This window comes from Ochlerotatus camptorhynchus, unplaced genomic scaffold (genome assembly GCF_037179485.1).
Source record: "Ochlerotatus camptorhynchus isolate MF236.1 unplaced genomic scaffold, CSIRO-AGI_Acam_v1.1 ptg000365l, whole genome shotgun sequence".
Classification (NCBI taxonomy): Eukaryota; Metazoa; Arthropoda; class Insecta; order Diptera; family Culicidae; genus Ochlerotatus; species Ochlerotatus camptorhynchus.
The window spans coordinates 118,255-262,433 of record NW_027040853.1 but is presented as its reverse complement, the minus strand read 5'-3'; the positions used below and the strand labels follow the sequence as shown (position 1 = coordinate 262,433).

The following is a 144,179-nucleotide window of genomic DNA, read 5'->3' as shown; positions in this document are numbered from 1 at the left end:
CAGCGCACGACAAATTCCGTATGAAGACAGTCCATTTTTATTTACGTCGTGAAAAAACTAGCTCAGTACGTTCTCTCTCTTAGATCTGTCGGTTGCTCGGAGAGGATTAAAAACTGCATGTTTTAGTCAGCCGTTCCGTTTGTTTGACAAAACTTATGATCGTTGGAAGCAACACAAAAAACTTAAAATGGGTATAAAAAACGGATCCGAACAAGCAACGTTGAGATTTACAGACTTGAGTCTTTCTCACTAGTCTATTAACGCTTTGGAAAAAGATAGGCTAAAGGAAAACAAGAAGCGCTCATAGTGTGGTTGCTAGTCTGCTAACATGCACGTTCGACGGTATTTGCTTTTTTTTTGTCCATGCATAATACAAAAAAGAGAAGTGAAGGTAAAAGATGAGATAGGATTTGTTCAAAGGGATTACTGTCGGCTTCTCTTCGTCAATGACAAAGGATGTATGAAAATGATGGTTTTTGTACCCCACGACAATTTAGTTTTGGTTTTTGTTACATTGTTTTTAAATGTATTTTTGTTGTTATTTTTTTTCGGGGTGCTCTGAGCACAATGATATTTTTTTCGATCCCAAAGATTTTCATCTCAATGTTTAAATCGGAATTGAAAACAAAATTATAATTTCGTTATTTAACACTTAATTAACAAATTGACAGCTCGCTCCCATACAAACACCCACCGAGGGGCGGTAAGATGATGATTTGGACTGGATGGAGTGATCACTAGGTAAAACATCGTTTAACCGAAACTGAATTTTCTGTCAAACTTATTAGTCATATGACACCGGTGTTTTTAAATTTTTCAATCAAAAACAAGTTTCTATGTATTTCCATGTTCATTTTCACAAGCTTCGATTGCTATTTTTTTTTTAATAATGCTGCATTTGATGAAATTATACGCTAGAGGTAGTTGTAAATGATTGCGTCATGTAAGAACAAGTTTAAATCGATGTTGCCAAAATTATATTCGATTTTGACAACATAAAACTTTGAATTTTCTTTAAATATTCTTAAATAGCATTTCTTCATAGTTTTTGAACAGTTATTCCAGTTTTCAACTGTTTTTTTAACTTTGCTAGAATTTTATCCATTTAGTCAGCTTTCAAATGTTCCCGGTACAAATAAATATAAATTAGTCATAAATTCATGGTGCCAACATTTATTTACATAATCTCCCTAAAATGAAGAGTTTTCTAACTAATGCAAATTATTGCTAAAGAAATACTAACGATGTTGGGAATATAAAGATCTATATAATAGAAATGAATATTGTAAAGTCTTTGTACTCATGTTTTTCGTATGAAATCGAAAATTTCAACAATAAGTCAATTCAGGCTGCGATGGATGGTTTAAAAAAAACTTTTGGCAAAATGGCGGCCTTTCAATTCCCTATGTTTTTTCTTCTGTCTGTTTCATTTCATCTTAGCTTTCTTCTTTGGTTATATTACACATTCTACCGGCTTGTATTCACCAGTTTTTTTTAACAGGTTTGGTATTGTTACTGTAAAGTCCATTAAGTCACCCTTAAATATACTCTTAATATTTGACTAGTGCTATAAATTTTCAATAAAAATTGGTCATAAGTTTATGATTTGAGTCACGTATAACGTATTGTAGTGCAAAACTTGATAAATCTGCAATAATATATGGGGGTTGCTTTAATTTTCATTAAGTTACCGTAAAAAAACTTATTCAAAGATAGTTCAAAACCGTTGAAATGTCACTAAGAATGTGTCATTTAACCCTTTCCAGGGTAAAAAACGATATTATTTTTTTGCACATTCTTAACGAAATTTCCAGGGGTTGTTATTTATTGTAAGTATATAAACAGTGTGACACAGATGTATTCGAACACATAAAAATTATGTACTTCTTTAAGAAAGCACATTACTTCGGATTGAATATCCGGAAGTTATTCATTGAAAATTTATAGTGGAAAAATTGCACCATTCTGCATGAAGAGACAAAGTCTGAAAATTGCACCACAAAAGGTGCATTGTGAAACAAACTTCACTGACAATTTATGGTGCATCGTTCTGGTGAATAGAGGAGCAAGCTTTATAGAAAATCTCTGGTGCAAAATTTGCATCGCATTGATAAATGAAATGAACAGAAAGTTTCTGGTGGAAATCTTGCACTGGTCTGGTAAATGGAGACACAAGCTTTATTAAAAATTAATCTACATTGAAAATTTCTGGTGGAAAATCTGCATTCTTCTGTTGTATAGCGAAACAAACTGTAATAATAATTTCTGGTGTAAAATTTGCACCGTTTTGATGATTGGAAGGAAGAACTTAAAATTTATGGTGAAAAACCTGAAAATAGCGGCAAGCTTTAATGCAAATATTTGGTGGAAAATCTGAAACATTTTGATAATAGGAGAAGCTAGCTATATTGAAAATGTCTGGTGGTAAATGGAAAATGGAACCTTCAATGAAAATTAGTGGTGGAAAATTTACACCCTTCTGGTGACGGAGGGGCAAGCTTAATTGCAGAAAATTGGTGAAAAATAACTAAGTGTTGGTGAAAAGGGAACCCTACACGATTGCTTTTATTGACAATAATCGTATTGTCAATACATGCTATATTGACGTCAATATATCGAGATTGACAATATTTCTGAATTCACATCATCAATATTATTGTCAATAATTCCCCTTCGCGTCAATATATTGATGCGTGTGGGGTTTGCTGAAGGGCAAGCTGTATTGAAAATATTGGAGGAAAATTCGAACCGTTTTTGTAAATGGAGAATTGTGCAAGCTTTATTGAAAATTTATAGTACAAATTTAGCTCCTAGCTGGTATATGGGGGAAGGAAAACCTTCAATGAAAATTTGTGGTGGAAAATTTACACCCTTCTGGTGATGGAGGGGCAAGCTTAATTGCAGAAAATTGGTGTAAATTACTAAGTGCTGGTGAATCGAAGGGCAAGTATTGAAAATATTGGAGGAAAATTTGAACCGTTTTTGTACATGGAGAATTGTGCAAGCTTTATTGAAAATTTGTAGTACAAATTTAGCTCCGAGCTGGTGTATAGGAGGAGGGAAGCCTTCAATGAAAATTAGTGGTGGAAAATTTACACCCTTCTGGTGATGGAGGGACAAGTTTTTCTGAAAATTTATGGTAGAAAATTTACAGCGTTCTGGTCAATGGAGGGGCAAGCTTTTTGTTTTGGAAAATTGTGGTGTGAAATTTGCACCGTTATAGTGAATGGACGGGGTTTTACTGAAAATTCCTGATGTTAAATTTAATAGTACTGCTGACTAGAACTGCAAGGTGTATTGAAAATTTATACACAGCAAAAAAAAATATTATAATATCAGCCTGCGGTTGAAAGTCTCTTAAATAAACAAAATAAATCAATCAATCACTTCAGTATCACATCAAAGTGGATGCACTTCAATCTGTCGATAATATCGAGGGGGGCGACACATCTAAATCCCAATCATAGATGCTCGAAAAATCTCACGCCAGCGAATAAATCTACGTAAAATCTTCTTGACATTTTAAGCATCTAAATCCATCTACTCGCATCGACTTCCATCTTTTTGCAGGAAATCTTCAAAATCTTCATCAATCTTCTTAAAATCTACTCATCGTACGTGCAGCTAAGCACAGCAAAACAAAATCGTTTTTGCATCGAAGATAGAGTCGCCCCCCTCGGATAATATGGTGTTAAATTACTTGCCAAAAAGGACAAAATTATCATTAATACAGTGCATGAACTGACATTACGCTGCTTTTACTGCAATTGTTTATTTTTGTGACCATACAAATTTCATGGGGTTTTTGACATGATTGAAGTGCATCCTCTTGGATGTTATATTAAAATTTATTTTTTGCTGTGTAGTGTTAAATTTGCAACGTTCTGATGAATGGAGGGGCAATATTAACATTTATGGCATTATTAACATATTAAAAAATGGCCTATTAAGACAAGCTTTATCGAAGATTTCTGACTGGAAATTTGCCTCATGCTGATGAACGGCGAGGAATAAAAATATTATAAATAAATATTTCTCGTGGAACAATCGCACTGAAATGGTCCATGGATGTCTAGTTTTCAGAAAATTTCTGCTGTGAAAATAGTACCGCATCGGAGCATTTTGGGAGGAGGTTAGTTTCATAGCAAATAACGGGTGCAAAAATTGGTATGAAAAAGACAAATACTCAAACTGACTCTCTCATACCATCGCAAATTCTGCACAGTGTATATACACACTATAGTAAAATGAAGCAATCGTTCTGCCCTTTTTCGGTTGCTGCGCTGTATGGAAGCAGGTTTATTTTTAGCATTTCTGTTGCCTTCCCGTTCTGAATGAAACCTTCTGCGTGTAGATTGTATCGTACCTCTCGTCACTCATTTTCCATGGGCCCAAATAGACAACTAGTGAAGACAAAAAATTTAGGATTGAGATTGAGATGTACGCTGTTCGTATCCGATGTTAGAGAACTTGCATTTCCCTTAATTATTTCGATGCCACCTTTCATCTAAGGAAACAATGAATGTTTATGTAACGAAACTGTTTTTCAGGATGAATGAAAAAAAAATAAAATCTTTTCCCCTAACCCGAAACAAGAATCGAACTCGAAACTTCATGATTAGTGACTCCGCACTTTTGTGCTGTGCCATACTCAACAATTAAATTAGGGGTATCCAGTAATCAATTTATATCAATATCGAATATATTCATTGCGATGGAATTGAACATGTTCAGCCCAGAAACAGACGCCACTATTTTAGCGCGAATGTGCTCTTCCAAGCGTTAGAAAATAGGATTGTGATTCGAGTTTTGGGGGCATCTGTTTTGTAAACAAACATTTAAATCACCGATTTCTCGCGGATTAAAGCTCAATCTTGCAATCCAACTTAACTAAAAGGATAGAGGAATGATTCCTCTATCATCTGGTTGAGTCGAATTGCAAGATTGTACTTTAATGCGCGAGTAATCGACGGTTTAATTTTTTGTTCACCAAATAGATACGCTCAAAACTCAAATCACTCCGGAGTTTCGGAGGAAATGTAACCCCCTACTTTAATTTTTATTAAGTTACCGTACAAAAACTTATACAAAGATAGATCACAACCGTTGAAACGTCACTTAGAATGTGTCATTTACCCTTTCCAGTTAAAAATCGATATTATTTTTTTTGCACATTCTTAACGAAATTTTCAGGGGTTGTTATTTATTGTAAGCATATATACAGTGTGACACAGATGTATTCGAACAAATAAAAAATTATGTACTTCTTTAAGAAAGCACATTACTACGGATTGAATATCCGGAAGTTATTTGTCCTTGTAAATAGAACATACATCGAAAATAAATATTAGTTATTTCTTTTAAACCCGTTTCGTATAACTGAATATCGTATATAAAACACATCTTTCACAAATGGTACGAAACATTCGTTTGTCCTGTCAACTAAAAACCGGTATTTTCGGTATTATTGTAATACATTTTTTATGTTTAACTTGGATTATCTTCAGAATGTTTAGTAAAAAAAAAGTCTTGAATATAACGATCACATATCGTATTAAACCAATCAAATTTGATAGAGAGCCGGCAAGGTGGACTTACCTCAACACGTCCGACGAACACACAAAATCTTTCAAATCAAAAGCACCCCAATCAAGCCATCCACATTTTGAGATTTTTTAAGAGTTATTCAGGTTTCTACAAGAAAATGACACGATATTTATCCAAATAACAGCTTCTATCTTGAAGTCCATAAAGTACCACAGATTAGAGTTGAAATAGTATTCAATTCCGATGGGATCATTTATTATAAACTAAAACTATGCATCATGCCGGAATTATACAGACAATAACTTGTACTATCAATTGAACACTGTTTGAACAATTGAATGGTTAGCAAAAATGTTTGCTATAAAGTATCTTATTCAGATAAAATAATCTTATTAAGCTAAAAAGAAGCTTATTCTGCTTCAAGTCAGCAAAATGTTTGTAGGATAGCAAACTCAGACCATTTGATCTTGGAAACCTACGTCAAAATATTTTCTAGCAAACCTGCCAACGAAATCAAAACAGGCTTTGCCCAATTTTATTCGCATCTTTTGAGTACCCGTTTTTGAGTCAAGTTAACTAAATTTTTAGTAACGTTTCTTCAGTTTTGAGCAATGTTTCTGCGCATATTTGAGTAACTACAATTTAAAAAAAAAATTAGTGGAATCCTGTTCACTTTTGAGAAGGTATCAATGGCCGTATAATAAGAATTTTGCATTTAAAATAAATGGAAAGAAATCGTTTTTCTTTTAAAAGACACCTCCTGATCCCGGAATTATTTAGCTCTAATCCCATATGCAACGTAGAGTTAATCAGAGCGGTTACACAAGTGAGGTATCAATTAATCGCGCTAACAGGAAGAATGACTTCATGAGCAACAATTTACATTTTTTTTTATAAATGTTGCCCAGTATCGGTTTTACCGGTATTACATTTCTGAGTACAGAAAAACCGGTTTTGGGAAAACAAGCCCGGTATTACTAACCCTATTCATGAGATGTTTCTGATTATAGCTGATTTTTCAACTCAAACATTTTCAAGTCAACTTAAGTGCTTTTGTAAACAAAGAATTCAGAAGTTAATTGCCCTCGCAAACTAACATTACTAACAGTTAGAAAGAACTTTACGCTATCTGACGGTTTTGTTAGTTTTCGTGATCGAATTATCCATTTTGACAAATTAATGCTTTAAGCCATTTTGTTACAAAAATTCTTACGGCGGTTAAAAACATTTCCTCCGAAACTCCGGAGTGATTTGAGTTTTGAGCGTATCTATTTGGTGAACAAAAAATTAAACCGTCGATTACTCGCGCATTAAAGTACAATCTTGCAATTCGACTCAACCAGATGATAGAGGAATCATTCCTCTATCCTTTTAGTTAAGTTGGATTGCAAGATTGAGCTTTAATCCGCGAGAAATCGGTGATTTAAATGTTTGTTTACAAAACAGATGCCCCCAAAACTCGAATCACAATCCTATTTTCTAACGCTTGGAAGAGCACATTCGCGCTAAAATAGTGGCGTCTGTTTCTGGGCTGAACATGTTCAATTCCATCGCAATGAATATATTCGATATTGATATAAATTGATTACTGGATACCCCTAATTTAATTGTTGAGTATGGCACAGCACAAAAGTGCGGAGTCACTAATCATGAAGTTTCTAGTTCGATTCTTGTTTCGGGTTAGGGGAAAAGATTTTATTTTTTTTTCATTCATCCTGAAAAACAGTTTCGTTACATAAACATTCATTGTTTCCTTAGATGAAAGGTGGCATCGAAATAATTAAGGGAAATGCAAGTTCTCTAACATCGGATACGAACAGCGTACATCTCAATCTCAATCCTAAATTTTTTGTCTTCACTAGTTGTCTATTTGGGCCCATGGAAAATGAGTGACGAGAGGTACGATACAATCTACACGCAGAAGGTTTCATTCAGAACGGGAAGGCAACAGAAATGCTAAAAATAAACCTGCTTCCATACAGCGCAGCAACCGAAAAAGGGCAGAACGATTGCTTCATTTTACTATAGTGTGTATATACACTGTGCAGAATTTGCGATGGTATGAGAGAGTCAGTTTGAGTATTTGTCTTTTTCATACCAATTTTTGCACCCGTTATTTGCTATGAAACTAACCTCCTCCCAAAATGCTCCGATGCGGTGCTATTTTCACAGCAGAAATTTTCTGAAAACTAGACATCCATGGACCATTTCAGTGCGATTGTTCCACGAGAAATATTTATTTATAATATTTTTATTCCTCGCCGTTCATCAGCATGAGGCAAATTTCCAGTCAGAAATCTTCGATAAAGCTTGTCTTAATAGGCCATTTGTTAATATGTTAATAATGCCATAAATGTTAATATTGCCCCTCCATTCATCAGAACGTTGCAAATTTAACACTACACAGCAAAAAATAAATTTTAATATAACATCCAAGAGGATGCACTTCAATCATGTCAAAAACCCCATGAAATTTGTATGGTCACAAAAATAAACAATTGCAGTAAAAGCAGCGTAATGTCAGTTCATGCACTGTATTAATGATAATTTTGTCCTTTTTGGCAAGTAATTTAACACCATATTATCGACAGATTGAAGTGCATCCACTTTGATGTGATACTGAAGTGATTGATTGATTTATTTTTTTTATTTAAGAGACTTTCAACCGCAGGCTGATATTATAATATTTTGTTGTACTGTGTATAAATCTTCAATACACCTTGCAGCTCTATTCAACAGTACTATCAAATTTTACATCAGGAATTTTCAGTTAAACCCCGTCTATTCACTTTAACGGTGCAAATTTCACACCACAATTTTCCAAAACAAAAAGCTTGCCCCTCCATTGACCAGAACGCTGTAAATTTTCTACCATAAATTTTCAGAAAAACTTGTCCCTCCATCACCAGAAGGGCGTAAATTTTCCACCACTAATTTTCATTGAAGGCTTCCCTCCTCCTATACACCAGCTCGGAGCTAACTTTGTACTACAAATTTTCAATAAAGCTTGCACAAATCTCCATTTACAAAAACGGTGCAAATTTTCCTCCAATATTTTCAATACTTGCCCTTCGATTCACCAGCACTTAGTAATTTACACCAATTTTCTGCAATTAAGCTTGCCCCTCCATCACCAGAAGGGTGTAAATTTTCCACCATTAATTTTCATTGGAGGTTTCTCTCCTCCTATACACCAGCTCGGAGCTAAATTTGTACTATAAATTTTCAATAATTTTATTTAAAATCAAATTCAATTAAAGACCCCCAGCGCCCTCTGTAACAGCAGAGATATTTGAAATCACACATCCAATTTCCCCATTTTTCAAACGCCCTCCACGAGCATGCTCATCATCAAAATAAACACAAAAAATTAAATTCAATTAAAGACCCCTACCGCCCCCTGATGCAAACCAACAATTCCAATTTCAGGAAACAAAAATAAAAAAATAAAATCAAACTCAACTAAAGACCCCTAGCGCCCCTTTTGCTTCAAGGAAATTAAAAGCAAAAATTCAAATTTTCTCAAACATCACAAACGTCTTCAATTTGCATTAGTATCATTAAAAAGAAATAAAAAATAAATACTCTTAGCGTCCTATAATGCAAACCATTTATATTAAATGAAAAAATCAAAACGCCTTCCAGAAAAAAAAATATAGAAGAAAAAAATATTTAAAATCAAATTCAATTAAAGACCCCTAGCGCCCTCTGTTACAGCAGAGATATTTGAAATCACACATCCAATTTCCCCATTTTCAAACGCCCTCCACGAGCATGCTCATCATCAAATTAAACACAAAAAATTAAATTTAATTAAAGACCCCTACCGCCCCCTGATACAAACCAACAATTCCAATTTCAGGAAACAAAAATTAAAAAATAAAATCAAACTCAACTAAAGACCCCTAGCGCCCGTTTTGCTTCAAGGAAATTAAAAGCAAAAATTCAAATTTTCTCAAACATCACAAACGTCTTTAATTTGCATTAGTATCATTAAAAAGAAATAAAAAATAAATACTCTTAGCGTCCTATAATGCAAACCATTTATATTTAATGAAAAAATCAAAACGACTTCCAGAAAAAAAAAATATAGAAGAAAAAAATATTTAAAATCAAATTCAATTAAAGACCCCTAGCGCCCTCTGTTACAGCAGAGATATTTGAAATCACACATCCAATTTCCCCATTTTTCAAACGCCCTCCACGAGCATGCTCATCATCAAAATAAACACAAAAAATTAAATTCAATTAAAGACCCCTACCGCCCCCTGATGCAAACCAACAATTCCAATTTCAGGAAACAAAAATTAAAAAATAAAATCAAACTCAACTAAAGACTCCTAGCGCCCCTTTTGCTTCAAGGAAATTAAAAGCAAAAATTCAAATTTTCTCAAACATCACAAACGTCTTCAATTTGCATTAGTATCATTAAAAAGAAATAAAAAATAAATACTCTTAGCGTCCTATAATGCAAACCATTTATATTAAATGAAAAAATCAAAACGCCCTCCAGAAAAAAAAATATAGAAGAAAAAAATATTTAAAATCAAATTCAATTAAAGACCCCTAGCGCCCTCTGTTACAGCAGAGATATTTGAAATCACACATCCAATTTCCCCATTTTTCAAACGCCCTCCACGAGCATGCTCATCATCAAAATAAACACAAAAAATTAAATTCAATTAAAGACCCCTACCGCCCCCTGATGCAAACCAACAATTCCAATTTCAGGAAACAAAAATTAAAAAATAAAATCAAACTCAACTAAAGACTCCTAGCGCCCCTTTTGCTTCAAGGAAATTAAAAGCAAAAATTCAAATTTTCTCAAACATCACAAACGTCTTCAATTTGCATTAGTATCATTAAAAAGAAATAAAAAATAAATACTCTTAGCGTCCTATAATACAAACCATTTATATTTAATGAAAAAATCAAAACGACTTCCAGAAAAAAAAATATAGAAGAAAAAAATATTTAAAATCAAATTCAATTAAAGACCCCTAGCGCCCTCTGTTACAGCAGAGATATTTGAAATCACACATCCAATTTCCCCATTTTTCAAACGCCCTCCACGAGCATGCTCATCATCAAAATAAACACAAAAAATTAAATTTAATTAAAGACCCCTACCGCCCCCTGATACAAACCAACAATTCCAATTTCAGGAAACAAAAATTAAAAAATAAAATCAAACTCAACTAAAGACTCCTAGCGCCCCTTTTGCTTCAAGGAAATTAAAAGCAAAAATTCAAATTTTCTCAAACATCACAAACGTCTTCAATTTGCATTAGTATCATTAAAAAGAAATAAAAAATAAATACTCTTAGCGTCCTATAATGCAAACCATTTATATTAAATGAAAAAATCAAAACGCCTTCCAGAAAAAAAAAATATAGAAGAAAAAAACATTTAAAATCAAATTCAATTAAAGACCCCTAGCGCCCTCTGTTACAGCAGAGATATTTGAAATCACACATCCAATTTCCCCATTTTTCAAACGCCCTCCACGAGCATGCTCATCATCAAAATAAACACAAAAAATTAAATTCAATTAAAGACCCCTACCGCCCCCTGATGCAAACCAACAATTCCAATTTCAGGAAACAAAAATTAAAAAATAAAATCAAACTCAACTAAAGACTCCTAGCGCCCCTTTTGCTTCAAGGAAATTAAAAGCAAAAATTCAAATTTTCTCAAACATCACAAACGTCTTCAATTTGCATTAGTATCATTAAAAAGAAATAAAAAATAAATACTCTTAGCGTCCTATAATACAAACCATTTATATTTAATGAAAAAATCAAAACGACTTCCAGAAAAAAAAATATAGAAGAAAAAAATATTTAAAATCAAATTCAATTAAAGACCCCTAGCGCCCTCTGTTACAGCAGAGATATTTGAAATCACACATCCAATTTCCCCATTTTTCAAACGCCCTCCACGAGCATGCTCATCATCAAAATAAACACAAAAAATTAAATTTAATTAAAGACCCCTACCGCCCCCTGATACAAACCAACAATTCCAATTTCAGGAAACAAAAATTAAAAAATAAAATCAAACTCAACTAAAGACCCCTAGCGCCCGTTTTGCTTCAAGGAAATTAAAAGCAAAAATTCAAATTTTCTCAAACATCACAAACGTCTTCAATTTGCATTAGTATCATTAAAAAGAAATAAAAAATAAATACTCTTAGCGTCCTATAATGCAAACCATTTATATTAAATGAAAAAATCAAAACGCCTTCCAGAAAAAAAAAATATAGAAGAAAAAAACATTTAAAATCAAATTCAATTAAAGACCCCTAGCGCCCTCTGTTACAGCAGAGATATTTGAAATCACACATCCAATTTCCCCATTTTTCAAACGCCCTCCACGAGCATGCTCATCATCAAAATAAACACAAAAAATTAAATTCAATTAAAGACCCCTACCGCCCCCTGATACAAACCAACAATTCCAATTTCAGGAAACAAAAATTAAAAAATAAAATCAAACTCAACTAAAGACCCCTAGCGCCCGTTTTGCTTCAAGGAAATTAAAAGCAAAAATTCAAATTTTCTCAAACATCACAAACGTCTTCAATTTGCATTAGTATCATTAAAAAGAAATAAAAAATAAATACTCTTAGCGTCCTATAATGCAAACCATTTATATTAAATGAAAAAATCAAAACGCCTTCCAGAAAAAAAAAATATAGAAGAAAAAAATATTTAAAATCAAATTCAATTAAAGACCCCTAGCGCCCTCTGTTACAGCAGAGATATTTGAAATCACACATCCAATTTCCCCATTTTTCAAACGCCCTCCACGAGCATGCTCATCATCAAAATAAACACAAAAAATTAAATTCAATTAAAGACCCCTACCGCCCCCTGATGCAAACCAACAATTCCAATTTCAGGAAACAAAAATAAAAAAATAAAATCAAACTCAACTAAAGACCCCTAGCGCCCCTTTTGCTTCAAGGAAATTAAAAGCAAAAATTCAAATTTTCTCAAACATCACAAACGTCTTCAATTTGCATTAGTATCATTAAAAAGAAATAAAAAATAAATACTCTTAGCGTCCTATAATGCAAACCATTTATATTAAATGAAAAAATCAAAACGCCTTCCAGAAAAAAAAAATATAGAAGAAAAAAACATTTAAAATCAAATTCAATTAAAGACCCCTAGCGCCCTCTGTTACAGCAGAGATATTTGAAATCACACATCCAATTTCCCCATTTTTCAAACGCCCTCCACGAGCATGCTTATCATCAAAATAAACACAAAAAATTAAATTCAATTAAAGACCCCTACCGCCCCCTGATGCAAACCAACAATTCCAATTTCAGGAAACAAAAATTAAAAAATAAAATCAAACTCAACTAAAGACTCCTAGCGCCCCTTTTGCTTCAAGGAAATTAAAAGCAAAAATTCAAATTTTCTCAAACATCACAAACGTCTTCAATTTGCATTAGTATCATTAAAAAGAAATAAAAAATAAATACTCTTAGCGTCCTATAATACAAACCATTTATATTTAATGAAAAAATCAAAACGCCTTCCAGAAAAAAAAAATATAGAAGAAAAAAATATTTAAAATCAAATTCAATTAAAGACCCCTAGCGCCCTCTGTTACAGCAGAGATATTTGAAATCACACATCCAATTTCCCCATTTTTCAAACGCCCTCCACGAGCATGCTCATCATCAAAATAAACACAAAAAATTAAATTCAATTAAAGACCCCTACCGCCCCCTGATGCAAACCAACAATTCCAATTTCAGGAAACAAAAATTAAAAAATAAAATCAAACTCAACTAAAGACTCCTAGCGCCCCTTTTGCTTCAAGGAAATTAAAAGCAAAAATTCAAATTTTCTCAAACATCACAAACGTCTTCAATTTGCATTAGTATCATTAAAAAGAAATAAAAAATAAATACTCTTAGCGTCCTATAATACAAACCATTTATATTTAATGAAAAAATCAAAACGACTTCCAGAAAAAAAAATATAGAAGAAAAAAATATTTAAAATCAAATTCAATTAAAGACCCCTAGCGCCCTCTGTTACAGCAGAGATATTTGAAATCACACATCCAATTTCCCCATTTTTCAAACGCCCTCCACGAGCATGCTTATCATCAAAATAAACACAAAAAATTAAATTCAATTAAAGACCCCTACCGCCCCCTGATGCAAACCAACAATTCCAATTACAGGAAACAAAAATTAAAAAATAAAATCAAACTCAACTAAAGACTCCTAGCGCCCCTTTTGCTTCAAGGAAATTAAAAGCAAAAATTCAAATTTTCTCAAACATCACAAACGTCTTCAATTTGCATTAGTATCATTAAAAAGAAATAAAAAATAAATACTCTTAGCGTCCTATAATACAAACCATTTATATTTAATGAAAAAATCAAAACGCCTTCCAGAAAAAAAAAATATAGAAGAAAAAAATATTTAAAATCAAATTCAATTAAAGACCCCTAGCGCCCTCTGTTACAGCAGAGATATTTGAAATCACACATCCAATTTCCCCATTTTTCAAACGCCCTCCACGAGCATGCTCATCATCAAAATAAACACAAAAAATTAAATTCAATTAAAGACCCCTACCGCCCCCTGATGCAAACCAACAATTCCAATTTCAGGAAACAAAAATTAAAAAATAAAATCAAACTCAACTAAAGACTCCTAGCGCCCCTTTTGCTTCAAGGAAATTAAAAGCAAAAATTCAAATTTTCTCAAACATCACAAACGTCTTCAATTTGCATTAGTATCATTAAAAAGAAATAAAAAATAAATACTCTTAGCGTCCTATAATACAAACCATTTATATTTAATGAAAAAATCAAAACGACTTCCAGAAAAAAAAATATAGAAGAAAAAAATATTTAAAATCAAATTCAATTAAAGACCCCTAGCGCCCTCTGTTACAGCAGAGATATTTGAAATCACACATCCAATTTCCCCATTTTTCAAACGCCCTCCACGAGCATGCTCATCATCAAAATAAACACAAAAAATTAAATTCAATTAAAGACCCCTACCGCCCCCTGATGCAAACCAACAATTCCAATTTCAGGAAACAAAAATTAAAAAATAAAATCAAACTCAACTAAAGACTCCTAGCGCCCCTTTTGCTTCAAGGAAATTAAAAGCAAAAATTCAAATTTTCTCAAACATCACAAACGTCTTCAATTTGCATTAGTATCATTAAAAAGAAATAAAAAATAAATACTCTTAGCGTCCTATAATACAAACCATTTATATTTAATGAAAAAATCAAAACGACTTCCAGAAAAAAAAATATAGAAGAAAAAAATATTTAAAATCAAATTCAATTAAAGACCCCTAGCGCCCTCTGTTACAGCAGAGATATTTGAAATCACACATCCAATTTCCCCATTTTTCAAACGCCCTCCACGAGCATGCTCATCATCAAAATAAACACAAAAAATTAAATTCAATTAAAGACCCCTACCGCCCCCTGATGCAAACCAACAATTCCAATTTCAGGAAACAAAAATTAAAAAATAAAATCAAACTCAACTAAAGACTCCTAGCGCCCCTTTTGCTTCAAGGAAATTAAAAGCAAAAATTCAAATTTTCTCAAACATCACAAACGTCTTCAATTTGCATTAGTATCATTAAAAAGAAATAAAAAATAAATACTCTTAGCGTCCTATAATACAAACCATTTATATTTAATGAAAAAATCAAAACGCCTTCCAGAAAAAAAAAATATAGAAGAAAAAAATATTTAAAATCAAATTCAATTAAAGACCCCTAGCGCCCTCTGTTACAGCAGAGATATTTGAAATCACACATCCAATTTCCCCATTTTTCAAACGCCCTCCACGAGCATGCTCATCATCAAAATAAACACAAAAAATTAAATTCAATTAAAGACCCCTACCGCCCCCTGATGCAAACCAACAATTCCAATTTCAGGAAACAAAAATTAAAAAATAAAATCAAACTCAACTAAAGACTCCTAGCGCCCCTTTTGCTTCAAGGAAATTAAAAGCAAAAATTCAAATTTTCTCAAACATCACAAACGTCTTCAATTTGCATTAGTATCATTAAAAAGAAATAAAAAATAAATACTCTTAGCGTCCTATAATACAAACCATTTATATTTAATGAAAAAATCAAAACGACTTCCAGAAAAAAAAATATAGAAGAAAAAAATATTTAAAATCAAATTCAATTAAAGACCCCTAGCGCCCTCTGTTACAGCAGAGATATTTGAAATCACACATCCAATTTCCCCATTTTTCAAACGCCCTCCACGAGCATGCTTATCATCAAAATAAACACAAAAAATTAAATTCAATTAAAGACCCCTACCGCCCCCTGATGCAAACCAACAATTCCAATTACAGGAAACAAAAATTAAAAAATAAAATCAAACTCAACTAAAGACTCCTAGCGCCCCTTTTGCTTCAAGGAAATTAAAAGCAAAAATTCAAATTTTCTCAAACATCACAAACGTCTTCAATTTGCATTAGTATCATTAAAAAGAAATAAAAAATAAATACTCTTAGCGTCCTATAATACAAACCATTTATATTTAATGAAAAAATCAAAACGCCTTCCAGAAAAAAAAAATATAGAAGAAAAAAATATTTAAAATCAAATTCAATTAAAGACCCCTAGCGCCCTCTGTTACAGCAGAGATATTTGAAATCACACATCCAATTTCCCCATTTTTCAAACGCCCTCCACGAGCATGCTCATCATCAAAATAAACACAAAAAATTAAATTCAATTAAAGACCCCTACCGCCCCCTGATGCAAACCAACAATTCCAATTTCAGGAAACAAAAATTAAAAAATAAAATCAAACTCAACTAAAGACTCCTAGCGCCCCTTTTGCTTCAAGGAAATTAAAAGCAAAAATTCAAATTTTCTCAAACATCACAAACGTCTTCAATTTGCATTAGTATCATTAAAAAGAAATAAAAAATAAATACTCTTAGCGTCCTATAATACAAACCATTTATATTTAATGAAAAAATCAAAACGACTTCCAGAAAAAAAAATATAGAAGAAAAAAATATTTAAAATCAAATTCAATTAAAGACCCCTAGCGCCCTCTGTTACAGCAGAGATATTTGAAATCACACATCCAATTTCCCCATTTTTCAAACGCCCTCCACGAGCATGCTCATCATCAAAATAAACACAAAAAATTAAATTCAATTAAAGACCCCTACCGCCCCCTGATGCAAACCAACAATTCCAATTTCAGGAAACAAAAATTAAAAAATAAAATCAAACTCAACTAAAGACTCCTAGCGCCCCTTTTGCTTCAAGGAAATTAAAAGCAAAAATTCAAATTTTCTCAAACATCACAAACGTCTTCAATTTGCATTAGTATCATTAAAAAGAAATAAAAAATAAATACTCTTAGCGTCCTATAATACAAACCATTTATATTTAATGAAAAAATCAAAACGACTTCCAGAAAAAAAAATATAGAAGAAAAAAATATTTAAAATCAAATTCAATTAAAGACCCCTAGCGCCCTCTGTTACAGCAGAGATATTTGAAATCACACATCCAATTTCCCCATTTTTCAAACGCCCTCCACGAGCATGCTCATCATCAAAATAAACACAAAAAATTAAATTTAATTAAAGACCCCTACCGCCCCCTGATACAAACCAACAATTCCAATTTCAGGAAACAAAAATTAAAAAATAAAATCAAACTCAACTAAAGACCCCTAGCGCCCGTTTTGCTTCAAGGAAATTAAAAGCAAAAATTCAAATTTTCTCAAACATCACAAACGTCTTCAATTTGCATTAGTATCATTAAAAAGAAATAAAAAATAAATACTCTTAGCGTCCTATAATGCAAACCATTTATATTAAATGAAAAAATCAAAACGCCTTCCAGAAAAAAAAAATATAGAAGAAAAAAATATTTAAAATCAAATTCAATTAAAGACCCCTAGCGCCCTCTGTTACAGCAGAGATATTTGAAATCACACATCCAATTTCCCCATTTTTCAAACGCCCTCCACGAGCATGCTCATCATCAAAATAAACACAAAAAATTAAATTCAATTAAAGACCCCTACCGCCCCCTGATGCAAACCAACAATTCCAATTTCAGGAAACAAAAATTAAAAAATAAAATCAAACTCAACTAAAGACTCCTAGCGCCCCTTTTGCTTCAAGGAAATTAAAAGCAAAAATTCAAATTTTCTCAAACATCACAAACGTCTTCAATTTGCATTAGTATCATTAAAAAGAAATAAAAAATAAATACTCTTAGCGTCCTATAATGCAAACCATTTATATTAAATGAAAAAATCAAAACGCCTTCCAGAAAAAAAAAAATATAGAAGAAAAAAACATTTAAAATCAAATTCAATTAAAGACCCCTAGCGCCCTCTGTTACAGCAGAGATATTTGAAATCACACATCCAATTTCCCCATTTTTCAAACGCCCTCCACGAGCATGCTCATCATCAAAATAAACACAAAAAATTAAATTCAATTAAAGACCCCTACCGCCCCCTGATGCAAACCAACAATTCCAATTTCAGGAAACAAAAATTAAAAAATAAAATCAAACTCAACTAAAGACTCCTAGCGCCCCTTTTGCTTCAAGGAAATTAAAAGCAAAAATTCAAATTTTCTCAAACATCACAAACGTCTTCAATTTGCATTAGTATCATTAAAAAGAAATAAAAAATAAATACTCTTAGCGTCCTATAATACAAACCATTTATATTTAATGAAAAAATCAAAACGACTTCCAGAAAAAAAAATATAGAAGAAAAAAATATTTAAAATCAAATTCAATTAAAGACCCCTAGCGCCCTCTGTTACAGCAGAGATATTTGAAATCACACATCCAATTTCCCCATTTTTCAAACGCCCTCCACGAGCATGCTTATCATCAAAATAAACACAAAAAATTAAATTCAATTAAAGACCCCTACCGCCCCCTGATGCAAACCAACAATTCCAATTACAGGAAACAAAAATTAAAAAATAAAATCAAACTCAACTAAAGACTCCTAGCGCCCCTTTTGCTTCAAGGAAATTAAAAGCAAAAATTCAAATTTTCTCAAACATCACAAACGTCTTCAATTTGCATTAGTATCATTAAAAAGAAATAAAAAATAAATACTCTTAGCGTCCTATAATGCAAACCATTTATATTAAATGAAAAAATCAAAACGCCTTCCAGAAAAAAAAAATATAGAAGAAAAAAATATTTAAAATCAAATTCAATTAAAGACCCCTAGCGCCCTCTGTTACAGCAGAGATATTTGAAATCACACATCCAATTTCCCCATTTTTCAAACGCCCTCCACGAGCATGCTCATCATCAAAATAAACACAAAAAATTAAATTCAATTAAAGACCCCTACCGCCCCCTGATGCAAACCAACAATTCCAATTTCAGGAAACAAAAATTAAAAAATAAAATCAAACTCAACTAAAGACTCCTAGCGCCCCTTTTGCTTCAAGGAAATTAAAAGCAAAAATTCAAATTTTCTCAAACATCACAAACGTCTTCAATTTGCATTAGTATCATTAAAAAGAAATAAAAAATAAATACTCTTAGCGTCCTATAATGCAAACCATTTATATTAAATGAAAAAATCAAAACGCCTTCCAGAAAAAAAAAAATATAGAAGAAAAAAATATTTAAAATCAAATTCAATTAAAGACCCCTAGCGCCCTCTGTTACAGCAGAGATATTTGAAATCACACATCCAATTTCCCCATTTTTCAAACGCCCTCCACGAGCATGCTCATCATCAAAATAAACACAAAAAATTAAATTCAATTAAAGACCCCTACCGCCCCCTGATGCAAACCAACAATTCCAATTTCAGGAAACAAAAATTAAAAAATAAAATCAAACTCAACTAAAGACTCCTAGCGCCCCTTTTGCTTCAAGGAAATTAAAAGCAAAAATTCAAATTTTCTCAAACATCACAAACGTCTTCAATTTGCATTAGTATCATTAAAAAGAAATAAAAAATAAATACTCTTAGCGTCCTATAATACAAACCATTTATATTTAATGAAAAAATCAAAACGACTTCCAGAAAAAAAATATAGAAGAAAAAAATATTTAAAATCAAATTCAATTAAAGACCCCTAGCGCCCTCTGTTACAGCAGAGATATTTGAAATCACACATCCAATTTCCCCATTTTTCAAACGCCCTCCACGAGCATGCTTATCATCAAAATAAACACAAAAAATTAAATTCAATTAAAGACCCCTACCGCCCCCTGATGCAAACCAACAATTCCAATTACAGGAAACAAAAATTAAAAAATAAAATCAAACTCAACTAAAGACTCCTAGCGCCCCTTTTGCTTCAAGGAAATTAAAAGCAAAAATTCAAATTTTCTCAAACATCACAAACGTCTTCAATTTGCATTAGTATCATTAAAAAGAAATAAAAAATAAATACTCTTAGCGTCCTATAATGCAAACCATTTATATTAAATGAAAAAATCAAAACGCCTTCCAGAAAAAAAAAATATAGAAGAAAAAAATATTTAAAATCAAATTCAATTAAAGACCCCTAGCGCCCTCTGTTACAGCAGAGATATTTGAAATCACACATCCAATTTCCCCATTTTTCAAACGCCCTCCACGAGCATGCTCATCATCAAAATAAACACAAAAAATTAAATTCAATTAAAGACCCCTACCGCCCCCTGATGCAAACCAACAATTCCAATTTCAGGAAACAAAAATTAAAAAATAAAATCAAACTCAACTAAAGACTCCTAGCGCCCCTTTTGCTTCAAGGAAATTAAAAGCAAAAATTCAAATTTTCTCAAACATCACAAACGTCTTCAATTTGCATTAGTATCATTAAAAAGAAATAAAAAATAAATACTCTTAGCGTCCTATAATACAAACCATTTATATTTAATGAAAAAATCAAAACGACTTCCAGAAAAAAAAATATAGAAGAAAAAAATATTTAAAATCAAATTCAATTAAAGACCCCTAGCGCCCTCTGTTACAGCAGAGATATTTGAAATCACACATCCAATTTCCCCATTTTTCAAACGCCCTCCACGAGCATGCTTATCATCAAAATAAACACAAAAAATTAAATTCAATTAAAGACCCCTACCGCCCCCTGATGCAAACCAACAATTCCAATTACAGGAAACAAAAATTAAAAAATAAAATCAAACTCAACTAAAGACTCCTAGCGCCCCTTTTGCTTCAAGGAAATTAAAAGCAAAAATTCAAATTTTCTCAAACATCACAAACGTCTTCAATTTGCATTAGTATCATTAAAAAGAAATAAAAAATAAATACTCTTAGCGTCCTATAATACAAACCATTTATATTTAATGAAAAAATCAAAACGCCTTCCAGAAAAAAAAAATATAGAAGAAAAAAATATTTAAAATCAAATTCAATTAAAGACCCCTAGCGCCCTCTGTTACAGCAGAGATATTTGAAATCACACATCCAATTTCCCCATTTTTCAAACGCCCTCCACGAGCATGCTCATCATCAAAATAAACACAAAAAATTAAATTCAATTAAAGACCCCTACCGCCCCCTGATGCAAACCAACAATTCCAATTTCAGGAAACAAAAATTAAAAAATAAAATCAAACTCAACTAAAGACTCCTAGCGCCCCTTTTGCTTCAAGGAAATTAAAAGCAAAAATTCAAATTTTCTCAAACATCACAAACGTCTTCAATTTGCATTAGTATCATTAAAAAGAAATAAAAAATAAATACTCTTAGCGTCCTATAATACAAACCATTTATATTTAATGAAAAAATCAAAACGACTTCCAGAAAAAAAAATATAGAAGAAAAAAATATTTAAAATCAAATTCAATTAAAGACCCCTAGCGCCCTCTGTTACAGCAGAGATATTTGAAATCACACATCCAATTTCCCCATTTTTCAAACGCCCTCCACGAGCATGCTCATCATCAAAATAAACACAAAAAATTAAATTCAATTAAAGACCCCTACCGCCCCCTGATGCAAACCAACAATTCCAATTTCAGGAAACAAAAATTAAAAAATAAAATCAAACTCAACTAAAGACTCCTAGCGCCCCTTTTGCTTCAAGGAAATTAAAAGCAAAAATTCAAATTTTCTCAAACATCACAAACGTCTTCAATTTGCATTAGTATCATTAAAAAGAAATAAAAAATAAATACTCTTAGCGTCCTATAATACAAACCATTTATATTTAATGAAAAAATCAAAACGACTTCCAGAAAAAAAAATATAGAAGAAAAAAATATTTAAAATCAAATTCAATTAAAGACCCCTAGCGCCCTCTGTTACAGCAGAGATATTTGAAATCACACATCCAATTTCCCCATTTTTCAAACGCCCTCCACGAGCATGCTCATCATCAAAATAAACACAAAAAATTAAATTTAATTAAAGACCCCTACCGCCCCCTGATACAAACCAACAATTCCAATTTCAGGAAACAAAAATTAAAAAATAAAATCAAACTCAACTAAAGACCCCTAGCGCCCGTTTTGCTTCAAGGAAATTAAAAGCAAAAATTCAAATTTTCTCAAACATCACAAACGTCTTCAATTTGCATTAGTATCATTAAAAAGAAATAAAAAATAAATACTCTTAGCGTCCTATAATGCAAACCATTTATATTAAATGAAAAAATCAAAACGCCTTCCAGAAAAAAAAAAATATAGAAGAAAAAAACATTTAAAATCAAATTCAATTAAAGACCCCTAGCGCCCTCTGTTACAGCAGAGATATTTGAAATCACACATCCAATTTCCCCATTTTTCAAACGCCCTCCACGAGCATGCTCATCATCAAAATAAACACAAAAAATTAAATTCAATTAAAGACCCCTACCGCCCCCTGATGCAAACCAACAATTCCAATTTCAGGAAACAAAAATTAAAAAATAAAATCAAACTCAACTAAAGACTCCTAGCGCCCCTTTTGCTCCAAGGAAATTAAAAGCAAAAATTCAAATTTTCTCAAACATCACAAACGTCTTCAATTTGCATTAGTATCATTAAAAAGAAATAAAAAATAAATACTCTTAGCGTCCTATAATACAAACCATTTATATTTAATGAAAAAATCAAAACGCCTTCCAGAAAAAAAAATATAGAAGAAAAAAATATTTAAAATCAAATTCAATTAAAGACCCCTAGCGCCCTCTGTTACAGCAGAGATATTTGAAATCACACATCCAATTTCCCCATTTTTCAAACGCCCTCCACGAGCATGCTCATCATCAAAATAAACACAAAAAATTAAATTCAATTAAAGACCCCTACCGCCCCCTGATGCAAACCAACAATTCCAATTTCAGGAAACAAAAATAAAAAAATAAAATCAAACTCAACTAAAGACCCCTAGCGCCCCTTTTGCTTCAAGGAAATTAAAAGCAAAAATTCAAATTTTCTCAAACATCACAAACGTCTTCAATTTGCATTAGTATCATTAAAAAGAAATAAAAAATAAATACTCTTAGCGTCCTATAATGCAAACCATTTATATTAAATGAAAAAATCAAAACGCCTTCCAGAAAAAAAAATATAGAAGAAAAAAATATTTAAAATCAAATTCAATTAAAGACCCCTAGCGCCCTCTGTTACAGCAGAGATATTTGAAATCACACATCCAATTTCCCCATTTTCAAACGCCCTCCACGAGCATGCTCATCATCAAATTAAACACAAAAAAAAAATTCAATTAAAGACCCCTACCGCCCCTGATACAAACCAACAATTTCAATTTCAGGAAACAAAAATTAAAAAATAAAATCAAACTCAACTAAAGACCCCTAGCGCAAACAAACTATTCTAATTTTATTAAACATTCTAACAGCATCCGGAAGCATGAATGTCATCAAAGTAAAAAATATATAAAATTTAATCAAATACCCCTGGTGCCCTTCTGTTGAATCACACTTTCAAATTCCTTATTTTCCAAACGCCTTGCTGTTTTATGACATGAGTATCATCGAAGTAAAAACAAATTAAATTTAAATTAGATTCTCCTAGCGCCTCCTGTTGCTTGTTGTAATTTAAAAATAAAATCATCTTTTTTAATTCCTCCGTCGAATTTGCTTTTGCTTAACATTTAGAAAATAAATCAAGTTTTTAAAGATCGTTTTGTGTAGAGGCATTTAAACTAATCTTACAATTTTGTTAAACACTTCATGATTGCCTACGGCGGCTGTCTCAGAGAACTTAGGTTTTTTTTGTTCACCTTGCTGATACATCACAAGAAAGGTGTGTGTTATGTTTATGGACTTTTGATTTTTTTATAATGTGTATGAAAACAATAAGAGGGCGTTAACAGTAAAGGTCTAGCATGAGGAGCATCAGGAGGGCGCATAAGGTATGAAACACAAATCATTTGGGGGGGCCATGGCCCCCCCTGGCCCCCCCTTGCGCACGCCTGTGATAATAATATTAAGTTTGAAAGAAATATTGAAATAATCGAAGAATTCACGTGTAACATCAGAAAATTAATACAAATGCAAATACATCTTCCATTGAATCTGTTAATTCAGGCACAAGCTAATATCATCATTTCAGGCATAACATTTGATAACGGCACAAAAGCATTTGTAAACAAACTTTCTAAGGCCCTTTACACGTGAACCAATACCACTTTCGGAAAGGTGATAGTTGCCCCTATCCGATGATGTTGTTGGTTTGCGTGAGCGTACTTCGCGTGTTATGTCGTTTTCGTTTTTACTACACTACACCGGTGTAGTGTAAGCAGCAATAAGTGCGAGTCATTGACAGTTTATCATCATTTGTTTGTAAACAAAGGTGCAACCGATAGCTACACCCTAAAATTTTTCGGTGTTCGGCGGTGTAGCACCGGTGTAGCTACCCAACAAACAATTTTAGCTGCAGACTAGCTTATACAGGCAAAAATTAGCTGTATAAGCCAATTTTTGGCTGTATAAGCTAATCTGCAGCTAAAATTGTTAGTTGGGTACACCGCAAAAACGAAAACGACATTAGAAAGTTTGTTTGCAAAAGCTTTTGTGCCGTTATCAAATGTTATGCCTGATTTGTCGAACTGTGCTGCAAACTCGGCTGCGAGCATGGCTTAAAATTCAAACATTTTTTAATCGGGAGGAAATTTGCTCGAAGATTTGCTTGAATTTAAGGAAATGTAAAATTTGAAGACTTGTCGTCACAACTAAGTGATTCCCATTTCATTTGTACGCCCCTCATTATGAGTATCACTTCCTTTTCACTGTATTGTCGCTAGAGTTGTAAACCGATACAACCCACTCGTGACAATCGATTTTATTCCAGTTCTGCATTAATTATTCGCATTATTCAACGAATACAGTGCACTAGATACGACATTATGTTGAACGTACAAAACGAAAGTGAAATCGATTGTCGCGAGTGGATTATTTCAGTTTCCAACTCTAGCATGGTGCTTCAAGAAATTTAGTGTAAGTACATATTCGCAGAATTGGTCATATTTGTGGTCAAGTAAAACATTAATGGGCGTATTTCGGGGTGTAAAAAGAGATTTTGAATAAATTGATTGAGGGTTTTCTTCAATTTTTTTAAATAGTTCAAGAACAAGGATTTGGGTACGTTTTTAATTACATTTGTGTAACTTTAATTACATTAATTACAGAAAATAAATTTTTAATTACATTAATTACGTAATCAAATTCATGTACGCGTTTTGATTACAGTAATTACACCGGCACTGCTTTGATTACGCGAAATTAAATTTAATTACATGAAATACTTAATTTTCATTTTTAATTACTTAATTACATAGTTGAACACCTTGTACTTTAAATCTAACGCAGTCAAAAAGGCAATTGCGTGCCCCTCGCGGTAAACACAATTTAAGAAAATGGGTGAAAAAACACCCATTTATTAACAGACCACCCATTTACCCATTTATAAGTAATCCATAGTTTACCCATTAAATGAGGAGGGGCCCTTTTAGCGGAAATGGGTATTTTTATACCCATTAATGGGTTTTCGCGAAACACCATGTATTGTTTATCTCAAAATCGGGGACATTGTACTCATTAATGGGTACTATAAAGTTAGAGTGCAGTCAGTATTGGGTAGTTTGCGGATACCGTGTATTGAATTTTGACATTTCATTCCAAAATAAACAGTCGTAGCCGTGTTCGCTGAGTGTGCATGTTATACAATTTCAATTTGGTTTATCTGTTGGAATTAAATTATTTTTTAAGGTATTTATATATTTGTTTAATTTATATCTCCAATGACAGGTGCGTAATTCGATATACTTTTTTATAAATCTTCAATAGATTTCAAGATGTCTAAGGCAGCAGGTCGACTGAAAACTCTAAAGAAAGCGATCGACAAAATTAACCACACCAGTAAGCTTCGCACGAATATCCCGGCCGGGATGGCTGTAGCTGGTCCTCCACTAGGTCCAATGCTCGGTCAACGTGGAATAAACATTGCTGCATTTTGCAAGGATTTCAATGAACGTACCAAAGATTACAAGGAAGGAATTCCACTTCCATGTCGAGTTGCTGTCACGTCGGATCGATCTTATGAGCTCATTATTCATTCACCACCGGCCACATTCCTGCTAAAACAAGCGGCTGGCCTTCAACGAGGAGCAATGAATCCGGGTAAAGAGGTCGCAGGGAAGATAACGAGAAAGCATTTATATGAAATCGCGCAAATCAAAATCCAAGATCCGCCGAATGCACTCCTGACTCCTGAACAGATGTGTAAAGCGTTGGTAGGAGTTGCCCGAACGTGTGGGATTGAAATAGTTAATGAACTGGATTCCACAGAATACCAGACATTTTTGGAGGAGAGGAAACATATTGTAGAAGCACAACGTAAAGAGTTACAGGAGAAACGCGAGGCCAGGATGTTACGCATGGGTTAGAGTAGTAAGCTGCAGTTAATATAAATCTCGATTACTTTTTCGACGGGACGTATCAGCTTTTGTAAACAATGCCTTTGATCGTCGGTTTGGCGTAACTGATAGCTCGCCCACGTATACTAACACCACTATCATCAACAGCTGATATGTCCCTTCGAAAAAGTAATCAAGAAATGTAGATGAAATATGAATTACTATTTGAAATACATCATATGTAGAGAATTATACAGTAACTGTTTTTGTTGTAATAGGAAATCCTTCCAATGAATGCATCATGGTTTATTTATTTTATGTCGAAAAATCGAGCTTCTTCCTATCTTTTGCAGTAATCTTCCTCTTTCGTTTGTCGATGTGTTTTCCAATTTTCCCTTCTTCCGTAAGTTTATCATATTTTTCAACCAATTCGCGAGCTTTTTTCGTACTATTCTTCTCATAGAACGGTCTCTTTCCTTCATCGATGGCTTTCCGAGTTTGCAACTTTTCCTCCTTTCGTTTTTTATCTTGAACCTTCTGTTTGTTGAATTCCAGAATTTGATTCTCTGTTCTGCGGACTGCAAACTTCAATCGTTCCGTCTCGTCGGGGTCTTCGGTTTCTTCGACTTGTTTCTTCAACGTTTTTAGCTCGTCAGTACGCAAATCGTTCAAAAAACCATATTGTTCTCTGAATTTACGACCGCTAAAATAGCCTTGCTTAGCATCGAATCGAGGATCCCTGAAACGTGACTGTTCCTTTTTGAGACGACTCTTATCCATTCCCAGAGCGGGAACCTTTCGTTTTGCACTGAGTTCCTCTGGCGGACCGTCGGAGTCACTGTCCTTATGCAATGCACGCTTATTTTTATTCTTTCCCGAATTTTTAACTAAGTCTGTGGATATATTTTTACTTTCTTTTCCAAATACAGCTTCGTTGTATACTTTCGAACCAAGACGGCGTTTCAATTGTAATAAATCCTCGAACGGCATCTGTCGAAAGTCATCATCTGCTAGTTTTAGCTGAAGCAAAATAGTTTACAGGTTAATTTTGTTTCATATATATGTTTTGATGAAATCCCATACCTTTGAAGAGCTATTTGGGTCTTCCTCTTCATCAGAACACGATGAATAGCCATCAGAATTATTTTCTTCACTGTTTTGTTCAGAGCTCAATTCCTCTTCACTGTACATTTTTTCTTCGTCTGTGGATAAATCTGAAGATAACATTGTTACTTGGCGCACACCTTTTAGTATAACATTTATATATATTTGATGGTAAATAATAGAAATTAATATTAAATAATTTCATCAAATTTTTGAATTTTGAAGAGCCCCAAGCAGTCGAACTATTATTTTTGCTGTCCGTCAACTACCCACAACTAAATGCATGCGTACACGAAACAATGCACGCTTTATATTTTGTATTGAATCAAAATACCACAGTATACATAAAATGTCAGTTGGAAACATCATCATCAGAGCCAATGATTTATATACAGGTGACGAAATGATCGTAAAATAGTCCTCTCCAGGCAATGAGGTATATACAGGTGTGGTACAACAGGGTATTTGTTGGTATTAGCAGCAAAAAAGAGGTAAACAATCGGTGATGACGAAAAACTCCTAAAAAATTCACATGAAAAAAGTGGAGTTTGACGTCACGGAAGGTATACTTCACAAATACTATGACATATTTTGCACTACACGAATACCATTTTACTATCATTTTCTCACCTGTATATATCTCATTGCTCTCCAGGCGGGTTCGATTTGCGTGTGTTAGTGAGATGAAATTTTTTGTTAGCTGTGAGAAATTTTTTGTTTGCTGTAAGAATTGTCATTCTAAAGTAAAAATAAACAACAAAACGTAAACAAACCTTACGCTTGCACGGTAACAGTCAAATACCCTTTTATGAGTAAAAGTTAACCCATTTTTAATAAAAGTGGCTTTACTCATATATGGCTAAATTATTTTAACAACAAAGCTAACAGTTACTACTTGATTGGCATAATAAATTTCACTGGAGTCGCTTTTTACGCGGTTTTTTTTTACGCGGATTTCGGAATTTACGCGGTTTTTTTTTTACGCGGATTCCGGAATTGGGTTGTTTAGGGGTATTGAGGTAAATACATATTCGTTATCTGCATTGAAAATGGAACCGAAATCCAAAATTTCATCAATTTTGGTACACTTGAACTATTTTAAATAAGTACGATTACATTAGCAAAAATCACCATCTTAGCGCCCCTTGGTGGGGCTTTGTATGGGAGCGAGCTGTCAATGAATAGATTTAGTGTCAACGATCAAAAATTTAAATCTTGATTTAAAAATCGAGATGAATGTCTACGAGATCGATAAAAATATCGTTGTGCTCAGAAAACGAAGCTCTATCAGATAATGTTTAAAAATTGGTATATTTTTCGAAGTTAAACAACCCAATTAACGTGGTTTTTTTTACGCGGATTTTGGTTTTTTTTACGTGGATTTCAGAATTGACGGGGTATATCGCTTTTTACGCTGTTTTTTCTTACACGGTCTTTTTTTACGCGGTTTTTTTTACGCGGATTTCGGAATTTACGCGGTTTTTTTCACGCGGATTCCGGAATTTACCCGGTTTTTTTTTACGCGGGACGTATCACCCGCGTAAAAAGCGACTCCAGTGTACTCATTAATTAGTAGTGCCACTTTTATTGACTATGGGTTAACTTTTACTCATAAATGGGAGTTTGATTATTACCGTGTACATGGCAGTATATGCTAGTGTGAGTAAAATTATATTATTAGATTAGTGTTCGTGAGATCCTGCTTGGAGAACTCAATGGGATTCGTGTAGTGCAACATATATATCTCGCCTAACTTTTCAAAAGGTCCTAAGTAACAAATGTAAACAAATCGAGTTTATAAATGCACATTGTAACATTTGTATCTAAGAACATTATGCACTCACACACATTCAGATTAATGTCAATTGAATTGAGAAAATTCTAAATTAACAAAACGTCTGAAGTCAAAATTTTCATTAACGATGTTTCACTGTTACATAAGACGTTTGACGGTTTGACTATATTCATCAAGACAAACGTCTGAAGTATCAGTAAGACCAAAACAGTGCAGATCTGTACTTCGGTCCTTTGTTTATGAGTAAAACGTCTAAGATGTTCAAACAAACCAAAACAATGTGATTGTGCACATCGGAATTTTATGTCAAGCATTTTTCTACTATTTCCACGTGGGGGGGGGGGAGGTGGGGGTTTGACAATTATCCACGGCCCATACAAGTTTTAAAATTTTTATATGGACAATTGTCTACGCATGGGGAGGGGGGGGGGTCAAGCATACCGAAAAGCTGTCTACGTAGTTAATGAACAGCCCCTAAAATAACACTGTTATCAAATAAAAAGCAGCTCACGCGACCACCAACGATCGACCAAAACAATCTGTGGGCAGTGTTGCGATATACCGTTAATGCATTGTCCAATACTCATATTGTTCGTTTAACTCGTATAACTTAAATTATGCACTCATAATACTTAAAAACAAACAAATTAAGTTCAAAACATAAATGACCTATGTAACTGTGATTATAACAAAACGTCCTATATAACATGTCCAATGTACACCTGACCTTGGAAAAAAATGTATGAAACAGGTAGATTATAATTTCAATTTAAATTTTACTATCGCATTTTACTATTGAAGGTCTTAAAAATGTCAAAAGTTGATTTGGTTTAAAACAGTATCAAAAAAGATTTTGTCAATCTTCAACCTCGTTTTTCTCGAAAAGAGTTAAATGTTAGATAGGACCTTTTGAAAAAATAGGCGAGATATATATATATATATATAAAGAGCCTGAATTTATAAATTCAGGCTCTTTAATTATATAGTGTTTGTGAAGTATACCTTCCATGACGTCAAACTCCATTTTTTTCATGTTAATAATTATTGTTTATTGTTTAGGAGTTTTTCATCATCACCGATTGTTTACCTCTTTTTTGCTACTAATCCCAACAAATACCCTCTTGTGTAACACCTGTATATACTAAAGCCGTACAGTAAAAGTATGGACGTCTGTCAAAAGTTGTTCCAATCGAACCGTCAAAATGCACCACTTTGCTCGATTGGAACAGCTTTTTTCAGTTTTTGTGGTGACAGTCGTCCATACTTTTACTGTAGGGCTTTAGTATATACCTCATTGAATCAGAGCAACTCACAATAACCGAGGTAAAGCAATTTATATATTAAGTTGTGTGAGTGGAACCACTGTACGATACAAGCAATTAGTGACGTCACTAATTGCGATTACGTTTACTAATCCAACCATATAGGGTAGGATGGTGCAAAACGCACCGTTTAAGCAAAATCGTCAATGGCTGGCGAATGGAAGCTAAAATCACAAACGAAGTGACAGACGGAGCGGCTCGAAAACTTTGGTGACTAACCTGCTATTGCTATTTTTCAGTGTACCACATGGCAACACCACTACTACTAGATTGAACTAGCATTTTCACCAAGTACTAGAATGTTTTGGTTCTATCTCTTTCACTCTACTCAAAACTGAAATTCATAAAAAAAATGACAAAATGATACGCACTCTTTGCACACTGTCAAAGAATCATTGTACACAAAATCAACTTTGTTCAAATCAAAACAAAAAAACTAACCCATCTGGTGGATGATGGCATAAGCTTCCAAGAAAATTCTATTACAGTGAACCACATTATTTAAATGGATTTCTTTGCCAGTTAGTCGTCTGTCACTTCGTTTGTGCTAAAATCAAGAAGAAAGTAATGGCGTTAGGTTCATTGCCATGTTTTCTACAAAGATCAAGTGATTTAGAACTACAAAAGGATGATTTTCCATGACTTTCAAGGTATTTTTTAAATTGCTTCCAAAATGATATCGGGGCAAAACACCTGATTCATGATGCAATATGCACCACAACATTGGGACAAGACGCACGACAACAATGGCCAAAACGCACCACAACATTGGGATAAAATGATCAAGATCAAGTAAAATATCTAAAAAATATACGAAACGTAAATTTTTTAATTTTTTTTTTTTGTGATACATGATGATAAAAGCTTAATTTACAGTCGATGATTTTAACAACTGTGTCCTGTTTTGCACAAAATGCAATTTTTTTTAAGGAATCAGTAGGTCAATACATGATTTTATGATCAAGAATTATTTGTTAAACCTCCAGTTGAAAACAATCACAAACCGTTACCCGTAAAATGCATCTGAGCAAAAGTTATCGCTGTTTTTCTATAAGTGGGCATTTTACCCCAGGGGTGCATTATGGGCTGTTCTCCCTTATCACGACCTTGCATCACCTCTCTCTGTAGTCATTGAGCAACTCCCACATTTCAGGGGAAACATGTCAGAAGGCTCTAACTCGAAACGTAAACAATTACTTGGATCGTCACCCTAATAAAAATTGTATGGTTAATTTGCTTAACGACGTGTTCTGGGTATCATCCAAACCATTTGTGGAATAATTAAATGATTTGGGTTATCGTTCGTTTATGGTTATTTTTTATTAGGGCAGTATCTTACGAATGACAACACACCCACTCAAACTAACTATATCATCTGACAGAGAAATCAGGCATAACATTTGATAACGGCACAAAAGCATTTGTAAACAAACTTTCTAAGGCCCTTTACACGCGAACAAAAGTACGCTCACGCAAACCAATACCACTTTCGGAAAGGTGATAGTTGCTCCTATCCGATGTTGTTGTTGGTTTGTGTGGGCGTACTTTGGTTCGCGTGTAAAGGGCCTTAGAAAGTTTGTTTACAAATGCTTTTGTGCCGTTATCAAATGTTATGCCTGAAATGTTTGTTATATGAGCTGGTGTAGTCAGATTCCGTGGGTGTGTAGTCATTCAAGAGAAATCGACGTTCAAAGTCACTGTTTACGTTTCGAGTTATACCCTTCTGACTTGTTTCACCTGATTTTAGAGATAGCTAAAGTGTGATTGTGTTAGTAATTTGTTTTCATTAGAGTCGGTGTATAATGAGTCACGCCAAGAGTGAAGCCAAGTCTACCTATTGAACTGTCAAACCGGCTACCTATCGTGCAAAGTAAACAAACATTACGATGGTATGAAAAGTCCACGAAAGGTATTGCAATAAAATATAAAATAAAATTGAAGAAATGATCATAAACACGCAGTGAGCATTAAATTGTCATGGGATACGTTTGCTAATGATCAGTAATGAGAATTTCTACTATTGTTTGATAAGATAATTTGACAAAATCACTGATATAATGATTCACTACAGCCGCAATTTTTTGTTCTAGCTAGAAGTCATTTGAAGTTGATGTAGAAGCAGTGGTGGCACGAGTCCTGGAGTTTAACATTTTTTCCTTAACATTTGATACTTTTTGCGATAACCATTTTGACAACACACAAAAACAAACTGGCAAGCGGCAAAAATGTCATGACATTTCTAAACTGTTTTCTGCCAGCGACAGAACATTTTCGCACAAAGAAGCAGACAAGACCGGCGGCGCGCGCGACATAAATTTATGTCGTGTAGAATTTTGCTGATTTCTGGCTAATTACTGCATTTATTTGATGTTTATTGCATGGAATTAAAAGATAAGAATGAAGACTGACCACTCATAAGCATTGATGCTAAAATTATGCGTAAATAAGGGAGTTGGTAATTTACTGTCACACGCAAGCCTGCAGCTAAAATTTCATTACAATAAACTGTTTGGAAAAATCAGACTGCGAGATTTTATTTATTCTCTATCTCCGCTGTTCGCTTGGAATGTAGTTATAAACGGCCGCCCGTGTGCTGGCTGTTTTGTTTCGCTCTGGACGATGGTTTTTCAAAAAATGTACTGTTGCCACCTCTGTGTAGAAGTCCTCTGTTGCCAAGTGAAAAGAAAGGGGATCCTTCGAAAACCGTGATGCGAGTTCAACTGTTTTTCTCTTGGCGTGACTCATTATACACCGACTCTAGTTTTCATCAGGAAAATTTTGCGCTCTCTAGATAAACATTTCAAAAGGTCCTATCTGCATTGATCGATTCTCTTCATCGGCTTTCTCTTTCCTCAATAACTCAGCTGCAAAACCTTTCCATATTGTATTTGACGTTTTGGACGCTACATAAGAACCTCCTTTATCAAACTATGTGGTAGAATTAGCGCGTTTGCATAGCAGTGGCAGATAGGACCATTTAAAATGTTCATCGAGATATGTGGAAATTTTTGATTACCGATCGCCTTACAAGCTTGGTATAGAAACCCCTCGTTTTTATCACTGTTTCCTGAAATTTTCAAAGAAATACCTGGCAACCCTGCTCACAGTTGTTTTGCAATCCATCGTCTTCGTCTCTTCGATGTCATGTCGTCATCGTCATCGTCATTAGTGTTCAGACAGTCGGGCACGTCGGTTGTTCGTCCGATTTTCCGGATTTTCCGCTGTTGTAGATTTAGCCAGTACTAATTTTCGTTCCCTGTTCCATAGAATATCCTACGTTCTTGAGTTTTTCCTTGATGTCATCGAAAAAGTGCGAGGAAAAGCTGTAGTGATTGTTGTGTGTTTGATCTATATTTGTTTTCCAAAATCATACAATGAATGCAAACAGTTTGTAGGGAGTGGTTTGTAATAAAAATAATCATGTGGAAATTCGTGTGAATCTTCAGGAGAAGACTTGTGTGCACTCTGCAGGATAAAATTTCTATCCTTACCTCACAATTTGTCTGCTCCTGCTGGAGCTCTCGTTTACGGGGTTAGGGGTGCTCGTGTATGTGTGGTAGTGTGTGTTTCTGCCCTTCGCTTGCATCGGATTTTTTTTTTTCTTGAGATTCTGACATAACAACAAAGAATACCAATAAATTGGTTGAAGGATTCCGGAGAAGGTGGGAAACAGGTTCCATATTCGCACTTTGGATGCGAGATCAAATTGGTCACTGACTAATGGTTCGTAATAAATACTCCCTGAATAATGCTGGCAAGTCGCCGAGTAAAAAGTCTCGGTCCAATAGTAAGCAGCATGACGCTAGTGACCACGAAGGTGGTGAAGGAAGTTCCGGAGCGACACTGCTAGATGGCGGAGGTGGTGGACCGAACGGAGCCCCGCGATGTGATTCTGTTCATAAGCAAAATCTTTACATTATTTCGTTTCCAGTTATTTTTGTGTTCAACGTTTTGCGTTCTCTGCTGTATCAGTTGTTTATAATTTTTCGGTACATTTATAATTTCACTACCAAAGTGGTTAACAAACCGGTGAGAAAAGAGTGCGGGCTTGAGATTGTAATCAACGATCAGAACCAGCAACACATCCAGAGTCGACAGCCCCTGGACCAACAACATCAGCAGGAGCAGCAGCAGCAACAGTTACCGTACGATAATCAACAGCAAGCACATCCTTTGCAGTATTCCAGTAGTGGCGTCTTAGTGAACGTAGAAGGTCGCGAAATGTCAGTGCAAAGATCGGCCAGTGGAAGTCAGGTTGGTCCTGGCGACCCTCTACTAGCTAAGCAAAAGCATCACCATCGAAGAGCTTTTGAATATATCTCTAAGGCATTGAAGATCGACGAGGAAAATGAAGGTGAGTCAACAAGCATATTTGGTTCAGTTATCATTTATCAATCAACAAAGTATTCTATAAAGACAGAGCTTAAAATATGATGTCAAAATATTTATTTCAATAGCAAAAATCATCACATGTCTGCATAAAATTTAAAAAAGCCTTCGAAAGTTTTTGGAATCTCTACTTGTCTTCAAACATCTTCATATAACATGAAATACCGCCAAAATGTCTTGGGGAAAAAATGTCTATCTGAGGAAAAATAATGAATTTAAATTGCCTTCAACTTCAAAATGAAGGCTATCAACTTTTTTATGAGAAGTTTACGTGTTGAAAAATAGAAATGAACAACAGATACTAAATAAGGAATTTTAAAATCGCAGCAGAGTTTATTATGGAGAATCTGGAAACATATCGATGTAATGCAAACATATAATACTCTGGAGAGGGGCATCCCTAGGTCTGAGGGGGGGGGGGGAGGCAGTTTGTTTGATTTATGAGACGTTTCTGATCAGCTATAGAAACCATCTGTAAAAAATTAAATAATAAATTTAATGTTGTTGCTTTAGTGGCGCCAACATTAAACCAAAATGCGCTAGTCGGACTTCCGACGTAATTAGCGACAGTGAAGAATATCGCTTTGATTTTTAATCGTATGTACAATATTATTCTTCAAGCATTCCTCGCATTAACATGAACTAGCACGATGAAACCCGTTGATGCAAGCACACGAAAGTCACATTGCAATGTGGTGTTTATTAGTCACAGTATCTCGCGAAATCAGATCCGTTTATGGAAACTTGTCATCTTGTCAATGTTGTCGAACCTTGCTACTAACCGCTTCATTCTCGTTCCTTCTACGCGAAATTGCGTCTGTGTGTATGGTTCTGCCAAATTAGCGGTGACCCTGACACGCATGCTTAAGCAAAGTGACTTGTATCTGTTTGGCATATACATTAAATTAAATATTCAATGTCCTATCCACTAAACAGTTTGAATGATTTTTCTCAATTTTCGGAGTAATTCGAACACTTTTACAGAAATAGTCAATATTTGAATCTATAACAAGTTTTAATGTATAAAATATGTATCTGTCGTACACAATATACAACAAATCAGCTTCTCATCGTCATCTGCTCAAATAAAAACAATATACCAAATCTAACGTGCAAACAATGGCAATTGGAATGAGTTTCCGGAGGCCTGAACTACCAATAAACGCATAACAGTCCCATTTAAACAAAAAAAAATCAAGTAAAGATGTGACTGTTATGCTTTTATGGGCAGTGCTGCACTTCCTATACAATTCCGGTAGCTTTAACTACAAAAAACCATTATCGGCTATGTGCACAAATGAAGCGCATCCGAGCGTGTATCGTTATAGTTGTTGATGATGAAACACTCTGCTACCCATCTCTGTGGCAGTAGCCCACTCACAAGAAGATGGTAGGTAAATATAACCACCATGACACGGAATCGGTGGGCTCGTTGTTTTGAAGCTTGATTCTATTTCATATTCTGTAGCTACGAACATGAGCATCATAGTACCGATGATAGGCTATCATCGTAAAGCTCTAGCTCCTATAATCAATTTATTTACTCTCATACGCTTCCTTCTACATTGATTTCTTCTCACAATTTCTGGTGCCTACCGTTAGTAACCGCATTTTAAAAGAAGGTTTTCCTAAAGTCCGCCACTAAAAGTATGGACGACTGTCACCATTCACTAGACGTTCGCTAATTGAAAGATTTTCTACTGAAACCTCTTTTAACTGAAAGTCCGCTAACTGAAAGAAGTTTCAGTTAAAGGACATTTATCTGTCAAATTTGTACATTCCAAAATGTCAAGATGAATCAAATGAACACGACGCCTATTGATACATTTAACAGCTGGTTTGACACATGAAATGCATTCAATGACATGTCCAAGGATGAGATTTGAACTCGTAACTTTGGCATGAGAGACCCAATCAAATTTTATCTAATCAGTTACAAACGCAGTTCGAGAAGGCATCCTGGAAAATGGCAAAGATATAGCTATTTTGAGTTTCATATTATCTCATCCCATCTTCCTCCTACAGTATACAAATTCCGGAGTGATTTGAGATTTGGGCGTAATTGCATTTGTAAACAAACACGTCAATCACCGATTTCTCGCGAATAAAAGCTCAATCTCGAAAAGTAATAACACTATGAGGTAGAGGAATGATTCCTCTATGATTTGTTTGCGAGATTGAGCTTTTATTCAAGAGAAATCAGTAAGTGACGTGTTGGTTTCCAATAGCAATTACGCCCAAATCTCAAATCACTCCGGCTCTCCGACATCAGAAGCAGCTTAAGTTCTTAATCAAAAATATGTAAATGTTTTCCAGTTGCTCAAAATCAAAACACCACACTTTGATTGGTCCATGGGTTATTTCATGTGGACAAAATCAAATTGTCATCATGTGATGAGATGATATCGGATATGCAATCAATCAATCAATCATCCGAGCTGTGCGAAGAAGTGGTTCATTTTCAACAGCTGTGCCACGATTTGGATCAAGCGGCCTATTTTGCATCAATTAGTTATGACATAGCTTCAAGGGGAAATTGAAAATGTGAAGTGGATTTCCGCTGCAGCTGGATTGAAAATTGTCCAATTGTAATTCACTTCTCCTAGGTTCAAGCACCCATTTGGCAGTGGTCCATGTTTTCGACTGGTAGTTAGAATCCTGCAATGATTGTAGTTGGGTTTTTTTTTTTGTCGAATGTTGGGCACGTTTCTATAAACGCTGATGCTGATTAAATAGTTTATCTCTCTTCCTAATGATTTTGTCGGCACATACTAGTGAGGTCCGCACAAGGCGGGATGTTCAGGGAAATCGAAAAAAAAAAATCCACCTATAATTGACCAGATTAGGAATGGACCCTGCTCCCTCCAGCATGGTATGTTTTATCACCGCATCTATTGATTGGTTAGCATAGATTCTCAACGTTGCCCCACACCGCGAGATGAAGTTCGCTCTACATCGCTGCTTTTTATGTGCTTTTCGTTTAGTGGAGGTACGCGTAGCGTAGATTGAAAAACGGTGGGCTAGGCTAATGGACAGACAATGCAGTTCCTAAGATTAACCATTCTATTTTTAAGTTCGTTTTTACAGATCAGAAAATAAATCTGCTTCCCTATCGAGTGTACAAACAACTCTAATTGAAATCGCATTCCTAACGGTACTAGCATACATAGTTCGATACAACTTCCGAGCTGATCGTTCTTGTAATTCGATCTATTTCGGCTAGGCATCGAAATGCTGCATATTTTCTTAAATAGGGTGTGCCAGAAATATGAGCACAGTCTGTCATTTCTCTACAGTCCATAGTACTATGGTCGCGTAAAAGTAAAACTTTATCATAGTTAAATCGGCAGGTCACTTCGTTTTAATTCTCCTATTTTGTGTATTTTTCAACTATTTCTGATCAGAAAATTTCTGATGAAACATTTAATGCTTCCTTTCGATTATCGTTGCATATTGCAACACAATAGATTCTAAATCAGGTCCAGGTCAATCTTCCAAAATTTGAGTTTATTTGGATGCGAACTCATACTGCACAGGCCCTTTAAAGTTTATATGGGAATTACAATGGAAAAGTACTTTTTGTTCTCAATGTCCTAGCTCTTCGCCATAATGATATACACAAAAGTCTGCTCTTATGTGTTTTTTATCAGCCTTTTTTATTATTTCTTTACTAAGGAGACTTTCAGTCCTTGACTGGTTCGTCTCCGGAGTACAACCTGGCTCAAGACCACTTTTTGAATAAACTTTAAGTTTATTAGTTTTATTATTAAGGCGTTAACTTTCTGTTATGATCGATTGCTTTCAGGGTAACACTGCATCCTACACTTGTGACATAGCCTAGATTTTTTACCCTATTCTTCGCGCCAAGCACACCAATGTTGCCTGCTGAGCAGTTGACGGAGCATGCCAGCAGAGCATCATCTTGGTAATCAATTAATCACTAATTATCCTCACGTTCAATTAAAATGTGGTCTTCCACATAAGTAGATCATTACAGCGAAGAGCTAGAACGATTTGAACAATAGTTCACTTTTTTCATAGTGATTCCCATATAAACATCAAAGGGCCAGTACAGTATGAGTTTGCATCCAAATCAGCTCAAATTTTGTGAGAATTATCAGAACTTGATTTCAAATCTATTGAGCTTGGTGGAGCAAAATCGAAATTTTGAGTTATTTTCCGGTTCAGCTTTTGGTTGGTAATAGCACTCCATCTGTTTGCGCTTTTCCACGAAAACTCTACGTATTTTGATAATTTTGAATCAAAAATTAGCACTTACGGCACATATGCTTGTTGAGCCATAAGTTAACAACAATAAACATCCATGAAGAAATGCTAAACGCTAATGGGATAAATATGGCGGAGGCCTGAAAGTGTGCATATATAAGTGTGTGATATAATTTACATCATATAAAAAAGATCTGACAAACGTTTACCAAGTTTGACCGCATCAGTGGTGCAAGACAGGTTAAATTGGGGATCGCAAATAAAGGCGCGGCTAAAATAGCAAAAATGTAATATTCAGCTTTTATTTGTTTACTCATGTTTTCTTCCTTCATTCCTTTATTTAACGACGGTCTCTGTTCCACAATCTAGTGCAATCACCGACGGACATCGATTGCCATCCATTGACGGCAATCGAATGTGCAGGAAAGCAGCTTTCAAACCTGCGTAGAATATCGCATCCGGGCCGGGACCAATGGCTTTACTTCTGCTCCGAAGGAAGACGTGACCAGAGATTTTCATGCCTCAGAAAAATGCCACCGACCTCGGCTGGGATTGTACCCAGAGTCTGGGTATTGGCTTGGAATATTTTCTTACACAAGAATCCAAGACTTCTCTGACGTTTGTGAAATGCACAAGTTTTAGTACAGACTCGGGGTAAATTATAAGTATTAGTGCAAGAAAACATGCATGGCTCTGTTGTCTTGTGAATTTTAGCTACAGTGATCCGCAACGAAAAAAATCCACCAGAATCATTATCAACATGTTTACTCAAACCTAACTATAATTATCATATAAAAAACAATTTTGTGTTTTAATAATAAATCAGGTATTAAGAAAAGAATAGAATATGTTTTAATTCATTTTAAAAAAAAAATCACTTTCTTATAACGTTTTGAAAGAAAAAATAAAAAAAATGATAGGACAAGAAAAAAAAATCCACTTCGTAATCGTATCCAACAAAAAAAAAAATCAACGCAATATAGATTTGCGACCTTTAGTACCCAGTATGTCCAGCATGAGCTTCAAACACCTTCTTCTTTTGACATGCTTTCCACTAAATTCTGCAGATGTAGATGGTCAATACTACTCCAGGCTCGAGACAAGGCTGAAAAGTACGTGTCCTTGTTCGTAACACCAGTCTTATCAACCTTATTATCCAGAATTGCCCATAGATTTTCAATAGGGTTCAAATCTGGGCTTTAGGCAGGCCACACCAATGGTTTGATCCGCTTGGATTTGAAGAAAGCCTTCGTTTTTTTGACAGTATGCTTCGGATCATTATCTTGTTGGAAGATGTAGTCCTTTCCTACTCGAGTTTTTGCCACGGATTCCTGGAGATTATCATTGATGATATCGATGTAGGCATCAGCATTCATTATGCCGTTGATCCGTACTAAGTTTCCTACTCCAGCCCATGCGAAACAGCCCCATACCATTATGTTCCCACCACCATGTTTTACAGTAGGCTGAAGATGTCGATCCTGTAGGGCTTCATCTGGTTTTCTCCACACTCTCAAACCTTGTTCACTGATCCTGCGGCTGATTGTTCGACCGGATATCGAAAGCTGAAGGTTCTCCTTGATCGACCTGATCAATAATGAAGGGTTTTTCTTTATTTCCCGGATAATCATTGTACCTCTACCTGTTCTGTCAGTCACGGATCTGATCTCCTGATATTTCGCCCAAATCTCCTGAACTGCAGCTTTTTTCCGTTGTGATACCTTGTTCTGGCAGTCTTTTACCACCAAATTTCGGATGGAAATCGAAATTTGTTTGCCAACCATGATTTTTCGGCGAGATTACACTATTTTCCGCGATAAGCAAGTGACGGACGACTTAAAATGGTGGCAAATGACGGGGTGTTGATGTTGACATATTTCAAAACTATTTCCGAGGGGTTTTTCAATATTTAATTACAGTTGGGAGTACTTCGCCGATATGGAATCGATTTCTTGTGTCGAATTTACGAAATGGATTTTTTTTCTTGTCCTATCATTTTTTGTTGATTTTTTTTCAAAACGTTACAAAAATAGTAAATTTTTGAATAAATGAATTAAAACACCTTCTATTCTTCTCTTAAATACCTGATTTATTATTAGAACACATAAAAGTACTTTTTTTGAAAAGTATAATTAGGTTTGAGTAAACATTTTGATACTAACTCAGGTGGATTTTTTTCGTTGCGGGTCACTGTATAACGGCCTCTTTTCTGATTTTTATCTCTCAATATATGAAATCTACACGAAAACTATGTTTGAACGAAATTTCTAGAACAGTATAAGGAAGGCCGTAGACTACACATTTTTATATCATATGGGTGAAAAATTCGTAGAACAAATACTTTAAAATTCTTCACTTTTTAAGATATCTTCGAGCATGAAACTAAGTGAAACTTCAATAAAATCACTTTGAATAGTCAATCTTTGGTCACAAAGTTGGTAGATAACACATTAAGCTTTGCTATGAAAGTTGTTACAGCAGTTTTCGTTGTTTCAGTCTCGAGATACAAATATTATAAGCCGTAAATTACCTTAAAAACATCAAATTAACTTGAAGCACCTCTAAATCATCACCGATTTTGCTGAAAATTTGAACAGAAGTTCAAATTAACATGACGAACAGTAATCACGGTTGACCCGGTGCATCCCGAACATTTCTGTTACAATGAACAGGTCTAATGTATATGCAGTCTACAGTTATTGACAATTTCAAATAAAAGGTATGTTTTAAAATAACATGTAAGGCAACAGCACTATTGTAAAACGGTCTACACTGATTGACGACAAATAAACAAACCTTTGAATTTACCCAAAGTTCTGCACTAATACTTATACAATTCCCAAACGTCAGAGAAGCCTATTAGTAATAAACGATCAATTATTACACAGAAATCAACAGATGTCATAATAATATCGGGAATTTTAAATAACGTTCCATCAAAATAGTTAACATATGTGAGCGTAGTCAACTTTTCGTACACCATTACCATTGGGCTGTCCCTTGTAGTTTTATTTATCACATTGTAGAACGACGCACACACTTGCTTCGATTCTCTCCAATTCCCGTTCAGTAGAAAGAGCATACAAAATCAAATTATCGTACTATGAGCGCTCCTTATTTGCTTTTAGCCTATCCATGTACCGAAGCATGGAGAGAGCAGTGGAAAAAGCACACGTCTGATAATCGCAACGTTCGTGGTTCGAGTTCAGTCGGCAACCTTTTTTCTATTTTAATTTCGACAATTTAATTTCACTCATCAATTTACTCCACATTTTTCGGTCTCCAATTTTCTTGGACCGTAGCTCGGTATATCTCATCCTCCGTTCATGCAGTCTCCACTAACATCCTGCGATGATGAATCCCACATAATTGTAAGCAAATCTTACATTCCCGGTTATTACACACCATTTTGAAGCTTATATAGGGGAAATGTATGTAATTTCGGCCTAAGTGTCCCTAATTTGGGCCCATACATAAATTCAGAAATCGACTAAATTTTCAATAGCAACCAAAAATATCCATTAGTACCGTCCCAATGACGCGTTCATCTAGATACAATTGATAAATAGCAGATTTTTAGCAATTGGCCCAATATTAGATCCATAGGCCAACATTAGAGCCATTTCCCCTATTATACATTTTGAAGCCGCTGGAATAATAAATTTAAACGCTATACATTGAGCACATAATAGACCACACATAATATTAAGCTAAATTTCACTTTCATTTACAAAAACAACTTCTGCGATATATGTTTTTGTTGTGCATCTTTTCTAACAAATAACATTAAATGTAAAGTTTCACCATGAAGATAACTAGATTGTGTGAAACCACTTATAAAAGTACGCTTTTACGTTGAATCATCATTGTGCCTCCGGCGCACTTATTCCTTGGCTCATAAGTAATAAGGGCATACCCAGCAACGATGGTTATGGTTCACCTTTTCGTGGTGCGTTACTGGTATAAGATCTACTTTCGAACCTTAGGCCTGGCAGCATCAAACTAGGGGAACAGGATTTTTCAGCAATCAAAGGAATACATTTTAGTAGGGGAATTTACGTATTCTCGGCAACCTAAGCAGCGATCTTCTTTCTATAGCCTTTTTCTCTATGGAACGCACACATATGCAGTATTGGTTTGTTTACAATCTTTTGCTGCCAGCTGCTCTAACAATTTCAGTCGAAAGAATTGTCAAAAACTGTTTTGAAACGCTTTTACAAAGCTCCAATCTTCTCTAGTGAGAGCGAGTATTGTCGGCAACCAGTTTTTCTTCGGCAACCGTTCCATTTGAACTGCATGTAAATCTGCTGTTCTATTATCGGCAGCTTTAAATCAGCTACAATTTGTAGTGCGTGTGTTTCATTTCAAGAAAACCCTGCTTTTTCTCAGTGGTAAAAATATAGTCAAATTGAAAATCCAGTGAAAATAGTGTTTCAATTTGGGTTGCCGAAAATAGTCTGTCATGCCGAAGCCGTCATTTCCCCTATTTTTTACTTTTTAAGCTTTGTTAATAGTGACGATACTCGGAGAAGTCGTCAAAATATCTTGAAAGAAGGGATACTTTTGGATACCCGATAAAAAATAACTATAATAAAGCAACGAAATTTTAAGTCTTTGCTGTTGAGTTACGGTATTCGACGTAAATGGGGTATCTTTGATAATGCGGGTAACTTTGATAGTATAATATAAAGATTAATTTTACTCGCTGCGCTTTCTCCAAATTAAAAACATTGGTTCCATATTGTAGCTTAGGGTATTTCCGTTGATATCGTATAAACTTTTTATATAGTATGTGTTACATATTTTACAAACATATTATAAAACAATTTCCGTGTTTTTCGCCTTTTTGAAAAAGCGCTCAAACCATCACTTATGAAATGTATTTCCGATATAGCCATCACAAATTCAATGTTGTATTTTTATTGCTAATGAAGTTTTTTTTTCTACATTCATCGAGCATTATCAAAATAACCCCAAATCAAAATTCTGAAGTTCGGTTACACAACTAAAAAAATAGTGCAGATGCTTTAATTTTCGTTTAACTTTTTACTAACGAATTAACTCTTGGATCATCGGTACTAAAAAATATAAAATTTGAAAAACATTCATTGCTGTAAAAAATATTTAGAATATTCTTTAAAAAACTACCAACGTTACCTCGTTTTACGGTACATGTAAGTTTATTGTTGAACCAGTGTACGGGAGATGAAATCAATTTCGATTTTAACGATACAATGCTCAAACAATGAAAGTTGGTGTGATGAGTTCAAATTTGTTCGTTCGTAGTTGTGTATGTTTTTTTCCTTTTCTTTCTTTTCGACATTTTCGAAAATGTGTATAAGGTTGTTTTGGTGCTACCATGGTGATTGTATTTGGTGAGCTTGTTCCAGTTAAAAACAATCCATTTATTTCCTGCCGGAATAGATTAGATAGAACATAAGAAACGCGATACCGTCGGTAAGACTTACTGAGCAGAAGATCGTTGGTTCAATCTCAAGCTCCTTCGCGTTATATGATCCTTAGGACATCAATTCAGCTTATCGTTCACCAAAAAGAACCCTGCTGCAATCCCAACTCAATATCCCAGTGATTCCTCGTAGAAGGGCAGAGGTGTTCTTGGCTTCCATGAAAGCGAGTGTCACGTCAACACATTCCTACCCATTCCTTTCTTAACCTGCGTTCGGGCGCGAAGATCACCAGTTTTTACACATTGAGAATGATTGCTAGTCCCAAGCATCGTCTATTACTTCTCTACTTTTTTGCCGCGTTTCGCATTTTTCCAACCATTGTAGATCAATTTCAGTTTATTAACGTTACCAGCATACACCGCTTAACAAAAATTATGTACATTTCTGCACACGTTATTAGCACAGATTTAGCGGAAATTTAAACGATATGTCATGTAAATTTAAGACTGATTTCGCATAAACTAGCAGTGTTGCATACAAACTTGTCAACATTTTCGTTGTTTATGCTTACAAATACAGTTATGATATGACTCGATTTTGTCAGCCTTCTTTTTGAAAATCATTTTTTTTTAATGATTAAAGTTTGATGCGTGAAGGGACTGACAAATTCGGGTCATTACTGTATTATCAAAAAATAAACTACAAGGTGTGTCGCTTGGATTGGCGTTGACGACTGTAAAAACGGTGTTTCTCATATACGTGTGTGTGATGAAAAAATGCAAAAATCTTCTCTCCTTCACTTCTCACGTACAACCGCAAACAAAATCAACACAATCGTCAAAGACCATTCCTATTTATACAGGAAAGACATGGAAAATAAGCCATTCCAATGAAACGAAGCATCACAAACAAACACAGCTTTGTTAGATTTATTTCATTTTATTCCTTCGACATACCTTATTCCTCAGCATGAACTTTTTTTCGTCGTTTGCGGAATGACTCATTAAAGCTTTTCCGCCGTGCTTCAAGAGCTAGCAAAACGATAGAAAACGCGGCAAAATGACATTTTGTCAAGTTTATTGCAAAAAGGCAAAGGCTGCTCGCGTGATGTAACGTACAATAACGTGGTAGACGCTACGATATTGTTTAGGTGCCAAGAACTTCTTGACTGCTCAAGGAGTTTGCTGTCAGGAAGGTCACGTTGCGGCATGGTAAAATGTGTTTAGGGTAGAGTAGAGCTAGTGGATCTGTTTTGAGTATAATTTTTATTTGTATTGGGACCGCTCAATAGTTTAAAAAATCGGATCAACTAGCCCCAAAAACATGGTGTCAAAACATGCATAGGTATAGGAAACTGTGCTACGAGAGGGGAGGGAGGTCTAAAATTATGCAAAAATATAATTCGTCATTTATGGTGACTGCTGAATATTGAAAATATATTCAAAATTTGCAATTTTTATTGAAATTGATGTAACAATTAACAAAATCGATTGATAAATTGAAAAAATACTACCAATTTCAAAGACTCTGCAAATTATACTCATGATACAAGTCTAAATTTTGGTACTCATTGTTGCCACAAAAATACAATTTCATGCTTTGGTTGACATAGAAAGCTCATAATTAATAACTATGGAAGTGCTTCTGGAACATTAAGTCGAGAGCCGGAAAACCGCTCGCAAAAGAAGCGTGTAAGGTCTAGAGCACTGTTTTGTACGAAAAAAATCTGGGAATGATTGTTCACTATTGACTGTTTCAAGAACTACTATTACAGTTCTCGTAAGAAATATCGACAGAGGGTGTACTTTTTGATAAGCCATTTGCATGTAAGATTGTACAAACGGTGCAAAACAACTTTTTAGAAGATCGCAAATCGATTCGACTTCTGTACTTCCGTTTATTACTATGTATTTAGGTTCAGCCAAGTGCTCCTCGATCAGTGAGCTTGTCAAATAAACGTTCTCGTTTCAATATTTCCTTTTATCACACAACGTAAAAGTCGGGTCCTATCCGTGCACGATCAGGCCTTTTAGATAGAAGGTTATTTTCATTGGCAAAGTCACGATCCATTGGAAGATGGACAGTTCTGTTGTGAAATCTGCCACCCCGTGGCGCTAGTGTTCCATTTGGCTTTTGGTTGCTTGCTTAACATCACTGCTCGAATTGATAGAAAGTTGCTCAGATGGAAAAAAAAAAACCTATTGAATGATGCATGTTGAGAATTCCATCATCATGCGGCATTAGTATGCCATTTGACTTCAAATTGCAGCAAATAGATAGAGCATTTAACGGTCAATTTAAAAGTATTTTAGTTGGTAGTTCCGCCATCTGTGCCGTGCTTAGTCAATTTCCTTGCGTTTGAAGTTTACACACTACCGCCATCTGTTCAGTGTACTGCCCACCACAGTGTACTCAACAGATGGTGGTAATGTTCTAGCGACTATGTTTTACAGTGAGAAATATTCAATGAGTTATGTCTGTTTATCTGTGGTTTTAGTTTTCAGAAAAGTTTTTCTGATGGTCAGGCCATTGGCAAGACCTTTTCTACCCATAAAGGCATAACTGGGGCATAAGCAGAGATGGGACAGTTATACTTTTATGGGCAGTAGTGCATGGTTAACATTTAAGTTTCGAATTTACTCACCAGGCGGCACTAGTGAGCATTTGACTCCTAATTGCTTGCTTTAAATTCACATCATAATTAGATAGAAGGTTGATGAACAAGAAATATTGGACGGTTTAGAATTCTCTCACCAGATATCTAATTGCTAGCTTTGAACTTGACAGCTCTATTAGATAGAAGATTGTTGAATTTGGCAAAGTTGTGAAAATTGATAAGAAATGTTGGATGGTGAACAGTTTAATCCAGAACTCATTCACCTGCTGGGCCATTTAACTTTTAGTTGCTTGCTGAACTTCACTGCTTGAATAGATAAATAGTTGCTGTCTATGGCAAAAAAAAATCAGGAGGACGGACGTAGGGTAGAGCACTACTTCGGCCTAATCACCCATTTTGGGCCTATCGAGCAGCAAACTTTTTTTAGGAGATTTTTAGCCGTAGGCAGTGGCGTCGCGTAACTTCATTTTTACCTGTTCAACAACTTTGAAAACATTATTTAGGGTTATGTTTACATTCAATTCAGTTTCAAAAAGCATAGGGTCTTCTAGGTTCACTGATTTGTATCCATTGGAATGTTTTGATTATTTACGTGTTAGGAGTTGTTGAACACGCAGATTGAGGTTAGGGCGACGGCACTGGCCGTAGGTTAGTTCATCTCCGTGGAGCAGCAAACATCAAATAAATCCATTGATTCAGAGTTAACAACTCAATTTTACGTTTGGTACGATACTTTAGTTCAAAAACTACCGAACAAAGTCAATGAGTATGCGTGATTGATACGAATCAATTTGTATCTTCATCCGATAGGCCTAACTGAATTCAATTAATCATATGATTTGAGTAGTACACAGTTCGAAAAAGTAGTGTAAATTTTTGTTCAGTATGATGCACATAAATGGAGCGTCACATATCATATAAGTTGACATTATATATCATGGAAAGCTCTGAGACATTTCATGCAATGTAGCAAATATTGTATACAAAAGCCCATCTTTGCAAACAACATTGTTTACAAGTTGCTCGGTTGCGTGAAATGAAATTGTGCATCTAAAACTGCTCATAAAGACGATAATGAATAAAACCTAAAAAATTTCATGCATTTCCAAATGGTTTCCTACCATTCCCATACATTCGAAAGTGACTGGCCCTCTGGATGTGGATGATGTCAAAAACAACCAAAACATGATTAATTGCGTTTCAATGCATTAGGCCTAATTTAAAATCCGTAGGCTGAGTTGGGGTCAAGAAGCAGTGTAAGATTTTTAACAATATCAGAACAATTTGTTTCTCTTTAGCTAATTTTACGGTACGTACGGAAAGATAAATAAATTTAGAAGTCATCTGCAGTGAAAACATTCCATTTTGTGAAAAAAAAATCCACTCGAATAATAGTAGAAAAGAGCGGGTTGTGCTTAATGGCCCAAAATTAGATCTAAGCCCTATTGGTCGATGGTCTGATTCTTTGACCAATCTTTATTAGTTCATCTTCGTGACTATTTTGGTCCAACTGAATTGAAAATGATACGAGAATGTTTGCAAATTTGAACGGTACCAACTTTGTGCTCGTACAGGCAAGTTCATAGTGGTTTTATTGTGAGCTCGAAATATTTTATTTTGAAACAATAAAATTTAACTTTCAATTTCATTGTATTACACTATTTGAAGGACTGTTAATTAATGTTCGCAAATAGAAATAAGTTTCAGGTAAAGAACACTTCTTTGTAAAAATTCTGCAACATCAAAATATCAGCTGGTGTCAATATTATCAAACTAGTGACGCCGGTGGTGTAGTGGTAAGCGTGATTGCTGTTCCAAAGGACCTTGGTTAAATCCCAGTCGGTGTCGTCGGGATTTTCTGATCAAGACAAGATTGACGGAAAACAAAGCAAGGAAAATAATATGACCAAATTAAACATACCTAACAACAGTTTTGATTTACAAAATGCATTTTAACTAGCGTATGTTGTTTACTTAGAACTGAATTTTTAATTCTACATTCTACGATATTGGGTACCTTCTTATTTAAAAAAAATAACTATGAATTGGAGCATTGTTGATTATAGAATAAAAGTTATGCATGCCTATTTTGAAATTTGATTAATTTGATTCATTGGGGTCCCGTAACCTCACTTTTTTACTTTCGAAACCAAATTTAATGCCATATTCATACTCAAATCGGTTGGAAAATACACTTAATCTTCTAGTTTACCCGATATCTATTCATTGCAAGCAATATTTTGATGATTATTTATGTTTTGATAGTGCACAGGTAGATTGAGGTTAAGAAAACGCCACTGTTTGGATTATCAAAAATAATCTCTTAGTCCTACGTCAATAATGCGGTCGTGTCACTAACTTTTTTATGCGTAGTTTTCGATATTACGCCACTAACCAACGAACCCCGCTCTACCCTACTCTGTTTATGTGTCTCTTTTTCTTTCTTTTTCAAAGAGCTGTTTCTATGTCACCTGCTCAATTTATGATACACCGGCAGTCTAGCGTGCTCTCTGACCCTACACGTAGGGGAAAAAACAAATATTTGATTTATCCTCTGACTATTTTTGATAGAACGCCTTCACACTCCAAGTCATTTTTGAGAGGTTGCAGGACATCTTACGAGGACAATTTTCAAAAAATTGTATGGACCGTGTATATTTGTCATCCAACTCCCCCATTCCCTCCTAAACTATCCACGTGGTACATGGACAGCCCCTTAGTTTGTATGAATCCGCAGTGAATAGTGAGTACCACATAAATTAATTACTATTAATAGTGAGAAAGGTCGGTTTTCCGTTTGCATATTTTTCGCTTTTCCATGTAACGTACCGTCTGTGTCAATGTTTAAAGTTGGCCCATAAAGTGCATGTGTCGTGTCAACCATATAAAACTGAATTATTGATTGGTTTCTGTCTGGGACATTTCTTTGTCTGCCTCAACTACAATGAATACCTCGACATAATGAATACTTGAATGGTGATAAGCTGCACTTACCCTTACTGCGAACAAGTAATAACCATCTGTTCATCATCTTTTATGCAGCAGTTCTATTCGGTTGTTTTACATGAAAGTATTCAGGATAATAACCAATGTCTGGACATTGATAGTACTGACTTTGAAACTCGCCAGTTTCACCATGCACGTTCTTAATAGCATACGTACTGTATTGGGCCCAAGGCCAGACGTAACTGTTTTAGCCTATTTTCTCTGTGATGTATAGAAATCCGTTCCAACCAATCTAATATGTATTAGGGTTGTACGAGTCATGGCTAAACGTTTTTATTAAGGTGTGTTAGAATTATGGCCTCAAATGTCATAATAGGGTGCTTCGTATTGCTTCTGACAGCACTCACCACCAGAAGCCATGTCGCCTTCAATCGTATGGGCTGGTGGAAAACCGACCTGAAAATGTATGGCGAAATTCACTTTGAATAAAAACTATCAATAATTATGCACTTTGTACGCAATGTGTAGACATAACATCGCTATTGCTATAATGAACAGAATGTAGAATTTTTTCATAGATAGAAGTATTTTCCGATTTTCCTAAAATCTCAATACTGTATACCGGTAAACCGTAAACCGGTGATGGCGGCGCTACTCCTGTGGGATTTCATGGTTGAAAGTAGTACCCTATTGGAGCACACCATAATACGAAAGTATAGCCATTACTACCCTATGTGTACGTATAATGAATAAAGTAACATATTTGTATACCGCTCTTTCTAGCATTAATTAAGTAAGCAGTTGTTTGAAATTTTTCTATCCCAGCTCCTCCTTAGTAAGATCTTACTTCGAACATTAACATGTTCTGTATTCTTCATGTTTACGTTTATATTTCTGAAATTCCATCCCTCCCTTGTAAGAAAACGTAAGACGTATTCCCTTTAAATTCTTACGTAATTATTGCATGGTCCCTAGTAGACATATCCTTCGCAGAGTGAGTCATTGGCCTGGAATAATACCACAGCCCAGGAAACAGTTCTAGTTAATATAATTCCAAAACATTCCCCCAGTCGCTAAACTTTCCACTCACTCACTCATTGTCTGTAGAGCTAATGCATGGTAAAACTATATCACAACTATTTACGACTACCAAGACGAGAAGAACTAGAGAAGCCACTTGAACAGAAAAAGCACATAGGTAGGTTGCATGTTCTGCACATCGATGGCATACAATGTTAAGGGTTTGTGGAAACATAATCGTTTTCCATAAAAAGGCATTAGTTGTGCCGGGAAACTATCGTCACTCCGTTGCTGTTTCTTATTGACGGTGTGAAAAAGAAAACGCAAAAAATCATCATTCACTTTCTCACATAAAACCCTAACCAAAAAATAGCAACGCAGTGTGTTAAATTCGATACTATTTGTTCCTGAAAAGGGTTGCGAGATATTGGCGTAGTCGGAATTATTTGTTGTGGGAGGAGAGGCATCTTTTACATATATAGAGTAAGGTGGGGCAAAATAAAACTCATTGTTTTGGCAGTTGTTTAGAAGGTCTTTTAGAGCCATACTTTCCCATAAAAAATCACAAACATTGGTGATGTTTTCGATGAATTATAGGCAAAAGTGTGTTTCGAGATGATAAATTGGGGCGGCAATAAAGAAAATTCAATAGCGAAGGAATACTTTTATTTCAGGGCATTATTGCATTTTTCATGAAGATGATTATAGGAGTATCAGACTTTTGATATGTCATCAGGAAGCAAAATGAGACAAAAATCTCAAAAAAAATTCGTACTTATTGCATTTATTGTGAAAAACACTATTTTTCAGTGGATTACGATGTTCGCCAAGTTCTGACAATATCTGGACAAAACATGTTATTTCGTTATATCGTTCACACCATCATGGAGTATTTAAAGATTTGTGGTGGTAAAACTTCTCAAAAATTGCAATTAAGTTTGCAAACTTTTGCCCCATTGCTGAAACGAAGACTTGCCCCACCGATGGGGTAAAAGTTCGTTTTGAACATTCTTCCAAAAAAGTCGTTCTTGCTACGAATCGATATTGCATATTTCCTCTATGCTGATGATCGTAAGACATTTAGAAAAATTCGCGTATATCCAGGTCTACTTTCACGAATTGACCATTTTCCCGGTGATTCCGGATTCCCAGAGGACCGTTTTCTGGCCACCCTGTAGAAGAACCGATATGATGATGGCATGTTTCCTCTATGCCCATGATTGTATGCAATTTGAATAAAATCGCGGATCTCTAGGTCTACTTTCAAGAATTGATCATTTTTCCTGTGATTCCGGATATCAAGAGGACCGTTTTCTGGTCACCTGGTAGCAGATACGATATGAAGATGGTTTATTTTCTCTATGCTCATGATGGTATGTAATTTACCAAAAAATCGCAGATATCTATGTCTACTTTCAGGAATTGCCGAGAACCAGTCATGTCAACATGAATCGACACGCATTTTGCTCGGGACTTTTCCGACGTTTTTCCGTTCCGGCTGGCCAACAACAGGTCCAATCAGGTTTTACCTGTTCCAAATGATTTTTTTAAATATCCTTGTCGGGTATTTTCATCACTGCGACCATTTTTCTGATCTATTGTGATATATTCCCCTTATTTTTTAGCTATATCCAGATACCGTATCACTATTATTGGAAGTGATCGCCATTGTTTGACTAATAGCATTATCACAGTAGGGCATTATACTTAGAATAAAGTTCACTGCCTTACTGAAATTGTTGTTCTCCAAATTTCAAAAGGTTCTATCAGTCCCTTGTCGAAGAACTTACGCCTTTTATTGAAAATTGCCGGACAGTGGCATAGCAAATGTTCCGAGTCTTCCTTTTCTATGCCACAGAAGCGACATACATCATCTTGAAGTTTTCCAATCAGCTTCAAGTGAAAACGGCTCGGACAATGACCTGTTATAAGACCTTGAGAAAAATAACCGCAAGTCAGTCACAATTCCATGACGATGCTGCATTAGTTTAGCACAGTATTGAACAGTAAAAGGATACCATAGTCCCATAGAACGTTATTGTATGTTGCTGGATTTGTTCCGCTGGTTCCATAGCAATGGCCGGAACATATTCCGGTGAGTATGGGTCTTCATCAGACTAGAGCCAAACAGGCCAAACCCACCATGCGATAAATCAATTCACATGAGAATTCAAAAATAAGATCAATAAGAGTTATGATGAGTGACCAGCACTATGTTGGCCACACCCGGACATGTTTCGGATATTCCCGGTCAAGTGGTAAATCTTTTTTAAATCGAAATCAATCAAGCGATACATCAAATCACATGAGAATTCAAAGCCATATCCATTGGCGGTCAAACGTAAAAACTATATTGGCCACATCCGGGCATGTTCTAGATACCCTAGGGCTCACCCTAGGGGAAGTGGACAAAATCTGTCTTGAGACAAATCTCATGATGCGATGTATTGTCTAACAATTTTAGTTCTATAGAAGCAATCCTAAAAACATATCTATGACGTTGTATTATAGTTTATTCAATTTTATTTTCTAATGGGACTGACTTGCGGTTATTTTTCGCTGTGGGACAATTTGACTTGGTATTGTTTTTCAATTTTCTTGAACAAACCACCTGTTTTCAATAGCACATCTCTAAAAACATAGAAAGATAAACGGAATAATGTTGCTAACTCAAAATTGATAAACATTCAGATGGGACTGACTTTCGATTACCGGCAGTGTATATATGAGAAAGATCCAGGATTTTGTGGGTCACAGAAATGTTTGGAATAATGAATCGCTTCGACTGCCTAGCTCCATTCTAAAAGATGCAGCCGATAAGCCACAAAATTACTCTGACATTATGAACTTATGAGATGATCCGAGTCTTGCTAGTGCATCAGCTCTTTCATTTCCGTCAATCCCGCAATGACCAGGAACCCAATATAAGTTGACTTGATTATGACGCTTATAGTTTCTACGTAAACATATAATAGAACACTCTAAAATTGCTTGGATTTCAGTTTGGAACATAGTTGGCCATCTGCCCATAGGAACCGATATGTCCATCCCTGGATCAGTTACTCCTGCTCCTACTTGATTGTTCAATCTTGAACCATCTATATAAAAACAATCGATCTTTGACGAAGAATCGGACCACCAAATTGCCATGAATTACGCCCAGAGTCAAATACTTGAAAAATTCATTGAACTTGTATCTTTTCCCTATCCAGTCTTCTTTGCTCCTTACTAGAGAGTTGATACTGACAGTTTTTAAAATCCTAAGATGTCCTCTAAGGTCTCCTTCAAAGAGTTTCACTGACCTTGTAATCCTAAGAGCACAAATTGATGCAATGGTACCATATAAAGCAAAGCATCCAATGCCTTCGATGGTGTACCTCTCATTGCGCCTGTTATTGAGAGGGTTGCTAACCTTTGGAGTTTTTCTAACTTTCTCTGAGCAACACTCTCTTTTATTTTTGGCCACCAAACCAATGTACCATAACTAACCCTGGGCTTAACAATTGCCGAGTAAATCCAATGGATACTAAATTTTGTGTAATTTTGGATCCATTTTTGCCCATAGTGCGTTTAATTATTTATTTCACTCCCTTGCATTCTAAAAGCATTCCTTCAGACTGTGAAACTTATTCCAAGTTTCTAATTGTACGTTTAAACATACACTTAGACAAATTAAAATCAAATCAATTATTCACTTCATTGAACACACAGAAACATTTAGACAAGGGGATGTTTTGACCGTAGGTGGTCCTGTGTGGGTGAATTGCTAGGACTGTCTAAATGGAGCGTAGGAATGTTCTTTATTGCATAGATCTGAATAATCCATGTTACTAGCTAACAAGTAAAATACAAGCAGTCGTTGGGGTTTAGTGCGTACTCGATAAAATTTGAAGAGCCGTTCCAGGGTAGTAATCTAAACGCGTAACGGATGAAGCTTCTCTGCACTTTCTCAATTCGAGTTACTGCGTTGCATGGTAGGGAGACCACACACAAGCGGCGTATTCTACAATACAACGTACTAGCGAGCAGTATAATGCTTTTAGCGTGTATGGATCCTGGAATGCTTGGGAGTTACGACGTATCAGTGGCGTCCCGTAACCTCACATTTTACCCGTGCACCCACTTTCAAAACCAGATTAAATGCCATATTGATACTAAAATCGGTTGAAAATACACTTAATTTTCTAGTTTACTCGATACCCGAGCAAAGCTGGAGATCAAATTGAAATCAAAATGTGCTGTTATGATGTAGTTTATTTTGAATACTCAAGTTGATCTCATTTTGGTTGACTTAACGGTTAACGCATCAAAAATGAGAGCAAAATTTTACATTGTTGAATCAAACGGAAAACTGATCCTGCTTTCAATGAAATCAATTAGATTACTGATTTTGCATTCATAATATTTAACTAAATACGGGTCTGGTATAAATTGTTAGCATCCATGCTTCTCACACTAAAAGACTTGAGTTAAAATCTCACCCGGACAAGTCACGAATGACCTAAAATGTGTTAAACAAAACGAATTGACAATAATTGTTAGTTCAACGACAGATGAATTTATATTAAACTTTCAACAAGACGTTAACAGCAGAATTTGAAGTTAAGTTGCTTTCATTTAAAAAGTCTTGGCTGCATAATGAAAGCATAATATGACATCAGACTTCAGTCGCAACAGTTGAAATCAAAATTAGTTTTCATTATGATAGTAACTGCAAACTTTAATATCAATTTGCTTGCATTTTGTTAACCGACTTTGCTCGGGTATCTATCCATTGTAAGTAATATTTTGATAATTGTTTATGTGAGAGTTGGTGCACAGGTAGATTGAGGTTAAGCAAACGCCACTGCTACGTATACATCCAAGAACAGCGTTGCCTGCTGTTTATGTAATTCGTGCCTGGTGGCCGCAAAACTTGATCTCGAATGCTGAGCTCCGTCAACGATGTCATCTCAAGTAACATTTCAAGTTTTATCATGGTTTTAAAGTGTTCTACAAGTCTAAATTATGGTCTTCAGAACCCTCATAAAACCCAAATTGCTACTTGGGATCAGAAGCCGATATAAAGTGAAATTCGAGAACGTAAGTGGAGCCTTTTGCACCATTGAAGGCGCCCAGGTAGTTTATCCCGTGTCCTTAATTTAGTGCATGTCGTATTACTCCATCACTATTGAAAAATGATCAAGTAGGGTAGAGCGCTACTTCGTCGTAATCGCCCATTTCCGTTCTATCAATCAGAAAATATCCATAATATCAATGATTTCACCGTGCACAAATCAATAATAGGTTTGTTCCGATGCGATAGTTCACTAGCTACAACATAAATCCTGTTAGAGCGCATTGTATGAATATTTATGCTCATTGTTTTCAAAACAATAGAAGTGCTCCTAGCAAATCCCTAATGGCGTTTCAATGCGTTAGGACGGAATAGAAACTCGTAGAACGAATTTGGTATCAAGAAGCAGTATTAGATTTTAAACAATATCTCAAGAATTTGTGACTCTTTATCATATCCAACGGAAAGGTGAATAAATTTAGAAGTCTTTCACAGAAATATTCCATTTTTTGTTTAGACCCGTTCAGAAAAGAGAGGTAAAGCGCGGGTTGTGCTTAGTAGGACGAAAATTATAACAAAAACCCTATTCGATTTGTTTACAGTTATCATTCTTGCATTTATGCAAGGATCCGACTCTAATTGAAAGGTCCCGCTCTTTATACCCTTCAGAGTGTTGGAACACCCTCCAAAGGCGCGCCCCTTTGTCAGTCAAAATTGAATTTTTTAGCAACAAAATTAAAGAATGACATCGATAATGACCATGCATCAGAACCCTAGTCTTAACCACTTCAAATCTAGGGAACAACGAATAGAAGATTAGGAATCACATAGATGATGACTAACTAACTATTTTTTTTCCTTGTTTCAATATCATCCTCGGTGGACAAAGTCGAGTCTTTATCAACAAGCCATAAAAATAACAAGAACTAAGATGAGTTCCTTTGATTACTGAAAAATCCTGATTCCCTAGTTTAATGTAGTCAGGAATAAGAATCGGTGGTAGATCTTACATCTTACAGGTGATCTACCCACGCTACGGGGTAAGGTGCCCAGGTTACTTAAGTAAGAAATAACTTAAAGATCAAGAACGGCACCGACCACGTCCTTGCAATTAGGTGGGAGTGGAGATGGAATTTGAGAATGACCTTTGTTGTTTCGGGGGCCGAGTTTACCTCATCACTCCGACAAATGTCACAGGATGAGAGATTTTGTTAGTAGATAGGGTTCGTTGAATCAGGATTCACCTTTATAAGTGATATGATCATATTGATAAAATGTTGTTTTCCGAAATTATAAATGAGCCTGGGACAAGACCCACAATCTACTGATCAGTAAGGGAAAGCTGTCGCCACTAGGTCACCGTCCCTCTTACATCACATCAAAACATGAAGCTACGCCCCCGCCAGGAGTCAACTATGTTTTCGAACCTGGATGAAACATACTTTATATTTTATCGAGAACCCCGCAAAAATGCACGTTTGAAGCATGATTTTTGTCAACCATTTGCAAAAAATGCCGCTCATTTTTCGGTGATTTGACGCGACTGCTCTTGGGTCAACATTAACCATTACGAATGACGACCAGTCAAGCCCGGTGACACGAACCTATTCAAAAGGAATCGATTTGATTAATCATGTGGTCGTGATTAGAAACAGACGAGGTGATGTAAAGAAGCCAGGGATTTAACCTATATTTTACGGTCGCCATTAGGCCACTGAGCCCCTCATAACACTACGAACACTTGATGGCGAGTTAATATCACCATTTAAATCCAGTGACAACGCAGACTATCACGCACAATAAAAACTGAATTAATAAAATAACATAAAGTTCCCTCCCCATGGACATGGAGGTTGACGGTACTGAAGCAAAGGGTTATGTTTAATTTCTTTATATTTGCAACGACGATGATTTCCTATAGTGACACATATCACCTTCTTAATGCTTCAGTATGCCTCAAACGATTCATTCTTGGTTGTTAATAGAACTTCCTTGATGCAATCGGCTGCTTCATGCAGACTGAGCAATTCTAATTATAGTATCAGATTTGTTCTGTATACAGAGGAACTGGGAGGGCTTATTAGAAACTTCTCACCAATAAAGTAATGATCTTCTAGTAAATTTTGCATATCATTTTATTTTTTTTTTTTTTTGTTTTAGCATACTATTTTTGTTACAGTCAATTGGCATTAGCATACGATACAAAAGATTTAAAATTACTTGCTCGTCTTTGTGTAAAATAATCAATAATACCTTTGAAAGTTTTTTTCAAGTTTTTGTGATCTGATAGATTTCCCAGTTTGGTTAGAAGTTTCGAACCTAACGCATGTCCACAGGCATAATAGAAAGATAGGCAGAAAAAGTGTATCATGAAGAATGGTTGCATGCAGGGTTGCTTCCACTCACTTGCTATAGATGAGTGCTTTTCAGAGTTTTGAATTCGTTAGATGTTGTAATGGAGATTTGTATTTGTTGGATACGGGAGAAGATTGGAGGGCGGGTGTTTAACGCATAGAGCCTGTCTATTTCGCTTTCAGAGTGTCGCAGTCAGCGGTTTTATGATTCGTGAGCGCTCATGGTTCGTAGAATCGTTGATTGTGGCTGCAAGTGGATTTGACGGGTTTTGTGTGTCAGACGCTTGCCTTTTGGCCTCTTCTTGTGTGTAAGGGTGTGCAAGGTATCATTATAGCGTCTAATGGTTTTCAGATTCCTGGTTGGGTGAAATACGTTTGTGAGAATATCTTTTTGAGATTTTAGTAGTCACGATTTGTTTGTAGTTTATATTTTATTTATTTCATGTAATTATCGTAAATAATAGTTATTCAATAATAGATAATTCATCCATATATTCAATAATAAATTTACGAATGACTATAATTTGGATACCTAACAAAATTAGGCAGAATCACTAGCAAGAATAGGTTGCGGAGTGTTCGCCTTCGAAAATATCGAAAGACATTACATTGGAGGCGGATTCTGGTACGGAATTACAGGCTGCTATTTTGAGCAACTTATCGTCATAAAATTAAAAATTACATTTAAGTATTAGTCAAAAAAAAGTGGATAATAAGTCAGATATGTTATGGTATGAACTTTTGTAATTTTCTTTGTTTGTTTTTTGTTATATTTTTCTTTAATTTTTTATTTCAATTTTTTTTTAGTTCATTATTCTTGAACGCAGATAAAACTAGGAGATGAGGAAGGAATATATTCATTTGGTGCAAACACACAAACACACACACCCTGATACACAAACACATCATGACATTAGACAAGAAAACATCCAGACATTAAAACTGACGTATGAATGAGAAGAAGACATAGACAAAGACAGACCAGCGATTACCGAACCATAAAGATTTTCAAGAAGATTATGATTAATCAATATCGTGAATCCGGTGTTTAATTGGTCACCATAGACTAATCCGTCCGGCATCATAGTCACTTGAAAAATTTTCTCATCAACCCCGATCATTACAATCCTATGGGGATGAAAAAAAAAATAAGAAAATAACATAAAGTTTTATCATCATTTACTCAACGGTTCTGTTTATTTTACCTGTGTTTATTAAGCTTTAAATTATTTGATATATGTACTACTAGACATTTGCAACAGCGCTTATAACGTTTTTATAAATTTCAATACCCTTAAGAAATACATCAGCCTGCAGATATTCATCGTGATCATGCAACAACACTGGTGTGTTATTCATAGGAGAGAATCCAATGGCAGGAATATTCAACTCTCTTAAATATCGAATATCAGTAGCCCCTGGCATGATCTCTAGCCGCACTTTCAAATCCATATCAAGAAATGCTTCTTTGCAAGCGGTCCAATATTTGTTTGACTCATCCAGCTTCGTTGGCTCGATATATGGGTATTTTTCACCGTACTCGATTCTTATTCCCCCACCTGATTCTTCGCACCATTTCTCCAACAGGCACTCAAATTCATCCAATGCAATATTGTGCGCTACGCGTATATCAAAGCAGAGTTTTAACTCCGGAGGAACAACATTGCTTTGTACTCCACCCTGTCAAACAAAATATTTTTCGACATTTCCATTTATTCATATTTGACACGTCTACTCACCGACATCATTGTTAGATTAATAGTAGTTACATCTCCGAGGGTCAGTTCGGGATTGTTTTCTAGTCGTTGTTCTTCTTGCTGACGAAAATCTATCATTTTGTCTATTAAGTATCGTGCTTTTTCGCCAGCTGTGCCGTTTAATAGTAGAGATCCATGACCAGCTGTTCCTGATATGAAGAAATGTACAGCTAAAACAATAAATGATTGATTTTTCATACCTCTGCCGCATGGCATCATGTTATATTTGATATCTCACGTCTCATCGTACGTTCACCGTAGGTTAGTCTGAATGTTTCATTTTCTGAAGCATATCCCTCATCAATGCCAAATCCGCAATTCAATGCCTTGAAATGATCCGTCTTCACAAAATCCTTCATCCCAAGGATTCCACCGATTTCTTCATCCGGTACAAATACAACGTGAAGTGTTCTCTTCAATCTGCGTCCTTCAAGTTTCAGCGCACGAATTACGCCCAAAAACTGAATTCCCACACATTTCATATCCTGTGATCCCCTAGCGTAGATTCTGCCTTGTTCATCAATATGTGCAGAAAACGGAGGAATAGTCCATTTTTCCGGATAAACCGGTACCACGTCCATATGGGAATTCAAAAATATAGATTTCTCAGCAGGATTCGTACCTTTCCACGAGATGATGACAATCGGTTTTCCTGGATTAACCTCAACAATTTGTATTGGTAGGTCCAACACAGCAGCTTGGCGTTTTAGAAACTCTACACAATCATCTGAAATCAAATTACTATGATCAACCAACCAAGTTTTGTTTAAATTAGCATTTAATTTGGATGCTATAATATTATCGTTCGAAGTGTTGTCTTACCATAATTTATATTTGGATGTACTGACGGGATTTTAAGATACTCCCGAAATATCTTAATGTCTTCATTATTTTCCCATTCCTCAGATTTCGTAGCCTGATCGCTTCCCATCGCTATACAGAAATTTTCCGACTACCGCGAGCACGATTTGCTATTGCACTCTTTGACAGCACGTTGAACACTGAAACGAAGAGATGATACCCATCTGTGTACGTCTGCTTCATTCATCGGGTGGTTAGTAATAAAAACCGCCACTGAAGTATATTAAAACACTAGGGGTATCGACATCCATGGGTTGACCTTTCTTCTCGGATCAGTGTGTGTGTGTACCGTACTGTCTTCCTTTTATTGGTATTAATCATGACATTATTGTCCTTCACGAGATAAGCACCTGCTAGTAATAAATTTGTTCTAGTATATGTAGGTGTGTATCTTGAATAATTTGTTTGTTTTACAATTGCATTGTGTGAGTTTTTAAATAATACTGATCTCCAGACTACTAATGACGTACGTTAAACAGTAAATGTTATTCTTCTTTCAATATCATGTACATTTTATTTCTTTAATCTACAGTTTTATGTTTTAAGCTGTACCTATAATAAAAATGATTTGCGCTCTAATGTGTTCTTCAGTCGTTATAGTGAACTGGAACCAGATTGCAAATAGAAAAGAATATATTTTTCAAAATGATCAGATTTGTCAGCATGTAATGTGACTGTCATTATGCTTATTCTTCTTCTTCTTCTTCTTCTTCTTCTTCTTCTTCTTCTTCTTCATTAGCTTACGCTCGAAGTAAAACTCCCTCTTGTTCTCATCCTTTAGTTCTTTGAACAGTGCACAGTGGTCCAGGATGGGAATTTAGCAAGAAGCTAGTCCTAGAACTTTTGTTTTAATATTCAGACGTTTGATGTCTTTGGCGAAGCATTTTTGCTTAAAAAGTTCCTTCTCTTGATGTTTGTAAACATTTGGGTGATCCTCAAATTAATTGATATCAAGCAGAACAATGGAGTAGGTCCTAAGTGACATTGACAGATTATTTTCGTCAATGTTCTCTTTGCATACCGACGGCCATTCAAAGACGTTTTCAGTTATTTCCATTTTGTTGAAACTATTATTTAGCGTCTAATACGACAAACATGTAGGTAGGTTTAGTACCTAATTTTTCATTCTTATGAATCGTCGCAGCTAGATCTTTTATTAACTAGGATAATCGAATGTATATTTATGTTTGGGCAAATAAGTGTTCCAAATATATTTCATCACAATTTGATATTCGTATCGATAAATCTTGATTCAATTCCAGCTACAAGTGAAGTCTATTACAGAGATTATAAAAAAAAAAACATAGATTCCAATTTAGTTATAAATGAATTTGATAAAACTGGCTGGCAAAACTTCTACCAAAAGTTGGATCCCGAGCTGCTAATAGATTCCTTCAATCATTGTGTAAAATCTCTTCATGAATACTGTGCTTCTTTTTGAAAAGCTAAGAAAACTGGAAAGCAAATAGGTAGTAGTTTTTTTTTTTTTTTTTAATTTATTCTACAGAAAATAATTATTTCTTTTTAATGTTGTTATGCTAAAACAGCAAATTGTTAACCCTTCATAAATCCCTATGATAACATAATATTCTTACCGGTTGTTTACAAGGGCACTCATACCACCCCGATAGGGTGCTCATTTTACCCCGAAGGTATTATATTGGTTACAAAACGAACGTGTTTTAAATGAGTCAAAAATTTACTTTTTATTTTCAAATTGTATTCATGATGTATTGATTTTCTTAAAGTGGCCAAACTGCCCCACTTTGTCCTAACTTTTTTTTCTGTTATGATCAATAGAGTTAAGTTATGTTAAGTGTCATCATGAATTAAAATGTCAATCTATATTGCACTACACATTATATTTTCTGCTGAAATCAAGCATTTGCCACTGCTTGTATAATATTCTTATAAATATCGATTCCCCTGAGAAAAGTATCAGCTTGCAAATATTCATTATGATCATGCAGTAGGACAGGAGTTCTATTTATTGGTGAAAATCCAATCGCAGGAATTCCCAATTTTCGTACATGTCGAATATCACTTGCACCTGCTTTGATTTGAGGCCTCACTTTCAAATTCATATCATCCATCGCCGCTTTAAATGCAAGCCAATATTTATTCGTTCCATCCAACTTGGTTGGTTCAATAAATGGATAATCTCCATCATACTCAATGCGAATGCTGTCACCAGATTCATCACACCATGTTTCCAACATAAGTTCGAACTGTCGCAAATCAACATTAATCGCCACTCGTATATCAACACATATTTTTAACTCCGGGGGCACAACGTTAGTTTGAACCCCACCCTGTAATATAAAATTCAAAAAAAAATTGCTAATATACGTAATTAAACTTTTTGTACTGATCTATCTCACCGACATCGAAGTAACATTCATTGTTGTTACATCTCCAATTGTCAATCCTGGATTGGAATCCAGTCGTTTTGATTCTTTCTCTCGAAAATCAAATATTTTGTCCATCAATTTTCTTGCCTTTTCGCCAACAGTTCTTTCCAAAAGAAGAGATCCATGACCCGATGTTCCTGATATATGAAAATAGGCACCTAGAATTGAATTAATTTTCATCACAAGTAACATTCCCAACAACAACATCTTACGTTTAATTGTTCTTTCCCCGTAGTACAACTTGAAAACATCTTCTTCAGAGGCAAACCCTTCGTCCATCCCAAAACCACAATTTAGCTTTTTGAAATGATCAGTTTTCACGAAATCGTTCATTCCGAGCTCTCCACCTATTTCCTCGTCCGGCATAAATACAACGTGAACAGTTCTTTTGAATCTTTGTTTTTCTTTCCTCAATTCCTGGATTGCACTCAAGTACTGAATTCCCACACTTTTCATATCCTGCGTGCCACGAGCATAAATACGCCCTTCATTGTCCATGTGAGCCGAAAACGGTGGATAAGTCCACTTCTCCGCATATACTGGTACCACATCCATGTGAGAATTTAAAAAGATAGAATCCATTCCAGGATCCGTTCCTTCCCAAGATATAATAACTACAGGTTTTCCTGGATTAACTTCATCGATGGTCAATGGCAGCTCTAGTAAATCCGCTTGGCGCTGTAGGAACTCAACGCACTTGTCTGAAAAATATCGATAAGATAAAATATACCTACATACATACTAAACTAACAGAAATCAAACGGGAGTACCATAGTTTACATTTGGATGAACTGATTCAATGCGCAAGTACTCTCTAAACAACTTGATGTAATCATTGCTTTCCCACAATTGATATCTTGACTCCATCACGTGTAGTAACGCTTGACTTTTCAAATGATACTGAACCACAAAAAGATAAAAAAAATTGTTTAAATCTCCTCATCACGAAGAATTGCCTCTCACAGATACTGTAACATTTTGTGCAACGTGCGCTTGAAAAAGAGAATATACTGTTCTTTTATTACGATGTTACTGTGACTAAGAACATAGATTGAGACAGTATTTTCAGTAGCATGTTCCGATTTTTCTGTTGCGTTTAGTAGCGGAACATACATCGGTCTCCCCGACTGTTTTTTAGTGGCGTCGCCCTAACCTCAATCTACCTGTTCAACAACTCTCAAAAAGTAAACAAATAAAACAATATTGGTTCCAATGAAAACAAATCTGTGATACTAGAAGACCCTGAGCCTTTTGAAATTGATTTGAATGTAAACATAACCCTAAATAACGTTTTCAAAGTTGTTGAACAGGTAAAAAGTGAGGTTACGCGACGCCACTGCTGTTTTTCTCTATAAAATAGCTTATTAGCATATTTTAAACGGCTGGAAATCTAGAATCCTGATGAATGTGGCATACCTGTATAAATAAAGGGAGAAGAATTAGTATTTTCCATTTAATTTCAGTACTTTAATTGCTTATCCTTGACAGATACGCGTATTTCGTCTACAATGTGCAGACTTCTTCAGTGTCTTGCACTAATACTCCAGTATTAGTAGAAGACACTGACGAAGTCTGCGCCTTGTAGACGAAATACGTGTATCTGTCAAGGAGAAGCAATTAAGGTTGTGGAATTAAATGGAAATTACTAACTCTTCTCTCCTTCTTTATACGTAAATCTAGTTTGTACACCATTTGTTAGACGAGAATTTTTTTTTTTCACTTCGTTTGGTCATTTTTCAAAGCATAATGATGTTTACTTCAGATTTTTTTTGTAATTGGAAAGCAATAAGTATTGCAAATATTTGACAGTCTCTCACCATTCCATATGATAGTTAAAACAACCTGGATAAATACAATACAGATCTAGATCTTTATACTCTCAAGAACCTGAGCATTTACAGAATGTTTAATTTCAACGATCCTAAATCTGATCAGGAAAAGTCACACAAATAAATGTCAATCACACGTTAAAATATTTGAAATAATGTCAAACTTTGTTAACCTTACCTTGTAGGGTAGAAAAAGTTAACAGGGAAGTGGTCAAATTATGCTACTCCTCACTACAGTACTGCATATCTCTTATCACTTTATCTCTCGATGCCCTCAATTTCTAGCAACACATTTGTGATAAGGATTGAATGCATTTTAAGGCTTGGGTCGGTTGTGTATCCAATTCAATAACACATTTGAAATTACTTTGTGTAATCTTCATAATTTCAGCCCTAGTGGCTAACTTAATCCCTTTTTAATACTATTTGTCCTTCTTTTACTTTTTTAGGTGTACAAAAACGCAACAGATTGGTACGTGTTTATAGGGCAATAAGCAATAAGCAACCGTGGAAGTGTTCTAAAAACACTGAATGGAAAGCAGATGTATATTTTTAAATCAAATTGATTTATCTTCCTATATACAAGGTGGGGTGAAAAATAACCAACTTGGGAATTAATTTTTTCCAATGTTTTTTTTTATTATTATTTTATTCAATATAGTCCCCTTTTAGCTCGATACACTTATTCCAGCGATTTTCCAACTTCGTGATTCCGTCCGAAAAGTAATTTTCCGGAAGGTCTGCGAAATACTCCTCCGCGGCGTCGATGATTTCCTCACGTGAGCTGAATTTTTTGTGAGCCATCTTTTGAGGTTTGGGAAGAGATAATAGTCTGAGAGAGCCAAATCGGGCGAATACGGTGGATGCGGAAGCAATTGGAGCCGTAAGTCATTGATTTTAGCCGTGGTTGCGATGCTCTTGTGCGCCGGTGCATTGTCTTACAAAAAAAAATCTGTTCGCTTCATGTGAGGCCGTTTTGCAGCGATTTCGGCCTTCAATCGCTCCTATAATGCACAGTAATACTCGCTGTTGGTGGTTTTTCCTTTTTCAAGGTAGTCCACGAAGAGTATGCCATGAAAATCCCTCGTGCCGGGCACTCATTCTGTTCTCTGGGGTGTAATAGTGAATCCAGGTTTCATCAACAGTTACCCATCGACGCCAGAAGTCCGCCCGATTCCGCAACAGCAAGTCCAAGCACTCTTTCGAAGTGCTCTCGCGTTCGTGTTTTTGGTCAGGACTGTGAGCTTGCGTGGCACCCAGCGGTAGGATAACTTTTTCATATGCAGAATCGCGCCCAAAATATGGCGTGTGCGCTCAGTACTTTCCTTTGCGGTATCTGCTAGCTCGCGCACTTTCACTTTCCGGCCAGCCAACACCATTTCATGTATTTTTTGACATTGTCCTCTGTAACCGCATCGGAGGGCCTGCCGCTGCGGACTTAATCGGTAGTGGAGTTGCGGCCACCACGAAATTCTCGAAACCAATATTTGACGGTGTAATCTGACGGAGCATTAGCCCCATAATATTTATCCAAGTTTTCTTCGCCGTTTTGCCTCTCAAAAAATAATGATTTATGAGAGAACGAAAATCGTTTTTATCCATACTCAACATGATGCCAAACACGTCAACAACAATCAGTTGTCAAAACAAAACTAAAGACAGTATCGCACTGAAATTTGGCATGTCTGCCTAAATATGAACGGACTGACTACAAGGCACCATAACCTTTTTTGCAGTAGCAGCACATTCTGGCGGTCAAGGAGGTTACTTTTCACCCCACCTAGTATATGTATACATTTTCAAAAGTTACTAATCCACTTCCTTAATTGATGCATAAGTATTTTATAAATCTGGTTGTATTCAACAGTTTCCACCTTCATATGCTGTGAATGGTTATGCATAAGATCGTGTAATGAGTAAAAGTGTATATGTGATTCCCACTGCTCTTGGTTGTACTTGACGCACACTTCGTCTACAACTTATAAACATTAAAGAGTGTCAGATTCCCCATTCTCTTGTTTTTTTTTCTTATTTGAAATGCATATCATTCCGTGCGTTACCTAATTTTGCTAACTCAACAATGAAATATATGGGAAAAAGAATCCATAAATTTTTTGAAACGGCCCATGTACATTCATTGCCTTGAAAAAAAGACCGTATGCAAAATTTTGGCTCAATCGGACATCGGGTCCGCAGAGCGGTTTAAAGTTTAAAGTTCATCTGAAAAATGGTAAGGTGGGAGAGCCAGTTGTGGAGGAACTAAGACAATTTATGTATTTAAATATAAATAATCGAAATACGTATAATTTGTATACGTCAATGTATAGCTTTACATATTTAGTTTGCTAGAAAAATGATACATTATGATTAAATTGCATACATTTTTCAAAAACTCGTCCTCATATTCCCGATCTTTTTTTTCAAAAAATCAAATTTTTTTTTTCACGTTTTTTGTACTTTAGACTATATACTTTCATCCCCCCAAGCCGTTTTCCGATCAGCGAATTCGGTGTCCAGGCATAGCTGACTAATGGTAAGAACCCCCAAATGGTTTTAACTAAAGTCAAAACTTTAAACGCGTTTTTCTCGAAACCACATTTTTTTTATCGGGCGAAGATTTTTCTCAGAAACTATAAGAGATATTGACTTGAATCTTTGCGCATTTTGTTCCTTATTAAATTCTTTGGAGCTTCTCCCATTTTCAGCCAAAAATATTAACATTTAACATTGTTTGAAGCACCTTAAAATTGCAAAAAAGCGGGCTAAAAATCGCCTGTTTTTTCATATGGCCGCCATTTTGTTAATTTGCAAGATTTTTTGCTGCCAACGGGAGAAGCTCCAGAGAATCTTATGCAGATTATTAATTTCATCACGAAATCTGTTTCAGATGAAGCCGTTCCAGAGAAAAGTCTTCGCCCGTCCAGGCGTTTGCGGCGAAGAGGGGTCTGTTTGTCGCCATTTTGTGACGTCAATAATGTCTTTTTTTATGTCGAAAAAAAATTTATTTGTAAACTTTAATGTTCAATAAACAAGAATCCCAAAGAGTTAGGCGCATTACTATTCATTTTCCTTGAAAAAAAATTAATTGAAAAACAGGCCGAAAAAAGGCAAAAGATTGGGAATACCCCCTTAATGGGAACACTGTTCCAGTAGTTGTAGAAGTTGCTAATGTTGGTTTCTATCATAGTTGAACGCATTGTTTTCTAATGGATTCTACTATTATAGGAACACTGTCGCAACTATAGGTGCAAAAGAGTCAAAATCTTAAGGATAATTATTTGTCGTATTCCCATCATTAAAAAAAAAATCGGAACATTAACCATCGCGTAAAATCTTCCCTCGTTTAATTTTGAGGTGTAGTTGGCATAAAAACATTGAAATTTTTTACAAGCTTTTATACATTGCTGATTTATGCGATATTGCAAAAACAAATCTTTTAAAATGTCGTCAAATCTATCGTTAACAACATGTGCACTATATCTTGCATAAACGTATATGAATTTTAAAAATAGGTGCAGAGAATCGTTTTGCAAAAAATACACCCTAAGACTTTATTTAACCCATGACGATATTAAGTAGGTAAAGAAGTGCCGAAGCCGTAATTTCCCCTATTTCACGAGGTTTGATGCTTGTGATAAAAACAGTCGATACAGATAATCATTTAAACAATGTTTGCATATTGTATGTTGTCACATAATGACTTATTTCTTTCTGCATGTTTTTTGTTTTTATGTTTATATTTTCTCATATGAAAATATTTTAATAAATTAGGCCGTGGTCTTTTTTGAATACACGGTAAGCATTAATTTCAATTTTTTATATTTTATTTCAATGGTGGAAGTAATATAATTGCAATGTACAATAATAATTTTAACAGACACTGTTAACATCTCTGGTTCGGTAAGTGTGGGCACGCGTGTTACCGTCACAATTCGGGAGAATTTAATATAAGCGCCGCCTCATAACACGGTTTTTCTATTTAAATTTTATCCTAATCCTACGCCGAGTGCGTTGGTGCCAGTGCTCCGGTATACTGGGCCGCCGTCATGGAATGCCCAGCTGCTGCAGTTCTCAGTCGGTCGTATTCACCGGGCAACTACGCCGAGCGCGTTGGAAAAATGGCCCTTTTCAGGGCCACAACATTATCAAGAAAGAGTTTAACGATTAATTTTCTAATGCCTTTCCGACACTTTTTTCATGACTTTCATCGGCCTCCTGATATTCATGTGATATTGTGGTGGGATTTTTAGCTATGTGAAATTCACATGGTTTTCATCCATTAGATACCTATGTGGTAAATTTTTTGAGTGTGCTTCGGCAATCAAAATAAAGTTTGCACGATGGAAGCGCACATCGTAAATTTCGTTCATTTTAATAATAATTAAATTGCCCCTCTCCCCCTAACCTCTGGCAGTACATGAAAAGCCTTTTTGTGAGGGGAATTTTTCAAAAGGATGCCGATCATTTTCTGAGGATGAGATGAGGACGATTCGTCATCCGTATGAAGCGTGTCACGATCATTCCCAAGGATTCGTGGTTAACGCGTCTTATTTCTCTGTTAATACCGGTTAAACTCAATAAGAGGATTGTGATCGACTGGTTCCTCTCAAAATATCTGTTTGGATTTCATCCGAAGTTTCGGTCGCATATATTGTGCCTTTTTGAAGGAATCTCTTGGACTCTATATGTTGGCAGAATGTTCTACTTTAGTATTTTGTGTTCACCTACTAACCAGGCTCGGTTTTATTGTTCTATGAGCCCACAGTATAGGCGTAATAATAATCTAGAAGTATCGCTTCAATAAGATTAACCGGTTGACTAAGCAAAGAAGACCGGAAGTCCCAACGGTAACGGTAAATGTTGAGCAATGAAGGAACAATACGCACACCACGATCATTTCTGAAATCTCAACCGTAATTTGCTAATGAATTTCATTCCGCTGCATCAATGTAGGCCATAAGTCCAGGGCCACCGCAGCTCTGCAAGGTAGGGGAAATGGATCTAAGATTGGGCCCATCGCTAAAAATCTGCTATTTACCAATCTTATCTATATGAACGCGTCGTTGGGACGATACTGATGGATATTTTAGGGCGCTATTGAAAATTTAGTCGTTAGTTTAATTTTAGATATGGATGGAATGATAACACTGCACTGGTTAATTTCTTGGAATTCAAGACACGCCTACACTAATCAACCATCATCGAACTTACTCGATGAGGATATCAATTAACTAGGGAGAGCATGACAGAAAGATTCAACCATGTTTTTAATGGATTCATTTTATCACTCCTTGCGCACCACAAAGGAAACTGTTTTGAAAACGAAACTCTTTACCATCAAATTGGTCGTCCTGAAAAGGACGGATTTTGTTAAAGGGTGGGAACTTCGATCGAATTTAAGCCTTCTTTTCGGTCTTCTTGGGCAACAGGACGGCCTGGATGTTTGGCAGGACACCACCCTGAGCGATGGTCACTCCGGAAAGAAGTTTGTTCAGCTCTTCGTCGTTGCGGATGGCCAACTGCAGGTGACGTGGGATAATTCGGGTTTTCTTGTTGTCACGAGCGGCATTTCCTGCCAACTCGAGAACTTCAGCGGCCAGATACTCCATCACGGCAGCCAGGTAGACGGGAGCACCGGCTCCAACACGCTCGGCATAGTTGCCCTTTCGGAGGAGACGGTGAATACGACCGACTGGAAACTGCAATCCAGCGCGGCTCGAACGGGACTTTGCCTTTCCCTTGACTTTGCCTCCTTTTCCACGTCCAGACATAATGCGAACGACACGAACAGTTCGATGCTGAAACTGTAATGATGACATTTCGACCGTCGAGGGTGGTTTTATACCTGCGTCGAGTAGCATATTATGAATACAGGGACGGTACAATAAATACTGTGGGTAGCAAAATACTGAAAATGGGATGAGTGTCGGTTGTCTCTACGGGCATGAAACGAGACAGCGTTGCCAGTATTCCTGATTTATTTGATTTTCCAGATTTTCAATCGTCTTGCCAGATACTTACCCAGATATAATTCATTTATATGTTATTACGTTTATTTCAAGAATTTTTAATTATGTTCCGGATTTTCCCAGATTTTTTAAATATGTTGCTTTAGAGAATTTCCAGCCCAAAACGAAAACCGGTTGGACATGAGCGTTTCCGAATTCAGTCCAATAGAGGCGATGGGGGCAAGAAGACCATACGGGGCGAGATGGGCCACCGTTCGTTTGGGCATAATACCTATTAACTCAATCTATTTTTTTTTTACAAACTTGTTGAAAATGCTTCTAATATGCATCTCCATGAAAACCGTATCAAAATTCAATTACATGTCTAAGATAATAATGGAAATGTAACATTAGCTCAAAATCTCTAGAATATTATAAGATATGCAGTCAAGCAAACAAGCATCGCATTCACTATATTACATTTTACTGATCCGCTGGTTCTACAGCGAGCAATACATGTAACTGTTGCTAAAAGAACTTATGTTTCTATTTCACTTGATTCCTGCATGTTATTTTCTAGTGAAAACCTGTCAAAACCTTAACTTTTACTAGGGTGCTCATATTGCCCCGTATGGTTGTTGATCGGAGCAAAAACTGAAATTTTTCAAACATAATCATTTATTCAGTCTATCATTCCAAAACCACAACCAAAACGGCCCTTTTCAGGGCCACCAATAATTCGACAAAGAGTTAGTTTTGAAGACAATTTCTATCCAGAATATCACAGTTACACTTAAATTTGGGGACTATACTGGGGTGTGGGAACGCTGGAAGGGGAGATGCGGTCTGTCTTCGAACTACCAACATCATTCCAAAGCTCCTCCAGGGCGACAGAGTAGAGCAAACCCAACAACATCAGCCCAACAAAACGGCCCTTTTCAGGGCCACCAAACTATCGCAAAAGAGTTATTAAGGAATATTCCTAAAATATAATATACACAATTAAATACAACACATAACAGACGTTATCCAACGCCAACCCTGCGGTCGTATCTAGTATACAACCCTTCCAACTTTTTTTTCCTCTTCCGCTTGCTTATCGGTTGCTTGGGGCAGGCGTTCATCCGATATCCTTCCGCCTTACACAGAAAGCATTTATCCTTGTATCCTGATTAATGTGCGCGTCTTAGTGGAATACCTGTATAATAAGAGACAGAAGGATTAGTATTTTCCATTTAATTCCACTACTTTATTTGCTTATCTTTGACAGATACGCGTATTTCGTCTACAATGTGCAGACTTCTTCAGTGTCTTGTACTAATACTCGACATCCTTGTGCCCAGAATAAAATATATTCTCCTTGCGATTGAGCAAATTAAGCGAGAAGAGAATCTCCTTTTTCACGTTCATGTATACTCTCTTCGCACACCTGTGTACATGTCGAGGCCCAACTCCGCAGGGAATTTTTCTCGGATTACACGCTTCACTTTTCCGTATTTTCCCAGCACCAACGTTATATCATTATCTAACATCTCCGGTGGTAAAAACTACGCTCTTATGGTACGTATTGAACGTTGCCCCCCGCAAGTGACATGCGTACATCGACTGCCTTTCCATTAGCATAATGGAAAATAATTGCTCGGCGTTATGCATCAGAGCATACATGTTTCTGATTTTAATTTGGTGAAAATCGCATTTTTTTTTGGAACCCGGTGATTTCATGAGAGTGGACTCTGCCCTTCCAAAGGATCCACTTTATTTCGACCATATCAATATGTTTGCCTACAACGGCGACGAAAAATGTACTGATCGAGCTGCAGGCAATGAACAAAGTGCACCAAAAAAGTAAACAACTGTCGATAGTGTGATCGACTGAAAACCAACAGCTGAGAGACCCCTTATGCTGGTTTGGATGCGAAAATAACAATATAAGTATAATATATTGCTTCTCCAAAATCGAGGGTGTGTTTTTTCGGAGCATACCGATTCAAACGGATTAAGCGAAGCGTTGTCCACATCGCCAATTTTGGGTGGAAAAGGGAATGTTACGTCTTTCCCCACCACAGTTTTAGCGCTAGGACCCGATTTTGTAAGCTCCCTTCTTGTTTTTTTCTATTGTTCTATGAAACCCATGCACGTTTTCAGTGGTCTTATTGCATAAAAGTATACCTTAAACATCCATCTTGAAGATGAATGAGATAGATTTGGAATTAAGGTTACTTATGTAAATTATTGAAAGATAAAAATCAGATACGATCCAAAATTGATCCATTACTGTGCTAGGGTTGTATTACGCCTAGAAGTTTATGTTTGTCTTTATTGGAGAGATTTTCAGCCGGAAGAATTATAATTTAACCGTATTGAAATGTTGAATGTCAGCAGTCAAATTAATGCAAAAAACTAAATTTCGTTTGATTTTTCTTTTCTTCCAGGTCAAAAGGAGCTTGCCATCGAACTGTACAGGAAAGGCATTTTAGAATTGGAACGCGGAATTGCAGTCGAATGTTGGGGCGGACGAGGTGAAGTGTGGGAAAGAGCTCAACGATTGCACGACAAAATGCAAACAAATCTGTCAATGGCACGAGACAGGTTACATTTCCTTGGTAAGTATTCCTTTCTTCTTGTGATTTCCCAATCATTAATTCTGATTGCAACTTTTTACTTGCCATCTAATCGATTCAACAAACGTTGGTCTGCTATGTAAGAGAGTCACCCTTTCTTATTATCCAGATAACCCATAGATTGTAGCAAAATTTGATTCATGCTGGTGCGGATGAGCGGTTCCATACTCATTCACTAATCCGTTTATTATTGTATTTTTTTTTTTATTTGGATGAAAATTTGCAGAAACGTTCCTTTTGCCCAAAAGTGCCATTTTCCATGTTCAAATCGCAATTTTGAATACAGCCTTATTTTTGAAAAAGGCCTATAGAAAATGGTTTGCCCAGTTTGGTTTGGTTTGGTGCCTTTGGCAATGTTGTAGGTAATAGCTGGAACTATTTGAATATTTGGCAGTACTGGATAGCTTATACTGTTAGGTGTAAGATTTAAACAAACAATGTTGAGTAAACGTAAAGATGTCGAAACAAGAGAGCAATCTGTCAGCCGTTGTCGCTTTGTTGCGCGCCGGAGTATGCATGAAAGAAATAATTCGGTCGGTAAATGTGTCTGAAAGAACAGTGTATAATATTAAAAAAGGCTTGGGAAAGTGATAAGACGGAGCACCTGCTCATACTGCTAATAAAGCACAGAAATGGCTTACGGAAAGTATTTCGTAAATTTGGGAGGAAGAAATTTGGCCCCAAGCAGTCCCGATATCAATCCGTTGGATTATTTTGTATAGGGCGTCGTCCAACGGGATACCAATAGAACCCCTCACACCACACTTAAGTCGCTAAAAGCTAAAATCAAGGCAGTAATGACATCTATGGATCGAAACATTTTAAAACGTGCATACTGCAGTTTCCGGAAGCGTCTAACTACAGTCGTCGAAAGGGAAGGCAATTTTTTGAATAAATTTACTTACAACTTCCATATGTTGCGAAAGAAAATAAATCGCACAAAATTCATTGCTAGAATAACTAACTGGTGTATTTTTTTCTCAAATATGCCATTTACTGCAAAAATTCGTCACGCACCCTGTATAGTGCATTTTTTATCTCCTAAAACATATTAAAAAAAAATAAAAAAATACAAAAGAATTTACATTTTATGAGGAAAATTATTTTTAAACCTTTATTTTTATTTGATTAAATTTTTTAGAGTGTACATATTTTTTTCAAATAGTCCCAGCTATTACCTACAACATTGTCCAAGGCACCAAACCGATCGGATCAACCATTTTCGAGTAACAGTTTTCTGAAGATGAGTTTAATATTTTCTATAGGCCCTTTTCAAAAATAAGGCTTCATTCAAAACTGCGATTTGAAGATGGAAAATGGCACTTTTTGACGAAAGGAACACAAATAAAAAAAATACAAAAATAAAGGTATTAGCGAATTAGTTTGGAACCACTTGGTTACATTTGTATGACAAGCTATGAGCATGATTTGTATAACAAATTATGAGCATATCAATGGTCACACTTGTATAGTTTTTGGACGTGCTTATAATTTTACAAATAATGCTCATGATCATAGTTTGTCATACAAGTGTATCCGTGGCATAATTTATGATAGGTGTGTATAGCAAACATACGCTTAGATGTGTTAACTGCTTATTGCTCCATAATTGGTGTTTTTCCTTGTGCATTTCTAACCAACCGATAGCTGTGCAATGATTGGTTTATTTTAAACTGATGAACATCGATTTCATTTCACTTGTTACCGTGTTGTAGGTGAGAATAGTGTACATTAAAGGTCATACAAATAATATAAAAACCATCGTATGCTCGATCACAGCAATCAATACTGTTTGCGCGTTTGAACAGAATAGTTGTTTGTGAACCAAATATGAAGACCTTTTTATTCTTCACTGCAAGTTTAATAGTTGTAGGTACAGTGTCAAGCGACGTAATAGATTTGAAGAGTAATTCTGAAAAAATAAACCATGAAGCGGCTTCACGCACTGTGAGACATTTTAGCCCATATCAATACGCCTATGGGTATGCTCCTAGTTATCATGTAGGATATTATCCCCAAGTTCATCCAATTCAACCTTTAAATATTGTTCCCGTGTATGTACCTTTACAAGGACGTGGTAAACGCCAAAAGCACCAGAAATTTATGGTAAGCATGAAAGAGAACTATTTAATTTAAATTTCAATAATTAATATCAATCAATTTTTCACAGAATCCACCTTACGGTTTAGTGCCTCCCTATCCGTGGTATTATTAGAAAGAAGAGCAAATCATGACTAAGTTGATTGTTGTAGTTATATTTTGATAATTAGTTTGACCACCTAGCTTCCTAGGAAACAATTAACTATAAGAAGCTCTATCCTAGTGAACGTTGGCGTCTGTTGCGGAATGCTTATGCAAATAAAGAGAGAATACTAGTAGTAAATACTGAATTTCGCAAATTAAATCCATCTTATCTACAAAATTCCCTTTTAAAACTTTTTGGGGTGTATACATGTATGTTGTCTTTCTCTTCTAAACTTATTCACTCAACACTATAACACTCAAACACCACTTACTTAAAAGGAACTTTAAAAGCTCTGCATTATAATCACCATTTAATTGTACTTCCTTGATCGTTTATCCACAGATACGGGTATTTTTATATTGATTAATTTTCGGTCAAACGGCATACGGCTGGACTCGATTCGTCAAAATAACACATAATTTTTATTGTCGCGCTTATGTTTAATTGTCATTTGGTAACGGTGATAACGCGCAGCTCTTAAGCGTGCAGCAACCCTGCCCATAAAGGAGCAATTAAATGATTCAAGTGAGTTGATTCAACTTATCAACTTGGTCAGCCAATTACAAAAGGTCGACATCGGCGAGGGGGACGACTCTATCTACGATGCAAAAAAGATTGTGTTTTGCTGTAGCTAGCTGCGCGCACGCTGAGTAGATAGAAAGAAGATTGATGACGATTCTGAAGATTTCCTGCATAAACTTGATGAGCGATGCAAGTAGATGCGACAAATGAAAGAAGATTGTTCGAAGATTGATTCGCTAGTGTGAGATTTGTTGAGCATCTAAACTTGAGATTTAGATGTGTCGCCCCCCTCGGACATCGGCCTGCTTTCTAGTACACCGAACTCTTTTTTGCGGGATATGTATTGCGCAAGAGAGAGAGAGAGAGTTCTACTCAGCTGCATGAGAAATTTCTAAAAACTGCAGGAACTCAGCGCTGAGTATCTGCAATTTTTTAGAAATTTCTCATAGAACTGGGTAGAAGTGACTCTCTTTCTGAGTTTTTCTAATTGGCCATGTATCATCACTATCAACTATGGTATGGTCGTGATATCTTGAAAAGACGAGGCGAGATGAATTATATAAGTCCTCTGGTACCCATTTCTGATGGAAGGCCGCTACCCGTAGTTATGGGAAAAACATATTTTTCCTAAATCATGTTTTTAGCACACCTAGCGAGGCACTGACGAGGTGACCCCCTTATTGCACTCTATGTGTCTCTCATTTATGTATATATATATCGCTGTGAAGCAACTGAAAATTGTTGAGGGAATTTATATCTGTAACTGTAAGCAGTTCGTTTTGTTTGCTAATCTGGTTAAGATCTCATACTTTTTTTTTTAAACTTTAGATATTTTTAGCCACGGGCTAGTTCATCTAAAAAATGTCATATTTACTATAGTTATCTTAAAGATAAATCATCCAGCATCAAACCAAAGCAAGCAAAAGGTAGGACAATCATCATAATGTTTTTCGGATCTGGTGGCTTGGGGTTATGTCCTACGTGCTAGTTACGGGGAGAATCTTCCAAGTCGAATGGTGGTACAAGCTCCAGAATCGGTTAAACACAGCCTGAGCTAAAGCAAATGTAGTGAAATGTGCATTTGTGTGTGGGCATTTAGTTCCACTTCTAATGGTAGTAAAAGATTTCAGATCGATTCACCACAGCTCGAGCTATAGGACGCCATGCAAAACCTTGCTTGTAAACTGGCCCTCTCAGTGCTCGACCATGGCACTATGGAGAATCTGCAGTAGGCAACAAGATTTTCTTGCTTATTCTGCACAAGTTTTGTATTAGTATGTAGCTAAATTAATAATTAAACCTTGATGTTGAAACCCAGAGGTCGTCTAATTTCTCCAAAATGTCCTGGAGTTAACAACTTCATTTTCTCAATGTAGGCTCAATGTGATTTGCACTATCCCAACTTATTCAACACATCATACGATCTTGGTACGAATGGTAATAATAAGATATTTAATGCTCTCCAAACAATTCTGGAGCTAAGATCTTGAAGTTCTACAGACTCAATATAGCCTTGAATAATGTCCTAAAAACCTTTATTATTATCTAAAGCTCAAGAAAGCCTTCTGACAACATGCGTAGCAAAGAATGGTAACAATCATCAATCATTGAATAATGCTCTTTAAACTATTCTGGAGATAAAATGTTGAAGATGTACAGGCTCAATGAAGTCTTGAACAATATCCTGAAAATCTTTATGAGTCCGTGAAACTCAAGGAAGTCTTTTGCACAACATGCATACCATGGAACGGTATCACCACAGACAAACAGACATAACACATTGAATATTTCTCACTGTAAAACATCGTCGCTAAAACATTACCGCCATCTGTTGAATACACAGTGGTGGGTAGTACGCTGAACAGATGGCGGTAGTGTTTAACGTCAAACGCAAGGGAATTGACTATGCGCGCCACAGGTGGCGGTACTACCAACTACGATACTTTTAAATCGACCGTTAAATGCTTGTTCGATGAACAACTCGCGAGAGTTATGTCTGTTTGTCTGTGGTATCACTAAGAATTTTAATGCTCTCAACACTATTTTAGAAGATCTGCAGGCTCAATAAAGTGTTGACTATGGCACACACACTAACTAAAATATGTTGGTGTGTTTTACACTATATTATGCCAACTTGTTTTCATGATGTGCCCGTCTTTAATCGGTAATGAAGCATTTTCGTGACGCAGTGATAAAAGACAGCTTTGTATCATGAGTAACACCGGAGTTAATTTCGAAACTTTGCTCAATTCTCATGAGTAGCATGAGGAATTTAGTCCATCAAGAAGGATCTGCAGCTGACGAAAATGACATTGCCCGGAACTATTGTTCAAACTGTCAGGGAAAGTTTAGCACTGAGCTCTCGTGGGATTGTCCGTAATTTCTATTGGAATTCACTGCGATTTAGCTCAAGAGCGGATAGTGTACATACGCCAACATCGTCGGCTCATAAACTGCAATTCATTGCATCAATTGGCATTTGACTTCCTTTTAATTCTTCACAAAGTACGAGAAAGAAAATGGGTGTTGACAACAGAAGTAGCATCCAAAAGCACAAGGAATGTCTTCACGAAGCTCTTATCAAGGAGGAACAGAAATGTCATTAAGAATTGTCCCCACCTGAAAGCAAACGAAGATCTGCGGGTACAAGCTGAACAAGACCTCGGTGCAATAAATCCACGCTATCTTCATCAACACAACAAGAAGCCTGATTAAGACCACTCTTCGCTTTAGATGGAAGTAATGGCGTTGCGAATTACTCAGAAGAACTACGGATATGTGCTACAACAACAACAGTCACCGGTTGGAGGAGATACATTTTTGGATTTAAGTATTTGTTTAACTAGTAGGTACAACAATGTAAACTTTGTCTATAGTTATTTCACTTTCAACGAAAATTTAAGTGCTACCGAATCCTCCTACTAACTAACCCATTCTGGTCTAAATATCGTACGTATCGTACCACTACACACTTATAAATAACTAATTTTACAAGTGACGGAATCCATCTTTGACATAAAAGATTAGACGTAAACAAACATGTCATGTAATATTAAGTGCTCCGAGACTGAAAAGTTCGTTGCTCGACGAAAAGTACGTTTGATTAAGCTATATTTAGCGTCTGTTATGACTCAAATTTATGTCAAAATTGACGCTCGTATATGTCAAATGTAGTATGTATATGTAGTCTGTACGATTTTTATTTTTTATCGAAGATGAAACAACAAATAAATAAATAAATGTCAGTCTCAGAGCACGTAAATTTACATGAATTTTTCTTAGTGTGTACTTCTAGCAAACGGTTAGACTTCCTTCCAATCTTCTTTTGACGACTTTTCGCCAACCCATTCTTGATGGCATCTCCGACCTCGTTCTTCCGATGCCCGCGACTTGTTCCCGTATATCTTACTTACTTACTTAAGGGTCCAGTGCACCACCAGCGGTGCAAAGGGCCAACGTGAAAGACTTCCATCCTGGGCGGCTGCTCGCTTTTGCTTTTGAGATTCTTATCGACTTGCTTAATTTCCTTATTGAGGCTCCGCCGCCATGAGCCCCTGGGTCTGCCTCTGCTGCGATGTCCTGCCGGATTCCAATCCAGTGCTTGCTTGCAGATTTCGTTTCCGCCCCGTCGAATTTCTGTTGCTATCGGCTTCTGATGACATCGACGATGGAGCTTGGCATTCGAGATCCAGTTGTGAGGCCACCAGGCACGAATTATATACCGCAGGCATCGGTTGATGAAGACCTGCAGCTTTTGAGTGTTCTCCGCTGATACACACCACATCTCGCTGACGTATAACAATACAGATTTCACATTCGAGTTGAAAATTCGGATATTGGTGCGTTGACTTAGCTGGATCGCCATACGTTTCGTAAACTCGTAAAGGCAGCCCCAGCCTTTTTGATTCGTGCACCTATGTCGCGCTTGGTCCCGCCGTACGACGCTATTTGGCTGCCAAGATATTGGAAACTTTCGACCTTCTCCACTGCTTGCGCCGCTACCGTAAAGTTGGAAGGGTTGCCCGTGTTGATATCCAACGATTTGGTCTTGTTGACGTTGATGGCGAGACCCGCCGCAGAGGAGCGTTCGGCTAGGTCATACTCTGCATATCAGAGCGCCGTTGTGCTAGTAGAGCAACATCATCAGCCAAATCGAAGTCGTTGAGATGCTCCATGGTGATAGGCTGCCAAAGCAGCCCACGGTTCGGTACACGGTCAATTGCACCTACCATGATCTCGTCGATTACGATGAGAAACAGTAGCGGTGATAGTATACATCCTTTTCTCACACCAGCGACTACCCGGACAAGGCTCCGTTATGCAGAACTCTGCACGTGAAAGCCTCATATTGCGCTTCGATGAGGTTGACGATTTTATCCGGGACTCCCTTGCGTTTCAGGGCGCCCCACAGATTCTCGTGATTGAGACGGTAGTCAATGAATACCAAATAAAGGGACTCTTGGAATTCATTGACCTGCTCCAGGATGATGCGGAGCGTGACAATATGGTCCACACAAACTCTTCCGGCACGGAATCCTGCCTGCTGCCATCGGAGAGTCGCGTCGATCTTCTCCTGTATCCGATTCAGGATAACTTGCACACAACTTTGAGAACAATACACAGTAACATGATGCCTCGCCAATTGTCGCACACAGTCAGATCCCCCTTCTTTGGGACCTTCACTAAGATTCCCTGCATCCAGTCGGCCGGAAAAGTCGCGGTGTCCCAGATATTACAGAATAGTTGATGCAACATTTGCGCGGATATCATGGGGTCAGCTTTGAGCATCTCTGCTGATATGCGATCGACCCCTGGAGCCTTGTTGGATTTCATGCTTCCGATAGCTGCTTCAATCTCCTGCAGTGATGGGGCCTCGGAATTGACGCGAGTGATGCGCCGCACCCTAGGCGGATCATGCCGAGATGTTGATGGCTGGTTGGCCGTCGAAACTTGAAGAAGTTTTTCGAAGTGCTCAAACCAGTGTTTCAGCTGGTCAGTGGGGTCGGTAAGCAATTGCCCAGTCGTGTCCTTCACTGGCATCCTCGGATTTATCCTTGTTCCACTCAGGCGTCGTGAGATATCGTAGAGGAGGCGTATATCGCCAGTGTTTGCGGCTTTCTCCCCTTCGTCGGCCAGGGAGTTCACCCACGCTCGCTTGTCCCGTCTGCAAGAGCGCTTGACTTCCTACTCTAGAGCCGAGTACCGTTGACGGGCTTCGATCTTGGCTCCTCTGGTTCTCGCCCGCTCTATCGCGGCCTTTGCTTCTCTACGCTCCTCAATCTTCCGCCAGGGTTCATCTGTGATCCACTCTTTCCTCTGGGTGCGCAGCTCACCCAAGTTGTTCTCGCTTGTTTCTATAAAGGCATTCTTGATGGCCGTCCATTGTTCTTCTACGCTGCCACCTTCTGGAACGTCCGCAGCACGAGTTTGATACAAAAGACCTTTTTACCGCTGGATCTTCAAGTCGGCGTGTGTTGAACCGCCGCCTGAGTCTCTCCTCCCGTCGCTGGATCCGCGCCATGCGTAGGCGGATTTCGCCGATTAGAAGGTGATGGTCAGACGCGATGTCGGTGCTGCGTTTATTCCGGACATCAAGAAGGCTCCGTCTCCATTTTCGGCTGATGCAGATGTGGTCGATCTGATTTTCGGTATGTCCATCACGTGAAACCCACGTGACTTTGTGCACTGGCCGATGGGGGAAGAGCGAGCCCCCGATCATATTGCCACAAAATTCTGCAAACAGCTCACCGTTCTCGCTCATTTCGCCGAGACCATGGCGTCCCATGACACGCTCATAGTCCGTGTTGTCGGAGCCGATCGTCGCATTGAAGTCGCCAGTGTAGATCTTGATGTCACCCTTTGGAACCTTATCCACGACGGCATTCAGTTGACTGTAAAAATTCTCCTTGTCCTGTAGCTCGGCAGCATCGGTTGGCGCATAACATTGGATTACGAACCCGTGTTCTAAATCTGGCAACGATTATCCTCTCATTCCGTATATCGACCAACTTATATGTTTACGATAAAATAAAATTCCTTTCCACTTATCCCGTTCTATATAGAAAAAACTTTTTCGCCGCATACTAAATTTAAAAAAAAAAATGATTTCAACTCAATTAACCAAAACCTCGAGTAGGTAGATGACGTCTGTTTTGATTTTTCATTTTAAGGTTTATATTTGTAAGGCGAGACTACTTTGATCAGTTTTGAGTAATTATGAGTTGCTCAAATTTACTCGCTGCGAAACTATTTGCTTTCAGTACATTTGACTTGCCCCTTGCAGGAATCTATAGATATGCATTAACATCTTTGCCGAAGAAACCAATATCCAATATGGTTAGGATCTCGTGATATAAATATCTTTAACATCGATATATCCCACTTCATGAGTACATTTTTACAATGACCCCTCCATACGAAGGATCCGCCTCCCTCTCCAAATAAAGTTTGATAGTAAACTTAAATTTCACTAAATTTACTTCGTTAAGATACGGCAATTTGAATTTGGAGTAAAATGGACCAGCCAGTGGTCTGCGATTAAATTGAGCCCAAGGTTCAGACAAAGGGTTAAGCGGTTATGCAGTTTTATTGGTTTTTGAACAAGGCATTTGAGACTTGGTTTCTTCGACAAATATAACGCTGAATAAATGTCGGAACCCTTTTCTGACAAAGTTTTTTTTTCGTCCAAATCTGAAACGGAAAACCAGATAAATAGCACCTCCAGGAAAGCTCAGGGGAAAAAAACGACTAAATTTTCAATAGCGACCAGAAATATCCATTAGTACCGTCCCAATGACGCGTTCATCTAGATAAAATTGATAAATAGCATTTATATATTTTTGTTTTAAATGAACAAAATTCGTATCCGTGTATGACCAAAAACGTCTTCTACACACGATAAGAAACAATATTAAAATGGTTCACCAAATAGTTATCACAGTTATTGTCGTACATTTTTGGTTGGGATTCACTGTTTAACTATCAAAGAAGAATAAGTCAAATAATCACGATACATTATAAATCTGTTTTTCAATAAGTAGTATTCTGCACATGGTATTTAATTATGCGGGTAACCTTTCTAGCGGTATGAAAACATTAGAAAACGGAATCCGAGCTACATTTTTTCGACTTCAGTTTTAGTGTAGAACCCGAAACACTTACAATAAACAAATAGACAAATAAACTAAACTGTTCAGTTATATACTTTATACGATAATTTTAGGATGCTTTAGAACCTATTTTACCTTTGTTTATTTTTTCGTTCCTACCCATTTTTATGTTTTCCGTTGCTATAGAATGCATGCTTGAAGCTAACAAATTAGAAATTACCGAAGCGCACAAACTTCAACGATCCAACACTTTCACCCTAAGTGTCAACCATCATCCGACGGATCATAAGCACACTGCGACACCCGTTATCATATCCAAGCCCGAATCACATCATAAACGTACACAATTTAAAGTTCCTTCTGCGATCAGCAAGCCTCGGGCAGGACAGCAGGAGAATCGAATGGTTATGCTCAACGAAAGTTCTACGTCCACCACGCCTGCATATCGGAAGAACGCTACAGCTGAGATAGAAGGTAAGCGTCACGTTTCATATATGATTTTCAGCGACTATTGTACATGAGCCAAGGCGATGGTGTCGCAACGAGATGGTAAGCAACAAGGCGAGAATGAATTTGCATTCATGCTATTTTGAGTTTTTTCAAGCATTCCTTCTTGTATGACACATACCGTAGAACCCCGCTATTTTGAATCGCTAAAATTGCAATTAAAAGGCGCTCATTTAGAATGTCATCAACTGGTACCCCTACACAGGTATACAGGCTATTCAAACTAAACGGGGTTCAACGGTAGTGTATAATTCTACTGTTGCTTTATTATTGATAGTTTATTGTGGTGCTACATTATTTTTGTTTTATTTTAAGGGACCGAATGAATTGATAAAATTGATTTGGATAGAATGTGTAGTTTTGTACAATGCTGGTTAACTCTTCGAGCACCAAACCAAAATTGCATTTTTCACTATTTTATGTAATATTATATGTTATTTTTTGTAATTTACAACGGATTTCTGATGTTTTTATCTAGCACAATGCCCAGAAATACAATCTTTTTCTCTTTAGAACCTATTACAATTCTTTTTTATAGTCACTTTAACGCTCTTGGGTCATTCGTAACTTGTCCGAGAGTGAGATTTGAACTCGTGACTTTGGCGTGAGAGGTATGGATGATAACCACTACGCCGGGGTCACCCCCGTTACAATTCTTCGTGACGGTCATATTGAATCATTCAATTCAAGTAATGGCGTCAAGCCGATCATTACATGATGGGTCAGGTGGAAATAGAAGCACAAGATTTGTGGATACGTTTTTGGAAATATTATACGATTTATTGCCACATAATTTCATCGCTGAACAACAAGGAAACTATTTAAAATATTTAAAAAAAAATAGCTTAAAGCCCACGGAGTGCTTTGTAATTTGTGATTTTTCTGAAAATTATGTCTTTGTTGTACAGGATGATGTGCAAGGATTTCATTGAAGAAACAAACAGTTCACTATTTATCCCTTTGCGATACATTATAAGGATGAATCTCAGAATGGAATGTTTACAAGTTTTATAGAAATTGCTGAGTTCACCAAGTACAATAATGTTGCAGGTCTATTATTTATAGTTAACTGTATAAACTTCTTAAAAAGCAAGTTGACTGGCTTGAAAAAGATCCACTTTTTTTCTCAGATGAAACAGGCAGAAAGTACAAAAATAAGATGCCAGATTTTAATTTGTGCCATATCGAAAAAGACTTCGGTCTAATGCGGGATTTTTTACGCTACATGCGATGCTAAAGGTTCATGTATTGGGAGGAGTTTTGTAACGAAACGCTGCTAGAGCAAGTCATCATGAACAAGGTCATCTCATAACAACGGCAAATGAACTTTTCACATGTAGAAGCCAGATTCAAAAGTACACTACGAGTTTTTCCAGAAACAGATAAGTGTAAAACAAATTTTTCTGGAACCCAATCGTATCATAGTTTTAAACCAGAAAATGAAAACTAAGGGAAATGGATGCAATGTCGGCCTAAATGCCCCTAATTTAGGCCCATACATAAATTCAGCAATCGACTAAATTTTCTGTAGCGATCAAAAATATCCATTAGTACCGTCCCAATGACGCGTTCATCTAGATAAAATTGAAAAATAGCAGCTTTTTAGCGATGGGCCCAATCTTAGATCCATAAACCAACATTAGAGCCATTCTCCTATATTATTGAAAAACGTTTTTCACAGCATATAAAAAAATCAGCCATGTGTTGTTTTTTTTCGCTTTTGAGTTATATTTTTTGAAGATATAAAGTTTTGGGTTTTCGCTCAATACTCCTATTATAATACGACTAGACTACCATGCGTCTCCATTGACTTATACCAACTGTTATATGGTCCAGTACACATTGAGCGATGAAGGTAGTCAACGTGAGCGGTGGATGGCGACCTTAAGGTACTATAGTTAGGAAAAAATCAGAGAGACACTTCAGAGATATTGGTTTTTAAAGCCTGTTTTGCCAAAACGCCCAAGAAGCCAGTACCTTTAATGCATTAGTATAATTGTGTGGCAAATACCTACAACCATACTATATGCCCAGGGAAGTCGATGCCTTTTTCAACCCGAAAAATGCATAGACTGGACCGGGAATGGAACCCAGCCATCTTCAGCATGGTCTTGCTTTATAGCTGCGCATTTATCGACTGAGCTAAGGCAGGCAAACGGCATACGCAAACTGAAATACATTTTATACGTCAAACCAGTTATTAAATACATTTAAAGTGCATTGATGTGCATCATTGACATTTCATGTTGTTTGATGTTGTCTGAAAATCATGGCTATTCATAAAATCCGTAGACAGTTTTATGACAGATTTTATATTCCCTCCTCGTCCTGCATAGACAACCGAACATACATTTTTTTTAATTAGCATGAACCGTTTACACTGGCAATCTCCTTCCTCCTATGGACGAGTGCAGCGATGAATTTTAGACGAAAAATTGACAGGAGAGCAGGGCAATATTTACTAATCATGAACACTTAATGTTCATTATTCATTATTCATGAACATTTAGTATTCATTTTTAGTAAACATTGCCCCGCTCTCCTATCTAATTTTCATCAGTGCATGAACTCAAATCCATCCTTGCACTCATCAACCCCCCTAAGGTGTCTGGATGGCTCCTAGCTATAATTTGCGTAACAGCATAAAATTATTCTCGACTAAAAATCACTTCAATAAAGATTTAAAAAAATCAAATTATTCTAACAGCTATTTTTATTGATTTTATATAAATAATTTTCCAATTATCACATCGTCCCACACGTCGAGTTCATTCTTCTTTTTTTTTTACCGCATCTTCTGTTTCTCTTTGCAGCATCCGGACGAAAATTAACGGTTGGGTACAAACGTCCTGGCAATCTGGGTGTGATGAACAAGTCGCAAACACTACCCCGTAGCATGGGCGGTACAAGAACTACCCCGACTGGTAGCAGTGGTGGCACCGTAGGAGGAGGAAATGGAGTCGGAGGTGGAGCCACCGCAGGTGGTATGCCGAAAATTGTGCCAAAACCAGCAGCAACACCACCCGCCATCCGGCGACAATTTTCGGTAAGTTCACATCCTGTGCATGGTTGGTGTGAACGGTTTCTTTCAGCAAGCTAACAGTTTGACATCTCTTAACTGGGTATCCAGCAAACCGTTTATGTAAGCCGAATTTTTCGGGAAAAAAATGGCGTTTTGCTCAGAAAACGTGGGCGCACTATGACCAATCGCTCAACTGAGAATGATTTAATTGATTTGATTTAGCGATTTTTTTTAATATAGAATAAGGAACTTGTCGAACAGATTGAAGTCACAGGACTAAATAAGAACAAAAGTATAAGTTTCAGTAAAAACGAAATAAGCCAAGAAAAAAAAATGTGTCAGCCATGTACAGATTGTCTAGTACTAATTAATACATGTTAACTAAAAGCCATTATTATTTTTATTTTCAGATTCCTGGAAGTTCACCTATACGGAAACCAAGTAACGGTTACGGGAGGAGCGGTGGAGGTGGTAAGGATACGCCTCCTCGTTCAAGAACACCTTCCAATAATCCATCCAGCCAACAGCAGCAAATTAATGTAAAAGGTGTGGAACCGAAACTAGTTCAAATAATTATGGATGAAATCGTAGAAGGTGGCGCTAGGGTAGAGTGGCAAGATATTGCTGGTCAAGAGGTGGCCAAGCAAGCTCTTCAGGAAATGGTAATCTTACCTTCTGTTCGACCGGAACTTTTTACCGGTCTACGAACTCCTGCCAAAGGGTTGCTACTGTTTGGTCCTCCTGGTAATGGAAAAACTTTACTTGCAAGGGCAGTAGCAACAGAGTGTTCTGCAACCTTTTTCAGCATATCAGCCGCAACGCTAACTAGCAAATATGTAGGTGATGGTGAAAAACTTGTCAGAGCGCTATTTACAGTAGCAAGAGAAATGCAACCGTCTATAATATTTATCGACGAAGTAGATTCCCTGCTTTCTGAGCGTAGTAGTGGAGAACATGAAGCCACTCGTCGGCTGAAGACCGAATTTCTAGTCCAATTTGATGGCCTTCCGGCAAATTCGGAAGTGGATAAAATTGTCGTGATGGCAGCGACGAACCGACCACAAGAACTTGATGAAGCTGCCTTACGACGGTTTCCCAAACGAGTGTACGTTACTCTTCCGGATTTGAATACCAGACAACTGTTGCTGCGAAGATTGCTAGAAAAGCAAGGAAGTCCACTGGGTGATGCAGATTTGAATCGCTTAGCAATGTTGACTGAAGGCTACTCGGGATCGGATTTGACATCGCTCGCGAAGGATGCTGCACTGGAACCGATCAGAGGTAATTTAATGAATATTTCGAATTTACGTGTGACATACCTACCTTCGATAAACTTATTAGCATAATAGACCGTGGGACACTTCGGCGTATAACGGCAATACGGGTGGGTTCAATTTCCGGTACGTTCAAGGATTTTGTTGGGACTTCCTTTTCTGGGTTATCATCGTGACTCGCCTGCCAGTGTATCATTGCGTATTCAACACAATACACGAATGCCAAAATGCTACAGGCTTCGAAAACTCTCAATTAGTAATGGAAATCTTCATAGACACTGTTGAGGGCAGGCACCAAGTTCTACTTAAGGCGTAATAGTCAAAGTAGAAGAAGTATGCTGCATATTTCTTCTAGCGTAACCGGGCCCTGGTCGCTTGGTCAGCTCTGGAAAAATTGGGTATGGTATACATATTGCCATTCTCCTTTATTACGGGCTGTCCAGAAACTACCTAGTCCGTTTTTGAGAGATGTAGGCATAAAGAGCTGAGTGGTGCGGAGTAAAGCTCTTTAGTAAATGGACGTCTTTCACCACAAAACTTAAACAAGTTTTGTTCCAACCCAAGTAACCACCAAGCCCGCTACGTCCTGAATGAACTATCTCCACCTCCTCAAGGTGGTTTGTTTAAAAGGACGTTAATAAATGGAAGCAAGCCCGCTAACTACCCGATAAGCGCCCTTTTTGCGATATAAGGTAAATATAGGTGTTGAATTTAATTCAACGGGACGTTTCCAAAGTTATTATTCCCGCCCGGATACAAATGAATAAATAGAATCCAATTGTTGATATAGCGACAATAAAATTTTCCTAAGTAGTAGGTAGAATACATAATCTTCATTAGATTCCATTCGTATAATAGTTTTAGTTGTATGTTAACGTTAAGGTTTCATTTTGCTCTAGCTTGCATATTAGCTTAGGCAATGGTACGAACTTGTTGTAAGTTTAATGTAATTTTAGGTTACTTACGTTTAGTTCCTTTTGTAAATTTCAACCTCAATCCAATCAATAGAGCAGCTGATAGTTTTAGCAGTAAGGCCTGGTAATCATATAAATAGTTTTAGCTAATAGTTTTTTTTTTTTTTTGTTTTTCTTTATATAAATTCATCGTCTTCATCTCTAGGAGCTTTCAGAGAAATTACTCTTACCGATTCTGGTAGCTACTTCAGTACATCGGGTGTAGCTCAGACGTAGTGATAACAAAGGGGTTAGCTGTAGGTCCTAATTGTAAATAGTTGATATCTTTTAGTTATAAGTTTGAACTTATATATAACTCCTTACCAATTTGATCGTAGTTACTTTACACTAGTTTAGGTTTATACGCTAGCTTTAAGTAATATAAATACACCTATTAATTAAGATTAACACTCTGTAGAAATTAGCATGCTTCTTGGTATGAAACCATCGTGTTAACACATTTTCCCTTTTGTTCTACCGTTCTCTCAACTGTACTCACCAGACGTGACAATTACCTGTCACTTCGCTGTACTCGGAACCACCGCAGCAGCGCGCTACGCGTGATGCTGTCACCACCACAGTGTATCGGTTGAAGGTGTTCGCGCTGGCATAATAGGGCGGGCCAACAATAGGGTTTCCGAACTTTATATCAGTCGTATAGCAGCCTTATATACCAAAAAGGGCGATTAACGGGCTTGTTGGTTACTTGGGAATCGAGCAAAGCAGTGCATTTTGACGGCTCGATTGTAACAACTTTTGACAGGCGGCCATAGTTTTATTAGGACTTTAGTGCGGAGTCGATCGCTTTAAATATTCAAGTTTAGTTGCTTGAAAAATATTCATCCTCTTGCCTTTGTTTATATAGCCAGTATATACAGTTGAAAACGAATGAAAAATCATAAAATTTCGCTAGCGAAAAAGGTTACGACCAGGGATGGAAAATCATTTACATTCATTTCGTGCATTCATTTACATTCATTTGCCTCTAACTTTTTTCTTCAACAGAATACCGTTAAATGATGCATGAAGCTTTTGTAGCTTTTGATATTAACTACAACTTTTGTTAATAACTAAAATCTTAATATCTTATGCATGATGAAATAGAGCTGGCAGAACATGTTATTGTTTTTCAGTGAATGCAATTTACATTCACTGAAAAACCATGGTGGGTTCTTATCGCTCTAATTCATCACGCATAAGAGGTACAGATTTGAGTTGTTTACAAAACATGTAGTTAATATAAAAACCTACAAAAGCTTCAAACACTATTTTACAGAATTCTGTTGATGAAAAAAGTTAGAGGCAAATGAATGTAAATGAATGCACGAAGTGAATGTAAATGATTTTCCATCCCTGGTTACGACATAAAGGTTGTGGAACATATTCCAATTTCCTCTTTTCGCAGTTCACAGTTCACGTGAAACGAAATCGATCAGTTTACACTATAGTCGCTATATTCATAGTCTGGCGGATAGAATTTCGATCTATCGAAAAGCGGAACCACTTCAATTCAAGACCAACAATTGAAAAACATTGATTATTCTTACCTCGCCAATCGAACGTGCAAATTACCGGAATCATCGGATAGGGGGAACTTTCCTCAACCCAAAGATAGTGTTTGTTTGCGTAGGCGAACCTTGAGTCACGAGAAAAGGGTTTCCGAAGTTTTGTTCGCAATAGCTGATGTGCTCTTTTCTGTTGTTGGTCGTGATTTGCTCGATTGGTTCCGTTATTTGACAGCTCAATTGGTTCCCGAGATTCTATCGGCCAGATTATGAATATAGCGACTATAGTTTACACCTCTGGTGAAGTGAAAATCTGACAGATACGCTCTTTCTCGAAGCGTCAACTTTTCGCCTACCTGCTGTTCTTTTCAAGAGCAGCTGCATGCGTGAAAAACGTAAACGTAAGCGAAAAAGATGCGATCCACAAAATTCGATTTCACTGGATCGTATCTGTTTACAGTTCCAAGCGAAGTGAAATTTTGTCAATTACATTTTTCACGATGATGAAAAATCGAACATTTTATAAGATATTCCCGTCGTGTCGATCTCTAGACAGGCCTCATCCTCTCAACACCGCTCACAAATTGGCGCCTTTTTTTTCAAAACAAAAATGAGAACTCGTTCGTGACTTTCTCATTATTTGTTTACAATTGCTTGATTGAGTAAATATTTTGTAAATATTACATGAAAAGCGTACTAGCAAAAAGTTAAAAATTTAACCACGAGTTCTTGTTCTACAATTTTTGTCAATTTTGAAGTGTTTATAGTTTTAAATATTCCAAAAGTTTGCATGAGCTTTTTTTTCAAAATTAATGAAATTGTAACAATTGTTTTGATTTTTTAACTCAAAATTACTTCAAAAAAACCAGGTATGAAAACAGAAAAACTTAATTTTTCTCTAGAACTCTCGTTATTCGATCAGATGTGACGTTTTCGGGCTACAATTTATTGAAAAATGACAAAGACGTCATCTTGAAGAAAATTACAAGATCCAAAATGGTTGAATTTTTGCAAAAATGTGAATGATTACCCATAACACACAATTATGCAAAGTTTTATGCAAATTAGAGAAGGTCGAGTTTTTCCGATGCATCATTTGGCGCGGAACTGCTCTTTAATTAGTGATGCACCGATTCGGCTGAATACTTAGAGCGGATTTTTTTTTTATTCAGTTCCAACCTGGATCAGGTATAAAGACTGGGTCTGCTTGTTGTCTGTTTTTTTTTCGTAACCTGGCTCGGGTTGAGGTTCGCACTGACAATATTATTATTATTTAGCTTTATTTAGGAGGCTTTCAGCCTATACGCACTGACAATAAGCTCGGGTTCGCACGGGTTGGAACTGGTTGGAACTGGATAATAAACAAATTCGCTATTAGTCAAGCTTTGCACTCTCGAAATTTCGGTCAAAAACCTTGTCGGCCACTTGTTATGGAAAAAGATGGTTAAGAAATGGCCAAATATCAGATAACATTTTGGTCTAAACACCGAATACCTGGTTCGAATAGCTCTATTCGGGTATCACTAGCTTTAATGATGGTTTGAAAAGTAAAAAGGTTACATTGAGCCTATTGATACTGCCAAATAAATAAGTAAAATGAGCATCTAATCCAGCTTGCATCACCTTACCCAATACCGTAGAGACCCCGTTAGTTTGAATAGCTAAAATTGCAATTAAACGGCGCTCATATAGAATTTGTTTAACAAAGCCATTGGGCACCTCTGTAGGAGTACCAGTTAAACAAATTCTAAACAAGCGCGGTTTGATTGCGATTTTAGCTATTCGAACTAACGGGGTTCTACGGTATTTTTTTGTGAACGTCATGCTACTTATTAGAAACAATGGGAATGCCACACAACAATTTTAAAAAAATCAATTAACCTTCAACAATAATTTTATTGAAAATTTTAGAGCTCAACGTAGAAGAAGTAAAGAACATGGACCCAACGAAACTACGCAGCATTCGGGAAAGTGATTTCCATAGCTCCTTAAAACGTATTCGCCGCTCAGTAGCTCCGAGCAGCTTAGCAGCATATGAGAAGTGGTTGCATGATTTCGGCGATGTGACTCTGTAAGCAGAAAGGGCTGGCTGGAACAGCCTGACATCATCGAAAAACCCTCTTCTAGTTGTACCTTTAGTTTTAACTATAATAATACGATAATACCAGTTATTTGCTGCAAATAGACAGTACAAGGAGTTGATACAATTACTCAAGTGTGCTTTGGCATCAGCGACAGTTGGAAATAATTTAAATGTGATTAATTGTAGTAGGTAACACAAATGACTAGTTTATTTATATGTCGATAATACAATTAAGCAGTGGCTACATAACGAACCATACCGCCATTTTATTTCCTAATTAAGTTTAATTTTCCAGAACAATACTAGGTCTCTTTTAGAGAGACATAATCAAACCAACGTTTTAAACTAATTTGATTACAAGAAGCTCAAGCGTTCACTGACTGATTAAAACAAATTCATCTGCAAAGCTTTCAACTACTGATCAGTTCCACGGAAAATCTGCATAAAAACCTTAAATCTGATAAGAATCTCTTCGATTTGAATGCAACTTTAGATAGGATTTCGCTAGGAGACAAAACATGAATCCTTCGCAAAGAAACGCGTAATTCAAAAAACCATGTATAATTTTATATGCATTATTGTTAAACACTCATGAAATGAAAATCGTTGATTAAATGTATATATATACGGTGTAGGCGAAACCTTTACATATTATTGTCAGGAGTTACATGAAGTCCTTGAACTCTCATTTTTAGCATGATGATACATCATGTTTGAAAGCATCGTTTGGCCAACATTGAACGTTAAAGGGCTTTATTATTTAAACTTTCCTCCCTCCACCTTGACGATAATAGGTGAAGGTATTAACGAACCCGTAATATTCCCTACCTGGGCATAACTCTCTCCTAAAATTTCATCCAAATCGGAGAGATGTGGAATTCCTGTTTTTAATACAAACAGAAACTTGTACGTATTCTAGGTATCCGACTTTATGACATTACTCCGAATAACCCCGAACGCCTTTATCCCGCATGATCTTACCGCGAATGACCATTACTTCAAATCCATTTCGAAAACTCTCTCTTACTCGATATTCAAGGGACCACCGTTCGGGACATAAATCCACTACGACCAATAATTTGATCTATTGTGGGAGGGGAGGTAGGGTAAATGTTGGCTTCGGCACCCATTGACTGTTTTCGGCAACCAAAATTTAAACGTTAATTTCACTATGTTTTCCCATCAACGCACTTCCCTGAATGTGTCCAAACGATTGTTTAGCCTTTCAGCTTCAATCTGATTATATTTGAACGATCGAGCAATCCAGTAATGCTACATTTTTCTTCAAATAAAGCATACGCACTACAAAATGGGGTTGATTTCGAGTTGCCGATAATAGAACAGCTGGTTAACACGCAGTTCTAATGGGAAGGTTGCCGAAGAAAAAGAGGCTGCCGACAATAGTCACACTCACCTGAGAAGTTTGGAGCGTTGTAAAAACGTTTTGAAAAATTCTGTCGATTGGAATGGATAGAAAAGCAAGCAGCAGATGAATGTAAACAAACATACACATCATATATGTGCGTGACGCTGAGAAAATGCTAGTAGAAGTGCAGACGCTGCTTAGATTGACGAGAATACGTAAATTCCCCTATAAAGTTACAAAACATCCCGAAAAATAATCCTATATCTGTCTCATACGAAAAATAGGAGGCATTGAAAAAACAAATGGCACTCAAAACTATGAAGTGCAATTCCCATGTAAATATTTGAAAAGTTTTATTTATTGTTAAATCTTTGAAGTTGAAATGAGTTGCAAATTAAAATTCGAAAAGCAGAATTTTAACTTGAACTATGGACGATACAATAGGATAGGACTGATATGCGATTATTTTGCTTGATAGGACAAACTTCACATCAAAGTCCATAGTTTTATCGCATAATATGAAAGTTGATGCCAATTTATAGTGGATATGCGTTGTTATCTAAAAATTGACGAAAATCCATATGGGACTGATATGCGATTAAAGACAGCATAGTACTATCCAGTTCATTGGAAATCACTCGGTTTTTAAGTATGTATACTGTAACAACCATTGGGGTAAAATGAGCACCCCTTCGGAGTGGTTTGAGCTCTTTTAGTAAACAATCGGTGAACATATGCTGTTCTCATGAAGATTTACGAAGCACATTTAGGAATAAAGAATGAACTGGGCACCAATGCTACCGACGCCAGGGAGGCAGCTCTCACACCTGGACCCTACCTATCGACCCATCAACTCATGAAACGGGGACCAACGGCTTTACTTCCCGTGATCAGAGATATTATGCCTCAGAACATCCCGGCGGCACCACTGGGATGGAACGCAGGCATGCTGGGGTGAGAGGTAATCACGCTTACCACTATACCAGCGCCGCCGCTAATGGACCGTTTTAGTATGATACATGCCTCTCCAAAGTCACATTTTTTCTCGTAATATGAATGATTTATTTTTTACCAAAGCAACTGCTTCAAAACTTGATTTTAGATCAAGTTATATTTTTAAAAGGAACAATGCACAATTGACAAATTCTGTAGAAAATGTGTTTCACCATATTTATACTACGCAGAAGAAGAAGAACCAGAAGACATCCTATCGAAGCCAATGACCAATTATGTAGCTATTAACGCCAAAAATGAACAGCATTTTGATTAAATTATTTTGGCCACTATAAATAGGTATCCATCATTGCCCATAGTGAAAAAGTAAATTCCTACATCGCTCGATTTCCTCAATCGGAAGGCGAATGTATTTTATCTGTTGCTTTGATGTCTATAATGTATGTGTTTTGTTTGCAAGATGGAGGGGCACCGAATGAATTCCTGCTCCAAACAAAGAGCTCGGAAACAGCCAGAGAAACAACAATTGGTCGTAGAACTAAAGGACGCAGAGAAGCACGAATGCGATCATGACGAAGATCGTAGTGTTAGTAGTGTTTGGAAACTAGTTCGTACGCAGGTGTAGTAGCCGGAGGTACCACAGCGGAAGCGATTGAGGTGCTCGATGAGGAAATGAGGTGCTCGATGAGGAAGTGAGGTGCTCGATGAGGAAGTGAGGTGCTCGATGAGGAAGTGAGGTGCTCGATGAGGAAGTGATGGAGATCGACGAGATTACCCCGGAAACCGAAGAAAACAGAAATGATGAACAAGCAACCGAAACACTAGTCCAGCAGCGATTCGATTGCCGTAATGACCCAACGTACATGGCGGCAAAAGAACTATTACATCAGCAACCATCATGGGTTCTAGAGAAGCAAGCACAAAATCTAAAAAGATGCGGGCACGGAAAAAAGCAAACAGCAAACAGTCGCCTCCAAGGAAGAAATGAACTCATTCATGGCCCTTTTTTAATGTTGAAAAATAAAAATAAAACTTTATTAATTAGCTCCATAAAGCTAAGGTGTTTGAGTCTTACAAATAAATAAATGGTAAAAAAGACCAGTGTATCGTCTCCTAGCATGACACTGCTTGTCACCACTTCATCGCATCACGATTGTCAGCGGCCATCGCTACAAGCTTGCATTGGACACGAACGCACCCCAACACGCTTCGAATTGGCAGAGAAGATCCTGGAAAGATCTCGCTGCGTACCTAACGTACGAAACATCACCAGTACACACATTGGAATCGTTAATCCTTCACTCAGTTTGCCTCTGGTTGTGATTCACACACACCATCGGCAACTATCCTTCGTCGGATACTTCCCGCAACGCACTCTATGCTGTTGAGCTGTAAACCACAGGATCAGTTGCACTGTCACACACCCAATCTTCCGTTTCGGAATTCTGTTTCTCGACACACCAAACGTGCTTGGACCAGAGGAATTCACCTTTGCGGGAAAACCACCAAGTAATGCAGCACCATAAACAAGGCACCGACGGGGTACCAATCCGGGGAGGATCAATATGGACGTGAACCAATACGTACCCTGCGTGTTCCTCGTCGTCCGTCAAGCCACCTGCGTTAGGTAGTTCACCACTTCGGAACGTAATCTGGACCGTTTCGAACCTACGTAGCTCCGCCATACCGTTCTACAGAACTTGTAAAACGGTCATGTATGATATCTTTAAAAAAATCGAAACGTGCCAGAAAACAAAATTTATTGGCGGTAAGCTTCTCCTTAATGAGCTCATCGGCTAAAAGAAGTCCGAAAATTCATCAATTCTATCTGAAAACGAGGAGAACCGTATTGTAGATTGGATCTGACGGTCAATAAAAGCCGGGTTTCCCGTCTACTGTTATTGACAGATCCAATCTACAATGCAGTTCTCCTCGTAACATATACCGTGGAGTATGTCATACAAATCTCTTACAGAGAAAATGCTTTTTCAAAAGGCATTCCCGATCGGTATTCAATCTTGAGTGTTCAGAACGCATGGTCGATTACATTTTTTTCCTCAAAACAAATTGAATAATCTAGACTAACATTTGAAAAGGGCGTAACTCCAAAATGTAAACAAATCATATTTTGCCACAAATAGAGAGAACAGAAATCATCAAAAACGTTTCTTCTTACATTGCGTATTTCCAATTTTCAACTCAATCGAGGTTTTAATATGCCAAACGTACTGATTCTTTAGTATCTAGTCACGCCCGATTTATTTGAAATGCATCCGATTGATATTTCACGTGTAAACAACGAACAAAAAGAAGACCAAAAAAATCTCCGGGTGTAATTCCACTCTCACAAAATTTGCGAACGAAGAACCAAGACGGAACAACGAAAAAAAAATCCCGATGGTGTATTTCCATACGGTGCACCACACTGCAATAAAAGTTCACTTAATATTCACCTGAAAAAGATATTTTCCATCGTACTCTTCAGGTGAAAATTACGTGTTTTGCGAATGAAAATCTGTTCCATGTGATTCATATAGAAATCAAGTGATTTTCACGTAAATTTTATCGAACGTTCCGATGATCTACACATAGGTTTCACTTAAAAGCTACGTGAATTTTAAAGTAAATGTAACTGGATTTTATAGTAATATTCAAGTGCAAAGGTGGTAGCTTTAATTTTAATTTCGGTTTATTATTTTATTGAATTTATCATAAACAATGCATTCTAGTTCAAACAGCAAAAAAAACACAATTCACTGATTTGCGATGTTGTTCAATTTCAGATAAAGTCCCTAAATTTAATTTATTTATTTTTATTAGATTACAATTCAACTCTATCTCATAGATTTTCATTTTCATTAATCATTTTCTGTATGAAATAGTAGAAACAGGAAATTAAGTATTGGTGTATTGACATCGTCAAATTTCGATTACAAACGTTTCTTTTTTTAACCTCCATTTGACTTCCGTTTGTCGAAATAAATCTTGAATCATATCGATTGAGATTGTGAGGAGCTCAATCAATCCGATTCCGCATTCTGCAATTTAATTTAGGATTTAATAAATAATGATTAAATTATTAATATCAAACTCACGCTTAGAAAACTTCAAGTAGACGATCTAGGGATTGTCCACATATTTGCTATTGTCGCCATATTGAACTTATGAATAAGCAAAGAGCACTAAAAAGAAATCTCATTCGTAAAACCTACGTGAATTTCACATAACTTTCACCAGTATGACACTTCAACTCGACCAGTCAATCCAGTTGAATTCATTACCATGCCATTGAATATTAAGTGTAGCAAGTAATTCGTACTGTATTACTATCTTTAGGAAGTTACCTGAATTTTCAGGTGAAATTTACATTTCTCGTTGGTTCAGTGCAGTGTTGGCAGTTCAAAGGATGGAAGATCCGGGGGGTAACAACATGTAAGAAATTATCAGGGCGTATGATATTTTATTCTCAATTTCACGACAAAGAACACTTTTTTTGAGTTTTTAGTTTTTAGATTACACTATTAACTATATGTCAAGCTTATAAAATCATCCAGAAAATGGAAAGTCGTGAAATAGGAGCGAGATAGATTCTCATATGGTTTTGACAACAACATTTCTAGCTGATTTGGATGAATTTACGTGGGTTATCAGTAGATATACCAAAAGATTTCCGCTGCAGAAGGAACACAAATAACAATAAATGAGTTCACTGCACTGTCACGCTTCCTTGACTTTAAGAAAAGTTTGTCAACTGATAGGTTATCGTCACGAATAAACAAATTACAAATTAAATAACAAAGAAATTGGAGATTTTGAAGATATCTTTCATTAAAAATAACATTCACCAGCCCTGGTTCAAAAACCTGTTCAATCTACGACTATGGGAAGAAATAATTCTTAAGTAGTGAGGCACCGAATAGTGCTATTCGGCCAGTTATTCCGAATTTACTCCAAAATGTTAACCTGATTTTCGATCTTTTTTCAGCTAACAAGCGATATTTGAGAGTGCATCACTATTTCTAAGTACCAAAGTTGTTTTTATTCAGAGCCGTTTAAGTTGAGATTCTGAAAGAATCAAATGAGATATTCAAAGTAGTGATGTACCGAATATTCGGCTGCCATAATAGTATTTGGCCGAATATTGAGCTATGTGTTCTAGAAATTTATCTGAAACACGTTGTCGGCCAATTGTTAGTTGCAAAGGGTCGGATATCAGATAACATTTTGGTGTAAGCGCCGAATAGCACTATTGGGTGCATATCTTATTAAAAAATGGAATATCATTATCCCTTCCCCTTTATTGTATATTTATAGAAGAGACTAATTTCTTGTTTTTTAAACATATATTCTCAGTAGGGAATATTTTCTTCTCTACTAAATAGTCGTATAAGGGTATTACCTTTAAAAGGTAGTTTATTATCTATTATATATTCGAAGTAGCTGAAATAAACCACGAAATGATACAAACCACTAAACGGTTAACCTCTTGGTCTCCTAAGGTCCTTGATCCATTAAGCTTTCCTTCTGATCACGTGCTGTTCTTTCCTCATATTCTAATTTCTGGGTAATGACGTTCGGAGTAACGGTGTTCGGGTGATGTCATAAAGTCATTCATGCCCGATTTCGGTTGAAACGGATTTCCCATACAAACAAATGTATGTAAAATCTGTTCCAACAGAAATAGGAAGTAATGTCATGATCAAATAATGGAAAATTCCATCAAGCTATTCAATCATCAAATGATCAATTCATTCTAGTAGTTTGAAATGGCAATTTTTTCAGGCACTCAAATTTTTATCTCAAGCTATTCTTCCATAATATTGAGATAACAGAACTACATTGGTTAAACCTTTCAATAAGTGTTTGATTAAGTTGCTCATTTCTTGAAAATAAAGTGTAAAGATTATCAAAAAGAACTGCTTGAAAAATTTGATTCATTAGTTGTAAAACATCTAAACAAAGTATGTAGTAGGGTACCGCGCATTTTCAACATACTCAACTTCGCTTCTTCATAACCTCCTAAATAACGACTATTCTACGGCCCACTGCAAAAGTAAAGCAATCGTAATCAAACAAGTGATTAATGATTGAATTTGATCGGAAAAATTATGCCGTAGCGTTTTTTTTTTTCATTGTTGGGCTCCAAACGACGAAGTAGCCAAAACTTTATATTGTAGTTACCGCGAAAAAGACATCAATTTTACTTTAGGTGTTAGTAATACCTTCGCTAGCTAAACTTTTTTTTACGGTGCTAAGTAGCGTGTTTATATTTAATAAATGACTAGCTTAAAAATAAAATAAAATGTCAATCTTCTTTTGGGAAATTTAAAAAATCAGAAATCACAAATAATGTTGCACAAATGTCATACCTTGCATTGTCATTCAAAGTTTGCTCTTTAGACATTCATTAGTGTTCCTTTTGTGTGTGTAAGGTACACCTGGGCAAGTTGAAACGCGCGGGGAAGTTGAAACGGTAAGTGTATCTCTTAGCGGAAGTGAATATTCACTGTAATTATTTTTGAGAGGCATTGTGTACTATCGCAAACTACTAGATTAGAAATAATCTCAGTGATTATTCATTTTTGCTAACACCTTCTGTTTCAACTTCCCCACACGTTTTTACTTGTCCCGGTGTACCTTAATACTTGTTGAAGTGTATGGACTCAAACTCCGGTAAACGTGTTCTAATGGTGGTTTACTGCAAGCCGAATTATTCGATGATTTGGCAGCGCTTAGGTCATAATAAAGTTCTCTGAATGCTTATGTGAGAGTGCTATAAAACAGGTAGCTCCATAGCGGCAATGACGTGATCAGCCAGTATTAGACATATTTATTGGACTATTTCAGTCCAAACACGTGATTTTTACCAAAAGCAATAATATGCATTTAATATTTACATAGAATTTACGTGAATTATACGTCAAATTAAATTGGAATATACGTAGTTTTTTCTCTGATTTTACAGACCGAATCTAAGTTAGGTATGTGGTCGAAACTGTTCTGAATTTTCGTGTAAAAAGATTGTGCAATTTTTTTTTTTAATTTTAGTAGTGTCTCTACCTTTAATGGAAAATTAATAATAAAAAAAAACTTCATGAAGCATACCACCATTATGTTACCACATCATAAACATATTTAGGAAACTGCTTTGTTTTGGTCCAAGCAATTAGCTATTCGTTTGAGGACATAACTCAGGTATTATGAAAAAAATAGCAAAATTATATCCAGTTCGCTACAAACAATAGAACACAATCGTCGTTACAACTAAAATTAACTTCTACGTTTAGCTCTCTCTAAATGTTCCCGTCTATGTTATTATATATTCCTTTAAAGCTTTCAGTCCATGGTTTTAATTTCTTTAGCTAATAGCTTTAACAGAAAGGATTGTTTTTAAAATAAAAAAGAACTATTTTAAGCTTTGCTGTTGCGAACAGAATGCTTAATAAAGCGAAAAACACAACAATTTTATAAGAAAATTAAGCGTAAACCCAAGACATGAGTAAGGTACATATTATGTAAAAAAAGCGTAATAAAGCGAAGCTACCACAATAAGCGTGTAAAAAGTAGTAAACGTGTACTGAGTATTAATAAAGGCTAACCTTGAAGAAATTGTCCTTAAATATTTGTTTTACTTTTATATCCGAATATTAACCCTTTATAAGGCCGAGGAAACTAACCAAGGAATCAAATCTCACTACCTACAATAAAAGTTGAAGTTCACCTACAGAAATACAATTATAATTTGTAAAAAATAGCGCATCAAAATTTCTGAAATCCTGACTGCTGGTTGATCAACCGAATTCACCCAAGTAACAATTTGGGTTTTATGAGGGTTCTGTATAGCATGATTTAGACTTGTATTATGCTATAAAACCTCAATAAAACTTGCCATGTTGCTTGGGCAAGCTTCATAGGTACCATCATCAATGAACCAGTCTCCGCTCATGCCCCATATACCGCTCACTTTTGTAACACTTTTTCTGATTGATTGCCATGGGTACATAAATTTGTATACATACTTAAACTTTAAAAACCCTTAACATTCAGTTATTATTACTGTTGCTGAAATATGTCGTATTGCTGAGAAAAACGTCTTTTTCAGTTGCAAGATAAACGAAAATGTCAGACGTTATGCGTTGTTATTGTTTTGCCTAAGGGAACATGCATAAATGGATTCTGTGACACTACCCCGAATGTCACTACCCCGAACGCCATTACCCCGAATAGTACACTACCCCGAATGGCCACTACCCCGAAATTAAGACAAATGGAAGAACAGCAAGGGATCAAAAGAAGGGTAAATTTTTGAGAAGGAAATTTCCTTTTCTAATTTATACTGAATACAAATGATAGGATTCTATAACATTTCCCAGAAAACCATTCCCCCGAAAACCATTCCCAAGAAAAGCATTTCCCAGAATGAACCATTGCCCAGAAAAGTATGCCATGTATTAGATTGACTATTTTCGTTTATTATAGTCACTCCTGGAATCTTCTTTCGCGTATATAAAAAGAAAAGAAAAACTTCTTAGGGTCTGTTCATAAACTACGTAGACAGGTTAGGGGGGTTGGCAATTGTGCACGGTCCATACAAATTTAAAAAATTTTGTATGGAAAATTGTCTACGCAGGGGGAGAGGGGGTCAATAATCCCAAAAAAAACTGTCTACGTAGTTAATGAACAGCCCTTAAATGGCTCAAGGGGGTTTCCCATCTTTGAAAATATAACAATAGGAACTAATTAATTCTTTGGATATACGATAAAGAAGGGAATATTCCTGTACGCGATGAACGCTTCCAATAGGAAAATGAACGACGTCATCGAATGGCGCATCCTGATTGGCTGACGCAGCCGATGAAAGAGTATAAAAGTAAACAACATTGCATTTCATGTTTCATTCTGTATCCTGCATTTAACCATTGAAGAGGAAGCAGCGAATAAATAAAGGCAGAATTGAGAACAGTGTCTCATTCTTTTCGTCCGAAAACGGAGATTTCCCGAGCATTCGTGCTTCGTCCAGTTCCTGTTCGTTCATCCACTGGTTGCATGTGATGATCGATTCACCTTCCATAAGTTCCACCTAGTGGACACTTTTAAAAGAGTTGAACTTTCCTGTTTCCCTGCTCATCGGAGCCTTGTGTTCGGCAGTTTTGCCATGGTCCTTCGAGAGAGAGAGAGGTTTACTTCGCTGGTGGCTGTAGTGGTTACAGCTGTTGGCAGCTCAACGACTGGTGGCTGAAGAGTTATCAGCGACCCATCGTTCCTACGCTGTCCGCTGTGGTGTGCGCAGCCAACGGTACATCGTCCTTTCGCTGGTAGCTGTGGTGTGCACAGCTGTCAGTGGCTCATCGTCCCACTACTGGTGACTGTGAGGTGCACAGCTGTCGGTGGCTTGATCACGAGTTGTGTCGTGGTCCTTCGTTCGAGAGAGGCAGCCCGTCGCTGGTGGCTGTAGCGTGTACAGCCAACGGTGACTCTTCGATCCATACGCTGGTGGCTGTGAAGTGCATAGCTGTCGGTGGCTCGATCACAAGGTAGGTTTTCGTCTGTGCTGTTGTGGTAAGGGCAATGATCTACCCCAAGAGAGATTGAGTACAGAACAATTCCCTTCTTTTAATATATAAAAGAGAACATAATCAATTCGTTAAATATATGATAAAGAAGGGAATATTCCCTTCTTTGAAAATATAACAAAAGGAAATATAGTTGAAAATGCTAATTTCAAATAACAGACTAAAGTGGTAATTTTTATACGATAGATGGAGGAGATGAAAGTCTAGAGTTGATAGTTCCGTTAGAGTACGGCAGTGTGAAAATTGCATATAGAAAGTAGATAGCGAGCTAGGACAACTTTTAAGGAAGGTACAAATCGGTTTTTTCATCTCTCTTTACCAAACTCCCCCTTTGGAGCGAGATGGTGACGTCAATGGATGGAGAGATCCATATTCAGGGCCTTGCATTGGCGCTTTGTAATAAATAAAATATGTATATTAAGCTGTTCTGTAATATAAAACTGAAATATAATATCAAATGACCAAAAAAAATGATAAATTACTAATTTCATCATCTTTTCTGGGGAATGCTTTTTTGGGGAATGGTACATTCTGGGGAATGCTTCCCTGGGGAAAGGTGCATTCTGAGGAATTGTTTTCTGATGAATGTTATAGAATCAATGATAGTTTTTTATTGGAATTTAGGAACACTTAATTTGCTGTTTGCTGTTCACAATCTGAAGCCTTCCTGCTCTTACAACTGAGCCGCCTCGTTGAATCGCATTCACAAAAAACGAAGCCATCTTGTCATTAAATCGTCGTTTAACACTCAAACGAACATAAAAATAAAGCTGCCCAAATCTTAAGTTTTTTTTTTTTAATTTTTAAGTAGCTTCCGTTATATTTTATTTCGAAGATGCAGAATAATAATAATTCTAACTTTATTTTAAAAATGTAATATGTACAGGGTAAATTATGGCTTCGGCACCCATTGACTGTTTTCGGCAACCGAAATTGAAACGTTAATTTCACTGTATTTCCCCATCAAAACTCTTCGCTGAATGTATTAAGCCGATTCCTTACCTTTTCAGCTTCAATCTGATTACATTTTTACGACTGTGCAATCCTGTTATGCCATATTTTTCTTTAAATTAAATATACACACTACAAAATACGGCTGATTTTGAGTTGCCGATAATAGAACAACTGATTAACACGCAGTTCAAATGGAAAGGGTGCCGAAGAAAAAGAGACTGCCGACAATAGTTACACTCACCTGAGAAGTTTGGAGCGTTGTAAAAACATGTTCAACCCGTTTTGATCAATTCTGTCGATTGGAATTGGTAGAACAGCAAGCAGCAGATAAATGTCATCAAACAAACCTGTCATGTATGTGTGTGATGCTGAGAAATCGCTAATAGAAGTTCGGACGCTGCTTAGACTGACGAGAATACGTAAATTCCCCTAATTTATTAAAAACAAATTAACAAAAGATCGAAAAAACTCGTAGTTTTTTCGGCTTTTTGTGTTTTTGGTCTTTTGTGTATTTCGGCCTTTTGTGATTCGGCCTTTCGTAGTACTCCTATATTATTCTAATACTTAATATGAAATATTATCGGTATAGATGAAAACTGGAATAACCCATCAGCGAGAAACCATTTTACTTTTGTTCTGTATATTTATTGAACATAGTGTTGGAAGTAGTGCGCAGTAATCACACAATAATGCGCTATGCGTAGGGAAAAGTTCGCGAATCTTAGTGAACTCTTGCTTCACTGATTACATGAATCAATTTTAAAAATGCTCTTATATGTACCTAGACATAATAATTATATTAGCAAATTAAGTGCTTCTAAATTCCAATAAAAAAATTATCATTTGTTTTCAGTATAAATTCCAAAACGAAATTTCCTTCTAAAAAATGTACCCTTCTTTTGATCCCTTGCTGTTCTTCCATTTGTCTTAATTTCGGGGTAGTAGGGCATTCGGGGTAGTAGGACATTCGGGGTAGTGGCATTCGGGGTAACGGCGTTCGGGGTAGTGCCACAGAATCGGTCATGTTACCCCACTTTCCCCATGTATAGGTTCTTTTTGTTCCATGCTTCAAACTTATCAAAAATGGTTGTAGTTTTTTCTCATTTTTATTGATTTTTTATGATTTTTAAAATAACTATAATTGATTTTCTTGTTTTTGTTTTGTTTATATCACACAGTACTCTTTCCCACTTCAACCCTTTTCAGTGTCGTTCAACATTGTATGTATGTGCATGAGCCAACCTTCTGCTCTCCTACTAGATGGCCCAATCGATGTTTCCTGCTTGTCCTATACCTACGTTCAACACGTTAGAAAACGCTGACTGGTTTCGTTCGCTTCTCTTGATTTCGCACTACCCTTAATGCTACAGTAATCTTTAGGATGTTTATCATTTCTTGTTTTGTCTTTTGTAATTCACTTCCCATCATCAGCAGTTCTTTATATTGTTCTTTTTAAAATAAAAGAATAATGCCGCGCTGATTTCTAGCAATCAATGCTCATCTAAATGTTCTCACGCATCCGTTTCTGGTTTATCTGCTTTTATGTCACTTCCCTCTTTCACACCTATTCTCATTATTTTTTTTATTTATCATTAAATTTAAGTTATCAATAACTATTTTTATCATTACTTACACCTAAGATTAATATTTCTTTAATCCTCCATCTAAGCCTTATCTAACGCACGCTTCATTTTTTGTTTTCATTTTCATTGTATAAATTAATTTCATGTTATATTCTCTAAAAAAAATGAATAGAAAATTGGTATGTCTGCAGTTCTTTACCTCAATGTGTTATTTCATTAAATAAGATCCGATTGCTGCTGATAGGTTATGCGTCGCCTGCTCAAACAGCAAAACATATGATTCATAACTCGAGTTCCATTATTCGTCACCTATAATAGTTTTCATTTCTTTTTAATTTTCACTTTAAACGGAATCTTCCAATCAACATACTAAATTTAACTTTTTTTGTTTTTAATATTACTTCTTTATGCATATGCTATCAATAGAGGTTTCGCTTGCTCAGCGTACAAACCGTCCACAGCGTATACGCACATATGCTTACTATTACTAACTTTTACATATTTAATAATTAGCTGTATTACTTTCAAGTTACTCACATTCTCACTCGTGGGAAAAAGAAAAAATAACCTAAAAATGGATCAACTTGTCATTATGCACCTTGCCGTACATTCTTTTAAAACGACCATTCTATGGAAAACAATCACATTCATACTAAGACACAAGCACACTAGAACCAATCAAAATTCAACTTACTTGCTATTACCAGAGTTGGCTTTTTTATTTAACTTTAATCCTGACTTTTTGACGCAATGAAGATCTCTTCGTAGCAGCAGTCATCATTTGTTTCTGCATGTTTGCTCATTTTGTGATCTCTGCAGCATCTGACACCATATTAATCACATAGAAATAAATCACGATTTCTAACCTCTTTTCTTCGTTACAGTAACTTGCTTTGCATGTAAAGAAAAACTTGTTGCGTTTTATTAACCATTCATTTTAGGATATAATTGCTCTCGTGTGTAAGGTTTGGAGACGTTTCCCTTTTTTTGATAAATTGAATCGTAATGAGTGCACTAGTAAAGGTAAAAGTTATCATGTGGTAAGACAAAACAAATTTTCCACATTTAAAGATGATTGTTGATTCTGCCTAAGTAAGATCCAGACCACAAATAATAAAGTATAGGCGAATAGAATATATAAATAAACAGTGGACTAACTCGCCAATCCTCAGTAGACAGTCACAGTATCACCTTACCCCTATTATGGAATACAGAATAAGGGTGTTATTATCTTCAAGTGAAACAAAAGTAAAGCCATGGACTCCAATGCACTGTTTGGCACAATATTTGAAATAATCAATATCATTTTACAATCATCAGTTATGACAACAAAACTTGTACCTAGTAAGAAGTTTTACGGCCCAAACCCAAAAATGAACTCGAGCATTTCTTATCAGCAAAGTGCTATGAAACGAAAAATATAATTAACTCTACATAACTCGAGCTTGAAGGGACTATAGAGTTGGAGATATTAACTGCCATTTGGACATATTTGAGGATCTTCTTTCATAAAAAAAACGTATGGCAGGGCCCGGCATAACTGATTCTCTCAACGCCTAACGTAGATGTAGGCGACAACGCAAAAGAACAAGAATAGGTAGATATCTGCAATTTCTTCATAACTCTGCGCGGTATGTGAAGCGAAGTTAGAGTTGAAAAAGTGAGGAATGTTTGTGTTTACTTTTCTTTTTAGATTGACGGAAGTCCAAATGTTTGCGCGAAGTCGTCGCACGCCTTAAAAACAAAGAAGCCAAAACGCAACAATAATTTTTATCCGTGAACTCCGTGCTCACAAATTAAGTTTCGATGGTTGCTAATCACTTCGAACTGGACCAATGTTATAGTGGTTTATCAAAACGCTTTAGTCAAACGGTAAATAATAGTGAGGAAAATGGTTAAAAGCATGTAAGAATGATAACATCTGAGAAACTAGATAATTTGCGTTGCGTTGATTGAGATGTATTAGGTTTTTATGAGAATCATGCATTCTCTATAAATTACGAAGACAAGGCAATGATTTCACACAAATTCTTGTTTAATAAACTGTTGACGCTTGCTTCGAATTTAAAACACGTATGAATTCATGCTTTTAGTTTCCTGAGTGTTGGGTAGTTGGACACTCTAGCTCAGGTATGTATGTGTGGCAAAATAAATTCTGTGTTGCTAAAATTACATGAAAATGACAACAATGGCGTTTAACACACAGACTTACACGGTAACCGCAAAATACTCAATAATGATTTAAAAAAGAGCATTTTTAAGGGAAAATGAGAATTCCCATTAAGAGTAAAATTTTACCCATAAATGAGTAATTGATACCACAGAAATGAGTAAAAGTTATTAATTTGTGAGTAACAGTTCAATCCAATTCCCTCGAAAAAACATACTTTGTAGTCATTATTGCGTACTTTAGTCATTATTAAATATTTTTCGGTTACCGTGTAGGCAAAAATATAAATATATCCATTCGTTGAATTTTCCGATATGATGCAAGCGTTGTTTGGTTTCCGAGTGTGAATTAAACAAGTATATACATATTTTTCGAAGTTTCATTTATCTGAGTCCATGAGACACATATAAAACTGTAATACACTTGCTCTTTAGCTGCCCTAGCATATATTAGTGTACGCTTGTTTGCGTGCGTTGCTTCAGCTTACCAGCAAGAAATAGAACAAACAATAAACATCCATTTTTTAATTATTGCCATACGTTTTCGAAAAACTTACAAAAGTTGCGGTTTGGCCTCACTCTAGTGTTCGTTTCTTAAAGGTTATTAGGTACTCTTGCTATCTAAAACTGAGAACCAATTACAGAAACTTGTCCAATGGAAAAACACGAACACAGGCAGTATTAATTGGTGGTAGGTATGCATTAACCAACAAATAGTTCAAACAAAATATTTAAAAAAAACAGGAGCAACTCTACATTAACCGCGTATTAATCGGACATTAAAATATGTTGCTGTATCAAAATTCGTTACGCGTTTTTCCCCACAATTTCAACCGAACGTCTTTCATCTTTCTTGGTTGCGATTGTTGTTTGTCGTGGTAGTCGTAGTTGTTGCAGTCATCATTTCTGTCGTTGTTCCTAAATATACTCCTTCAGGGCAATTGCTACTGCTATCACCACTGATAGTAGCACTGCTCCCATTTTCCAGCATCATCTTTTTGAAAATGGTACTGTCAGCCCCACCATTTCTTTGCTGAAACTGCTCATTACTGTTTTCATTTTCATTGCTAAGTTTATGTTTCAGATTATTTTGTTCAGTGCTGAAGCTATTTCCGCTACTAGCACTACTGGTTGGAACTTTGATACCGGCGTTATGCACGTTGTTGTTGGTAATACCGCTGTTGCTGCTATTGTTTTTAAAATTAAGGTTACTATTTATAATAGCAGCGACAGCAGCTGCAATACTGTTACTGCTACAGTTACTATTGATATTACTACTTTTACTACTACCATTGCTTTGAGGAACAACAATTCCGTTGGCGGTTGCGGAAGAAGGAGTTAGCACCGTCGTTGCCGCGGTTGATGCCAAAGTGGCAACAGTAGTCATCGCACCAACAACGGCAGTGATCGTTCGCACCGGTAACTGACAACTGCTAGCTTGGAGGTTACATAAAGAAGCAGTAGAGCTAGAAGAGTGTGGCGCAAGGATCGAATTCACGATCGTGGCGTTTGGATGATGATGGTAGAGCTTGGCAGCCGCCATTGGTGTTATCGTCGGATTGGCAGATGCTGCTATAAGGTGGTGTGCATGGGCCGCGAAGGGATGATGCTGGTGCATTGCTGCTGGATGTTGCTGATGAGCTGCTAGGATTATCGTGTTATTTGTGTTGGTCATTAGAGATGGCGCGGAAATGAGGCTGCTGTTCATATTTGCGGCAGCGGCGGCGGCGGCGGCTGCTGCTGGATTGGTAATCAAATTGAAATGAGCGGCCGGTTGATGGCTGGTTGGAGTTGCTGTTGCCGACGTTGCTCCCACTACTTTACTGACAATGCTGTTGTTGGGGCAGTTTTTCAACATATCTCATTGCGTCTGATATTGCGGCATTGCCGCATACATCATTGGTTGCTGGGAGGAAGCAGCAGCTGCAGCAGCGGCTGCTGCTGCTGCTGCCCCATTCGTGGCCACACCTGGAACGGTTTGCATGCCCCACCCAGCAGCAGCCATGTTTGGCTGCATCATGCGATAACCTAAAGGAAAATTTTCATCAACTAAAGTGGTACATCATAGACCAAATATTACCTAACATACCAGCAGTTCCTGCCTGCTGTGGACTGGCTGCCGCGTAGGCATAAGGATATGCATACCCTTGTTGCATATACTGTGCTTGCATTTGAGGATAACCCTGAAACACGAAACAAAAATCATTAATTTAGAACCGCTCAAATGAAAGTTAACTGTAAGGGATTTTTTTTATTATCAGTCAGGTTTGGGCCGAGGGTCTCCGAGTTTTAAGTAATTTTTCCCACAGGTAGATTTGATGATAATAAGAACGAAAAAATTTGAGATGGTTAATTTCCCGGAAAATTTTAGTTAAAGTTTTCGCAAGTTTTCCATTTGGCCCATTTTGTCCGATAAAAAAAATCCCTTGTAACATCTTACCGGATACCAATAGCCCATTTGGCCGTACGCGGAGTAAGGATACTGAGCGGCTCCCGCAGCAGCAGCTTGGGTCAATTGTGGATTTCCACCATGCTGTTGGGCAGCGGCGGCTGCCGCTGCAGCTGCTGCGGCCGCTGCTGCATTCGAAGGTTGCAATGGGCTGCCTGCTATGCTGTTAATACCGATTCCTACCATACCGGCAGCTGCCACAGCGGCATTAATTCCATTACTTGCCATTTCGCCACCGTTCTCCTTTCCCCAGTAACATTTGACTGGAAATCCTTGTATTTCGCTATTGTGAGTACCTTCTATGGCTCTTGCTGCGGATTCCTTAGAATTAAACTTGATGAATGCGTAGCCTTTGTCTTTGAATACTCGAATGTCTTGGATTTGCCCGAATAATCCGAAGTGCTTATGAATAAGGTTGTCAGTAATAGCATTTGGAGGAAACCCGCCACAGTATACGGTGGTGTTTGTCGGTCCGGTATTATTGTATATTTCCTCGAAACCAGGAGTCTTACCGCTTTTAATGCCTGGAAAGATACAGAAACGCGTAATCAGATTGGGTTGGTGAAGCATAAAACATACGGCATGATACTAAGTCTATGTAAGGAGATGTCCGTAAACCTGGAGACGAACCAGCCTCTGGCTGAATATTTTGATAAAGGGGGTATTCGTGGAAAATGACACACACATAAACCAGCTGTAACTTTTGAACTATTATCCCAAATGACTTGAAATTTTCAGTAAAGAATGCTTAGTCTATAGCGTACATATGTGATTTTTATGAGAATCAGAGAGATGATTTAACTCGAGTAATGTTTATGAGAACAACAAACTGTCTAATACATTTTGTACAGTCCCAAATTTGAAATCAACGGTTATGCAAGGACATTCTTTTTTCATTATTGCTGTTAAATCTTGGAGCCAACCCATATTTTTAGCAAATTAATCACTTCAAAAATTTGGGTCATTTTGACTTTCTAAATTAATTGAATCAACCTTTCTAAACAAATAAAAAATCATTCCTTTTACGTCAAACTAAAACAGCTTTTTATGTCGTAATCAGTAAATAAATTGAACAATAATTTAACTGAATATATGTAATCCTTTTATTTATCTACTATGATCTATTATATTATTATTATTCTTTACTTTTGCATATTATTTTTTCCTCCTTTTCCAATGGCAAAGTACTATATATTTTCGAACGCCTCCAACGTTCATAACATGGGTAGGGTAAGTGAATCGGTTATGGCTGGCACTAATGCTTCAGTTATTGGCCCTAGTGACTAGCTCAAATTTGAAATAAATTTTCAATTTTCATGTCAAAATCTTGTAAATTTCCAAGGATGATTTTTTTTTTTTTTGATGAAAATCCATGATACACAGCATTTCTTTTGAATTTTCTTTTATGGTGAACACTTTCACAATAAATTTGCTTCCAACTGTATTTTTTATCAATAGCTGACAAAATTACAAGTAATTTTTGTTAATTAACATTGACTGTACAATGCTTGGTCAAAAGTTATGAGTTTTTGAAGTTTGTGGTGTCCGAGAAAATCGGAAAACTTTAACTAAGCTTTTCCGGAAAATTGGCAACCCTGATTTTTTTAAATTTACTTTTGTTAATGAATGAATGAATGAATGAATGAATAAAAATTAACTCTACCTAAGTTGCGAAGACCCTTCGGCCCAAACATGTTCGGTAATTAAAAAAAAAATCCCCAAATGCCCACCTTGATCATGAGCTGTTGTACTTCCGTATTTAATTGAAGTACCGTCGAACGGTGTTTCTTTTGACGTTTTTTTTTTATTGTGTAAGCGAATATGGCCGTATAAAATACATAAAATAGATAACAATAGGATGTGATGTACATATGGTGTGTAATGAGAACCATATGAACGATCAAGATTATAGAAAATGTTCGCCATATAGCCATCAAACCGCAGTCCGAAATATAACAGAGGAACTACTGTGGACACGTGATATTTTTTTTGTAGTGTAGATAACTACTTCGGCCTAATCGCCCATTTTGGGCCTAACGAACAGAAAACTTTAAATAAATCCATGATTTCAGAGTTAACAAGTCAATTATCCGTTTGGTACGATACTTTAGTTAATACGCTACGGAACGAAGTCAATGAGAATGCGTGATATGAAGGTTAGCACCCATTATTCCCAAAAACAAAAGAAGCGCTCCGACCGAATAAATTTTTATCTTTATCTGATAGGCCGAAGTGAATTCATTGGCGTTTCAATGCGTTAGGAAACTTGTAGAAAACATCAATTTCATTTTGAAAATGTAGCAAATCAGAATTGTTAAAGATTTCCATGTACAGTTTCATATTGTCAGCATATATTAGCACATTTAAACGATTTAACACAAACTTCACGTCATCCACAAATAAAATAAATAATAAAAGACCTAAATGAGATCCCTGTGGAACTCCAGAGGTAACATTAACTGGCAAAAGTGACACAGATTGCACGAAATTATACTTTTTGTTACCAGGTTTGACGAAGGTTTTTTTCAGGATCAAGTCTATCAGTGACTATGTGAGAAACAATTTTATCAGTATCGCGCGAAAGTCTGTTAATGACATGAAAAATCTCAGCACTGAATCTTACTTCATGTTTCATTCAGAAATAACAAAAACTATAGAACTGGAAAGAACTGCTCATGTTTAAAAGAATGAAAAAATCCTATGATCATCAAATTTGGATGGAATAAATTTAAACAACAAACCTTTTGAAAGAAAGAAACAAATACAAGCAAATTTAAACTCTTTCCCGCCCAGTGTTTTGACAAAATTAATTTAAAAAAATCAGTATCTCTGTAGTGTCTTGAGATATTGGTCTGGATTTTTTTTCGATAATAGAAGAATTAGTACAGACTATGTTATAATATTTTAACAAAAATCGGTTGTAATTTCAGAAAGTTATAGCTTACAATACCAAAAAGGCATGGTGCTCTAGAGTAATCATGGGCAGAAAGAGTTAAATCCATATGTTCAAGAGTGCATTGGTGGCTCGAGTACTGGAGTTTAACGTTTTTTCCTTAACATGTAATACTTTGGCAATAACCGTAGAGAAGACACACAAATACATTTTCGCACAATGAAGCAGACAAGACCAGTACGTGGGACATAAATTTATGTCATGTAGAATTTTGCTGATTTCTGGCTAATTATAGCATTTATTTTATGTTTATTGCATGGAATTATAATATAAGAATGAATACTAACCACTCATAAGCATAGATGTTAAAATTATGCGTAAATAAAGGAGTTGATAATTTACTGTCACACGCAAGCTTGCAACTATAAAATGTAATACAATGAATTGTATCAGTTACCAAGTTATATGTCTCCACTTCATCAATACTAAATTCAACGCGGTTTCACAAGAATGACCTTCCCGATATCCCGATTGTTCTGGTATTAACAAACTATTAAAATTTAAATACTCCAAAAGCTGGCCTTTCACAACAAGTTCTAAAATTTTTACTTTTTTATCATGAGCTGTTTTTTCATGTAACTATTTAACGGTATAATTAGTAATTTTCAACATTTTTGCCAACTGGTCATTATGCCAAACGCCATTATGTCAAACGGTGTAGAACTGTCACGCCTTAACATTATTGTAAGCAAATCAACCTGCATAAAATCGCGAAAATAATGGATAGGGGAAAGTGGGGCAGTTTCGACATAGGGACAATATGACCACCCTACTAAAACTCAACAATAATTCTACATAGAGCTGGAATTAGGGTGTACCAGCTTTTTTAAACAATGACTTCTCTCGATGATTTCTAGAAAGTCAAGAGTCGGCTACGCAAATCATGTTGATGTTGATTTGTTTGATTCTCCTATACTTAACTTAAATCTTTGTTTATTAGTTAGGTAGCTTCCGATTTTGCAAGTTGTAGTTACATTTTTATACCTGGGATCACGACATTTTTACCTAGGGGTGAGTACTTAAGGGGGTCAGATATTGATAAGTCTAAATAACACTGATGAAGACTGCACATTGTAGTCGAAATACGTCATGAATACCAAAATTTATTAAGTGGGGGTAAATGGAGGATAACCTTTTTCGCTGTATTATAATTAATGACTGTTACATTGGACGCTTTGTTATACATAATCTAGAATCCCTTTCACAGACCTCAGAATAGAGTACCTAACACCGCAAAATCAAAATCGCAAAATTTGCTTTAAAAAAAAACTGACTGGTACCAAACCAAGGTTGCAAATACTTTTAATAGAAACTGAGCGATCGATTCAACCTCTGATGGTGAATAGGGGAATGTCAAAAAAATTATGTGAGCAGAAATTTTTGCCGTGATACATAGAAAGCGGAACACTTTTTCACTTTCCTGAATTGATTCATCTGAGATACTCCAAAACTTGATCTACAGTTTAAACATTTAATTCTGCTCATTTGTGCAATGATCCTGCTGGTGTTCAAGAATATTTTTGTTGAGAAAAATGAAAAATTATAATAATAACAGTGGCGTCGCCTTAACCTCAATCTACCTGTGCACCAACTCTCAAAACATAAACAATTATCAAACTATTGTTTGCAATGGATGGATATCGAATTAACAAGAAGATTAGATGTGTTTTTCAACCGATTCAAGTATGAATATGGCATTAAATCTGGGTTTGAAAGTTTGTGCATAGGTAAAAAGTGAGGATACACGACGCCACTGAATAATAATTTACTGCCGTTATACGCATAAGAGTCGCACGGTGCATAAGGATTGCATAGAACATGGGACAGTTATGCGTATAACGGCAGTTTAGTGGTTATAATTTTCCGGATTTCTTGTGTGTGAATAGTTTAGGTGCAAATCTGTGAAAAATCGAATAATAAGACAATTCTCGCGTCACTTTTGAAAAGGTCCTCCGCTGTACAACTTGATTAGTCAAAACGTCCTATGTGGTTTTTTTTTCTAAATTGTAGCATGAAATTCAAAGAAAAATTGTGATTTGCGTTTCTACTGAATTTCCAACGTTAAACATTAAAAATAGTATTGCAAAATGTATTGTTTCTAAACAGTTCGACAGTGAGCATGCCTAAGGGCGTAAACGCGATGATCGATTCTCTTCTTTAATAAAACAGCAAAAAAGGTTATCTTCCATTTAATTCCACTTAATTAATTTTGGTATCCATGACAGATACGTATTTCGACTACAATGTGCAGTTTTTATCAGTTTCATTCCCACTAAAGAACTTATCAAAATCTAACCCCCTTAAGTACTCATCCCATAGGTAAAAAAGTCAAGATAACAGGTATAAAAATGAAACTACAATGTGTTGAATCGGGACCTACCTAACTAATAAAAACCAAAGATTTAAGTAAAGGGCGAACACGAAATTATTGCGACACATTCAACAGGGCATAACTTTTTTACCATTGGGTAAAAATCAACCAAATTTTGCACACTTTCTTATTGATGTGTATTGTGTACATGCTGTCAAATTCGAAGTCGTGCTTTTCGATTCAACGAAAATGGAGGTGAACCAACGCGAGTTAAGAGAACAAATTCTTTCCAAACACCTGGAATTTCCTGACCTGTCGCACCGGCAGTTGGGAAAAATGTTGAACATTCACCATTCAACCGTCTCCAGAGTGTTGAAGCGGTTCCAGGAGCAGTTGACGTTGGACCACGGCAAAGGAGCTGGAAGAAAACCGGGACCGGAGAACAAAAAGACGGAGGGAAAGGTGAAGCGGATGATTAAAGCAAATCCCAACGTCTCAAGCCGTGATTTGGCTAAAAAGATCGGCATGTCGCAGAGCTACGTCCAGAATGCAAAGAAGAGAGCTGGACTACATACATACAAGGTACAGAACTTCCCAAACCGCGATGAGCGGCAACAATCGACGGCTAAAACTCGGGCACGGAAGCTCTACGAGAAGATGCTGACAAAATATGGCTGCTGTGTGATGGACGACGAAACGTATATAAAAACCGATTTTAAGCAAATTCCGGGGTTGGAGTTTTTCACCGGCAAGAGCAAGTTCGATGTGGACGAAAAATTTAAGAAGAAGAAAATGTCGAAGTTCGCCTCCAAATATCTCATTTGGCAGGCCATCTGCTCTTGCGAACTGAGGAGTGAGCCTTTCGTGACAAAGGGCACAGTAAATGGCGAGATCTACAAATCTGAGTGCCTCGAGAAGCGCCTTTTGCCGTTCACTCATGGTTATAAATTGTTTATAATCCCTCCTTAACTTTAACTGAAATGGTTTTGGAACCTTACATGAACGTTTGTGTGATAAAGTTTTAACCTTATGTATTATGGTTTTTAGGAAGCGGACCTTACAAATAATGGGTTGTTAAGAACTATTACCATTTCAAATTCTTGTTTTCTCCATACATTTTCGGAAAGAGAACTATATTAGAACGTTTTTACTTATGGTTTGAGAACATTAATGGTTATTGTTATGGTAGTCAGTAAGGCCCATGAATGGTTTTGTAACATCAATCAACTTTATGTGGAATATATCGCGAATTGGTTGCCTGTAAATTAATAATTATCAGTTCGCGATATATTCCACGTAAAGTTGAGCGATAATACAAAACGATTAATGGACCTTACTGACTACCATAACCATAATCATTAATGTTCTCAAACCATAAGTAAAAACGTTCTAATATAGTTCTCTTTCCGAAAATGTATGGAGAAAACAAGAATTTGGAATGGTAATGGTTCTTAACGACCCATTATTTGTAAGGTCCGCTTCCTAAAAACCATAATACATAAGGTTAAAACTTTATCACACAAACGTTCATGTAAGGTTCCAAAACCATTTCAGTTAAAGTTTAGGAGGGATTATAAACAATTTATAACCATTATTGGTAAGGTCAAGTGATGGTTTGCGTTTATGCGGGTTTGATGGAGGGCATCAAGCGAAAATGCGTTCAATTTTACACTCAAGGCTCCATCGATTAACTTTTCTTTTGATTTTTGAAGTAAATATATGTTTAAAACTACCCTAAAATTTTGGCTTGATTCTAAACATTATAAGAAAATTGGCATGACATTTTCGGTGTCGCAATAATTTCGTGTTCGCCCTTTAAACTAAAGGAGAAAAATCTATACAACTCTTTAATAAAGAAAATCCCAAAGGCTTGGGATTCGACGATTCTCTTTTGTTAATAACTCGCTAGATTAACATTTTTCGGTGCGTTTGTTGATAGCCAATACAACCTGTTACAACTCTGCATTGAACAAATTCTAAAAATTGTTTCGCTTAGCTGTAGCAATGCAAAGAGAAAATCGATGAAGAGAATCGATCGTCGCGTATACTGCCGATACTCGCATAATTGTCCCATCTTTGCTTGAATTCCTATTCATATGGGACAGTTATGCTTTTATGGGCAGTAATACGCACTTATGCATGCTCACTGTCGAGTTATAAAAATAATCTGTCGAACTTAAACTTCGATTGTCTCAAAATGGTGGATATGTTACTTTGGAATTACCGATGGAAATTGGCAAGATGTTGAATGAAAAATGCTTTTTATTTGCGTTGTGAAATTCCTTATTCTGATGTAAACAAACGGTTTGGTTGACGTTTCCTCTCGAACTCGCGTGGTGCACTCTACGTTGGTGGTGCATTAAAAAAGCCCTAAGATTGGTTTTCCATGCCCCGCCTTTAAAAATTGAGTACCAATCAAGGTAGACAGGCAAAATGACCGAAGTAACAATCAAGAACCCATCATTCTAAAGTGTACATTGAACAATTTGTTACCTATGAATAAAAATATTAAATTAAATAAATTTAAAATTGCTGTTTTCTTTTTCTTTTTTCCTTGATTTTTTTCCGTCGATCATCGTCGATTGGTACTGAGTACCAATGCTACCGACGCTAGGGAGGCAGCTTCCACACCTGAACCCTACCTATCGACCCATCAACTCTATAGTCGCTACATTCATAGTCTGGCGGATAGAATTTCGATCTATCAAAAAGCGGAACCAATTCAATATATTTAAGAGCAACAATTGAAAAGGTACTATCAACTTTTATAAACAAAACGTGGATTATTCTTTCTTCGCCAATCTAACGCAAATTACCAGCATCATCGGATAAGAGAAACTTTCTCTAACCCAAAGATGGTGTTAGTTTGCGTAGACGAGCCTTGAGTCACGAGAAAAGGGTTTTCTAAGTTTGGTTCGCAATAGCTGATATGCAATTTTCTGTTGTTGTTCGTGATTTGTTCGATTGGTTCCGCTATTTGACAGTTCAATTGGTTCCGAGATTCTATACGCCCAGGGTTACTTCCACTCACTTGCTATAAAAAATGTTTTTCAGAATTATGAAATCATGAGATGGTATAGTGAAAATTAGTACTTGTAAGTTACAAGATGAGGACGTGAAGTATGTGTTTGACACATACAATCTGTCAATATTGCTTTCAGTGCGTCACAATCAGCAATTTTACGACTCGTGAGTGCTCATTCTGAGTGAACGCTCGCGAATCATAAGATCGCTTATTGTAACGCTCTGAAAGCAAAATTGACCAGTTTTATGAGTCAAACACATACTGTAAACCCTCTTCTCGTTACTTACAAGTACAGCATATCTTTATATCATCTAATGATTGCATGATTCCGAAAAATATGTTTTTATAGCAAGTGAGTGGAAGCAACCCTGCACCAGACTATGAATATAGCGACTATAATCAACTCATGTACCGGGGACCAACGGCTTTACTTCCCTTCCGAAGGAAGGCGTGATCAGAGATTTTATGCCTCAGAACATCCCGGCGGCGCCGACTGGGATTGAACCCAGGCCTGCTGGGGTGAGAGGTAATCACGCTTACCACTACAGTACCGGCGCCGCTAAATGGATGTTTTCGTAGCACAAAGAAAAGCAATAGTTTGAATCGATTAACTCGATTTGTTTACAGGAAGTGCATCGTCAAACGAGGAAGCGGTTGAGGTTCTGGAAGAAGAGGTGGTGGTGTTGGATGTGATGTCCCCGGACGCTAGAAAGAACAGCGGAGAGGAAGCAAGCGCCGCTGAAAAAGCAACAGCCGCCTGTTTTCAAGTGCAAAAATGATGCGCACTACTTCTACAAATTCGGGATAGTGGACTATACCGAGAAGGAGTGCATAAAGGACGAAGAGGAGGCCAAGAGGCGGGCGCTGCTGAAAGAAAAACAAAGAAGCAAAGGAATTGCTGACACGGATGAAAGTGGAAGCTTAACTCAAGTCTCATCTAAGGAGAAGGAAGAACTCATAAATAATACTCATTAATACTTTATTGTAATTATACAAATATTGAATAGTTCTCGGCTCCGTGGAGTCCTTTTAGACATTTGAGCCTAACAAATAAACTAATTGAAAAAAGGGGGACTCTCCATCTACACAATGGTTTAGTGAGGCGCGTTTTCATTCTCGAGAAGTTCGTTGAAGAAGTAGGTAATTGTTTACGTTTGCGACATTGGCCCATATGAAAGAAAAATCGAGAATAATTTCTTGCAAGTGTGAAGCCTGAGGCCTACTGAAACTGTTCATTTAAGTTAAGTCTAAAAATTCACTTTTCTCTATCGTGAATGTTTCAAAAGTGTTTGACTAGCTGAAAATGTTAAAAATATTGTAAAATTTCTGCATCAGAATGTAAGATTTACCACAGCTACATAACTAATCATTGGCTTCTAACTTAACAAGATGTATTCTAGTTTTCCATAAAACAATATTACTTATTAAGTATAATTGGTTGTGTTGCGGTTTTTTTGTAACTTATGTAATAATTTATCATACAAGACAAAACTATACATTTTATATTATATGTGTACACTGTTACTCAAGTGCTGTTCGATCTAACAGCAACGCAAGCCGATTTTCATACAATATATGAACAACAACTGTCTACGTAAGGGGAAGGGTGGAGGTAGTTAAGGTGTCTCAAAAATCGTCTACGTAGTTTATGGACAGCCCCTAATGGAACCTTTCAAGTACGGTCAAGTTTGAACAAGTGCTATTAGCATTAGCACTAACTTATTACTGCTGAGATGAATGACCTTTAAGGTTAAAATCCCATATAAAACGAAAACAACAGCAAACTTATGATTCAATATTTGCTTACCTTTAAGGTTTTCGCGAGGCGCCGGTGGTTTCCTGGTAGACCAATTGGTCCGAATGCTTCGCGATCCTAGCCATTGTCCATTCATCATCTGTATCGCATTCTCCGCTTCCGCTTTCTTTACGAACGACACGAACGCATAGCCCCTGGACTTGAGAGTTTGTGGGTCACGGACAATCCGACAGTTCGAAATTTCCCCGAATGGAGCAAAAGCCTCTCGCAAGGTTTCGGTTTCGATTTCTGGACTCAAGTCACCGACAAAAATGTGATGATGCTGGCTGGTGTCCGTTTTCGGTTGATTGCCGGGACTGGTTGCCCAATTCACTTTGATTTCTTTTTTGAGAAACAATCGCTTATTCATGGCAGCCAGTGCAGTCTGGGCTGATTGATGGTTGGAATATTCAATAAATGCGTACGGATCGCTGCTGGCTTCGCGTATTATTTTACAACTTTTCACTGAACCCATTTGACCGAACAACGCGCACAGTAGATCCTCCGTCACCGATTGGTCGAGATTTCCCACATATAGGGTTTTCGGGTACGCTTCCTCCGTCATTTTGACTAATGAATGTTGCTAATGACAGATGCCAAAAAAATAATCCAAACTGCTTCTCCAGTTGCTTACTTTTTTTTCGTGGCTACTGGGCTCCGCTTTTCGTCTCTATGCTGCTGCGGATATGGGAAATTGCTCAACAGTGTACCACAGACAAGACAAATTTCCTGATGTACGTTCCTTTGATCTCGCTCCGCAGATCGTGTCTTTTTCACACTTTTCGTGTGTATGTGCCTAAAAACGAAGCACTGATTTAGGAAGAGGATGAAAGAAAACTTGTTTCGCCCGAAATTCGCTCCCCTTCGCGTTTTCTAGTGGTGGCCACACACGTAAAATGTTGTCTTTTCCATTAGTTCACGAAACGAGCAAAAACATATAGAATCTTCTGTGTTCACTTGTCCCAGACTCGGATATGCTATCACACACTGGCGGCGGTCGTCTTTTCTAGGTTAATGCAGAAATAATCAAAATTGTATGATTTTTTTTTGTTAAATATTTTGAAGAAAACTTTCATCTACCTCAGCCTAAAGAGCTGTGAGCTGCTCTCGTTGCGAATGTACGGGAATCAGTGCTGCCAGTTTTCAACTTTTATTCTTATCCAAAAAAAAGAATGCAGTGTTGTTTGTTTTATTTTTGTTTTCTACACGTCAAGTTTCCTATGTTTGAAATAATAATATGCTTAGTTTATTTCAGGTTCCAAACCCGAACAAAAACTATACTCGGCACATCAAGATGTTCGTATAAAATAGCAAACCTTCGCACTTAAAAATATCACCGAATCTGGAAATTTTTACTTAACTTTAAACAACTGTTCGGTAAAAATTATCGATATTTCATAGGTTTCCCCTACAATTAAGAGAACATTTGTATTTATTTAATTTATCTATCCACGGTCCATACAAATTTAAAAAAAAATGTGTATGGACAATAGTCCATTCTAGAGAGGGTCCAGTATACTAGACCCTCTATGTGCGCGAGTGTTGGTGGTCCGAAAGTGAGGATAACAATAACAAACCAACATTTTTGGCTGGAGCGAAAGTAAGGATAACAAACTTTGCATTTGAAAATGAGATTACGCAACTGTGCGTGTTATACATGTCAGAAAGCTCAATTGTCTACGCAGGGGGAGGGGGCAAGAATTAAAAAAAACTGTCTACGTAGTTAATGAACAGCCCCTTAACTCGATTTTTGAATTGTTTCCTTTACTCCTTATTCTAATGTTGTCAAAAACTGAAGCACATACCCACAGGGGTAGTAAAGTGTGGGAACCCAATGTTGAGTATAATCATTTTCACCTAATTTTGGGTACAGCTATCTTACTTTTGGGTAGAACCACGCAGTCACTATATATACTTCTAGTTCCCGATATCATGCGGGCGTGTTACCGCCGCAAACTTATGTGGATTATATATAAGCGCCACCGAATAAAATGCTCTGCGCGCTTATTTGGTGTCCATATCGTGCAGCGATGATAACGCGCAATTATCTTGCAAGGTACAATAAATGAAAACTACTTTGGCCCGCTTCACCTAATTTTGGGTTCCTGCACTAGTGAAAAGAACTCGGAGGTCTATTTTTGAGGTACAATGGTTTCAAGAAAAACTTATTCAAAAAGAGCAACGTCTGTTTGTCTGTGCTTGTCGCATATTTTAATTCGAAAAATCCTGAGGAAATGGGCAGTGAAAGGATGGTGCTAATTGAAATCGCAGAAGAGTGTGGATTCACATCCACTGCAATCTAAAAATGTATCGAGTCAAAACAAAATGTTCGGGAAAAAAAACTACGCCCGTCGAAAGTAACTTAGAGACTGAGTCGAGTTGACCCACTTTTTTTGTCCTACAAATCTTACTCAGTTTCTTAAAAAGTGCTATGAGTTGTCTTGTAAAATCAGCCACGATAGCGGCCATTTGTGGATTCTATCAATCTAGTCATTAATGTTTAAAAATAGTTCAGATACCCCAAACCACTTGCCGACGTATCTGCGTTTTAAAATTTAAACCGGTGTATCTGATATGACGCAAAATGACGTATCTAACACGTTTTATATAACAATCAAGGTGTCACAACGACGTTTCAGTCAGGGTTACAGGGTGAGAAGTATGAATGCAAAACGATATTATAATAAAATTTTATCAAAACTGTAGTTCAAGATCAAGAAAACGCAGCCTAGGGAAGAGAACTTCTTCCATGATTTCGGCGTTTACAAGTCATTTATGCGTTTGGTACGATACTTTAGTTCAAAAGCTACCGAACGAAGTCAATAAGAACGCGTGATATGAATGTTTGCACCCATTATTCTCAAAAAACAAAAGAAGTGCTCCGACCGAATCAATTCATGTAGGTATTCATCTGATAGGTCAGCTCAAAGTAAATTCAATTGCGTTTCAATGCGTTAGGCCGCGTTTAGATTTTAACAATATCACATTTTTTTTTACTATTTATTGAATCTCACGATAGTACGGATAGCTAAATAAATTTAGAAGGCAGTGAAAACATTTCATTTTGTGAAAAAAGAAAAATAAAAGAAACCACTCGAAAAATAGAAGCAAAGGGCGGGTTGTGCTTAATGGGGCCAAAATTAGATCTAGGCCCTATTGTATAATTTTCAAAAACCCTAACCCTGTACTTAACTAACAGATCGAACAAAATTAGCAATGCCATTAAATAGGATTTAATGAAAACAACTGGATATTGCTTTCCTGTTTTTATCATTAATTTTTTTTTCTCAAATTTTAGATACGCCCTTTTGAAAAAGAATGCTTCAATTATCGATTAAATGCAAATTTTCATTATGGTAAATAAAAGCAAACCCATAATCTTGTTAATAACGTATTTATCGACAAAACATAAAACTTTGGACGAAAATATTCTAAAAATTAATGACAAACAAAAAACTGGCAGCACTGTCAGGAACGCAGATTTTCCTTCTTTCTCCGCACCGCGGGGGGAAAGTTTTCCTTCGCATTCAACTCACTACACTCACACTGTATTGTATGTTCCGAGGGGATATTCTTCTTTCTATGAACCCACACTAATAACCAACTAACACAATACACGAACACACATTCGTTTATGCTCGCCCGCCGATATTTCGCGGACTCCGTAGTTCACGAAAGAAAAAAAAAAAAAAGACCGTCGATTCCGCGGATCTCGCAAACTTCAGTACCGGTCACAATTTTTCTCACCCCACCCGGAAGTACAACGCACCGAAAGAAAATGCTCGAGTTTTCCACTAATCCGGTTGCCTTTTCCGAGGCTCCTGAATCGCGTTTCTTCTTCTTTACTGTCCAGCACTACTGCTGTTCAGTTCTTTTAGTCTACTTTGTCTACCTCTACACTGCTGCTGCTTGATGGTCCGTGATCGGCTGGTTTCAATCTCTCGCTCGGCGACAACAGCATTCACCATTTGCCACAATTGCAAATGTTGGTACTTATACAAAGCCAAGATTTATATAAAACGTTAGATGGTTAATCCCATGGTGGGTATATACATGGTGATACAGTTTTGTCACTATATGTATTGGCGAGAAGATTGCGCGGGGGGGGGAGTGCGGTTTTAGAGCTAATTGTAAACAAACTCGGTCGCTGTCAGCCCAGTGGCAGGCTCGTAGGCAACATGTTATACCGTGACAGCGGGCTCGGGACATGTTGCCTAGTGTCAAACGCTGCTGTTGGTATACACAGCAAAAAAAGGTAATATCAATCAATGTAATTCAAGCTGATGTACACAGAAAAAAAATGTAATATCGATCAATTTAATTCAAGCTGATGTATGAAATAATGATGTAATAGCAAAAAGCAAATACAATATTACATAAATGGATGTAATTTTGTTGGCAAAATCGATGTACATCGTACAACGTTATATTACACAACCGATGGATTGACCTGGTTGCAGCAGTTTGGATGTAATATTCAACAACTTTTTTCTCTTTTCGCGGGCGCTGCATGCGTGAACGTAAGCGAAAAAGATGCGATCCACAAAACTCGATTTCGCCGGAACGTATCTGTTTACAGTTCAAAGCGAAGTTAATTATTTGCCAAGTGCGTTTTTCATGCAGGTGAAAAATGTAGTATGATATTTGAGAATTTCAACATAAATGTAAGGGTTGTAACATATTTTTTCAGAAGATATCGTAAAAAATACAAAAAATAGGTTATCTATGCATAAAGGCATGTGGATAAATCATTAAAATATAAATACTGTTAAATTGTTGTACGCCAGAAAACATAAATTTCTATTTGTTACGATACAATGCTCAAACAATGAAAATTAATGTGATAAGATCAAATTTGTTCGAGAAAAATCAGTTGTTTATATTGTTAAGAGCATCTTTACAATAAAAACAACTGATTTTTCTCGGATACATACACATGCTGTTATGGATGGGACAACCTATTTTATTTTTTACGATATCTTCTGAACTGATATGTAACTTTTAGTGCACAATCCCCCTATTCTGCAAGTGACGTGAGTCTCTATAGGAGAGTCACGTCACACAAGGTGACAATTGTCACTTCACCGGTGACAGAGAGTCACATCCATTCTAATGGATAACCGAGTGGATAACTTATTCCTGACGAAAAATCCATATGGGACTGTTATGCTGTTATGGGCAGTATGTGGTTTGTCTTATGGAATGTATAAGGCGAGGTATAAGCAACAATCAATTCGAAACTAACGATTTTAAATTGGCTTGCTACTTGACTAGCCTATTGGTCCCAAGCAAACGATTAACGTATCCCATTATCGGCGAAATTCTAGTACTACACTATGTTTGTTTTGATTCGTTATGCAAGTTTGACAGATAAAATGAGGGGTTCGTGGATTTTCCTATGTTTCGAGGGGTGCATCGATTAGCTTGGGACCGAAGATAGTACCAGAGCTGAGCCAAAAAGTTGAGCACGTATCTTCGGGACCTTCTGGTCTTAGAGTTACCTCTATGGTACAAGGCTCATATTTTGGCAAAATTGTATAAGTGAAACACTTCAATCAAATAATAAAGTTTCTTGTAGCAGTAAAAAAATATCACAGATTAAAAAATTATCTAATTGCTAAATAAAAGCATTAGAAGATTACTCTGTCATTTTGAAATTATCATCACTTTCATAGTATAGTTCTTCTATTTTTCACGGGAGCTATTGGCAAATCAAGCGTCATCTAAACCGTTTCACATACATCATTACATCAGAATAAGGATTTTTGGACATTTCCGTAGGTATTTGTCTTGTTTCACGGTTTTCCACAGATCTTAACTGATTTGTATCTCAACTATTCACAAGAAATCCGTTAGATCATAACAACTAAGGCATAATTCTAATTTTCCATTTCTCGATTTTTCTATATAAAAATCGAGATAAAAATAATCCTGAACACCAGGAACCTTGCAAAAGCAGTATAGAATTATTGTTTTTCAACTGTTGATCGAGATTTGAAGCATACGCTCTTTTTGACGTTCTCCTATTCACCACCAGATGTTGAGTCTCGGTTCAGTCTGCGGTCAGTGTTTAAGGGGATTCCCTAACGTCGTCCCACGTCGTTAAGGAAAATAATCAAAACAATTTTATTAGGGTTTCTATCCGTGTATTGGAAGGAAGCTTTGCAGGTTTGATGAAAGTTAAGTTTTAATGCTCATTTTCACGAATTTTATAAATATGAAGCTTGGCAAAATTATCATCATCATGTAGTGGCGACATCTGCGAAGAGCTTTTTCTATAATCTTCCATTTATTATGTCCTTCAAGATGGCCACAAGAAGCCAAGTTTTTTGGCCTATTCTTTGCGGTGATTCAAAATATACAAAAGTTCCTACCATTTCAAACAATCTATGTTGCCAACATTGACAAACAAAAACAATGTGTGGTAGATAAAAACGTAAAACAATAATGACAACTACACGTACACCAATGAGTACAACCTTTTGGGAGATACTCGAGATACTAAATTCAAGAATGTGTTGGTAGCATTTCGAATCAGAAACGCTGCAACAACTTTGCATTACCCATAGTGAAGAGTGCAACAGTGTTGGATATGCGTACAGAGGAGTGAATCCAAATACTCAAGCACGACCTCATCATCAGTAGAAGCAGCAAAAACTGGAAGCAACACGACGATTACGAATGATTATCTGCTGTTTTGCTGTAGGTACGGTATTTCGTTGCGTGAAAAGTTGGTACAAATTAAACCGTGAATACCTATATATTTCTCGTTTTAGTATTATCCACGAGTGAGAACAGTGCATTGTGTATCGAGTGGGAATATTGTTTATTCCCCAGCGAAAAACTACAATCTGAGAGGACTCCGGAAAAAAATCTTGCGAGCACTGACCGTATCAAATTTTTGGATTTGGTAGAGCTTGCTATTAGGTACGTGTCGGGTGAATTTCAGATCAAATTACAATCAAACTTATGCTGGTGAAATTGGTTGAACATTCTAGACACTTGGAAAATTCTCAGGAAACAGGGAAAGTATCCCCTTGTTGAACAACTACGAAGTCGACAAAAAACTTTCCAAAAAAGAACGGGGAAAGTGTGTTGCCTGAACGAGTGTGTAACGTTATAGAGCACGGAGAAGAGGAAGAGTGAATGAGAAATTGCAACAGTCAGTGACTTAATAGCGAGCGAGCGAGCAAGTGAGAGAGCAGTATTAATTCTTTTTTGTGTTGTCATTCGCGACAGGCTGAAGCAGCACTTGAGCAACAACAGCAACAAAAAGGTAAACAAAACAATGCTACTACAGCGCTTTTGTGAATTTTGGTTTTGATAAGCTTGTCGGCTTGTCGGAAATCATTTTTGAAAACGATAGAACGTAACTATTTTATTTAGGAAAATATGTAACCACTCTATGACTGCAGTGGAGCCGATCTTCCTACAAACTATCTAAATTTGTTCTGTTCTAAGTTGGAAACTTGTACAGAAATTAGGTAGATGTAACTAGCACAGTGCATTAAAACTGTTCGTACGCTACATGGTACATGTACTATATAACGATTTTTGTTTTAGGCACCTGCAGAAATCCTGTAACATAATCGTTCTCAATAATATCTGCGATAGTCAGTAAATTATACCAACATTTGAAATAGGCGCAGCAACCAAACGTAAACAATGACTTTAAACAAAAATTTATCAAGAATCAAAAGACATCCAAGCAATCTAATAGGCGAGATGGACCAACTGTGGTCTTAGCCAGTCGAAAGACAACACAAAAAAAAGCAATCTAATAGCGAATTTGTTTATTATTCAGTTTCAACCTGGATCGGGTGTCAAGATTGGGTCTGCTTGTTTGCTGAAAAACGTCAGTTTGCTTGTTTGTTTTTAAAACCTAGCTGCATAACACCAGCATGTGATAGAACAAACTTCATTTATCATTATTCTCGAGAAATTTGCGTTTAAAGTTAATTTTTACATTTGGATGTTCCGCCTGTTGGTCCAGACCGAGACGGTTTTATGACAGGTGGGCAGGAACTCACAGTCTCCCAGTGTTGGTGAGTTTTTTGCCGTTAATGTTCACGAAAAGTTCACTATTTTGCTATACAGAAATTCAAAACAAAAATTTTATCTGCGGATTTGAACAGTTTTTGACCTGTTTTATACTACCAGAAGGTGTATGCTGGTCACAAATGCCGTGCCAAACTGATTTCCTACTCAATTAATCAATCTTTGATGTGAAATTCGCTAATAAACACGAGGCGCATTTCTTATAGCAAACATGCCATAACAAAATGGGCATGGTTCATTTAAGTAAACAAACTAACACTTCTTCCGACTGTTACACCTATGTATTAGCCGTCTCGGGTCCAGACGTTATATAAATGTCATTGCCTTGCACCGACGATCATCTTGACTGACCAGCCCTGTTCACAGTGGGGTCCTGGGGTGCACTCAAAAAATAAATCACATTTTCGATTGAAAATATACATGTGAATTCCACATAATTGAGAATCGCACCTCAGAATCACATGAATCTTATGTGTCCAATGAAGTCTATCTGACTTATCATATAGAATTCATGTGATCACATGAATGTTATGTGGAATTTAGTTAAAAACATTAATTTTGTTAATGAAAAAATATGTGCATTCCCAATAGCAAGGTTGCAAATACTCATTTCAGCTAAAATAATATTTTTCGGAATAATAAAACCAAAAGATGGTATGATGACATGTTTTACTTGTAACTTACAAAAAAGTTTACAAAGTATGCGTTTGAAACATAAAACCTGTAAATTTTGCTTTCTATGAGTCACAATCTGCGATTTGCTGATCGCTGAGTGAGTGAGTGAGTGTGTGAAAAATCGCTGATTGTGACTCTCATGAAGTGAAATAAACAGGTTGAATATGTCAAAGACATTCTTTGTAACCTCTTCTTGTATCTTACCTATTCAAAATATGATCAGAGCATCTAATTATTTCATAATTAAAAAAAAAAAACATTGTTTTAGCAGAAATGAGTATTTGCAACCTTGCCCAATAGAAATTATATGAAAACTTTTTTTCAGTAACAGATGTGACTAACTTTCATGTTAGGCTCTAAAATAGGAAATTATATTCCCTATAGAATCATTTTCTATAGTTTCATTACTATCGCTTGAATAGTGTACTGGTAGTTTGAAGCTAAAGTTGAAAGATCAGTGTTTAAAAAAATATTTTGTTTTGAATATTGATAACTTCATTGTACTTTAACATAGAAAAATTTGTATATTATCTTATATAGAATATATGAATCAACCGGGATATTAACATGCTGGACTCTAAAGAATTATGGATTATGGATCCCCCGGCGGTTTTCCTGGTTTCGGTAGCAACACTACTTCTGTATCTTCCAGCTATCAGGGAAGTGATCATCGTCCAGGTATTTCTGCAGCATAATTCTGAACATTTCCGGGGACGCCTGGATCGCAGCTTTCAACGCCACGTTGAGGATTCCATTAGAACCGGGAGTTTTCTTCATCTTCATTCCTTTCGCCACTACTACGAGTTCCTCGTTGGAGACTTCGACATTATATCCCTCTCTTTGGTCGTGCGTCGGGAAAAGTCCTTCCACGACAACTTTCAGCTTCTCTAGGCACATTTCAGCGAACATCGTTGGACCTCTGATCTTCGCCATCACTACTCGATATGCGTCACCCCAGAGATTGGCATCAGCGTCTCGACACAGCTCCTTAAAACAGTTTGACTTGCTCTGCTTTATCTCTCGTTTAGGTGCAGCCCTGGCCGCTCGAAACACTCCTCTACGTTATGTTCTTGCTCTCTGAACACGTCTTCTGGCTCTGAGCCAACTAGCGCGGAGGGTGCTAACTGCTAAGTGCCACGTTCCACCAATAAGCTGGACGCCGTATGTTCTTTGACTACAGTTTCCTAGGCATGGTCATGTCACATGCTCTCCCTAACGTTTCTGTCAGCTCGTCCGCGTTGAGATCCGCGGGGCCCCTGGCCACACGGAGTGCTTCAACGAAAAAATCCTTGTCGAAGGTCATCGTCTTCCACTTCCGGTCGCAAGCTCTCGTCCTCCGTACTGCCACGGTATTCCGTTGGTCGATGTCATATCGGATCGCCTGGTGGTCGTACACTTCAATTCATGTTTGCCACCAGCGACTGCAGAAAGTGCCGTCGGTAATGGATTCCCGGCTGTCTCTGCGAAAAGTGCTGCTGGTGCCTTCGTTGGACAGCATAGCTTCAAGCTTTGCCAGAGCTTCCAGCAGACTGTGCCCTCTTGCAATGGAACATATGCTTCCCCACTCCACTGGCCAAGCATTGAAGTCTCCTCCGATGACTGCCGGTCTTCGTCCGATCAGCTCTTTGGTAAATCCATCCAGCATCTCATGGAACTGCTCCATAGTCCATCTGGGGGGTACATATGAAGATTCTGTTAATTTTGGCGATCACGAAACCTTCGTATGAGCTCGCAACCACTTCTTGAATAGGGTATCTGTCCATAACTTGTATAGCCGCCATCCCAGCTCTATCCGCCACTCAGTTACCGTTATCGGAAGGGACTCGATACGGTTCCGCAGTGATTTCAACGTCGCACTTTGATTTTGTTGTCGACTGCCAGAACAGTTGCTGAGCAGTGTCGCAATGATTGAGGTTTATTTGGGCTACCTCCATTACTGTTGGTCTGCCATCGCCTTTTTGTATGCTAGGCATTTGAAGCCTCCCGTCGTATGATCGTTACCGTCCTTTTTTCAGAGCAAACACCGCGATTGCTTCGTGCAGCCTCTTTCAATATGACATTTCTCCCCGCAATTCCTGCGCAGATCAGATCTATCAGGGCCATTGCAGTTCCTTACCGGCATCGCTCCAGTTGCTTGGTAATCCGAGGAGTGGCTTTCAGCGAGCACACTGACCACCCAACCTTGACCTTGCCCAACTCCAACAGCTTATCGTAGCTCAAAGAGCATCTCGCCTTTTTGGGTGCGCCTGGTTTTCACCACGTTCTCTCCTAGTTGCTTTAACTCCGGATCCTCTCGATCCTTAAGGAGGAGTGCTGCATACGACGTTTTGTCTTTTGCCTCGACGATCAGAGCATCGCCCTTACTTCGCTCCCGACGAGGCCTGGGTTTCTCCTTCTTCTGTTCGTCACTTCTTTTTCTTTCTGTTTTTTCCACTTCTCCTTCGGCTTCTCGACGGTACGCCATCCCTCCTCCCTGTTGTCTTCCTTGTCGTTCTTGACTATTTTTAACTCCTTCCTCTCCTGGCGTTTCCCTTTTCCTCTTCTCCGAGCGTGGATTTTGAGGTCCCTTCGGCGTCTCCTGTGCTTCAGCTGCTGCTTTCTTCTTTACCTCGATCAGTGCCCTTTCGGCAGTCACGGATCTCGTTCTCAGCGTATCCTGTTCACGTTCGGCAGCAATAATGGCGGATTTAATGCCCGTCACCATTTCCTTTATTGGCTTGTGAACGTTGCTCTTATCTTTGACGAAGTCATGGAGTTCATTGAACCTCCTCCTGACCTCCATCAATTTGGTCTTCCCAAACAGCAATTCTTCTTGGGGTGTGCTACTGCTGGATTTCGGTGTGAACATCTCAGTGCCTACATTTCAAAGGGGCGTAATTGCATTTGTAAACAATGACTTTAACCGTCAATTTCTCGCAAATAAAAGCAAATAAAAAATGTTGGCGGTGGGGTAAACAGGAGTTTACTTTCAAATAATTTTCAATTACTCTCGTTTAGTTGTGATTTGGCATTAACAAGTCGTTTTAGATTTTATTAAAAAAAAAGAAATAAATAAAAGTGTGGTTGTTATAGTATAGAGGTACTTCAAATTATCCATTATCAATTTTGTTTTTTTTTTTCATTGTTTGAATTTGGTTCTTGCGCATTTTTCGCGTTTTTGTTTTGTATGGATTTCGGCGGATGTGTTTTCGGAGTTGGGTTTCTTTGTTCAATATTTTTTCATTTGTCTTTTTTTTTTTGGGTTTCGGAATTTACGCGTTTTTGAAATTGAACTTTTACTTTTGAGCGGTTGAATCCGGTGTACTTTCAATACGAATTCTTTGCGGTCAATACTTATTGCTGATAGCTGATGTCTCGTACTTACATGTTCTCGATTTTGTAATCGCACAGCCACATTGACCTAGTGAGAACCATAGCTCGTGTTTGCTGTCAGTATTGTGTATTACATGGAGAGCCCAATGAGATAATAACCTCAGTTGATAAACTCGAAAAAGTTCAACCACTTTTCCCATAAATGTTTCCTCCACCTTCCTTGATGGTGCTTTGATTGAATACCAGTTTAAATATCGAGTTAGGGACGGTTGAACTGCATCGTATTTGCTTTTCAAGAGTGTCGTCCGCTATATCTAGATTTCTACGGAGTTGGTAGCAAAACGGTCTTCGTTTCTAACCACATATTTGTTTCGTTTATTACAGATATTTTGCAAAGGTCACTGTGGTCAACCGGATCGTATGGTATTGAATGAGTACGACGAGCCATGGAGGATTTGGACGCACAAAACGAGTCGGAGGACCATCCCCGCGTGATCATACATGTGGATATGGACTATTTCTACGCACAGGTTGAAGAGATACTAGATCCTAGCCTGAGGGATAAACCGGTTGGAATCAAGCAACGTTTCAATGTGGTTACTTCCAACTACATTGCAAGAGAGTACGGCATCAAGAAGCTGATGCTGATTAATGAGGCCAAGAAATTGTGCCCAGATCTGGTGCTCGTCAACGGGGAAGATTTAACAAAATATAAACAAATGTCCTGCAAAATAAACGAGATTATGCACAAATTTACTCCGAACGTTGAGAAGCTTGGATTGGACGAGAACTATTTGGACGTGACAAAGGAGATCAACGAACAGTTGGAGCAGGGCGAAAATTTGGATAAACTTCAGCGCGTGGAAGGATTTATACATCCACCACTGGAAGACCCAGGACTAACAGACCGCGAGGCATTCCGTAGAGCATGTAGTTGTGGCTGTGATCGAAGGTTGATCCTAGCATCCCACCTAGCCAAACAAATCCGTGATCGTATTTTTTGCGAACTTGGTTTGAAATGCTGCGCAGGAATCGCTCATAACAAGTTGTTGGCGAAGTTGGTTGGCAATGTGCACAAGCAAAATAAACAAACGGTGTTACTTCCCAACTGTACAGCGAGCTTCGTAGGGTCACTGGGAGCGGTCAAAAGTTTAACCGGAATCGGTGAAAAAACAGCTCAAATTTTAGAAGAATGTGGTATAAAGACTGTTCGTGAACTACAGGAAGCTTCGTTTCAACAGCTATCGACACGTTTAGGTTACGAACAATCGAGCAAATTAAAGGAAATGTCATTTGGTAAAGACGATACTCCAGTAAAGCAAACGGGAAAACCAAAATCAGTTGGTTTGGAAGACTCTTGTCCTGCGATTTCCATTCGTGCTGATGCTGAGGACAAGTTTCGACATCTTTTGGTGCGGTTAGTGAAAAATATAGCCGATGATGGCCGCATTCCTATTGCAATTAAGGTAACCGTCCGAAAACATGACTCTGTGAAGAAAACGAGCCACCGTGAGTGTAAGCAGGATAAAATACTACCCTCCTACTTTCGACACAAAGACGGAAAACTTATATTGGCCGATGGTGCTCAGGATAAAATTCTTGTCGTTGTGATGAAGGTGTTTGAACGGATGGTCGATCTTCGGCAACCGTTTAACATAACTTTATTGGGCCTTTCGTTTTTTAAATTCCAAGAACGTAAAGCAGGATCTAAATCGATAGCGAACTTTCTTATCAAGAAGTCCGACATTGAGGTGCAGTCGATTACAAACCTCAGCAACGAATCGCTCACATTAAGTGATAGTTTCACCTCAAACCGGTCCCTACCCATCGCTATGGATTGTGATCCATCATCGAGCGCTGGTATGTCAGATACCGCTTCGGTAGCTTCACTGTCCGGCTCGGAATCAGATGTTGAACCGTCACCTAAAAAGTGTCGGCGTTTGGCGACATTCCTCGCTCGAAAGAACAGTAGTCTTCTAACAGCCTGTGAAGATGATTCTGCATCTCCCAGTAAGTTGCGTGTAGCTGACCTTCGACTAAACTCAAAAGAGTACGATCAAGAGCCTTCCAATGCAACAAACATTCCATCCGGTTCAAAATCTACAGGATTTTTCAAAAATCATCTGTCCACGTCCACGCCGACAAAACCATCTTCACTTGCAGAATCGTCATCGTTATCGTTAGGTACGCTTAGTGACGGCAGCTCAAAGACATGCACCGAAAATAACCTGCCATCTAATGTCGACCCGGATGTGTTCAGTGCATTACCCTTGGAAGTGCAGAAGGAGTTACTGGAAAACTGGCGAATATCTAATCCTGCATCCTCTAGCACATCGATAGCTAACAGCGCTAGCTCGAGCTCGAAAAATACGCTCCATCGGTACTTTGTAAAGAACGCATAGCGATGCTCTCTCACAACAAAAACGGCTTAATATTATGTTTATTTATTAACGATATGAAAGAATAGTTTTTTTCTGTTACTACAATCAATGAGTTTGGCTGTAAATATTACTATTACAATTATGATCCATTATCCTTTATGATGTCCAGTTTTTGAGTATTTCTCAAAATAAAAATGCTATCTTAGTATCAAACACGAAACTATTCTCAACAACAGGAAGACATTCAAAAAATAGTGATGAAATAAATATAGAAACTTACATTGTTAACAACATAACAGTGATTTTTTTTACTGAGATATGAGAAGAACAATAAAATAAAGATCAACTCTTGTCCACTCGAACGTAACAAATGTTGAATATTGATTTGTGTTAATTGTGACTGACATTCGAGGGAATTGTAATGGTATATTTAAGGCGGTTCCGTGTCGACTTCACTGCTAAAAGAAATAAGTTTCGAAAATTAGCTGCGCCGGTGGTGTAGTGGTAAGCGTGATTGCCTCTCACCCCAGCAGGCCTGGGTATGATCTGAGGCATAACATCTCTGATCACGCTTTCCTTCGGAAGAGAAGTAAAGCCGTTGGTCCCCGGTTCATGAGTTGATGGGTCGATAGGTAGGGTCCAGGTGTGGGAGCTGCCTTCCTGGCGTCGGTAGCATTGGTGCTCAGCACGGAAAACAAATCCAAAAAAAAAAAAAAAGTTTCGTAAATTTCGATTTTTTTGTTTTCGAAAATAATTGGTTGTACAGTTATAGTGTCTGTTCCTTGTTCCTAGCACAGTCCACTTTTGAATTCCATACTTTTCTATTATTTCTGAATACAGTTTATTGTTGTCTACCCCAAATGCAAAAAGTGCAGCAATCAAGCCCCGCTTCTTTCGAAAACGATCTCAATAATAATAATAGTACCATAATGTTTCCAATCACCACTCATTTTTTATTACTAAAGCTAAATAAAAAAAAAGTTGGATACACCAATATCCCTGTTTTGAAACGATCGGATACGTCATGAAATAAAAAAAAGGATAATTCTAGATAGAGCTGGAATTAGGGCGTAACAGCTTTTGTAAACAATGACTTCTATCGATGATTTCTAGGAATCCAAGGCACGTCCACGCAGACCAACCTAACCACCGGATAGGGAAAATCTTTCCCTACCCGATGAGGATGTTGGTTTGCGTAGGCGAGCCTTGAATTTCTAGAAATCACCAAGAGAAGCCATTGTTTACAAAAGCTGTTAGGCCCTAATTCCAGCTCTATCTAGAATTCTCGTGTCACTTTTCATATACATAGACCAATCCTACATTGATCGATTGTCTTATCGACTCTCTGTTTTGTAAATAACTCGGCTACAAAAACATTTTTGTCGTAGGGTTAAAGGATGACTTTGGCATCCATTGACTGTTTTGACAAAAAAAAAATATATACATTAATTTCACTGTATTTTCTCACCAGAACTTCGCTGAATATATTCAAAAGATTCCTTCAGCTTCAATCTGGTTACATTTTTACGACTGAGCAAACTTGTTATGCCAGGTTTTTCTTCGGCTTAACTTCTTTAAATCAGTGTTTCGCCAGCCCCCTACAATTCGTTTAGATTACTCGTGTTTTCAAGCTGAACATTGCATTAGGTTCTAAGTAACATTGACAGATTCCTATCATCGACTTTCTCTTTGTATCAGACATTCCCAGGTATTTTCAGCACACAGTTCGATAATAGAAGCTTTTATCTAGCATCTAATACGACAAACATAACAAGAAACGATTATGTGAACGATGTGAAGTGATTATTAAACGAAAGAGAAAGTCGGTGAAGAGTATCGATCAATGTTAGTTTAGACCTAATGCAATGGTCAGCTTGTTTTGCTCGTGAGCAAATAATCTGATGCAAAAATGGTGAATATATCACTGTTTATTGACGCGTATGATGGAGATGGGCTTCATATGACGAAGCAGTGCAACACCCTCCTCCTATTTGCGAGTTGTGTATGCTCTGTCACTAGTAAGGTGACGAAAGTGTGAGTGAGTCTCCGAGCAAATCAAACGGATAATAATGTCATCCGACTCACAGAATAGTTCTTAGGGGTAAGAGGGGCATAGTGAGCATCCCGTGCACCAGCTTGGACTTCCGGCCGTTCGGAACAAATTTATTGGTGGTAGGATCAAGATCATAATGATATTGAACTTACTACCAGTTGATTTGTTTCATGCAGCTAGAGATCCAGGGCCAAACTGTGGGATGCTCAATATGCCCCACCTGTTCACTATGCCGATCCTCCCCCTACATCAAAAATTAAATGGGGTTTATTTGTTTAGTTCTAAAATGGGGTTTCGGATATACATTAACGATGGCCACAATTTACTTCTCAGAAAGTATTATTAGGTACCGTAAAATCATACAATTGTTGTGAGTTTTGTGAAATTACTTTATAATAGATCTGTTCAATGAATGTTTATTGTAGTTACATGCTCGTTTCTGCTTTACTGAGCCATGTTAACAAATCTGATAAATGAAACATCCTGGAAATAGTTATATTTTTATCGTTGAACGGACCTAATCTAGGCTGATGGACAAATAATCTTTCCAGATTACCCACGAATTAATGTTTAGTATCCAAAACATTTTTAAATAATCGGTAAACTTCTTCACCAATGAAACACAAAAAAAAAAATGCCGACCATTTGGATCCTTTCGTCGTTTTAGTATCTTCCTTTGCGACCATTATCGTTACGTTCGGGTCCCTTACGGTCACGGCTTCTCGATCGACGACGATCACGAGGAGACCGATCACGACCTCCTCCTCCACCACCACCTCCACCAGCTCCACCTCCTCCTCCTCCGCCTCCACCACCACCACCTCCTCCTCCTCCTCCTCCACGTTTTGGCGAACGGGAGCGCGATTTGGAACGTCCACGCCGTCTTGAATACAAATATCTTCGCAGTTCGCGAGAAATTGGTTTCAGATGCATAAAGTTGCAAAATCCCGAACGGGTACATTCACCCATTTCGTACTGACGACAGCAAGCTTCGCGGAAATCTGTCACCGGCGAAAGTTCCGAATAGACAGGACGTCCTCCAAACCAACGGTTGTTAAGATCTTTAGCCGCTCGTTCAGCATCTTCTTCGCGGCGGAATTTTATGTACACATTTCCAACCAAATGATCTCCCAGATTGTCGCAAACATTCATCTCTTCAATTTCACCATACTTGTCCTCGCATTCGACGAAAACGTCCTCGAAGAAATTGTCGTAATGTTCCTGCATTTCTTCATCCGAAACGTTCGCTACCACTAAAATCACAATAAAGCATTCTTAGAAATAATCCTGGCAACACTGAGCGTTTCATTCGGCGGCATACTTACAATGACTACCATCAGCAGATTTAGCCGAATTCTGAGGATTCACATACAAATTCTGTAACAAACATGTTTGTGAGAACGTAGGTTTATTATGAATCCGCGAACAACGATCCCCATGACGGCATGCTCCAATCTTGAAGTAAAACGAACAGTTGACCCTGCAAAGAACGAAAATTTCAAACAACCATGAGAGGCATGTGAAAATCAGTTCTTCTGATATATTATCAAATTTACGCTACTTACTTATCTTTTTCCGTGCCAAAAATGGAGGCCAGATATTCAGCCATCGTTCATTGATGTATTTTCGCGGTTATCTGATCTATTAAGATCGTTTCAATGTTTTTTGAACTTCCGCAGTAACAACCAAGCGAATTTTTCTGGAAGCAGAGTAAAAATGGCGAACTGACTCCCCGATCCGACAGTAGTTGTTGTCAATTTTACAGGGTGATGGTGATGTGAGAGAATAACGATGGCGAACGCCCTTCAGAAAAAAAAAACTACAGTATCCCCCCGCTAATCCGACAAATTTGTGGCCGGATTAGCGGGGTTGCGAATTGCGTTTTTAACCCGCATAAACGCGAACCATCACATGACCTTACCGATAATGGTTATAAATTGTTTATAATCCCTGCTAAACTTCAACTGAAATGGTTATGGAACTTTACATGAACGTTTAATGATAAAGTTTTAACCTTAAGTATTATAGTTTTTTGGAAGTGGACCTTACAAATAATGGGTTGTTAAGAACCATTACCATTCAAAATTCTTGTTTTCTCCATACATTTTCGGAAAGAGAACTATATTAGAACGTTTTTACTTATGGTTTGAGAACATTAATGGTTATGGTTATGGTAGTCAGTAAGGTCCATTAATGGTTTTGTATTATCGCTCAACTTTACGTGAAATATATCGTGAATTGGTAATCAGTAATTTACAGGCAACCAATTCGCGATATATTCCACATAAAGTTGATCGATGTTACAAAACCATTCATGGACCTTACTGGTTACCATAACCATTACCATTAATGTTCTCAAACCATAAGTTAAAAGGTTTTAGTATAGTTTTCTTTCCGAAAATGTATGGAGAAAACAAGAATTTTGAATGGTAATGGTTCTTAACAACCCATTATTTGTAAGGTCCACTTCCAAAAAACTATAATACTTAAGGTTAAAACTTTATCATTAAACGTTCATGTAAAGTTCCATAACCATTTCAGTTGAAGTTTAGCAGGGATTATAAACAATTTATAACCATTATCGGTAAGGTCAATTTATGGTTCGCGCTTATGCGGGAAGGGTATCAATGAAAATGCATATTCGTAATCTGCATTAAAAATGGAACCCAAACCCAAAATTTCATCAATTTTGGTACACTCGAACTATTTTAAATAAGTACGAATAAATTTGCAAAATTCACCTTATTAGCGCCCCTCGGTGTAACCTTTGTATGAGAGCGAGCTGTCCGTTGCACAGTTTAGTGTCAAACAGTGATGTTTTGTTTGCTTTAAATCTTGATTGTACGTTCGAAAAAAAAAAATATCGATGTGCTCAGAAAACGAAGCTTTTGAGATGATATAAAAACCGATATATTTTTCAAAATTAAAGATGATTTTTTTTTGCTGTTAGAAATGTCATTCGAAAAAACAAAAATAAACAACAAAACAAAAACAAACTTATCGGAGGCTCGGTAATAATAATATAGTTTGCCAAGGTAGTTTGTTTGAATCCGCTCCTCCCTTATACTAGACTATACATTTTATTCGATTGTTTTCAACCGCATTTGTAGTAAAATAGAAAGCTGCGCACCGATAGTTTTTTTGCTGGCAATATTTTGCAGCTGTAAATACCATTATCGTGGTATTCTTTTTACATCCGAAAGTTTTGATAAAAGCCATTTGTAAACAATAACAAATCACCATTTCCACTTCGCTTTATTTTGGATGTAGGAAATTTGTACTTTTCATTTCAAAATAATCTATTTTCATTCGTATATTGCAGTCGGAAGTAAAGTTATCCACTTCAATAAGGAGCAGCATCATTTTGTTGATCGTTACGAAACAAACACCTCCCGGTCTGTCTGTGGAATGTACCGGAACAAAATACCTGCATTGGCGTGTGGAATGAACGGGAGATACGATTTGATAATTTTATGCTAATTGATAGGAGAAACCTGCACAAATAAAATTCCACACATTTTTATTGACGAATTTCGATATGAAATTCCACACATAAACAGAATCCACCCAGAATCACACATAAAATTTATGAGTCAAATGAATAGTACGTGTGGTTATACATGGCTTTTATGTGTACACATATTAAGTATGTGTCCGACACATAGATATTATTTGTTGATCACATTGCAAAAAATCATGTGTGGGACACATAAAAACAATGTTTGAAATTTTATCAGTGTGGTGCAGTGCGAGTGTCCGTTTTTGTTTAGCTGGGTTAGGTGCGGAATAAGGTCCAAATCATAAGAGTATAGTCTATCTATATATAATAAAGATAGCAAGCGATTAAATCCAGAGGTTAATTGAAAAACAAAAATCATCACAAAGATGAGGTAAAACCATAGAGGTAACTCCATAGAGGTAACTCTAAGACCACTGGGTCCCGAAGAAAATCATTATTATTTTTGGCTCACTCAGTACCAGAACAACGGTCCCAAGCAGTCCCAAGCTATTTTACTCACCCCTGCATGTTCTGATGTTCTGATGTTATCTGTCAAACTTTCATAGCGAATCAAAACAAACATAGTGTAGTAATAGAATTTCAACTAGAATAGGGTACGTTAATCGTTTGCTTAGGACCAATAGGCTACTAAAGTGGTGAGCCAATTTAAAATCGTTAGTTTCGTATTGATTGTTGGTAAAACGGAGGGGCAATCCATTGCTCTCGAGAATGAATCGAAAATATGTGAATGAAAAAAATGCAAAAAATTCATCATTACTCGTCATTACTCAAAAAAATACAAAATCCGGAAAATTCACATTCGACGAATAATAAAAATACGAGGGGGGTGACACATCTAAATCTCAAGTTTAGATGGTCATCAAATCTCACACTAGCGAATCAATCTTCGAACAATCTTCTTTCATTTGTCGCATCTACTTGCATCGATCATAAATTTTTTGCAGGAAATCTTTAGAATCGTCATAAATTTTCTTTCTATCTACTCAGCGTGCGCGCAGCTAGCCACAGCAAAACACAATCTTTTTTGCATCGTAGATAGAGTCGTCCCCCTCGTAAAAATACACGATAATTAGTCATTTGCACAAACAGTTCGAACATATGTACAATGTATGAATTCGAGAAATTTGCGTAAATCTATTATTTTAAATTTTAATCCGAATGATGCCACAAAGACAGACCAGCTGGGAGCCCGGCCACGCAACCGAGCATTGAAGCTGCGTTCTTCATGCGTGACGGTAGGACTAACTGTCAACAATGACAAAAGGAACGACGAACAATGATATACGGGCAGACGCCAATGAAACTATTAATATAACGTGTTCTAAGAGAAAATATTGAATTTACTAGTGAAATTTGTTGGATACTGGAATTGAAATATTACCGGTTTATTGCAAATAAATAGAAATTTGGAATAGGTAATATTTAGGTATTAACGTAAAAATATTACTCAATTACTGAATATGTTTAGGTCCAGGACCATCTGTAAAGCATAGTTGAAGTGAGCAGTGGATTCGAGTAATTGCACAGCAAAAAAAAATGTAATATCGATCAACGTAATTCAAGCTGATGTATGAAATAATGATGTAATAGCAAAAAGCAGATACAATATAACATCTATGGATGTAATTTTGTTCGCAAAATCGATGTACATCGTACAATGTGATATTACACAACCGATGGATTGACCTGGTTGCAGCAGTTTCGATGTAATATTCAACAACTTTTTTTGCTGTGTGGGCTACTGAATCGTAAGTAAGGTTATGGAGGAAATTAACAGTTTATTAATTATTGTACACCTATTTTAGTTTTGAAACAACCGATAATAAAGCTGTCGAAAGTCAGAACAAGCTCAAACGGATACCCTGCTCTCTCTGATAACATTCTTCAAAAGATTCAAATTCAACAATGAGCGAAGGAGGAAACTCTTCCCAGGGAACACCGGAGGTGGACGCTTCAATGCTCGGCTGTGTGGCCTGCGACCGTCCCAATTCAGCCGACAACTTTGTCAGTTGTGATCGTTGTGAGGGCTGGTGGCATATGTCCTGTGCTGGGGTAACGGACTCTATAGAAGATTGTGAGTGGGTGTGCATCAAGTGCCTCCCTGTTCCTGCTCCGTCGATATCCGTCACTTCTACTTCTTCCGCGCGTCAAGCCAGACTGCAACTGGAACTGCGGCGGCTTACTGAAATGCGTGAGCTCGAGAGAATGGCCATGAATGTGGAACTCGAGCGCAAGTTCTTAGAACGGAAGTACCAGATGATGGAGAAATCCTTGCAGGAGGAAGAAGATGATCTACAAAGTGCTCGTAGTCACACCATTAGGCAAGAAGACATGAAACGGGCTAAGGACATCGAAGATTGGGTCGAGAAACAAACCTGCTGATTTGGAAGAGTCTGGTTCGATTAGAAGCCTTTCAGTGAAGTTGATGGTGAAAAAGTTAGAGAAGACGAAAATTAATCCCGGATCTGGTACTCATTCCAGGAAATCACCAGCCGTTATTGGTAATTCGGCCGATATCAGAGTAGGAACCAGAATTCAACTATCACCACCTCCGGAGAACAAGGTTCGATGGATCTAGGAAAGAGAAAGGAATTGTTGCAACCCCCAGAAGACAAACCGTCTGATCTAACGTTCGAGCAAATTGCAGCTTTGCAGGACCATCTAGCGAGGTGCAAAATGCAGCTACAGCCAACGGCAAGTGATCCGAATCCGTACGGAATGTTGAAACCATGCGAGCCGGACGTCA

At 36.9% G+C, this 144,179-nt stretch overlaps 9 protein-coding genes across 24 annotated transcripts; 3 read left to right on the top strand and 6 right to left on the bottom strand.

Annotated features, from left to right (window-relative positions):
• Positions 1-25,848: 25,848 nt before the first annotated feature.
• On the top strand, positions 25,849-26,462 carry mRpL11 (mitochondrial ribosomal protein L11). The gene has a single exon (XM_065232234.1). It carries the CDS (start codon positions 25,857-25,859, stop codon positions 26,445-26,447), a length of 591 nt encoding a protein of 196 aa, XP_065088306.1. The 5' UTR covers positions 25,849-25,856; the 3' UTR covers positions 26,448-26,462.
• Positions 26,463-26,722: 260 nt separating this feature from the next.
• Positions 26,723-27,778, bottom strand: LOC135709819 (ribosomal RNA processing protein 36 homolog). Its single transcript, XM_065232228.1, has 2 exons — positions 27,501-27,778; positions 26,723-27,437 (listed from the first exon to the last, which is right to left on the bottom strand). Exons 1-2 carry the CDS (start codon positions 27,642-27,644, stop codon positions 26,733-26,735), a joined length of 849 nt encoding a protein of 282 aa, XP_065088300.1. The 5' UTR covers positions 27,645-27,778; the 3' UTR covers positions 26,723-26,732.
• A 6,030-nt stretch (positions 27,779-33,808) lies between these two features.
• spas (spastin) lies at positions 33,809-93,555 on the top strand. Of its 3 annotated transcripts, XM_065232202.1 has the most exons (7): positions 33,824-33,877; positions 34,570-34,992; positions 73,894-74,064; positions 84,145-84,432; positions 87,279-87,511; positions 87,898-88,768; positions 93,131-93,555. In XM_065232202.1, the coding sequence occupies exons 2-7, from the start codon at positions 34,860-34,862 to the stop codon at positions 93,292-93,294; spliced, it is 1,860 nt and encodes a 619-aa protein (XP_065088274.1). In that variant the 5' UTR covers positions 33,824-33,877; positions 34,570-34,859; the 3' UTR covers positions 93,295-93,555. The 3 variants fall into 3 exon arrangements, with proteins under 3 accessions (XP_065088272.1, XP_065088273.1, XP_065088274.1); XM_065232200.1 differs by having other exon boundaries at positions 33,809-34,992; XM_065232201.1 differs by lacking the exon at positions 84,145-84,432 and having other exon boundaries at positions 33,809-34,992.
• On the bottom strand, positions 59,843-61,398 carry LOC135709814 (aminoacylase-1-like). Its single transcript, XM_065232223.1, has 4 exons — positions 61,235-61,398; positions 60,651-61,139; positions 60,395-60,582; positions 59,843-60,335 (listed from the first exon to the last, which is right to left on the bottom strand). Exons 1-4 carry the CDS (start codon positions 61,341-61,343, stop codon positions 59,901-59,903), a joined length of 1,221 nt encoding a protein of 406 aa, XP_065088295.1. The 5' UTR covers positions 61,344-61,398; the 3' UTR covers positions 59,843-59,900.
• On the bottom strand, positions 63,101-64,573 carry LOC135709815 (aminoacylase-1A-like). The gene is made up of 4 exons (XM_065232224.1): positions 64,455-64,573; positions 63,897-64,385; positions 63,655-63,842; positions 63,101-63,585 (listed from the first exon to the last, which is right to left on the bottom strand). The coding sequence occupies exons 1-4, from the start codon at positions 64,549-64,551 to the stop codon at positions 63,151-63,153; spliced, it is 1,209 nt and encodes a 402-aa protein (XP_065088296.1). The 5' UTR covers positions 64,552-64,573; the 3' UTR covers positions 63,101-63,150.
• On the bottom strand, positions 70,889-71,545 carry LOC135709825 (histone H2A-like). The gene has a single exon (XM_065232236.1). The coding sequence runs from the start codon at positions 71,372-71,374 to the stop codon at positions 70,910-70,912; it is 465 nt and encodes a 154-aa protein (XP_065088308.1). The 5' UTR covers positions 71,375-71,545; the 3' UTR covers positions 70,889-70,909.
• Positions 93,556-106,236: 12,681 nt separating the features above from the next.
• Positions 106,237-125,405, bottom strand: Rox8 (TIA1 cytotoxic granule associated RNA binding protein Rox8). 10 transcript variants are annotated; one of them, XM_065232219.1, is made up of 5 exons: positions 125,327-125,405; positions 121,447-122,230; positions 111,342-111,874; positions 110,982-111,084; positions 106,237-110,929 (listed from the first exon to the last, which is right to left on the bottom strand). In XM_065232219.1, the coding sequence occupies exons 2-5, from the start codon at positions 121,997-121,999 to the stop codon at positions 110,763-110,765; spliced, it is 1,356 nt and encodes a 451-aa protein (XP_065088291.1). In that variant the 5' UTR covers positions 122,000-122,230; positions 125,327-125,405; the 3' UTR covers positions 106,237-110,762. The 10 variants fall into 10 exon arrangements, with proteins under 10 accessions (XP_065088291.1, XP_065088283.1, XP_065088285.1 ...); XM_065232211.1 differs by having other exon boundaries at positions 121,447-122,440; positions 124,980-125,403; XM_065232213.1 differs by having other exon boundaries at positions 121,447-122,435; positions 124,980-125,403.
• A 2,627-nt stretch (positions 125,406-128,032) lies between these two features.
• Positions 128,033-136,204, top strand: PolI (DNA polymerase iota). 3 transcript variants are annotated; one of them, XM_065232206.1, is made up of 4 exons: positions 128,033-128,136; positions 128,211-128,361; positions 128,433-128,710; positions 133,864-136,204. In XM_065232206.1, exon 4 carries the CDS (start codon positions 133,926-133,928, stop codon positions 135,879-135,881), a length of 1,956 nt encoding a protein of 651 aa, XP_065088278.1. In that variant the 5' UTR covers positions 128,033-128,136; positions 128,211-128,361; positions 128,433-128,710; positions 133,864-133,925; the 3' UTR covers positions 135,882-136,204. The 3 variants fall into 3 exon arrangements, with proteins under 3 accessions (XP_065088278.1, XP_065088277.1, XP_065088279.1); XM_065232205.1 differs by having other exon boundaries at positions 128,033-128,140; XM_065232207.1 differs by lacking the exon at positions 128,433-128,710 and having other exon boundaries at positions 128,033-128,140.
• Positions 136,205-138,234: 2,030 nt separating this feature from the next.
• Positions 138,235-139,649, bottom strand: LOC135709820 (splicing factor U2af 38 kDa subunit-like). Of its 3 annotated transcripts, none has more exons than XM_065232229.1 (4): positions 139,479-139,649; positions 139,239-139,393; positions 138,729-139,166; positions 138,235-138,677 (listed from the first exon to the last, which is right to left on the bottom strand). In XM_065232229.1, the coding sequence occupies exons 1-4, from the start codon at positions 139,520-139,522 to the stop codon at positions 138,577-138,579; spliced, it is 738 nt and encodes a 245-aa protein (XP_065088301.1). In that variant the 5' UTR covers positions 139,523-139,649; the 3' UTR covers positions 138,235-138,576. The 3 variants fall into 3 exon arrangements, with proteins under 3 accessions (XP_065088301.1, XP_065088303.1, XP_065088302.1); XM_065232231.1 differs by having other exon boundaries at positions 138,235-138,674; XM_065232230.1 differs by having other exon boundaries at positions 138,732-139,166.
• Positions 139,650-144,179: the final 4,530 nt, after the last annotated feature.

Excerpts from the sequence above, each read along its gene's own strand:
- mRpL11 (XM_065232234.1), top strand. The coding sequence starts at position 25,857 with ATGTCTAAGGCAGCAGGTCGACTGAAAACTCTAAAGAAAGCGATCGAC.
- LOC135709819 (XM_065232228.1), bottom strand. The coding sequence starts at position 27,644 with ATGTTATCTTCAGATTTATCCACAGACGAAGAAAAAATGTACAGTGAA. Across the intron at positions 27,438-27,500 it reads ACCCAAATAGCTCTTCAAAG|CTAAAACTAGCAGATGATGA; the intron begins GTATGGGATTTC and ends ATTTTGCTTCAG.
- spas (XM_065232200.1), top strand. The coding sequence starts at position 34,359 with ATGGTTCGTAATAAATACTCCCTGAATAATGCTGGCAAGTCGCCGAGT. Across the intron at positions 34,993-73,893 it reads GATCGACGAGGAAAATGAAG|GTCAAAAGGAGCTTGCCATC; the intron begins GTGAGTCAACAA and ends CTTTTCTTCCAG. Across the intron at positions 87,512-87,897 it reads CCATCCGGCGACAATTTTCG|ATTCCTGGAAGTTCACCTAT; the intron begins GTAAGTTCACAT and ends TTTTATTTTCAG.
- LOC135709814 (XM_065232223.1), bottom strand. The coding sequence starts at position 61,343 with ATGGGAAGCGATCAGGCTACGAAATCTGAGGAATGGGAAAATAATGAA. Across the intron at positions 61,140-61,234 it reads ACATCCAAATATAAATTATG|ATGATTGTGTAGAGTTTCTA; the intron begins GTAAGACAACAC and ends ATTTGATTTCAG. Across the intron at positions 60,336-60,394 it reads TTAATCTAACAATGATGTCG|GGTGGAGTACAAAGCAATGT; the intron begins GTGAGTAGACGT and ends TTTGTTTGACAG.
- LOC135709815 (XM_065232224.1), bottom strand. The coding sequence starts at position 64,551 with ATGGAGTCAAGATATCAATTGTGGGAAAGCAATGATTACATCAAGTTG. Across the intron at positions 64,386-64,454 it reads TCATCCAAATGTAAACTATG|ACAAGTGCGTTGAGTTCCTA; the intron begins GTACTCCCGTTT and ends GATATTTTTCAG. Across the intron at positions 63,843-63,896 it reads CGGGGAAAGAACAATTAAAC|GTGCCTATTTTCATATATCA; the intron begins GTAAGATGTTGT and ends ATTCAATTCTAG.
- LOC135709825 (XM_065232236.1), bottom strand. The coding sequence starts at position 71,374 with ATGCTACTCGACGCAGGTATAAAACCACCCTCGACGGTCGAAATGTCA.
- Rox8 (XM_065232219.1), bottom strand. The coding sequence starts at position 121,999 with ATGACGGAGGAAGCGTACCCGAAAACCCTATATGTGGGAAATCTCGAC. Across the intron at positions 111,085-111,341 it reads AAATGGGCTATTGGTATCCG|GGTTATCCTCAAATGCAAGC; the intron begins GTAAGATGTTAC and ends TTCGTGTTTCAG. Across the intron at positions 110,930-110,981 it reads AGGAACTGCTGGTATGTTAG|GTTATCGCATGATGCAGCCA; the intron begins GTAATATTTGGT and ends ATTTTCCTTTAG.
- PolI (XM_065232206.1), top strand. The coding sequence starts at position 133,926 with ATGGAGGATTTGGACGCACAAAACGAGTCGGAGGACCATCCCCGCGTG.
- LOC135709820 (XM_065232229.1), bottom strand. The coding sequence starts at position 139,522 with ATGGCTGAATATCTGGCCTCCATTTTTGGCACGGAAAAAGATAA. Across the intron at positions 139,394-139,478 it reads TTTGGCACGGAAAAAGATAA|GGTCAACTGTTCGTTTTACT; the intron begins GTAAGTAGCGTA and ends CGTTCTTTGCAG. Across the intron at positions 138,678-138,728 it reads AGGAGGAGGAGGAGGTGGTG|GAGGAGGTCGTGATCGGTCT; the intron begins GTGGTGGAGGCG and ends GTGGTGGTGGAG.